Source organism: Glycine max, chromosome 8, assembly GCF_000004515.6.
Source record: "Glycine max cultivar Williams 82 chromosome 8, Glycine_max_v4.0, whole genome shotgun sequence".
In the NCBI taxonomy this organism is placed as follows: Eukaryota; Viridiplantae; Streptophyta; class Magnoliopsida; order Fabales; family Fabaceae; genus Glycine; species Glycine max.
Window position 1 is genome coordinate 40328929 of NC_038244.2, and position 114183 is coordinate 40443111.

The window sequence follows — 114183 nt, forward strand, 5'->3', positions numbered from 1 at the left end:
CCTAATAGTAAGGAATTTGAGTAATATTAAGGAGATTTAACACAATTGGTAGATGATAAAAAAAAATTAAATATGTTAACACGAATTTAATTTTGATCTTCCCTGAAAAAAAATTATATGAAAAGATAAAATTTACTTTTATGATTTACGTGCTTCAAATGTTTGTTTCATGACTTTTAATAATGAAAATATCTTACTTTCGAAAAAAAATACAACAAAGTTAAATAAATAAATATTTTTTACAAGAAATAAGTAAAAATATATGAGTATTTAAAATTAAAAAAATATATTATTAACAATATAAAATATAAAATGTTTTAATATTAACATCTAATCACAAATATATAAAGAGTTTTTTATTTTAATAATAATTACTTTTTTCTTACGAAATTTAATGATCATTACTTAAAAGTTAAATTAAACAATTTTTTATTGATTTTTAAACTGACAGCACATTAAACTATAAAATTTGTAAAGACTGAAGTGTAAAATCCATGCCCTTAACCAATTTATTAGAAATATTATGTCAAAGATGTTGTTTTCTGATATTTTTAAAAGGTTTCGTGACCCGTTCCTCGTAGAAGCTTTCAAAATTCAAAATTGGAGGGTAGTTGATTATTATTTTGCTTAACCAACTTTTTTTGCTAGGTCTATTTGGATCAAGTGGCACCTCTCATTTAAAGAAGGCAAACCACGATGTTTCCTTCACCGTGAGACTTGAGGATAAAAAAAATTGGTTTAAATGTGTTTTTAGCTATTATAAATAAAGAAAATAATTATATATTTAAATCGTCATTTAATTATAATTTATTTGTGATTAGATGATAATATAAAACTATTGATAAATAAATATTGAATTTGTTTTAAGAATTTATATCATTAATACATAAGCATTAAATTCTTATAAATATTGATAAACTACCAAAAAGTCTAACTAAATTGATTGAAGAGAATGCATTGATTAAAAAAAGTGTATAAATATTATAAACTTCTACTATTTTCATAGGGATAAGTTATCATATTTTCCTTTAAAAAAATTGTCATATCATCAATACAAATTGTATTGAAGTAGCATGAGACATAATATCATTTGGGGTCTTTGTCCCGTAACTATTTTAATTTTTTTCTTATGTATTTATATTACGGTAATTATTTTTGTTTTTAGATAGTATTGCATATCATTTATCTCTTTCTTATTTATGACAAAATATTTTATTCTTCTTTTATAGTCTTTTATTGTGAAAATAATGATATTTTTTATAACTTTTTCTTTTTATATTTTGTTAAAGTTAAAGGCTATAACATATAAATTGTATTTATATTCAAATGACTTTATTAGTATCTCTTTTTCAATAAGTCTTAGAAAAAATAGTATCTTTCAAGAGGAAAAGAAAAATCTCTGCGAGCTATTTCCAAAGAGAGTATTCAAGTTCTCCCAATAACTAAAAAGTATATCATGCCTGAATCTAACTGGATTTGTAGTGGTGGAGGAACTCCATAGGAAAAAAGAGTGATTCTAGTTATAAGATATCTAATGAAATCATTGTTGAAATTATCCAATCAATTAATAAATACAATATTTTGGTGTTTCATAAATAAATAAAAACTCTTTAAGTGTATTTTTTTCTTTAAAAAAATTTGTTGGATAAACAACACAAGGAACTATAGATTCCATTGTGTTAAGGGGGTTTCAAAAATAACAACAAAGGAACTATGATTTCATTGTTATGCTTAGAGTGACACAAAAATATAAAGCAGAAAATCACAATTATGTTGTAATAAGAGAGATACCAATTGAGTTATATCCTCAAATCATAGTTCTGTTGTACATTATGCATAATTCTATTCAAACTTAAAAAAATAACTTTAAAGTAAACATTTTTTATATAAAGTGTTCTTTTAAGAAATATGTAAAATTTGTTTCTTAAAATAAGAAAAAGAAAATTATTTTTTAAAATATAAACAATTTAAATAAACACAATAAAAACATAAAATTGTTTATTTTATTAAAATGGGTGTTTATTTTAATAAATAATTTTAAACAAACTCGTCATATATTAAAAAAAATTATTATTCCTGAGGAAGATTAATTTTGGAATAAAAAAAAGGTTAACCTCTTAGTAGAGACCAAAAGCAATTCCAATGCAGCAAATATCAACTCCCGATAATTGATTAATTCACATGGGTCCATGAACACCAATATATGTAAGGAAAAAACTTCACGAGTTGGATCAGCATCAAAATCCCCACGCACTCCCCAGTTTGGTGTTAGAAAATTAAAATAAAATAAATGAGAAAAAATGTAAAATCTTAAACTAAATAACAGTTAAAAAGTAAATCCAAAATATGAAAACATGAATTAATGCTGCTGCAATATAAAAAAAGAAAATAATTTTAAGGGATAAATTTTTAATTAACAATAGTTGAAACACGTAAACGATATCTTTAGAGAGAAAACGTCTTCATTGCACTGGTAGAAAATATGATTACGCTCCTCTTCCAATATACAATAATCTCATTGATTTCGATCATGTACAGCGAAAGGATTCTCAAACCTTCTAACCACCAATGTTCTTACTTTCAAAAAGATAATTTTCATAAGAAAGGACAAGATAAAATTTAGAGGAAAAGAAAACTAATGATTTGTTCTGCTTGTGTGTTTTGTGCTGAATGAGAGATATATATAGGCATAGATCCTTATACAACAACAAAAAAATATCAAAGTAAAATCTTAAAATATAAGAATTCTAATTTTACGTAACAGATTTTAAAACAAATATTTTTTCTTATAAAAACAAAAATTAATATAAGTAATATATTTTATAAATTTTAAATTATACAACAAATATTTACTAACATTCCCCCATATAATTTAAAATTTTAAAATATTTTTAGAAAAATATAATTGGTATAGAAACGTAAAAAAAGAGCATGTGATATTGTATTTCAATGTAAGGAACTTTTTGGGTTTGAGCCTTATACCTAGTGTTTATAAACTTTCGTCCGAAAAAAATGTAGTGACTTAATTATCTTGAACTACTCCTTCTTTAACCGAACTTTAGTATACAACCTATACAATATTGACGTTCATTTATATTCTTCTAATAAGTGGTAGTTACACGACCTTACGCATCTATCTTGTTTCATGAGTGTCACTTAAAGATTAGCTCATATCTCATAGTGACGGGCTGACGGTCCCACCACCATACTCACTAGGTGAATCCTCAAAGATTGATTTGTCTCACCCCTATAATAATTGTCATCGGATTCATTATGAGGTTTTTTTTTTACCAAAAAACACACATATAAATATCTCAACCTTAATATTGTCACATTTATAATACACCTCGTTATAGGAATGAGAAACAAAACAACTCCGCAAAATTTTATTTTTGTGTACTTTAGTTAACAAGGAATTTTGTTGTTACCCGTTGAACTTCATTCATGGGATCACCATTCACCAATCACACGGAGATGGGTGTCCATTGTTGTAACTAAATAATGGGATCTAGTCTCATTCCCCTCGACGACTCAAGTACTTGTTGGCGCATCAACCCTTTTGTAAGTGGATTCACAATATTATTTTTTAACCTGACAAAGTCAAGAGAAATGACACCATGAGAAATCAAATTTCTGATAGACTTGTGTCTCACTCTTAAGTGTCTTCTTTTTTCATTAAAATTTGTGCTAGTAACTTTAGATATAGCAACTTGACTATCACAATGCACTGAAATTGAAGGTATAGACTTATTCAACAATGGCAAATCACATAACAAATTTTTAAGAAACTCGGTCTCACTAGTAGCAGTATCTAAAGCAATAATTTATGCTTATATGGTAAAATGTGAAATAATAGTTTGCTCAGCAGATTTTCATGATACTGTCCCCCCAGCTAAAGTAAAGACATACCTATTTGTTGATTTTGTTTCATGAGAATGAAAAATCCAATTTTGCACCACTAACCCCCTAAATTACTTCCTAATCTACCAATTGCGTATGCAATGTCAGGCCTAGAGAAGTTTGTCAAATATAACAAAGAACCAATAATTTGATAATATTTATGTGTAGAAATTCTTTTACTCAAACTTTTCTTTAACTTAATGTTTGAGTCATAAGGAGTAGAAACATGTTTCACATCAAAATAATTAAACTTCTTCAATAGTTTTTCAACATAATGTGATTGGGTTAAAATCATGTCATCATTTTTCTTTATAAGCTTAATATAGAAAATCACATCTACATGATCAAGATCCTTCATATCAAAATTACTAGACCAGAAAGACTTCACATCATTTATAAAATGTATATTACTACCAAATATCAATATGTCATTCACATACAACATAAAATGACACATCCATTATCATCAAATTGTTTCACATACATACATTTATTACTATTATTGATTTGAAAACCATATGAAAGAACAATTTGATCAAACTTTTCATGTCATTGCTTTGGAGCTTGTTTCAAACCATATAAAGATTTAACATTGCAAACTTTCTTTTCCTTACCCAATTTAGGTTGATTCATATAAATTTCTACTTCTAATTCATCATTTAAAAAAACAATTTTTACATCCATTTGATGAATTTCTAAATTAAAAACACAAACAAGTGCATTTAAAACTCTAATAGTAACAACTTTAAAAATAAGAGGATATGTATAAAAGAAATCTACACCTTTTATTTGTTTAGAACCAATCATAAAAAGTCTTTCCTTAAATTTTTCTATAGACCTATCAGTTCTTATTTTATTTCAGAAAATCCACTTACAACCTATACTTTTACAACTAGAGGGAAGATCAGTAAGAAATCAAATTTTATTAGTTTTAAGAAAACTATTTTCATTATTAATAGCTTCTTTCCAAAAAGGTGCATCAATAGACCTCATGACCTCACCATACGTTTTAGGATCATCTTCTAATAGAAAAGAACAAAATTTAAAACCAAAATCCTTAACTTTTTCAAATCTTTTACTCCTCTTAGGTTAAAAAATAATGTCCTTATTAGCATTACTACAAGATGATAAATTACACCAAGAAGCATCACAAACAAATTTAAACAATTTATTTTTCAAAGGAAAAATATTTTCAAAGAAAGTGGCATCTCTAGATTCCATAATAGTATCATTAGAAATTTGAGACACTTCTAAATTAACAACCAAGAATCTATAAGTAGTATTATGTAAAAACAGAATGCTACTACATAAAAGAGACTATACAAGAAGAAATTAGTTTTTCTCTATAAGACTATTAGAAAATTAAAATAAAATAAAAGAAATAGATGAGAAGAAAATGCAAAGTCTTAAACTAAATAACAAAACAAGGATAGCAAAGTAACTTCAAGATATGATAGAACATGAATCAACAATACAATATAACACCAATGTTCTTACTCTTAAAAAGATCATTTTCATAAGAGAAAGGAGAAGACGAAATTTAGAGGAAATGAAAGCCAATTATTTTGTCTGCTTGCGTGTTTTTTGTCAAATGAGAAGAAAGAAATATATAGGCAAGACCCCTTTATACAACAAAAAAAAAATCTCAAAATAAAACTGCATGAACATTTGAAACCAACATAACAAACTTCATTTACCCACTAAAAGCAAATTTTTAAAACACAATCATTCTAATTTTACATAACAGATCCTAAAAAAAATATTTTATTTTATAAAAACAGAATTAATCTACGTAATATATATTTTTATAAGTTTTAAATTATAAAACAAATATTTACTAACATCTTGGTGCCTGTGCTTCATTTTAATTTTTTTATTAGTATATTTTTACTCTTGATTTAAAAACACCACTTTATTCTTTCGTTTCTTTCTGTTTTAAAAATGAATTTTTCAGCGTATCAAAATGTTTTCTACATTTGCAATACAGGGCCATCAAATTTTAAGTAAAGGATGATAAAGGAAATCGTGTCCACAAGTATAGAATGGCACAAATGGCATGTGCCACTCACGTGATAATCAAATTTTGCAATATCAACAGTTTAACACGTAAGTTACTTATCAAACAGAAACGCATTCTGATAATTTTGACTGAGAATGATGCACTAAAAGTGTCGTTTAAGTTCTTTGATGGATTATTTTACATAGACTTGGCCATGCTCGTCTTGCGTTAGCAATTTTTGTTAATCGGTTGAATGGAATAGATAGGACAGTGTAACAGTTAAGACAGTTAAGGCAAGTGTCTTAGGCCTCTAATTTTATTTTATTTTTTATGAATAAATTTATTTATATTTATTTTTTTAATAATTTCATTTAAACATATAAAGAATTGTGTTTCAAATTTTTTACTATTTCAATTCAGACATTAACATGTTTATTAGAATATCACGAATATTACTCATTAATTAATATAATACCTAAAAAATTGTGTAATTTGTATTGGCCTATTGATTATTATTTTTTTATGGAAAGGTCTATTGATTATTTGACTGCATTAAATAATACAGTAATTAAAACTAATAATTGAATATAGAACAAGAAATGATTGGAACATGTTTGCAATATCTACGGGAAAAAATTAAACTTTATGTGAAATTTTGAATCAATGGCGCAATGTTTCATCCTTTAGAATGCCACGAGTAACATTTTCCAAGGTTTGTTTGTAACCACTTGGATCTCTAAGTTCCCAGGAAATGACCATCAAAAAGCTCCAATGTATTCAACAATTTTTCTTGGAATCCCATGAGAAATGCTAACAACATATTTTCTACCACATTCTTTATTCTTTGCTAAAAATACAAAATTGTGTTTGTCTCACTCTTTATTTCTTCACTCATGATATTGCAGTTAAATTTTAACCAATAAAGAGAGTGTTGTTAGCACTCTTCGAAATCCTGAACTATCACATTAATATGTTAAGTATTTTAAGATCTTTTGCACTTGTCAGACTAAAAACCAAAAACAGAATTGTACAGTACTATGAGGTTAATTTATTCAACATTGCTTCACAAACCCCAATATTGAGAGTATTACACAATCTGTAAGCATCATGTATTAAGATGAAGCAGCATTCTTTTACAAGAAGAATGATCATTTTAAGGGTTATGTTGAGTAGCAGAATACAAAGCCTAAAAGTCCACTATACTACATATATTGAGTAAATGAATTCATTTTCCAACACACCAACATATGGAGATGCTTAAATAGAAACTGAAGCAGTCCTGTGAAAAACAGTGACAGCTCCATGCCTAGTGTAGAAAATGGGAATGAGGTGCCCATTGTACTTGCTTCCCTGAGTATACCATTGATGTTTTCTGGGTGCTACTGAAGAATGGAATACCACTGGTTTATGTATTTATTACCAAGGGATCTCGTAGACTACGTTGTTCTTTCAAAACTACCTCCTATCTGCATATGTAACCAGTCTGGTGAAGAACCTCTGCTATACTCTCTTGGAGCTTGCGAACCGAATGGTATGCCAGCAGGATCAAATGCTTGCTGACCAAACTGGAACAAAAATTGATGTCTTGTTAAGACTGAATATCTTTCAAACAGTGATGAAAAGCTGAACTCTACCAATCATTTATAATTCTTTAGGTTTCAATTTTGATTTGTGTGTTCAACACACTTCCTAATTTCTGAACTTTTTATTTACCTAACAGAATGTCCTAATTTCTACACACTGTTATCGTCCTCAACCATATATATTATTTCCTGAATTAGTATTACTGAATTAACCAGCTCTGAAAAGCATTAAGAAGCACTCCAGTCGTTTGAAGAAAAGAAGCAACTGAAGATTCAACCCAAAAAAAATTCAAGTACCAAATGAACAAATTTGCAAATAAAACACTCTGATGACATGAATGGCATCTACAAAAGATGATTCAAACCCTAACAGCCATCCCAGGAACATAAGAATTTAAAACAAGAGGGATAAAAATCAGTTTTTAACTCAATCAGAAATTCAATGTAAAAAGCAAGGGATGTTTAAGACTTACATCTTTAGGAGGAAACGCTTCAATACCAGAGTTAAGTCTTGAATTCACTGCTTCAAGCTTCATTGACAAAAACTGTAACATCCAGTGACAGCACAATCCTCAACATCAATTCCAAAACAGGTATAAATTTAAGAAAGAATATAAAATTGTGCAGAAACATCAAAATAAGAAAAATCAATAATAATACCTCAACTTGGCGCTGAAGAGATTGAATATAATTAATTATCTCATCAAGGACCAATGCTTTCCCAATAACCTGAATTAGATAAAATATATCAATTCATACTTTCCATGGATCATAAATTCATAATCACACCAATTATCACGAATGATTTTCCATTGAGTTATTGTTATCAATATGGCCATCTTGACAGAGACATGTCTATACAAAATATCCAAAATATAACTTTGTTCTTTTCTAACCTATGTAACTTTTTTCTTTCTTTCTAATTCCCCTCTTAATTTTTCTAGTTATGCATACATATGAGTGCAGAAACAGAATTTACCAGTTAATAAAACAAATACCTTATTACAACCAGGGACCAAATCCTGAAGAATTTTCATCCTTTCACTAATCTTTTCCCTTCGAGCCTGTCCAGCATCCACAAACATCCCAATCAGAAATCAATCACAGTCAACAACTTTAATCCAAACAAATCAATAACCTCAAAATTACCCCTTTAACTCAGAAAAGGTAAACTCACAATAACATCACATTTTCACTTCATTTTTCCAAACACAACCCTCTCAAGTACAATAAAAACAAAAAATTACTCGTTCTGCAAGACTGTGACTATCAGTGGCTTGACCCCTTCTGGCTCGAACGTGAATGTAGTCTTGCTTCGGAGGCTCCGAAGCTGGCTTAGCGCTTTGCTCCGCAGGCTTTCCTGAACTGACTTCACCTTCACCTTTATTATTACCACCATCACCACCACCCTCGTTCCTATTCCCTTTAACACGTTTTCCATCACCCTCATTCTGCGCAACAATAATCCAAACAACCCCTAATTAACACAAACAAATAAAATAATTTTTTTAGCTTCGGTCCAAAAGAACCGGCTACAGAACTAATTATTGGTCTAGGACTTAATTACACTTAAAGCTTCTCACCTCTTCCTAAGAGTGTATTTTGCGGGGATCGAATCCCCGTGTGTTAACTAAACTACACTCATTCATACAAATAATTTTTTTTTACTACTTTAGTATTAACAAGTGAACATTTTTATGTACCACGGCATTGCTGGTGGACACGCCCTTAGCGGAATCGTCCTCCTCGGAGTCGCGCCGCTTTCTGCTGTTACTGGGTCCGAGTCCGTGGCTCGGCCCGGTGGTGAAATCCCCAAACTGCCCTCCTGGCCCGTGACCGAACTGCGGGCTTCTGAGCCCCAATCCACCGCCGCCACTAATCGCCGGCGGGAACTGCTGCCAGATCTCCGCCAAGCTAAACGGCGCCGTATTACCGCTCGCATTGTTCGCGAAGGAACCCTCGTTCATCATCGCGCCCGGATCCATAAACAGAAAAAAAAAAAACCGAACCGAACCGCAGAGTCAGTTCAACATTCACTTGCGAAAGAATGAGAAATAGAACAACAGCACAAGAGAGAGAGAGAGAGAGAGAGAGGTGTGTGTTGGGTTTGGTGCTTGATCTCCTTGGACAGTGGAGAATGGTGCGCGCAGTGGGTTTATACTTTATAGTATAACTCTCTCTACAAGTGGTAAAGGAGTTCTTATTTAATAATTTTTCGAGTTCAAGTTTCCGTGAATCAAAAATAGGTGACTGAAAGAATCAGAGATTAGTTGTGTTTTTCTACTGATGAAGAAATTAGCTTTTGACAAGTTTGATGAATGTTACATACTAATAATAATAATAATACGGTAATAAAGTAAAATAAGAATTCTAGTCATACTATTTCTAACCTTTTTTTTTTGTTCTTTTTAATTTTTATGATTCATCAAAATTATTTATTTTGATGGATCTTATATTTAAATTAAGAAGAGTGAGATTCATAATATTGATAATTTTTAACAAATTTTTAAAAGTATTACAAGAAAATGTATGAGTATTTTTTAAAAAAAAAATATTATATTTTTCTTCGCTTATATTACTGTTATATGGACGTAAGTGAAATTATCTTAAATATTTGGAAAGAGTTTAATTTTTACATAGTAATTCTAATGCCATGATTTAGAAGGAAAAAAATATATATATATATATATATATATATATACTTTTGTTCTACGAACCTAGGTGGCATTGTAGGAAGTCGTTTCCACTGAGGTTTTGGTGGTCCCCTCTTCGTTGCTGTACGATTGCATTACCCTGTCTCATACTCTACGAGATCTTGACCGTTGATTTGGTTTGGCCAATGGGATGGTTCCACGTAAGAAGGGTTTTAATGTGTTCGGAATCTGAGACTCGGAGCAAGTGCGGTTGGGTTACGAAAAGGTTTTAGAATAATTAATCATTGTTTGGATTTAAATAATGCCTGTGTTTGGGTGATGTGAAACTGAAAGCGAGAGGGGTCAATTTGGAGAAAGTTTCTAATAATGATGGTTATGGATTCTTTTATCAAATTACTGATTAGAATAACAACAGCATTCAAAACATTTTCTCAACACAATCTTGTTATTAGTAGTATATTTTTTGTTATTAATTAAAATTTATTAGAATCTATTAATTATGAAAGAGATTAAATACAAGTAAGGCTTACAAAACTATGAATTTTTATGAAGTATATTTTATGAAGTAAGTCAATGTTATAAAAAAAATATGAATCCAAGTTTGAAGAAAGAGAAATACTCAATTCCCATGGAATTTTTTTCATTCAGTGTTTGGGCTCCTACTACAATATACGTCCGTTCACAATTTTTATTCTTTATGTAAAAAGTTAGATTTGATTTATTTAATAAGTTTTATCTTGAAAGAAAAAAATCATTATAATTCCATCTTTCTAATGTATACATAAAATTAAATTCATTTTGAAAAATATGTAAATTATATTAAACCTAAAATGATATAACAATAGGGAAAAATCAAAAATCTCCCTAATACAATAAGGCCTATACCAAGATATTAAAACAGATGCAATATGTTTGTCTATACAATAAGGCCTATATTAAATTCATTTTTTTTATTACTAATAATGTGTTTCCATTTTTTTTTAGTGTTTTGGGGGGGCGTCAAAGGATAATAAGAACATAAGAACTTTGGATGCATATTTTAGAAGGCCCACAAGCTAAGTGTTTCGGCATGGAGCTAGGTTTGATGTTGACACTAAACTCGTCCCGTTACAGTGATGATCCGTTTTAATTTTTGGGCTTATCTGATTTTGATTTTAATTTTTCTTTCGACGTGTGTTGTACCAGGATGTCCTCATTTTGTTGCATAATAATGTAATGCAAGGTCCCATTTCATAACTGTCAAGGAAAGTGAAATGATCGATATGAAATTAAAGACAAAAGTGGCTCATTATTAAGTCATTAATAGCACGGGTTTTAGTGAGGATTAGATTTGGAAAACTCAGCTATATGTGTTACATTTTTTGGGATAAAATAATGTTCAATGATAGATGATGATGATTTTATTCATTACATATCAATGTATCATATAATTTTATATTTGCATTTTGAAGCTTTTTGTGTAGCAAGATTGACAATAAGCAAGCGCGTTTTGTTTAAGGGGGGAAGACCCTGTCGAGGAGTGGCCCAATTCGACATGAGCACGTGATGAAGAGCATTTCTTAAGATTAAAACAATAGTATTATTCAATTTTTATATATAAAAAATAGTGTTATTCAATGAGTTCAGTCTTCTTGATTAAGTCTGCTCCAAAAACAGGACATTGGGTTGGTTTGATTGCACTTAAATTTGGTTGAGGGAGCCATAAAAGGAAGAGTCAAGGGAGTTATATTGGGGTGAGCAAAAAAGAGTTAAAGACACTTGGTTTTTTATGATTGGTAATGGTGGGTGCACTTGGTTTTTAAGCCTAGGCCTATGGACTATGGAGTCATTGATTTGTTTCAAAAATGAGATGTTATTTTTTTTCATCGCATTTTTTTTATATTTTTCTTTTATTTATTAATTTTGTTTTCTTTTTTTTTTTATCGGTTTTGTCCAATATAAATTCAGTTGCAAGCTATCTTATCTTGATATTATACTTATTTTATTTCAAATTATCTGGTGTTTAAAGTAATAATATATATATATATATATATATATATATATTTCTCATAAAAAAATAATATATACATTTTAAAAAAATACTACTGTTTAATTAAGACTTTGGGGCATTCAAAAACTTTATAGACCTAATAGATCAACATATTTAAGTAGATATAATCATCAATTTTTTGTTATTATTATTATTATATTAATTTTTTATAATGTATTAAAATCATATAAGCTTACAGAAGGATACATTTATATATATATATAAAAGTTAAGAATGTTGATATATTAAAAAGTTAAGCCTATAAGTTTATTGAAGAATAAATTTATACATTATTTAAATATCTTATTGCAAAATAGAATTTTAAATAAGTTATGATGAATATCATATTAAATCTTAAAAATAAGTTAATATCATATAAACAAGTTAGATTTAACTCTTACAAAATCTAACTAGCCTATTTTAATTTTGTTCTCTCTTATGCCTTGAGTAATAGTGATTTTAATTTTTGTAGTTTAATTTATAGTTTATTTTATATATAATTTTTTCCTTTCAGCTATTAGTCAATTAGTATATTCAAGGATATTTCATATTTATATAAAAACTTTAATTTAAAAGAAACCTTTAAATAGAATAAGAGATAAAGTTAGACTTTCAAGAAAGCTAGCTCAAAATTTAAAAAATAATAATTCAAGATAGATAAAAATCCAAACTCAAGCCTTAAATTTTTCAAATAGGCCAAACCTATTTAAATCTATTTTATAAGGAAAACAAAATAAACCTATTTAAATCTATTCACTTATTTTAGTTTTAGTCTCCATAATTTGTATTCATTATTGTGTTCATGTTTATTCTTTTATAAAAGCTTGATTTTTATAGTTTTTCACTTATTAAGAATATTTGTCCCTCAAATGCATCAAATTTAAGAACCAATATCTTCATAAACTATATTATTTAGCCAATTAATTAATAAATAACTATAGAGATCAATTTTTTAATATATTTATATTTAAAAAATGAAATAGGTGCTATAAAAATTATTGTAAAAAATATTAGAATAATAATAATATATGCACCAATAGTATATTTTGTTACACAATTATTCAATCATAAATTATTATCAATAGTAAGTTTATTGATTTTTATTAAAATTATCTTAAATATCATATCAATGATAATTTTTATTTGTTAATAATGTAAAAAAAATTATACCGACGATGCATATCTATTGACCTTAAAATATTATTCAAAATATTTTTTAATATAATAATGAAGACCTTATATAATGATAAAAAAAAATCATATATATACAAAAATTTCAAAATAAAATATAATATTTGTTCAATTAGTATCCAAACAAAAAAAAAATAGCCTAATACCCAATGGATATTAACAACTAAAAAAGATAAAACTAAAATTGATCATAAAGAGAAGCAACACGTTTTATTTTTTATGTCCTTTATATTTCATTTTACTTTGACAATTCTGAAAATCATAAAAAAGCAAATTAATGAAAGACCGTAAAAAGTTGTTTTAAACAAATTCGTGACTTTAATTGAATGAGAACCCCCTTTTTTGAATGCTTATTGAATGAGAACCGGCCCTTTGAAACGATTAGTCATGTCACTTTTAAACGAGGGTGGAATAGCCTCCTCATAGCTTCTTTTTTTTTTTTTATGATAAGTTTCACTTTAAATAATGTTTATTGCACTTTTAAAAAATGCTTTTTATAATCTCCATAGTATTGCAGAGGATAAGAATCCCATGTTAGGAAAACACTCACACCATTATATTAAGCTTAGGACGGCGATTAGGGTGTGAAAGTGAAACTACTTTTGCATCAAACACAAGTTTCAGAGAATCCATCACGTTCGTCTGATTTTAAAATTAGAAAATCAAACGGTGGAGATCTGTTTGGGGTATCGGCCCTCCCCTTCCGTTGTCTTCGTCGAGAAAGTGACCTCCGACCCTTCGTCGTGACCGCCAGCCTCCTCTTCCTCCCCTTCGCCGCACCCTACAACCGGATCTTGAAGTCCTTGACCTTCGCCACACAAAACCTCAGCCCACGCCGCCGCTGCAATCTTCGCCACAATCCGTAAACTTGCGGCAACGCGAATGGTGGGGCTAGGAAGCCTCACGCACGAAGCCAAACTGCTCCTCAAAGGCTCCAACTAGATCCTGGCCATCTTCGACGTCCTCCTCGCTGCTGAGAAGCCAATCACCAACGACCACCTCGATTGGTACGCTATTCTCCAGGTTGATCGCACGTGCTAGGACCTCGATCTCATCAAAAAACAGTACCGTAGACTCGACCTTCTTCTTCACCCGACAAGAACCCTTTCTCCCTCACCGACAAGTGTTTGGGGAAGACGTGCGACTGGATTGTGGCGCTCAAGGCGCTGATGCTTATGAACGAGGGCCCACCGCTGTTCTAGGAGGAAATCCTCTTCGCCGCCGCTGTTCCTGGAATCTTGGGATCAGAGGCTTGACTTGATGCTCTTTGATAGAAAAAGCACTACCGCCTCCTATGGTGGCAGTGCTGGTAGTGTTGGCCTCTGGCGAGATTCCGACGAGCCTCGGCGAGATTTCGTAACCTCTTCGACCACAGGTAGAGGGGGAAGGAGGAGGGAAGAACAGTGATGGTAGGTGCAACCTCTCAATCCGGTTGCCATCATCAAGTATGGTCCATTCAATTTTTTTTATTAAATCGAACGGACCCAAATGACTGCGACCCTTTTTTTTAAACTTACGTAGGATGCAAAAGAAGTTTCACTTTCACATCCTAGAATTCACCTAAGCTTAGAAGACATTAGAGTGTGCAGATGTTTTGCCTATAAATGATGAAAAGTACTTGTTAAAGTACACTAATTTAGAGTCTAAAGAGGTGGAATGAGAAGAAAATTAAATAAAAAGATATAAATATATATGGAAAGAACGAAAGTAACAACATTATAGATCTTCTAAAAAAATAAATATTATAGATAATGTTGGAGAGAGAGAGAAGAGATGAAAGAAAAAAAAGATTATATGAATATAATTATTGATCGTGAAAATTGTAAAAAAATATAAAGTAATACTTAATTATGAAAAGTATGCATGTGTGTATGCACGAGTAATACAGTGCGCAGGTTATACATACGAAAGAGTTACTCCGATTCATTCATATGATTATACGCTTATATTGAAAAGAAAATATAAATTCTTAATGAAATAATTAATTTTTTAAAGTTATTAAAGGAATGATTTTCTAAAACTTTTGTTATTCAATAGATTCATTTCTCAAAAATTCATAACGCCATGCCCAAAAGAATGTGGGAGACAACTTGTTTGACCCTAGTCTTGCTCACTTTTTCTTGCTTGCTATGGATTTTACTCAATGATATGAAACGAGATTAGCAAAGGCAGAGTTAAGTTTCGGAAGTTATGGAAGATTTCTGTGAAATAATCATCGGTTAAATTACAGGATTTTAGGCAATTAATTTGTTTTTAAATTTCTGTGAAACTAAGGCTGATGTGGTAATCCTGGACCGGGTAATAATTTATTACTCTTAAAACATTAGTTAAAAAAACTAAAGAAAGAAAATATTTAATGTGAAAATTATAAGATAATATAAAAAAAATCATACAACATAATTTTACACATCTCAATAAAAATATATATATATTTTAATTTTTTAACCAACAATTTGCCTTTAAAAATTAGTTTTAGTCATACGGTAAATATTGGGAGGAGGAACTGGAGGATTTCATTAGAAACAAAATGTCTACATCTTAGAGTTCAAGTAATGCTTTCAATATATATACCCTAAAAAAAGTAATGCTTTCAATATAACTATTGTCATCACAACTTTTGCTTGCCTATACAAAAACTATTTCTCTAGCTAGAACAAAACTTATCAATAAAAGTAGAATTATATATTGCATAGTTTCTCATGCACGATTTTCACGTGCTATTAAATTCATCAACAGAAAACTGAGAAAAGGGGCGATGGGGAATAAGAAAGGCATTTGGCAACTGGCAGTAAAACAAATTAAAAAAACAACTATGTTACTCAAAATAGAAAAAAAATGGCTTTATCAAAAGAAGAAGAAATAGCTAGCTTATATATTTATACCAACAATGAAAATTGAAAAGGACTAAACTCACTACTCACTCACTACTCATGCAGCATCTGGCTATAGCTAACCCTTCTCTTGTACTACTCCTATGCTATGCTTACCCTATTGACACGTTTTTATTCTATATTCATTTCTAACTCATTTTTATTTTGTGTTGCTCTTTCATATTGATCCAATTGGGAGTGCAAGTTCAAGATGCTACCATGCTTTATTTCCATTTGTTTTTCACTTTGGTGTTTGTGTGTTAGTTTGCACCATCTGAGGGTCACCCAATTTGGTCACTATACTTATTGCCAAAGTACCATTTTATCAAAGTGACATTGATTCATGCATAGGTCACGCCAAACCCTTTGCCACATCCAATATCAAATTCGGCTAGACATATACAATAGTCAGAAAGTTACCTTCTTCCCCTCCCTTATATAACGCTCCACAAACAAAGTCCTACTCGTGCACTCAACAAATTTCAGCACATGTAGATGATGATATATTATTATTATTATTATTGAAACAATAATATCGATCGTTCCATGATTTGTGAAATCCAATGGCTTAGCCATATTGCACAAAAGGGATCTAATGGCACCCAATTCAAGCACGTTTAGTTACTATTGCTTATGTGCTTTTCCAAAACAGCATGTGCAAAGTACACAACTTATGTGTGAGGGAAACTCATATTTAACGAGGGAATTATTATCATGCAACAACACCCCATGTGTTAAATTGCCACAAATGGCAATAGCCTCGCTCACCATTGAGTTTGTTTCTTATAACTGCTTTGTGTCATTTTGCACCACAAATTTCCCAAGCTTTGCTTGAGCTTGGAAAGAAAAAAAGGGTTGTGCGCTGTGCTAGATATATATGCCTTTAGCATTTATTCTGATAAAAGATTCTAAGAAATCCGATAACACATAGTTGAAACGCGTGACAGTCAAAAGTACCTCGAACAATATATTCATAGCTGGGTACCATCTATGTTGAGCTCTTAGTGGATGTTTCTCCGAAATGATCAAGCAAAAATGACTCTAACGTACAAATATATGTGCACTATATGGAAACCATAAGTTATATGGTAGCTTTTCTTTTGCCGGTTTTTTAGCTTCACTTGCCCCTCTTTAATAAATCCTTAAATATTAATTTCTTAGATGGGAAGTGTTACTTTACTAAATCAATTAGTTTAATAGAATGTATGAATTATTATAAATATTCTGATATCATCTTTAATTTTTACTGGAAAAAAAAACATGTCTTACTTTTTTTATAAAAAAATAGACATATGCATCCATGATCTATATTATAATATTACTAATTAGAAATAATATTTTAAATGATTTTAAACACAAGAATCAATCATAGCTTATATGGTGATACACCAAGAAAAAGTATAATCAAGTATAATATACCTAACTTTCTTTTTTCCTCTAAAAAAACTCTTCATTTGTTTACCTTATTTTTAGTTAACATTTAGGATATGATTAACATAAATGACTTTGGTTAGATTCAATAAGTCATTTTCACTACCTAAAAAGTTTGTTTGATTGTTTTATAAACAATTTTTTTTAATAATTTCTAATATTTTTTAAAATTCTAATTTATAGTTTTATATATTTTATTCCTTTTTCATCCTTAAAATATTTATTAAATCTTCTTATTATTCCTTTTAAATAAAACATATTTTATTATTTATTTATTTTTCCACTCATTCCTCCTACACATTTTTTATACTACACTATTTTATTTTAACCATTATACTATTTATAATATTTAATTTATTATTTTAACATTATACTTCATGAAATTGAAAATAATAAATGTTAGATTTATTTTATTTTTCTATTATTTTTTGAATAATTTTATATTAGATATTTTATTTTAACTATTACACCAATAATTTTATACAACATCTACTTAAGTGTATTTTTCCTTTATTTTAAAATTGATTAATTTTTTTAAAAATATAGCATAAGGTTAATAGTAGAATACATAATATGAAAAATATAATAATTAAAACTATAAATGTAGTGCAAATAGTTTATCTATAAATGAAAATTACAAGAGTTTAAAATAATTAAAAATAAAATTATAAAACCTCAAAATATATTTTATCTATAAAATATAATTAAAATTTATAAAAGAAATATCATATATATTTATTTTTGTTATTTTATATTTTTCAACTACATAATTTTAACACTTATTTAATAAGTTAACTTAAAAGTATTCAACTACCAACTAATTTTTAAAATTTCCCTTCATTTATGTTGAACATGGGTAATTTGTATAAAGAAACTAGGAACTAATGAAAATTAAGAAATCTATTTATGAGTTTTTTTAATGCTAATAAAAAAAGTAGAAACTAATAAAAAAAATGTTATTGATAGGATAAGGTATAGCACGTCGACACAAAAGTTTAATAGGTCATGATCTAATCTAAGAAAGAAACCTACTAATAGTTGTGTCCTAAGCTTAAATTGTTTTCTTGATTAATCCAGAAAACAAATCTCATCAGATTAATTTATTTTCTGTTTGTTAGTAAATCATATTTTTTTGTCTTTATAAAATGTATTTTGATTTATTTTTATTCTTAAAGAATATTAAATAACCCTTTCAATACTAAATAAATACTTTCAACATGTTATCTAAAATATTTTAAAGATGAAAAATAAAATAAATACTTTTAAAAGGACTGAAACGAAGAAAAAAATTTACAGAAATAAAAATGAAAAAAAAATTAAATAAATTACAGAAAAAAATATATTCATATATATATAATAAGGGTGAAAATGTTGTGCACTTTTTTTATATGTGCTGTTAGGCAGGATTATTATGAATGACATTTAGGTACTTGAAGGGAGGCTGGTGAACTGCCATCTGCCACTTCTCGTCTTCAATGATAATGAACAAAGTTTTCTCAGCTTTGAGTTAGCTGGTAACTGTCCTACAAACTAAACTTGTCGACCATACTCAGCCAATAGTCAAAAGGGCTGTCTTCTCGTCTTAATTACTGCCTCCTCGTCGGTGATATATATATATATATATATATATATCATTCTTAAAAATAATTCAAGAAACGTCAATTAAAAGTAATCAAAATCAACTAGACATTTTTTGACTTCCACGTCGGTTAAAAAGAAAGATAATAATAAGTTGACGAGGGAGTAGAGGAATGTCTGACTGATTTTAATTATTTTTAATCGACGTGAGATTTAGATTATTTTCAACTATCATAATTAATTTTTATATTGATAATATTAATTGTGTGCGTGTGTTATTTGAATTAAATATAATTTGCTCATGTATGTGGTTTTAGGTGGATAATGTATATATTGTGCTATATGAGTGGTTTTAATTTTGTCGCTTGGTTCATTGTTACTTTCGTTTGAAAAAAGTTATATAATGTGATATCATTTTTAGTTAAAAAAATGTGATATTTTAAATTTGAACAGTGAGTGGCACTATATGCTGTAGCATTTGGAATTATTATTTCAGTTGTGAAATGGTCGATCGAATAATATGCAGAAACTCTTCAAACAGGGTATATGATGAAATGGCATTATTTACGTAGTGATCGATATCGAACCACATAGTAGCAAAGTAGATTAAATTAAATAAACAAATAAAAGAGGTTTAATTGAGTTGGTGGAATAGCATTACTTACACTGTTATATTAATTCAAATCATGATAATTGCATGTACTTTATTAGTGATGGTACGGATCAACTTTTGAAGTGATGAATTTGGAGTGATATAGGACTGTAATTAATAATTATAATTATTTTTTAAGGAAGATTATTGAATTATTTTTGGAAGATGAATGAGTGATATTCTTCATTTGATATGATATTTTCTTTTAGATATTTTTTTATCGATTATAATTTATTAAAAATCATCAATTTTGATAGATTTTAATTCTTATTCAATATAAATAATAAATTATGAGAGAAAAGTATTAGTTAAGAAATTAAACTTATCAAAATTAGTAATTTTAAAAAAATAATAATTAAATATATATTTTATTATATCGAAAGGATATAATATCACGTTCTATTAATATTTAGTCTCAACTGAGGTATGAAAAAATTACTCTCATAAAACAAATATTTTTTATGAGTAAAAATTCATATATACTTTCTTAGTAACCGGTATCCGTTATGCTATTATTATATCTTGTAAAAAAAATATTATTCAATTAATATTTTCACAATTCGATTTACTGTGAATTTCATTCTTATATTTTAAGTTAATTTTTTATTTCCCTCAAATGTTCCTCTTTTAATAGTTAGTTTTTGTAAAAAAGAATGTTTTAGTAATTATAAAGTATATTGTTAGGAAAAAATAATTTAACATGTGTTTTAATTATCCTTGAAAGTATAAAAAATAATCTCAACCAATTTTAATAATTAACCAAACACATTTTTAACAATATCCAACAATAACATTCTCATATTATATTCTCAAGAAAAAAATATTCTTGTGATTAAAATATTATCAGTGAAATAACTGTCCTCTAAAATTAAAATTGTATATAGGAACACTATTAGGATTTTTTGGATAACCATGAGATTGATGTAAAGTGTTTAATAACTTTTTATTGATAGTTAATTTTTGTTAAAGAATATAATTTAATATTTTTAATAGAATTTTTTCTTTTAATCACTTTTCTAAGATTTTATTTAAAAATATCAAGTCTAATATTATTTGCAACAATCATTTATTATAATATGAACTCAAATATCACATTATTTTATTATGAGCTCAGTCTTTGAGAATTGTATTTATAACACAGAACACTTCACTGTTGAAATCATCCAAACATTCTAAAGACTACACCGACTTCTCAATCACTATTTAAACGTAGAAAATTAATGATACCAAACCAACGCCCATACTAAGGAGTACTTTTGTACTAATAATTAAAATCAATTATAAGAGAATAAGTTAATAAAATCCAGAACACAAGATACGAAGCCATAATTTTGACAAAGCTAGAGAGACTAATTGACTTGTCGATACACTCGATCGAATTATGTGATTATGCATGCAAATTATAATGAATGAATTATATAGATAATATCATTAGTTCTTTCCTATTTAGACACGAATATTTTTACAATCATTAGTATACTCTTCAAAGTTTAATGATTGAACCGTACAGTAAAGCTGATATAAATAAAATAATAATAATAATAATTTAATAATATAAAATAATATTTAAAAAACATAATATCATAACTTTCTAATTTTATGATGTCAAAACTAAAATAGAAGTTTATAAGTTTTATTTAACATTCAAATACACACAAATTAAAAATTCAAATAAGATATAGTATTTATATAAAAAAATTTATCTGGGAATGTTATTTTTTTAAAACCATCTGACCAATCTTTTTTCTTAAAAAATATAATATTGAAATAAGTTTCAACCATATATAGTGGTTTTATTTTTATTAAATGCTATTGATGTAAATTATTTATGGATTTTGTTGATAACTTAAACTTTGTCAAAAAAAAATTGGTTAACTACTTTCAGTGGGATCAGCTCACACAATTACATTTTATTATATATGGAATTAACCCACAGTATTCGAACCTTACAAATATATAAATGATTAAAATAAAAAAAATATTTTATAGGAACTAAAAATTTATTTAAGTTTTTATTTAAACTGAAGACTTAACCAGTTCATCAATTTTTCAATCTGACCAGCTGGTTACATCCCATCATCAGAACACTAGTAGACAGATGATGTCCATGGAAGATATGTCTTGTAGAATTAAATAGTTACAATGAGTTAAGGACAGTTATAATAGTGACTTGGTGCCAGCTGCAACCCAATCATGGTTGAAGGCTCATCTCAGACCTATATGTTGCTATATCGACCACTTTTGGCGTGCTTTATATTAATGGTCTATTACTCAGACATTGAGACGACTTTTTGTCTAACACTTACCCCATCCTCTTGATTATGGACCCCAAATCAAATTATTTTTCTGTGTATTGTCTTATAAGGTTTTGTCAATCAATTTCTAGAACCTTCACCAATCACAACGTTATCTTTTCAAATACTAAAATACTATAAGTGCGGATTAGATAGTTGATTCGAGTTGGAGTGATACTGAATTTGATTTTTTTCATTAAGATTTCAAATTTAAATTTTAAGGATGAAAAAATATAATTAATAAGAAAATCTTATTAAAAATAATTATTCAGATTCTCTAATAAAAATTAATCATCAATAAAATCAATAAATGATTTCTAATCATGGACATTAATGTGTATATCGAAGGTTATGTGCTATATTATTATAACTATGAAAAGACTTGTGGGGTGTGAACAACAACTGAGCAATGATCCAGAGCTTAGGCCTAGATAATTTGGAAAGTGATGTTGTACGGGGATTGCTATTCTCACTTATTTTTATGCCAAGTTCATTTCTAACTTGAAAAGAATACATTTCTTTTATAAAATTATTATTGACAAAAATACATTTTTATTATATCATATACATAATAGAAACACATTTTCATTTGATTATGATTTACCTTTCTTACATAATGAAAATAAGTTTCCATTGGGAATGAAGTGTGCACCCAATCCAACTTAAAAGTGTTTTTATTGTGCACAATATCAAAAACATATCTTTGTTGTGTATTTTGGAATTTGGATACATACACAACTGACACGTCTTCATTTTGTTCACGATATAAAATAAAAATCAATTTTTGTTGTGTAATTACTTTTAGTTATAGGCTTTTTTTAAATACCTTTAAATAGTAATAAAAATATCCAATTAATTTTGATTCAATAGTAATTAAATTAAGTATGAAACAAACCAGATTTTTTTAAAATTACTTAATTAATTAGGATAGAAGATACCATTTATAACAGTAATCACATTAGTTATTATATAAATGACCCTTTTTTAAGTAATGATGGAATTAATTATGATATTACTCTCTTGGTTCCAATAGATAAGACTCAAATTTGAAATAATGATTTTTTAAGACTTAATGTATAATGATTCATGAATTAATTAATTTTAGACTAAAAATACCCCTCATTAAAAGAAAAGAAGAAAGTATATATATATTGACAAACAATTAAAAGATAGAGGAGTATTAATGACTAATATAATTTTGGAAGAAAATTATAAATTTAAGACAAAATTAATGTTACCAATTGAATTAACCATTTTTTTAAATCTTGATAAATTAGTTAATTGAATCTTATATATAGGAATGAAGTGAGTAATTTGTTTTGTCATTAATTTTAATTTCAATTAAAATTTTAATTTATATCAATTAATTTTATTACTATTAAAATAGGTAACTTTTTCATCATCAAAATAATTTTTATTATAATTATTTTGACAACAATTAAAAAATGTAACTTATATTATAACTATTTTCATTTCAACTTAACAGTATTTCTTTTAAAAAAATAACTTTGATATATAGGTTTTGTTTGGAAAAAGTAGCTAAAAAGTTAGCTAGAAACTTGAAAGCTAACTGATAACTAAAAGCTGAAAAATTAATTTATTAAATTATAAATATTCAATAAAAGTAACTGAAAAGTATAAAATGACAGAAAATAATAAAATCATGATTTATTTAAAAATGATAATGAATAAATGAGTTAAATATATTGAGAATAAAAATGAAAGAAAGTATAAAAAGTTATAAGTTAGAAAGTAGCGTTTTATAAAAAAAAACATTACTTGAAGTAACATTTCAAAAAATAGTAGAAGTTACTTAAAAAGCTACAAGCTAACTAAAATACCCTTTTCCAAACATATTCATAACTACAAAATTGAAATATTGAGGGCTAGCATAACATGTAGCTCTGGATATTTTCTTTATCCTTTTGAAGATTGTATTGTTGCTCTTCTTTCCAATAAAATAATATGAGCCTATTATGTATTAAAAAAAATACACAATGGAAATATACTTTTTTGTGTTAATTTTTTACAAAAAAAAAACACAACAAAACACATTTTAGCTAAGGGATTATTTTTGGCAAAAAATGCATTTTTTAAAAAGTTGGAGGTGAACTTTGCAAAATTTAAAGGTGAGAATGGTAATCCCTATGTCGGACCTTGGTTATGCAGCCCAGTAATAGACATTAACAAACCCCCCAAAAAAAGACCTTTTTTAAAAGAGGCACTGTTTTGACAGGGTCTCACACTCACTACTCTTTCGTATTCATATGAAGTACATTTACATTCACCAGAACTTGAATGTCTACGCTCAAATTCTTTCCCTTGTCTCCAAGTGATGTATTTTGTATATGCTTCTTTTATGATGATTAATTTAGTCTTCAAATTGACTAAATATTTCATTGTAATTAAGCTACATCATAATTTTAACTTTTATAAAATTTGAAAACAATATAATTTCCCTTCAAAAAAAGAAAGAAAGAAAAGAAAATAATATAATTTTTTTCACTTTAAAAATAAACTATGATCAAGTAAACTTGTACATATATTCGGTTTAATAAGTTGATTTTATTGTATTTTCTGTTATTGTTGAAAAATGGTGTCAAAAGAAAATTGTGTTATCATGGTGAAACAAAGAAGAAACAATTAGTAGTGAATAAGATTTGACATCAAGTCAAATATTTAACATCAAATTTGGTCATAACTATGACTAGTACTTATGAGAGTTGGCCTAATAAATTTGATATGAAAACTAGAACTGAGTGTGGATGCAGGGCATAGATCATAGATGAGATGACTTTAATGAAGATTCTTGAAGTTAGGTGGTACTTGGACTTGGAGTTTTAAATTGAGTTAATAAATAGTCTTTAATTCGCAAATTACTTATAATAAAATAATATATAATATAAAAAGAAAAACTAAATTCTTGTAGATGTAATCATTTATAGCCTTTAAAATAATGGATGATAGAAGAAAAATATTATTAAAAATAATATATATGAAGCGACAAAAATACCACACAAATGAGGGGAGGGGAGTTAAATTTTATTTTCACAAATTTTTAATCCTTTATGAAAATAAACAATATTTTGATATAACTTCATAAAGTGTTAGTTTAGAAAGAAGAATTGTTCTCAGTTCAGAATAAAAATACAATCAATTTATAGAAAAAGGTTTTCACAGTTGAGAGCTTTGTCTAAAAAGAGTTATCAAGTTATAAAAGCCTTGATGAAAATGTTAAATTTTTGGAAGCTTTATAAAAGAGGTTTTTCACGTGGGTGATTATTGAACAACCAGTAGAGAGATTAAACACAAAATAAGGGAAGATAGAGAAAATATACATAGTGATTTTTACACTAATTCATCACAACCTTGGATTACGTGTCTAACCCTCACCTTTAAAGATGAGATTTCACTAATACGACTAGTCATTGTTAGACCAACCAACCACTAGATTTCAACAACCTACAAGCAATCCTACAGGACTTCATACCTAGCCATTGCTAGACCAACAACACCACTTGTTACAACCTTTGTCAGCCACTTGCCGGACTTTCAACAATAAAGGGTTCCTATGTTTTGACCAAAAACATATTTCTCCTTTTAAGAGGGTTTTCACTCAGAAAATTACAATATATCACTTCTATTTAAGATCTATATCAGTTTAGAAGTTTTTATAGAAGTGAGTCACTCTCTATGGAGAGGGTTGAAATAATAATGACATATTTCTTACACAAAGATCTTGACTTGAGTTTCTCTCGCTTGGAAGACTTTAACTTAGTTTCAGGATGCTTCTTGTTGACCTCTTAAAGCTTCAAAGAAGATCGTTGAAGTAGAACCCATTCACAGACTTCTAGAGAAAGCAGAAAAATATGACAATTGTCAACTCATGACAACTTACACAATCATTATGAGGAACAAGATATATTTTTACATTCATAATATGTAATTAGTATTTTTATCTTAATTTGATGATATGAACTAAGTTGGCCCCTTGATAATCAAATTGATTTAATTTGGAATGAATGTGATAAATTTAAAAATCCATACCAAATCAAATAAATTAAATATAATCCATTAGGATTTGATTCCATCCTAAATCCAAACCCAACTAATGTTAATCAATTTGGTTCTCAAAATAATTTTTTTCCTATTTGAACCAATCCGACGAATGACTTGATGATTATTTTTAATTTTAGATCAATATACTTTATTCGGTACTTAAATATTTCTTTTAGTTTTGTTTATTTTATTCTTCTTATAATACTTGATAGAAGACTATCCAAGGAGGAAGAGTTTGACTTGGGTGGGCTCAACATGGATGAATCAATCACTTGAGTAAGGAGTAAGAGATTTCAAGAAGAGTTTGGTAAGAGACTAAATTCTCTCATGGAGGAAAAGAAGAAGAAGCGAAGTTCATAAGTTTTAACTAACTTGTAGAATATGATTTATTTTCATTTTTAATTGTATTTTGGACCTATTTTTGGACTTGTAATGGGCTGTGACCTTTTATTGTTATTTTTAAGTCTTTTAATTATTAAATTAGTTATTAAGCCTTGCGTCGAATTTAGGGTTATTAGTAGAAGTATAAATAAACTCCTTAAACACTTGGTTGATAGTTTTTGATGAAATTTCATATTAGACACAATTGCATATCTTGGTTTTTGTGTTAAACATTAGGTTCTTATCAAAGAATTTTATTCTTTATGACGAATCATTCTTAACTTATGAATCTTCCAAGAATATGACGTTGTTCTTTCCATTTCATTTTCTAATTCTGCTTTTTTTTTCTTTTTATTTTCCCCAATTTTATAGAGTTCCAAATAGATTCTCCAGTTTGTTGATGCTAAAAATTAGATCCGCAAATTAGGGTTCCATTAATATATACTTTTTTGGTGTTGCCAAGTGTATTCTTCAACTCACTGGATTAGATATTAATCTCACTCGTAATACTATGACTGTCGTTGGCCTGAAGGATATTTGCACACGACGATGATCAAACTCACTTGCGGTACCTGCTAAATAAATCATTCCCACTATGTGTGAGCAAAGAGTGTCTAACCACTATGCTAACTTGTCGGATTTATAATAATACTATGCTATACTATACTATATACATATATTGTTATTAGGTGTCTTAATTTGATCATATTCATTGTATAGTTTTTTTCTATCATATTTTGAATAAAAAAATGGATGAGATATATAATGATAATTATGGAAAGAATTAAATTATAACTAAATAAATAATAAGTGTTCAACCTTGCTAGTTTTGTAAATTTAGGAAGAGGAGATGCCTCTTGGATTTAGGGTAGAGAAAGTGTTCAACCTTAACAAATACTTATATAATTTTTACACTTATTTTATTCTAATGAGACTAGTATTCTCTTTCACAAATAATCCTCATTGAAACAAAGTCAAGTGATTTTTTTTTATAGGAAAGTCAAGTACTTAATGTATAGATCTCTTTATGCAAAAATTCAAATCTTATTTTATATTGAGAGACTTATTGTTTTCAATAAGGGAACATTTAGTAGGAGATATGTTTTTTTATGTCAAGAATTATGATTCCTAAAAATTATAAATCCTTAGAATCATGATTTCTGGAATGAATAAAATTTGTTTGTTTTATTATAAATATTTATAGGAATATTTAGAAATTTTTTATGGAAATCGAAGAGTTATATTATATCTTTTATCAATTACTTTAATTATATATCACCATAATTCATTTTATAAGAATAACATGATATTTTTATTGTAATTAAAAAAATTAACTTGAAAAAACAAAATTCTCACATCTCCCATAAAAAGAAGTTTTCGTGAGAAATCCAACTAAATTTTTTTAAGGAAACCTTTTCATGCTATTCTTTTTAAACGGATAACAAACATAAAAAATAAATATTTCCAATCTAATTATAACTCTCTTATTTAGGCAACGCAAGTGTCCCATTATGATAATTTCACATAATTAAGAGGAGTTATAATTTCAAATCATATAACTCTCTTATTTATTAAGAAGAGTTATTATAAGAAATAAAAAAGTCAAACGTAGTGTAAAATTTTGAAAAAAATGTAGGAGTTATCAATGTAATTTATTTCATTACCTTTATTTGATATTTGTTTCATCATTCTCGAACATTAAAAAATTGACATCAACCCATGTTTTAAAAATATTTTTTTATTATTTCATTTAATATTTGACTTAATACCCAGTTTGGTTCCTTAGTTTATTTTAAGCGTTCAATTAGATTTCTTAGTTTTTTAGTATGCAATTGGGCTTCTTAATTTTCTAATTTTATTCAATTTGGTCTTTTTCACCAAATTGGTTAAGTAGATTGACGAAAATATTATTAGTGACATTTATGAATATTTTTTTATGATGTGTACATATAGTGACGGTTAAAAATTATCACTATATATATGTATATATATATAATTCTTGTTTGTGGTTTGTTTTATCTTCCTTCTTGGCGCCATCAATGGTCAACCACCCTCCATCCTCCTCTATTGCCATCAAATGACCTTGCCACCTCGCATGCACATGAAGCCACCAACAACTAGTGAGTTGCCCTAAAGAACCACCATCTTGGACCACCTTCTCAAATCTCATATCTCAAAACTTAGATCTAGACATGACAATGAAATGTGGCATGAATTGGTATGTGGTTCCCCGTCCCCATCATTGCCTCCCAAAACCCATCTCTACTCCCGACAAGTATGGTTTTTGGTTCCCTTTTCTTGTACATGTACTGTCTTATAATTTTAAAAAATTAAATTAAAAATATAAAAAAATTAATTTTAATAAAAAAATGAAACAACAAGATTTGATTTTCTATAAAATAGTGTCACCATATGCATCCAAGAAAAAAGACTTTATAAACAATAACAAAAAGCTAATTAAGTAATATATGCTACATAAAATAGAGATAATTTAATTATTACACATATCGGGTATGAGACGAGTATGTACATACCCATCCCCGTACCCATATTTAAAAATTGGGTATTACTCCTTGTACTCATCCTTTGTCAAAGTGGGAATTTACTGTTAAACTCAGGATGACGGTGGAGCAGTACCCATAGATATGAGTTTTTTTTTTTTTTGTGCGTGCTTAGATTTCATATCATGAAGCTTCTCAATCGCCCAATGCCTCCAACACTTTTGAGATTTTCTTCCATCTACATCAACCATGACCTCAACTCCGCTGGTCGTGCTTGGGAAAACCGCATCAACGTCGACGACATGATGTACACAAGTATTGAGATTCTAGAGCGAGATCGTGGTGGCGAGGAACATCGACAACGTCTGAAACAAAGTCACAATCGGACTTGGCACCAACACACTATATTGGACGACAAAGGGGTGAGATATGCGACAGTTGTGGTCACCATTGATAGTGGTTTTAGATTTGTACACCATTGAACAATGAGGATGATAAATAGTTTTTTGGATTTTTTTTAAATAATAACAAATTAAGTGGCGGTTGAAAACTACCGCTATCTGGGCACATCATGAAAAACCATTAAAAAAATATCTCTAACAATCATGTATGACATCTACTGAATCAATTAAATGAATGACATCAAAGATCTACTTGTTCCCATAAAGGATTTTCTCTTTCGAAATCAAAATGATTAATAAAAAATTTCTATGAAATTTTGAAAGATGTAATTTTTTTTTATTGAATCATATCATTCCATTATATTGATAATTCCAAAAAACTGTTCATACTATGAACGTAGTATAATGACGATCGGACAAGTATGCCCTCATCGTCTAAGTGGTTCAAGACATCTCTCCTTCAAGGAGACAACGGGGATTCAACTTCCACTAGGGTAGGATGCTACGAAAGAAGATTGATCATGAATTTTCAATAAAAACTAAAATATATTCTTCGTGTTCTTGGGTTCTTGAATAAAATTTGAAAATTAAGAGAGTCAATGACATATTCAACAAAATTAAAAAATCTAATTAAAAATGAACATTTAAAATAAACTTAGGAATGAAATTGGATATAAGCCTTTAATATTTACATGAAACAACTTGTTTATTATATAATAGCATCATTGAAAGGTTTGATTGATTACTAGAGAAAGTGAAGAATCAGATGCCGGAGCAACCCCATTGTAATTGACGAAAAGGGTTATGAATATAGCAACACGGCGTTGGTACTATAAGACATTTTTGGATTCACCACACCCAAATACGGACGTTGATAAAGATACTAAACAACTTTACTTTTATATGACTGTGTCAAATGTCAGATAAACGCCAAAGGTACAACAGCCACAACCAGTGGAAACCTGGTCCACCAAACTCTGTGCCAGTTTTTTCACACGCTACGCCAATCACATCCCTCCACGTGGCATGTGCCTCACCAATGTGGACCCTTTCCCTCTCCAGCCTGTGGCACCATTATTCTGACTTTCAACTTTCAACGACTATCTGTGGTTGTTGTATGACAATTCTTTGTTTTGGGTGATTCCATTGCTGGTTTTTTTTTTTTTTTGGTGAAGTGTTATTCTTTTAATTGATCAATATGAGATCAAGCTTTGAACTTTATCAAGTTTTGATTTCTTGGTAATGTGGGACACACATTCACACACACGTATGTATATAGTTAAAAGAAATTAAAATGAGCTTGAGTAGTTTATAAAATGGTACAATTAGTTTTATTTTTAAATTTAATTGGCATGCATAAAAGTTTTTACACTTTTCACTATTCCCTCGAACTAATCCTTTCTAAGCGTTAGTTTTTTTTTGTTTTTTTATTTTATTTTTAAACAATGTTTCTTTCCATTTTTCATTTCTAAAGTTTGAAATAACATTATTTATTTATTTTTTGTTTTTTTAAGGAATTTTTTCTTTGTTAGCTATACTCTTACTTGCTATCTGATCTAATCATAATTACAAATGAAAGGAGATAGCAATAAAAACCATAATCAATAATATTTTTTTAAAATAATTATTATAAATTTTTATTATTATAATAATTAAAACAATCATTAGAAAATTAATAAACTTACTATATATATATATATGTAATAATTTGTTATTGGTATCAATTTTTAGATAATTGACTATTCTCTTTAAAAAAATAATCAATAATATTATAAAAATTGAATATGTAGTTATGTTAAATATTTATAAAAAAAGTTGTCACTCATAATGGCCTTATCAATTTAGACATGATTATCTCCGGTAAAATATACCTATGTTTTAGATAGTAATAACACCACAATCAATAATATTATTTTTAAAATAATTATTATAAAAATTTCATTATTATAATATTCAAAATAATCATTTTAAAAATTAATAAACTTACTATATATATATATATATATATGTTTTTTTACACATACTTATTATATATGTAGTAATTTGTTATTGGTATGATTTTTTAGATAATCAATGATACTCTTGAAAAAAAGATAATCAATAATATTATAAAAATTGAGTAAGTAATTACATTAAATATTCAAAATATTTAATTTCTTAGTGACTAAAAGTTAATTCATTAGAAATCATCATTAAAACAATTATTTAAGATATTTATTATAAAAAATAATAAATTTACTATATATAACTATTTATGATTGAATAATAATGCATGTAATATGAAAGTCAATTCTATTTTTCACCCGGTCGATCTATTTATTATACTCTCATCATTTAGTAAAATTATTTTAGTTAAAAGAATATTCTGTCATAAATTAATAATTAATATTTTTTTAAAGAAAATACGAAGATTGCCTTAATTATAACAGGGACAGAAAAGAAGAGTAGAACTTCTTTCTCCAACCTTAAAGTTAAATTCGAGGTTGCGTGAAGGTCCGTTTCTATTTTATCTTTCTCCTTCCAATGCTGTTGTTGTTGTTTTTTTGTTTGATTAGCCTCTAATACGTTCTTGTCACTGTCACTTTTTTCTACGTGATAGACGTGTTGGAATGGTAGCGTGTGTGGTGTGACAGTGATCTGAGGCAAAGATTTTTATGCTATGGGGTCTTGTGCGTCAAAGACTGATGATGATGGGTGTGTAAGAGGGAGGTTGAGGTTTTCCAAGAAGAAAACTATGAAGCAAAGATATGGACTCAGAAGAAGAGTGTCTTCTCAGTGTTCCAATGGATCATTGGACGAGGTTGATAATATGCCTGAGCCTGCCTTGTCTGATCGATCCTTTGCCAACCCCACTTTTCAAGGTTCATTCTTTTTCTTTTTTTTTTGTTTCTGCATTTCTCTGAATTGGTTTTGTTTTTGTCCTTGTTTTATAATTGCATTTTGTAATTTTGTTATTTGATTGCATGCTTTTGTTAGGAAATGTTGTAGGTGGAAGCCCTGTAGTTTGTTTGTATGCATGTATTGGAATGGCTATGCCATATGAAAGGCTGAGATTTTTGTTGATTGTTTTAACATGTATATTGGTTGAATCACTAGAGTAGACAGATTTTAATAATGGGTGCAAATTTGCTTCTTATGCATATAAGTTTGCAGCAATCGTGTTTTGATTTTAATTTTTAAGTTCTGATCATATCTGAATAATTTACTGGGAGACTGTAGTGGGATTAGATCATATTCTTAAAATTCAAGTTAAAACCATAGGAACGTAATTCTCTCCCTGCCTCCATCGAACCACAAATTGGTTCTTGCATACCAATTTTTTGTGGTACTTTTGTAAATTGGTTCTCTCCAATTCCTTACAAATTTGTAAACAAGGGCATGTTCGTGCAAAAGTCAGGGAAGCTGAGGGTGAAAAGGGTGGACACCATTGCATGCATTTTATGATGACTGAAACATACTGAATCATTTTCGTTCACAAATCACAACCGAAATATGTCAGCATTGGTGCTTGTGCTATGGTAGAAGGCATAGCCAGGCTTGCAATATACAGGATTAAACTAATATTTTTTTCGCAATATCAAGGGTGTTTTGAAATTTAATTGTAAAATAAGCATTGGTTGGTGGATTAGTCCCTTTTCTTCACAGATAGTTCCTCTGAAGAAGTTTAAATGAAAATTTGTAAATGGGAACTGATTTACTTAGTGGATATCTATTTCAATGTGCCAAAAACTATTTTCAGAAACCTTTATTCCTCAAATGTTGTTAATTTATGGCAGCAGGAACTATTGAGGAGGCATGGTTTGATTCAGCTGCAGTATTTGACTCAGATTGTGATGATGACTACCAGAGTGTTAATGATGGTATTATTTTGGATATTATAAAATTAATTTTAGTTGTGTAACATGTCTTATTTTAATGCATTGTATATGATAAGAACCTTTGCCAATATTGATATATGCAGATGTGATATCTCTGAATGGAACTGAAACCAATTGTGGAGTTTCAACTGATCAGATGCATAAACCCGGGGAGCTATCAAAACGACATTCTGCACATATCTCCGAGAGTGTCAGAAATTCAGATGCTGAGTTTTTTGATATAGATGCCACAAATTCTCAATGTAAACGCAGTGGAAGAGTAAATGAAGCAAATGAACCTGTTTTTCTTGATGAATTTTCCTCAGTGGATGCAGGCTCGAAATGGGATGATGGAGATTTGCACAACTGTGGGATTCTTCCATGCAATTGCTTGTCATGTCTTTCATCTACTGATCAGAGATCATTATGCTTTAGTCCTCCTAATAGTACAAGGAAGAAGGATCTTATGAAACATTCCTTTAAAGGGAGTGGGAATGCTACACTATGTGAGTTCAAGTTCTTGAAACAGGATTATTATCATTAATGGTCATTGTTAATTTAATAGACCTTCCATCCACTTCAAGCATTGGAATTATATCATTGTTTTTTTGGTACATTAGTAATATTTTTTGGTAAATATTAGGACTATATCGTTTGATAGTTATGATTCTGCATGTTGTCATATATAATGTTGAGTTAGGACTTATATGTTTAAGCTTTTATTTAGGAAAGAGTAGTTTTTAAATTAAAAAAGAAAATGTCTAAACTTCTACGACAATTGCATAGATTTTTGGAAAAGTAGTAGAATCCAAAAAAAATAATCATAGAGCCATTCTTTATCAAAGCTCAATGCGTAGCATACATGCTAATTTGAATGGGTGAACATTACACTATTCTAAATTCTACCTTTTATGATTAGTTATGATTCCAAATGCACCCTTATCTTCTCAACAAAATGAATCTTATAGTGCAACAATGAGTGTATATGGTTCTAATCCTTTTTTTTCTTTTCTTTTTATGGTACTCAGTTTCCTCAAAGACAATTCTACAAAGACCACTCGCTGGTTCTCAGGTACCCTTTTGTCCAATTGAGAAGAAAATGCTTGATTGTTGGTCACGCATTGACCCCCGCACTTTTAAAGTACGAGGACCAAATTATTTAAAGTAAGATTAAGATTCTGTCTGTATTTTGTTTCATGAATACATTATGTGTACACAAATATGCCTTAATAGTTTTTACATACATATTCATAAACAAAATTATGTTTGACTTGACCTTTTTTTAAAAGATATATATTTTTATTGCAGGGCCAAGAAGAAAGAATTTGCTTCAAACCATGCTGCATATTACCCATTTGGTGTTGATGTATTCTTATCGCCACAGAAAATAGACCATATAGCTCGGTTTGTGGAACTTCCTGTGATGAGCTCTTCAGGGAAACTTCCACCCATACTAGTAGTGAATGTTCAGGTACTCATATTTTTCTTCTAAAATATAGTTACCCTTTTACCCTTCTTGCTGAGAATTGTTCTACCACTAACAGTGGACTCCTAGCTACATTCTAATCCTTAGCCTTCTATTACCTTTTCCTGACCATGGCACATTGTCAACAAAAAGGTCATAAAGCACTTCTATTCTTGGTTTTATATACAGATTTTAATGTGGAAAGTTAAGAATTAGTGTATTTTTTACACAGACGTCCAATAAAAATTGACCATTTTACTGTGTCATCCTATTCATTAATATGATGTGGTGATAAAATGAATTCCTATTGTATGTTTGTGTAAAAATGTTTTACATTAAAAGTGTATATAAATTAAACTCTTTTAATATGCTCTAATGTCTTTGCCTTTTTGGACAACATATTCTTACAACCTTATTTTGTGGATTTCAGATTCCTATTTACCCTGCCACACTTTTTCAAGGTGAAACCAATGGGGAGGGAGTGAGTTTTGTGTTATACTTTAAACTTTCTGATAGTTACTCCAAGGATCTTCCACTGAATTTTCAAGAAAACATTAGAGTAAGATGGATCCTTTATGCAGTTAATTTATCATTTAATATCACAATGTGAATTCTTTCGAAAGTGCACAGTGTTGATGACTTGGTGTGCGTTCCTGATGAAGTAACATCTGTTTCATGTCTTTCTACAGAGGTTGATGGACGATGAAGTTGAAAAGGTAAAGAGTTTTCGTGGAGATACAATTGTTCCCTTCAGAGAAAGGTTGAAAATTTTAGGTCGTGTTGTCAACCCACAAGATCTTCATTTGAGTGCAGCAGAACGGAAGTTAATGCAGACATACAATGAGAAACCCCTTCTTTCACGTCCCCAACATGAGTTTTACTCGGTAAGTTTTGGTGGCTTTTCATAATGTCTTCTTTTAAATAGACCTACAACTAATGCTGACAATGAGCAATATTTAAAATATATAATGGTTCTCATATTTCCATTAACTCGTATAAATGCACCATTTTTTATCTCTCAAGTGAATGCTTTCTGTTGTTATTTTTTTAATGATAAAATGGTCTTATATCTCCATTTTTTTAATGACAAAACGATCATCAATCCCATAAAAAGACTCTATCACTAGCTAGACTTAAAGTGAACATAAAATTTGTATTTTCTGTGAGCTCCTTTCACTGGTTTATTTGTTATAGTACATTTTGGCTGCTTCTTTTTAGTACTTATATATCTTGGCCTGCAATTAAGGTGATGCAATTTCATTTAAAAGTCGCATAATATCCAAAATGCAGTACTTCATTTTCTAATCTTCTACTGAAAAAACTAACCAATATGATTTTTTTTTCTTGGCAGGGAGAAAATTACTATGAGATTGATTTGGACATGCATAGATTCAGTTATATCTCCAGGAAAGGTTTCGATATGTTCTTGGATAGATTAAAGATCTGCATTCTAGATGTTGGTCTCACTATTCAGGCAAGTAGTTTTTCTGTTGTCAAAATCAAATGTATTTTCTGGTTGCATTCTACTAAATTACTGATCTTTTCTCTCTTATTTGCATCATAATTCAGGGGAACAAAGCAGAGGAGCTGCCAGAGCAAGTTTTATGTTGTATTAGGCTAAACAGCATTGATTATATGAATTACCAGCAACTGGGGATAACTGAGGAACCCCTCTAATAATATACTAGCAAAAAATTTGTTATTTAATTTTATGATCAATAATGGGTTTCAGTCTTTTTTGTTACTGTTTATTTTTGGTTGGTATAGAAGTTTAATATCTTGTTACAAATGATAGGAAATACGCGCGTGATGATTGGAAAAGATGGCATAGTTTTGATAGTGGCCTCGCAAGGCTCAAAGAAAGGTCACGGGCACAATAATTTAAATTTGGACCTACCTAACGAACAAGAGGGTCCATTGTCCATAGTCTCCATAAGCAAACAAATTTATTGTATCAAGGAAACTAAATCAATTTAAGGGGTGGATTCTAATAAAGAAAATGTCTTTTTTTTTTTTTTTTCGGGTGTGACGACAGAGTTATTTGAGCAAGTAGCAATTACTATATTTTACAAGTTAATTAATTATACCAAATTATGGCTGGACAGTTTTTGAAGGCAGCAGGTGGAAAAAATTGTTATTTTTTTTAGTTAAAGGCAAACAAGTAAACAAGCCCACCTGGGCAAAATATCCAATGTTTGACTAAATTTTGAGTTAGAGATTAGTTGAATCCATCTAATGACAGGGAATTTCTGGGTTTTAGATTTTTTAATGATCCAATCATGAAGTTGCTAGGAAATTTTAGGGTACTTTTTGTAATTGGCTTCTAAATTAAACATCATTTCTTCTCATAAATACACTAATCAATATACCGGGAATCTGGGGTCCTAAATTTTATGTTCAATGCTACTTAGCATACAGAAATCCAATAGTTGTCTCAAATTACTATTTCTGAAAGGAAAAATAAAGAATTAATTGAAATAAGAGATCTATCTATCTATTCTTTTCCAAGTGAAATATATGAATTGAAATAAGTTATCGGGTTTTGAACTAAGAAAAAAACAAATGTTTCTGAATTATGGCCAGAATAATAATAGTTTTAACAATTCTCAAACTTTACAAGGACTGAGGGGCTTTCCACATAACCCTTTATTTCCAGAATATGAACTCTCAGGAAAGTCAATCAAAGGTTTTCTCTCTGGAATTTCCCCTTCAAGAAGATTGTTAGATAAGTTTAATTCCTTCAGCTTTAACAACTTGAGAAATTCATTTGGAATTTTGCCAGTGAAGTGATTTTGCTGCAGCTTCAATCTCTCCAATGAGGTTAAATTTCCCAGCACCTCTGGCAAGTTGGAGCCTAATTCATTGAAGCTCAAATCCAAACTTTTAAGTGAATTCTGTTTTCCAATTGAATTTGGTAACCTACCTTTCAGAAGGTTATGAGACAAATTCAGAAACTGAATACCACATTGCCCTCCACCAATTTCCTCAATTCCACTTGAGAAGTTGTTAGCAGAAAGATCAACAAATTTCAATGATCCCCCCAAAACACCCTGTTGTATGTCAAATGCTGAAGCTATGGTGCCTGCTAGCCTATTTGAGTGAAGATCAAGGATCCCTAAATCTTGCAAATTTCTAAAGGAGTCAGGGATGTCTGAATAAAGAGAGTTCCTTGAGAGATTTAACTTGTAGAGTTGATTGAGGCTTCCTATCCATGATGGTATGTTTCCACTGAGAAAGTTCACTGACAAGTCCAGTTCCTGTATTGGACTATTGGTTCTTTGGAAAAAATCTGGAATTTGGCCCTGTATTCCACAGCCAGCAAAGTAAATGTTGGAAAGTGAAGACATGTTTTCTATCCATTTTGGAATGGCAGAGAGATTCAGATGGTTGAAAGAAAGATCAAGTGTTTGAAGATTTTGAAGGGAAGACATCTCTTGGGGTAACGGGCCTTCAATCAAATTTCTAGATATGTTCAACATTATGAGCTGAGAAAGTTGGCCCACTGATTTTGGTATTTGGTCAGATAAGAAGTTACCACTGAGATATAACTCAGTCAGTGCTACCAAATTGCCTAAACTAGATGGCAGTGCCCCTTCAAGTTTGTTGTTTGATAATGAAACTCTTTGAAGAGATACCAAATAGCCAATATTGGAAGGTATATTTCCAACAAGGAGATTATTGTGTAGTCTTAAGAAGCCCAGAGAAGACATTTCACCAGATCTTGAAGGAAATGGTACGGTTCCCTCAAGATAATTGGTGTTCAGGTACAAGACAGAAATGACAGTTAAATTGGTTAATGAAGAAGGTATCTTCCCGCTTAACAAATTGTTTGAAAGATCAAGCTTTTCCAAAGCCTGCATCTCACCAACACTATTTGGAATATTACCAATAAGAGCATTGTCATGAACATCCAATTCTACCAAATTCATCAAATTCCCAAGTGAGTCTGGTATTGTACCTGAAAACTGATTTGAATAAAGCAGCAACCTTTTGAGACTCTTTAGGCTTCCAAGGCTCACGGGGATCAACCCGGATAGCCTATTTTCCTGCAGAGCCAGTTCTTGGAGGTTTGGCAACTCTCCAATGCTTTCTGGTATTGGACCAGTTAAATTGTTGCCATAAAGGTAGAGCTTTTGTAGCTTTGGCAGGTGCAAACCAATGGTTTGTGGAATTGTTCCACTAAGACCAACTAAGCCACCAAGATCAATGATTTCAAGAAAGGTGAGAAGTGTTATAGAAGGAGAAATCAACCCTTTCATTTGTGTTTGAAATAAATCTGTATCTGTGGAAATGAAACCTGGGAGGTTGATCTGTGTCACTCTAGAGGTTGCATTTTCACACACAATTCCTTCCCAATCGCAGCAGCTCTGACCAATCCACTTAGCTACGCGACCAGACGTGTCCTTTTGTATTCCATTCTTGAAGCTCATCAAAGCTTCCAATTCGTTGGGGCTGCAAGCTTCTATAGTCCAACTTGTGCCTCCAAAGGCTATCAGTGTCAACAGTGCAACTACATGTAGCAGCTGATAATCATAATCCATGTCTGCTATAGGCTAGCAAATGGAGGTGGTTCTTATGGAGTGATCTCTTGCATCTGAAAAAGTACTTAAGATTGTTGGCTTGGATTTCATCATTAGAAATACTCCCTCTGGTCCTTTTTATAAGAAACAAGTTTTAGTATATTTACACTAAAACTTGTTTCTTATAAAAAAGACAGGAGATAATAGCTCATAAGGCACAGATAAGAAAAGCTTGTATTGCTCAGAGATCTAACTTTTTTTTTTATCACCTTTTCTCTTCAAAAAAATTTATGTGCTGAAAAGCATGTTTGTCTCTGGGTCATGATGTCCTTAATAATGTTTGTGGCAATTGAATTCAAAGACTGGCCCATGCCATTTGATTAACTGGATATGTGGCATGAATCTCGTCCCTTGCAGATTTTTGAGTATTGAGTATTTACTACAGTACACCTCCAATGTGTGCTCCAGAAGTGTAGGAGTGATTATGTTAAGACTTTTAAGTAGTAACCGTAACGTAGGAGTGGAAAACCAGCCTTCCCCATTTGAAAAGGACAGCCAACTAATTTTAGGATCCAATTGTACTTTAGTTTTTGTGGCACAGAACTTGAGATTTAGATTGTAAGTATGAAATTCTTGTCTATGTAGAATGGCATGTTGGACACTGTTCATACACAACACTTGTTAGGCATACTTTAGACACATGTAAGGATCCTTCAATGTCTTATACGTATTCTTGGCTAGACACTTTTCAGACATTCCTATCGTAAAAAAATAAATAAAAAATAAAAAAGACAACTTATACTATAAATATTGTAAGGTTCTTAACATTTTTTCCGTGAGATTCATTATCATAGGATTTAACTAATTGTTTTAACTTTTAAAAGATATAATTCATCTTCTTATCTTGAGGTTTTTTTCTTGTGAAGATTATTACAGTATCAAATAGTCCTTCTAAGTAAACACAACACATTAAAGTGCAAACCAACCTTGCTTATTATATTTTTAGTACTCAATAATTTTTTTTGTCTTTATAATTTTATTTATTGTTCAAAGCACTATTAAAGTGCTTCAAAGACAATAAAAACATATTTTATAAGAACTAAAAAAAAGAAAAATAAAAAAATACGAAATTGCATGAAAAAAGTATTTAAACCAAATTAAGCAAACGCAACACATTCAAAAGCCTCTCAAACCCCCCTACAGCAGCCATTAAGGTTAGATTAGCTAGAAGATGCTTGGAGAACATCAAAATTATCTGCTTCTCTCACATTCATGAGTTGTACAAGTGCCCGTGTGCCACACAATTCTAGATGCTTCACAATTTATTTAAACATATAGGTTATTTATTAACGTTTCTTTGGATTATAAAATAGTTAGTATTTTAGACTAAATAATATATTTGGGTAGACATTTAAGATAATTTCTAATTTTTTTATTAACCGGTAAATAAATTTTTTTAATAACTTCATAGTAGTTTTTAATATTTTTGAAACTTATTTGAAATAACATTTTTTTAAATGTTAACTTTTAATTTTTTATATTTTCTTACACTTTTATTCTTGATCTTATTATCTCTTTAAATAAATCGTGATTTTATTATTTTTATATCATTTGATATTTTTTAACTACTTTAACAATTAATTTCAATGAATACTTCAAATTTAATAAACTAACTTTTTAACTTTTAGATATCAATTAGTTTTGTCTAACACAACCTAAATATACAAGATAAATACTTGTACTTATCTGTATATGTTATAATTATATTTTAGATTTATAATAAATAATTTAAATTTTGATATAATGTTATTATTAAATTAGAACCAATAAATGATTAAAAAAATCAACTATATAAATAAAGATACAATATAGATAGTTTGAATGATTGGAAATTGTGTTGTTTTAGTTAATTGTTTGATTGATTATATTTTTTTTCAAAAATTATTTACATAAATATTTATAAAAATCACAGTGTAAAATTTCATTAGACTAACAATAATTATTACACCGTAAATAAGATTAGTTCTTGACCCGATGAATTATGAGATACTTGTGTTCTTTCACTTAAGACTAAAAAAATATTGGTAAAAAAAATCTGTTAATTAACATTCCTAACTTCAAAGCTTAAATCACTGGACAACTACATATTTCTTGTTACCAAGCACGGTGCTCTGAAAGGGAAGATGAAAGGAAAACAAAATGTCGAAAAATAACATGTGATATGTCCATCTCAAGTGCATCACCATCTCCAAGCCAGTGTCTTCTCTTCTGTGTCCACTGTCCAAAGCCATCTCCTATGCTAAGGGTCCCCCACTTCAAATGAACTCATTCTTTCAACGGTCTTCGAGTTCCCAACTCAAACTTTCAAAATCAAACACATTCTCTTCTTTTCTTCTTTTTTCCCCCCTTCGTTTTGTTTATTCGATTTCTCACACAATTCTATGCCTTTTCTTCTATGTAAAGTAAATACTCTTAATTTATTAGAATAAAGGTAGCAATATTTTAACTCGTGCAATGTAAAGCAACTAGGTTTATATTATTTTATTGCAAAGCCAAACTGTGTTTGCTTGATAGAGAATGAAAGCAAGTTGACCAACTACCCCAGCTGGAGCTGGAGGCTGAAGAATGTGAGGTGTACAATTCATCACCACATGTCTCTCTAACTCTTTAATGCTGCCCCATAACATAAAAGAGAAATTTTCACACCTCAGCAGAGTATAAATTATTTGATCATTGCATTTTCTTTTTATTAATTTGTAAAATAAGGCTTAATAGATTCTGTTCTGATTGCAAAAAATTGTGGATATATATTTTCAAGTTAAAAACCTATAATTAGAGTAATTTTAATAGATACAATTTTTTTATTAGTATGATATAAAATATTCTGACAATTAATCTTTAACAAAAATTAGTTAGATTGCCTTTTTAGGTTTATAATAATCTTACTTAAGTTAAAATTTACATTTTCATACATATTATTCGAACTCTGCGACTGTTGAATTGTTCTTGACAAATTTTGTTTGATCTTTTTAGTGAAATTTTTTTTACCATCTTTTTTTATTCATATTATTCAAACCGAAGCCTTAATTAACTCGACTACTCTGTTATAAGAAACTTTACAACATAATAATACATCAAATTTAAATTTATAAAGAAAGAAAAAATCAAATTTTTAACAAAATCTCAACCTTTACACGGAGACAAGCTTTCTCTGGTTCTCTTTTTGCATTTATGTGATCAAAATTTGGGTGTGCACAAGCTGGCCCCTGTTGATTCCATTCCACTTTACGGCTAAGCTTCCAAAGGCCAAAGCCATTGTTGATGATGCATTGAACTTTACTCAAAAAAGGAAAAAAAAATCCCATTGCTTCTGATTCTTCTGGGTGGGCATAGAAAGAAATCACCAATCACCTCATTCTATTCAACCTGATACAAAAAAAAAAGAAAAAAAAAGTGTGATTTTTTAGAACAATGAAGAGGGTAAAGAAGCTATACCCATTGTTGTCGCTCCTACCCAACAGGCCTAAACCTCTTCAAATTTTCATGGCTGTGATGTTCCTCTACTTGCTCTTCACCACCTTCGAAATCGAAACTTTTCTTGGTTTCAGAACTAGGTTTGTGTCAGTGACTTCATTGCTGGGGAATGAAGACCAACAGCAACAGCAACATACCCATTTCAGCAAAGCCTCAAACTTTCCCTCACAAGGAGTGTTCCAAGGTTCGGTTCATCGAAAAGCCTTGCAGGGGTTGCAGAAAGTTTCCACCTTGAGTTTCATGGAGGCTTTGAACGACACCACTGTGGAAGAAAATATGGTTTCTGAACTCCACAATGCTGCTAGGCATGCTTGGCTTGAAGGGAAGAGGCTCTGGGAACAAGTTGAGAGTGTGAAAGAAACCATGGATGATGTGGCAAGGTTCAAGGCTGAGAACCTTTCTGATTCGTGCAAGAATTCGATTTCATTATCTGGGTCTGAATTGAAGGAGAAGAAAGGGGTAATGGTGATGGTGCTTCCTTGTGGTTTGACATTGGGGTCTCATGTGACTGTTGTGGGGACCCCACGTTGGGCTCACTGGGAGGATGATCCTAAGATAGCTGTGGTGAAGGAAGAGGAGGGGAAGGTGATGGTGTCACAGTTCATGATGGAGCTTCAGGGTTTGAAGAGTGTGGACAAGGAAGAGCCTCCTAGGATACTGCATTTCAATCCCAGGTTGAAGGGGGACTATAGTGGGAGGCCTGTGATTGAGCAGAACACTTGTTACAGGATGCAGTGGGGGTCTGCTCTAAGGTGTGAGGGATGGAAGTCCCGGGCCGACGAGGATACCGGTGATTCATTTCAACCTTTCTCTTTTTCCGGTTAAGAAAACGGTTTATGTTATCGTTGTTATGTGTTTTCTTTGATTGGCATCATGGTTTTGAATTGTTTTTGTGAAATGCATTTAAAAGGATGATTTACATTGTTTTTGTCTGATTCAGACCTCACCTAGTGGGATAAGACTGTGTTGTTGTATTAGCATTTTTTTTTATTTGTGTAAGGGGTTTACCAAATACCTGGAAATGTGTATTAGGTGCTCGGTTAGTTGATCCGTGAGTGATATAAGAAGTTAATTTTAGAGATTAAATTGTAAATAACAGTCCCCACCTTCCTCACTGGTCACCTTTCTATTAATTTCATAAGTGTATATATGTAGAATTTTTTAGGGCCTTAATCTCCATGGACATAATTTCTGTTTTTTTTTAATTCATTATGGTCTGAATTGTGATCTGTGAATTAGACTGTTTTCTGTTATTACCATTTTCGTTCTCTTTGGTGAATGTGTGCATTTGTGTGCTTCATTTTTCTCTTTAGCATGTCAGTTCCAAGGGACATTGCCCCCTTTGCTGATTTTCTGTGCTTTATGAAGTTGATGGACAGGTGAAATGTGAAAAGTGGATTCGTGATGACGATAGCCACACAGAAGAGGCAAAGGCAACATGGTGGTTAAGTAGACTGATAGGGCGAACTAAGAAGGTGACTATAGATTGGCCATACCCTTTTGTAGAGGGGAGATTATTTGTTCTCACCGTGAGTGCTGGCATGGAAGGTTACCATGTTAGCGTGGATGGAAGGCATGTGACGTCTTTTCCCTATCGCACGGTTGGTACACCAATCATGTCTCCTTTCACTTTGTGAATTCAGATATATCTAAAATTCTAAATTGTTTATGCTATATTCTTAGGGCTTTTCTCTTGAGGATGCGACTGGTCTATCCATAAAAGGAGATGTTTATGTGCACTCTATATTTGCAGCTTCCTTACCCTCATCACATCCAAGTTTTGCTCCACAGATGCATCTTGAATTACTTCCTCAATGGAAAGTTCCACCTCTTCTCCATGTGAATGTGGAGCTTTTCATTGGAATACTTTCTGCTGGCAACCATTTTGCTGAACGGATGGCAGTAAGGAAATCATGGATGCAACATAAACTAATTAAATCTTCAAATGTCGTGGCTCGATTCTTTGTTGCCTTGGTAAGAGTTTTGCATCTTCCCTGCCCACCAAGAATGATAAAATATAATCCACAAATACCTTTCTTGTTAAAAATATTTACTTTTTTCTCATTTTTCATTTCTCATATAATAGCATGGAAGGAAAGATTTAAATGTGGAGATAAAGAAAGAAACAGATTATTTTGGCGATATTATTATAGTCCCCTACATGGATCATTATGACCTTGTTGTGTTGAAGACGATAGCTATCACTGAATATGGGGTGAGTAATTGCAGAGTTGAATAATGCTCATTTGTGTTTTAAATTTTCTGTTCCCTGCATCTTATCTGAGTTTCTTTATTGACTGTTATTGAAAATGGTTATTTGCAGATTCGCTCAGTGGCTGCCAAGTATATCATGAAGTGCGATGATGACACATTTGTCAGAATAGATTCTATCATCAGCGAAGCAAGAAAAGTAGGAAGTGGTAGAAGTCTCTATCTTGGCAATATGAATTACCACCATAGGCCACTACGTTCTGGCAAATGGGCAGTAACATATGAGGTATAATTTTTCTCATAGTTTTGCTTTTATGCTTTCTATTTATTGCCTATCTTTCTTTAGCATACGTAGTTAGCTTACTATATTGTATTGTGGATTACGGCTTAATCACAGTTGCTTACTTTTTTTCCTTTATCTGTTACATAGTTTTTTACTAATTGTTTTTTGTAGTACATGGTTGCAAATTGTTATGAGATGCAGTATTGGTGATTGTTGAAATTCTATTAATTCTGTAACCACAGTTTTAACTTTCCCAGAATGCTTCAAAGGTGTCTTATTTACATTGGAGTATTTAAAGAAACTACTAATACCTTGATCATGGATATTCTTTCTCCATGTAGCGACATTCTGAGTGGATGATTACAGAACATTTAACATTCTGCTCTTAAATGATCAAATATTCTGTTTAGGCATATGACTGTAGGAGTTACAACTAACACGTAACATGATTGCATTTCAGTGAGCTTAAATTAGGAAGTTCTATGCTAATATTTGTGACACTCATTGCCTTGGATTTTCAAGACTGAAATTGTTATCACATGAGAAAACTGCTAACTGTTTTATGCCTTTTTTTTTTCTTTGAAATTTGTTGTTCATAACTATCAGGAATGGTCAGAGGAAGAGTATCCTACCTATGCTAATGGTCCAGGCTATATAATCTCTGCAGACATTGCCCGGTTCATTGTATCCAACTTCGAGAAGCACAGATTAAAAGTATGTTCACAAATGATCTTAACTTGTTGACTTGTCCTTGATTGTGTTTGCCAGTCTCTACCTCATTTCCTGTGTGTGTGCACCCACGCATACTTGTGTGTGAACTTGCATGAATGTGTTTATATACTTCTGTCTTGACATACCGGGCGAAAGTGTTGGCTGTTCGTTGATGACAATTTCAATGTTGTAGTTATTTAAAATGGAGGATGTGAGCATGGGAATGTGGGTAGAGCAATTCAACAGTTCAAGGCCAGTTGAGTATGTGCACAGCTTCAAGTTCTGCCAATTTGGGTGCATTGAAGATTACTTCACTGCACATTACCAATCTCCAAGACAAATGACCTGTATGTGGGATAAGTTGCAACAAAAGGGACAACCCCTATGTTGCAACATGAGATAATAACATAGTCTATGATCATAATATTCGTATTATATTTATGTACATAGGCACTGAGGACCTTTATGATCTCCACATATTCATTTATTGTTTAACCTCTCTTTTTTTTTTTTCTTTTCGATTCTCCCAAAAATAGAAGGCCTAGGTGTATCATATAAAGTTGGATACTGCAGCTATTGCTGAAGGAGCAAACCAATGGTTTGTAAATTTGTAATGTAGAGAATGTAACAGAAGCCGAATGAAATGATTTTTTCTGCATTGACTTCATATTTTGTTTGTCATGGCAAAATTATTATTAGTGAGTATAGTTATGGTAGATGGGAATTCTCATTTAATTGGGAGGGGAAAAGGCATCACTACCTTCAATCTGCCCTTCATTTAATTGGGTGTATTGCACTGGTATTTTAAAGGAATAAAGTATAATGTGTCTTTATTATTAATAGTGAATATTCTTATTTTTTTAATGCAAATAAATTAATGAGAAAAGAGTTTTGAAATTCTAGAGAAATTTATGAATAGCCCCTTTCAAGGCTAGAATTTTTCTACTAACTTACGCACGTAAAATTTAAAATCAGTGAATGCTTTGCACTAATGTTATGTTGATAAAAGAATAATAATTGAGTTTGTATCAATATCCAATGTATTTAGAAAAGAAAGATGATTTAATTTGATTTGATATGAAGTATTAAGATTTAAAATTTAAATTTAATTTGGGATTAACTAAATTTAAGTAATAATCTTATTGAGAATTAAAAAATTAAATAAAAAGAAAATGAAATACTTGATGTAGGAGAAGTCATATTGGTATTCAGCAATTAAAAAAAGAAGTCATATTGGCTTTATAAGAAATAAAAAGTTTTTAAAAATATTTTTCTTCAAGAATAAGTATTCAAATTTATAATATAATATTAATTAATATATTGACAAATAGACTAAAAATTAACTAGTCATCTATGAAATAAATATGAATTGTGATAATATGTTACTAATGGGCTCAATTATAAGGAGATCATTGTGTAACGGATTTGATTATATTTCTGGAAATAATATTTCTAGGAATTGATTATTGAGAATGTCATTCCAATTAAAGATGTTTGGTATATATTTCTAATTCATGGGAATGTTTTAAATTTAATTTAATTTTAAAATAAAAATATTAAATAAATAAATGATGTTAAATAAAAAGAAAGATAAATTATTTCAAACATTCCTATGAGATTGTAAGAGTCTCTCTCTTTACATGAGAATAAGAAGATAGAGGAACATGTAAAATATGAATTATTGAAAATGAGATATGTTTGAAAATATTTTTTTATTACTTTCTAACAAACATATGAAAGCCTATTCTCCTGAGTTTTCCCGTCACTCAAAAGTAGATCATATCCTGACTATGTGTAAACAACACTTAAATAAATTTTCAAACTCCATGGTGAATTTTACAAGGAGATAAATTAATCATGATGTCTCCCATAGATTAGCTGGAGCCTCAAAATTATTTGCTAGTCACCACATTTATAAAATTTCCATAAAAATATGTTCATTTATGTCATTTTATAATTATCAATTATTTCAATAGATAATTTTATTAAATACTTATAATTCAATAAGTTAATTTAATAATTTTCAGTTATCAATAATCAATTTTAGACTATGAGTTAGTTTTTCAACTTCTAACTATTTTATCAACTTTCAACTATCATTTTGACTTTCTCAAATAGATATTTTCAATATTATTTACTCTATTTTTTATGGTAAAATCCACTTATTATTTCTACAATTAGCCAAAAAGTTCCCTCTCAACCATTTCAAACTACCTTTAATTTTACCTTTGTTTGTATGCTATAATTTTTTAATTATTGATTTCTTTCAATTTACTCTCTTTTATCTTTATATTTAAATTGAATTCCATCTATTTTTCAAGAAATGATCAAGAATTAAAAAAAATATAATATCAGAAACTAAATTGTTCATTATAAATCTAAAATCTAATTTATATATTTTTTTTGAAAGAGAAAGATAATAAGTTTTAAATAACACATTTTTAAGCACACTAGTTGAGGACTAAGTTGCACAATACTTTTCATCTCAATTAATTCTTAAAATTTATCCCTTTCATATACAATCTCTTTATGTTAAATTGGATTTAAATTACTAACAAGAGAATCTCAATTATTTAATCTCAACTATTTATTAATTTATTTTTATAAATAACTTTTCCAAACATTAAAACATAATAAGATTTAGAATTAAAAATCAAATGATTTTTTTATTGATGTTATTATTCCTCTTATATATATAATTTATATTCTTTATTATATTTTAAATATGAAAAAATTAGTTGTAAAACAACTAATGAATAATTAACATTTAACTTGGAAAAAAGCTATTTGTAAGAAAGATAAATTTTAAAGAACAATTGAAATGCAATTAAAGTTCAAGATGTACCAATTGAAATGTAACTAAAGTTCAAGATGCATATTTAAAAAAAAGTTAAAATTTAAATATCAATCATAATAAATTTAAATTTTATGGTGTCTATTTACAAAAGTAAAGATTAAGATTAATTGAAATAAAATAATAATTTATGGAGGCTTAACACTCTTTTCCCCTAAAAACCAATTATAGTAAATTTAAATTTAAGTCCACTTTTGTTCCTCTAAAAAAAAGTTCCCTTTTGTTTGGGACGTAAAATGTAAAATGTAAAATTAAATTTTAATTTTTTATTTATTTTTTCTTTACAGTTTCTCTTCAATTAATCAAAAGAAAATAGATAATTATTTAGTAGTAGTATTTTTCTTCTCTAATTTCCTACTATTCTTTTAGACAATTCTCTAATTTTTACTTTAAAACACACACATACACACTAACATACTATTGATAAAAAGGGTAAATAGTCATTTTTGTGTTTGAATGTATAAAACGTTGACAAATTTATCCATAAAAGATGAAAATTCAAATTTTAATCCCGAAAAGTGAAAAAGTGCAACAAATTAATTCATCTATTAACTTTTATCTATTATCGTTAATGAAAGAGCCTACAAGGCATAGATGGACAAAAATGTCACAAAAATAATTGTTGATATGGTTATCTTTGATTGACTTTCCAAAAGTGAGTCAGAGAGACGAATTTGTCATGTGAAGTTTTGATTTTTTGTCTACTGGACTCTTTTTTCCTTGTCTTTTCTTCTTCTCACATTCTCTCTAGGGAAGGACTCTTAGAACCTTCGTCTTCAATAGCCAAAATGCGAACCTCATACACCACGGCTATGATGGTCGTCGTCAGAAAATAGGTGTTGTCCTTCCTCGGAGGGAGCCAAGAGAAAACACATTCCAAGGACAAGGAAGAGAAAACACATTCCAAGAGTGCGACATGAAGAAAAGGCAAGGAAAAAAAAAGTCTATCAAGTAAAAAAAAATCAAAAGTTTACATGATAAATCCTTTCCCATGATTCACTTTTGAGACCCAATCGAAGATATTCATATTGACTATCATTTTTGTGATATTTTTGTCCCTATGTCATACATGCTCTTTCATTAACGGTAATAGATGAAAGTTAACAAATGAATGAATGTATCGTACCTTTTTTACTTTTGAGAATTAAAATTTGAATTTTCATCTTTTAGAGATGAATTTATTTTACGTATTCAAGAAAAAATGATTATTTTTCTTAAAAATCACCATTAGTAATTTTTGATTTAATTATTTATTTAGTCCGTATAATTTTTAAATTTATTTTTTTAATCTTTATAATTAATAAGATAATTTTTTAGTCCATGAAGTTTAATAAGTGAATTATTTAATTTTTAAAGTTTATATTTTAATTTTCAGAAGTTGTTTCTTATTAAAAATTTTAACTCATGGAGTTAAAAAATTTTAACAAAAAAATATTTTAAAAATTAAAATATAAACTTTAGAAATTAAAAAAAAAATATTTTAAAATCACTAAATGAATAATTAAATTGTTTTTCAAATAAATTATTACGGTGATAAAATTTGGGACTTTTCCGCAGTAGCCTTGGCCTTGCTCCATCTTCGCCTTTGCAAATTTTCAGTGAGAATAGCCGCAACCTCTTAACGCACTCCAAATCGAAGACCAAAAGATTAGAGCTTTCTCATTCACTCTCTCTATCTTCTCAGGTTCTTTCATCATTCATTTCACTCTATTTTTCTCTCTGTTTATACTAAGAAAAAAAAGAGAAGAAAATAGTGCAATTATTCTCGGGCTGTGTCGGGCTTCTGATTTCCGTGATAGAACCCCACCAAAGGTTGTTGCTTGCAAATTTTGAATTGACGATGAAAAACCCTCTCTTTTGGCAGAGTAGAGAAAGTTCAAAACTTGTGTAATGGGTTTACCTTTTGCACATGAAGAGAGTAGCTATCTCCTCTTATTTCCATTGTTTTCACTATCACTATCATTGTCATCATAATCCCTTTCTGGGTTTTGGTCCAAGAAGATGTTTGAGTGTGAAATTTTCCACTTCTTTGGGTTCAAGCAATGCAAGACCTTTTCCTGATTACTCCCCGAGAAAGCCCTCAGTCACAGACACTGACTTTGTGCACCACATTTCCACCACCATTAAGCAGCGCCGCGCCGAGCCTTTTCGCCGGATTCTCAAGCCCTTTGAGTCAAAGTTCAGGCCTGACCATCTCATTTGGGTTCTTATGAGCATCAGGGATGATTATAAACTCGTGTTGGATTTCTTCGACTGGGCTCGCCTGCGCCGGGACCCTTCCTTGGAATCCCTTTGCATTGTGGTTCAGATTGCTGTGGCTTCTAAGGATTTGAGAATGGCTCACAGGCTGGTTTTTGAGTTCTGGGAAAAGCCCCATTTGGATGTTGGTAACTCGTTTGATCGATTTACTGAGAGGTTGATTTATACTTACAAGGACTGGGGTGCACATCCCCTTGTGTTTGATGTGTTCTTCCAAGTTCTTGTTGAGGCAGGGTTGCTTCTGGAAGCCGGGAAACTGTTTGATAAGTTGTTAAATTACGGTGTTCTTGTTTCTGTAGATTCTTGTAATTTGTTTCTAGCTAGGTTATCTAACAGTTTTGATGGGATAAGGACGGCATTTAGGGTGTTCAGAGAGTATTCAGAAGTGGGTGTTTGTTGGAACACTGTGTCGTATAATATTATTCTTCATTTGCTTTGTCAATTGGGTAAGGTAAAAGAAGCTCATAGTTTGCTCATACAAATGGAGTTTAGGGGGAATGTTCCGGATGTTGTTAGTTATAGCGTTATAGTTGATGGATATTGTCAGGTTGAACAGCTAGGAAAGGTCTTGAAGCTCATGGAAGAGTTGCAGAGAAAGGGATTGAAACCAAATCAGTACACATACAATAGCATAATTTCTTTTCTTTGCAAGACTGGTAGAGTAGTCGAAGCGGAGCAAGTCTTGAGGGTGATGAAAAATCAGAGGATTTTTCCTGATAATGTGGTGTATACAACTCTCATCAGTGGTTTTGGCAAGTCTGGGAATGTTTCCGTGGAATACAAACTCTTTGATGAAATGAAGCGTAAGAAAATAGTTCCTGATTTTGTGACATATACTTCCATGATTCATGGGCTCTGTCAAGCTGGAAAGGTGGTGGAAGCACGCAAACTGTTTAGTGAAATGCTCAGTAAAGGGTTGAAACCAGATGAAGTTACTTATACTGCTCTTATTGATGGGTATTGCAAGGCCGGGGAAATGAAAGAGGCATTCTCTCTTCACAACCAGATGGTTGAGAAGGGTCTGACTCCTAATGTTGTCACTTATACTGCATTAGTTGATGGCCTGTGTAAATGTGGAGAGGTAGATATAGCAAATGAGCTTCTTCATGAAATGTCCGAAAAGGGCCTTCAACCAAATGTCTGCACATATAACGCATTAATCAATGGTCTTTGTAAGGTAGGAAATATAGAGCAAGCTGTAAAACTTATGGAAGAAATGGATCTGGCAGGGTTTTTTCCTGACACTATTACATATACTACAATCATGGATGCTTACTGTAAGATGGGTGAAATGGCCAAGGCTCATGAATTGCTGCGGATTATGCTTGATAAAGGACTTCAACCTACAATTGTTACATTTAATGTGCTAATGAATGGGTTTTGCATGTCAGGGATGTTGGAAGATGGTGAAAGACTAATCAAATGGATGTTGGACAAAGGTATAATGCCTAATGCCACAACATTCAATTCTCTAATGAAGCAGTACTGTATTAGAAATAATATGCGTGCCACTATCGAGATTTATAAGGGGATGCATGCTCAAGGAGTGGTGCCTGACACGAATACCTATAATATTTTGATTAAAGGGCATTGTAAAGCTAGAAATATGAAAGAGGCATGGTTCTTGCATAAAGAAATGGTTGAAAAGGGATTTAGTCTAACTGCTGCTTCTTATAATTCTCTTATAAAGGGTTTCTATAAGAGGAAGAAATTTGAGGAGGCTAGGAAGCTATTTGAGGAGATGAGAACACATGGGTTCATTGCAGAAAAAGAGATATATGATATTTTCGTTGACGTAAACTATGAAGAAGGGAACTGGGAAAATACTCTTGAGCTTTGTGATGAAGCAATAGAGAAATGTCTTGTTAAGAAAACTTAGTTGACTACTGTGTATGCTAGTTTATGATGGAATTATCAGGCAGTAATTGTTGTTTGTGTCTGCTTCTTCTTTCTTGGTAGTTCCATTGAAAGTAACTTGCATATCATGACACCAGTTACCTCATTATTAAAAGAGTGACACTTGACTTCCCAGGTATTTTCCAAAACACTGAAGCAGATTATCACAGTAACACACACAAACACACAGGAGGTTTACATCCTCAAAGGAAACTTCAAATTTTTTTAGGATATTGTTTGTGGTTGTGCTAGAAACAAATGTAATAGGCATTTCTACAAATGTAATAGAGATTTCTTTTAATTGAAAAATGTCAATACTAAATAGAGATTTTAAATAGAAGTAACTCTTGCAATTTCTATTTTCCTGGTGTTGCTTTCCCATCCTTTAAGACCTGTTATAGATAACTGTAACTGTAATCAATGATGATTTACTTTGGAGTTGATGTAATCGTGTAAGTGCTGAAATTTTAAATTTCTCTAAAGGAATCTTGCTGAAACTTCTATCTTGTTTGCTTGAATGAAGCATTACTGCAGATGTAAAAGCATCATTAATATTTAATGGAATTTGAAAGATTATATGGTTTGAAAAAATTGGTTTGCATGAATCTATTAAAATTTGTTTTAGTTAATTTGTTGGAAGGAATAAATTAATTGTTAGAAATTTCAGTCATAACTAATTGGTTAAAAAAATATCTGAAATGGTAATCTGAATTATGTACACGAGTTTAGTTGTTCTGAAGAATAATAACAATAATTGGCAACTGCAAAAGAGCAAAATCAGGCACTTCGATGACATTGAGATCTAAATAGTGTTGGGGTTGTGCAAGATGGATGTGCTGTATACGAAACAATTGTAATTCATCTGCATGCACATACACACATAATGGAAACATGTAAATAGAAATTTTAAATGAAAGCAACTATTGCAATCTTCTTTTTTCTGGTATTTTTCCCATTCTTTAAGACCTGTTACGGAGAACAATAATCAATGATGTTGTACTTTGCGATTGATACAAGTGCTAATATATTAAATTCATTAAATCTTGCTGAAATTTCTATCTTTTGTATACTTGAATGAAGCATTACTTCTAATGTAAAAATGTCATCACTCTTTTGTAAAAAGATTATATGATGTGACAGTTTGATTTCATCTGTGATAGGAGACCCCTAATAAAGAAAATTTACTATAGAAGGAAAAAAGGTTGGGGGTGGGGTTAGAAGGGGATTAAAGAAAAGTGTAACAAATACAGAATAGTTATTGATATAAATTATAAACAAATTATCAGTTAGCATAGCAGAATAGTTTAAATAGTAAAGGAGGGATAAAGGGAAAGGGCAGATTGTTATCATGAAAGATAGTGAGGTGGGAATGTGACAGACCACTCAAAAGAGCCTAATATTGAGTTGTATTCTGTATTCTTAGTTTCTGAGACAGATCTGATTATCACACTGATACTGGGTTGGTGGACTGAAACATCTTCAATAAAGATTCATATATTTTCGCTCTCTTTCATTTCTCTGTACTAGTTCTATTAATTTGCTTGAATCCATTAAAATAAATTCTAGTTAATAATTTAGTTCTAGGGCATAGGAGTACATTAATTACAAGAAAATTTTAGTTGTAAATAATGGATTCAAATGTATATTTGAGGAGACCAGAAATGGGTTATAAGTTTTCGGGGGGTGGGGATGAGACAAACAGAGAAAGAAAAGGAAAAATTATGCCTTGTCAGTGTTTATGAATTACAAAGAACCTGGGATTTATTTCTCCTTCACAAAGGGTTTCCCCTTCCTACAATAGAGGTCATGCTCAGTTTCTCAAATGATAACAAATCTGCAAATTCCCCATCTTCTACTCTCTCTTCCTATTTAAACTAATTCCCTACTTCCAACACATAAACTGCCAAGCATACCTAATCTAAGCGAGTGAATTATGCTAACATTGATAGTTCTTGTTGTGGATGTATTATGAGAACTACTCATGATCTTTCATGTGCACGTGAGCTAGCTAGATATGTTGTTAGTAGCATACCAGTTGACACAATTCATATGTTTTAGCGGAAGCCAAGTTTTTCAGACTAAGGTTTATTTGAGTTCAAAGTCTGTATAACCTAAGAGATAAAAGCCATATCCTAGTGGTTTAAAGAGCTTGATGTATGTGGCAAAATGACTCTAAAGAGTAAATTTTGAAAAATTGTCTACCCTGATCTAAATTTTATGTGTGCTCCTCCAAAAAATATCAAAACAAAAAGTGCTCAAAAGAAACAAATCACCAAACAACAAAGATCAACGAATTGTGATTCGTCTTACTAGGAGTATGTAGATGCATTACATTTGGTGCAAAATAGCAATTCCACACTGAAATGTTTTGCATCATCATCTAAACAAACAAAACCAAAGAGGAAGATGTTAATGTTGGATCAATTTCATCTATGCATTCATGATTTCATTGAAAACATTGTCCATGTCAAAGCTAATGGTAATTGTGGATATCGTGTAATTTCTACCTTATTAGGTATGGGTGAAGATTTATGGTTTTTGGTTTGTAATAATTTGTTGAAAGAACTTGGACAATGGTCTGATGAGTATATACACTTGCTTGATGGCATAGACAAATATGAGGAGTTAAAGTGGTCGCTACTTGTTGATGGATTATCCATGGTATATAAGTTTTTAGTTACATATTCATGGATAAATATTTTTTTAATAATACTGATTAGAATTGTTACGTGTAAGTAACCATGGATAAATGAATGAATATTATCGATATGGGTTATGTGATTGCATCAAGGTATAACATCATCCTTGTTTCTCTTTCTCTCCAAGAAAGCATGACATTTTTTCCTTTTAGAAGTCAACCATCGAGAAATACTCTGTTCATTGCATTATATGTATTAGTTTGTGTATGACAATCATTTTGTTTAGTTATAGCAATAACCATTCCGTTTGTTAATTTTTTTATTATAACATGTGTTATGAACATTTGAATGTGTATTTGTCTTTGTAACCAGTGTTGTTAAATGGCGGCCATGGCGGTTTTCCGTGACGAATTTTCGAAAAAACGCCACTGAATAGCGGTGGCGTTGCGGGTTTGGGATAGCGGCGCCATGGCGGCCGCCATAGCCATGGCTGTCGTGGCGGGGTGGCGGAAATGGCGGAATTTGGTGGGTTTTTGTCCGCGGTAGGAGTTGGGCCGACCCGACCCAACCCTACCCAGTTATTCATTAAATAAAAGACTCCAAAAGCTTACCTTCAGCCTACCTGCGTCCCTCCAAAAGCTTACCTTCAGAACCTTCTCTGCCTGCGTAACTCCCGCACCCCGCCGCACCCAGCCGCCGCCGTGACACCACCCCTTCCCGCAGTTCGCACGCGCATGCATCGCGACGAGCCCCGGCAACGCACGAACGACGGCGACGAGCTCCGACGACGAGCCCCGACAACGCACGAACAAGACGAAGAAGACGCGCGAAGGAAGAAGACGAAGTCACGAAGAAGAAGAAGAAGACGCGGGTCAGACCTGCTTTTTTTTTTTTAATTTTGTTTTGGGCTTTTTGCTGTTTGACACCCCATTTTTCTGTCTACAGCTTTTTTTTCCTTTTGCTATTTGACACCCTTTTTTACTGTTAACAGTCCCTTTTTTTTCGTATTTAACACTACAATTTTTTTTTTCTGTTCAGACCTCTTTTAAATGGCTGAACCATCATCCGATGCTGCTAATTCAAGTGCAACGAGGAAAAATAAGGCAGACCCAGGCTGGAAATATTGCCATTCACTAGTGGAAGGAGAAACAAACACCATTGTTTGTAATTTCTGTGGAAAAATCACTAAGGGAGGAATAACCCGAGCCAAACAACACCTGATTGGGAAGTCGGGCAACGTTGCAGCTTGCAAGAAAACTTCCCCAAATGTAGTCGAAGAGTTGAAGGAATATATGGCTACAAAAAAAAGTGGGACCACTTACAGTATTTCTGGCAGTGGTAATATGGCAAATATAAGAGACTTTGAATTTGGTGAACCGATTGGATGTGATGGAAGTGAAGAAGATGAGTTTGCGGACTCTTGTAATGTTGCTGCAAGTGCAAAGACAAAGTGTGAGACTAAAAAAAGACCAATGGACAAATTTTGTAAGAATCTAGAAAATGCAATCAATCGGAGAAAAATGAAGATGCTGAGGCAAATGAACATAAGAGAGTCAATGGATAAGAATGAAGTATTGAAGGTGCATCAACATATTGCTCGCTTTTGGTACCAAGCAGGTTTGTCATTCAACCTCATTAAATTGAAAAGCTTTGAGAACATGGTTGCAGCCATTGGTCAATATGGGCCACATTTGCCCATTCCTAGCTATCATGACATCAGAGTTCCACTCTTGAAGAAGGAAGTTGAATATACTGAAAATTTGATGAAAGGCCATAGGGAGCAATGGGTCAAGTATGGTTGTACTATTATGTCTGATGCATGGACTGATCGGAAACAAAGATGCATCATTAATTTTTTGATTAACTCTCAAGCTGGTACCATGTTTTTGAAGTCTGTTGATGGCTCTGATTTTGTAAAGACAGGTGAAAAGCTTTTTGAGTTGCTTGATGCCATTGTGGAGGAAGTTGGAGAAGAGAATGTTGTTCAAGTTATAACCGATAATGGGAGCAACTATGATTTAGCGGGTAAGTTGTTGGAGGAGAAAAGGAAACATATTTATTGGACTCCTTATGCAGCTCATTGTATTGATTTGATGCTTGAAGATATTGGGAAGCTTCCCTTGATAAGGAAGACAATTAGAAGGGCAATTAATCTAGTTGGGTTTATCTATGCCCATTCTAGTACCTTAAGTTTGTTGAGAAATTTTACAAACAAGAGGGAATTGGTGAGACATGCTATTACTAGATTTGTCACTTCTTATTTAACCTTGGAAAGGCTTCACAAAGAGAAAGCCAATATTAGAAAAATGTTTACTTCTGATGAATGGACCTTGAACAAGCTATCTAAGGAGCCTAAGGGAAAAGAAGCTGCAAAGGTAGTGCTCATGCCTTCTTTTTGGAATAGTGTGGTTTACACTCTTAAAGTCATGGCTTCACTTGTGAAAGTGCTTCGTCTTGTGGATGGTGAAAGGAAACCAGCCATGGGCTATATTTATGAAGCAATGGACAAGGCAAAAGAAATAATTATCAAGTCTTTCAACAACAATGAAAGCAAGTACAAAGATGTGTTTGCAATCATTGATAAAAGATGGAATTGTCAGCTTCATAGGCCATTGCATGCTGCTGCCCACTTCTTAAATCCAGAGTTCTTTTATGACAACACTGACTTGGAGTTTGATTTTGAGGTCACCAATGGTTTGTTTGAGTGCATTAAGAAGTTGATTCCACAATTTGATGTGCAACAAAAAATTCTAACCGAGTTGCATCTTTACAAGATTGGTGCTGACCACTTTGGTTCCGACTTTGCAATGGCTCAAAGGAAAACCCATTCTCCTAGTAAGAAACTTTTATCATACTATTTTTTTTTTATGTATTAGTTTTATAATTCAGAATTCTAAGTTATGCTCTTGGTTGGTAATTGGTATTGTAGCATATTGGTGGCGAATGTTTGGGTCACAAACTCCAAATTTGCAGAAGCTAGCTATTAAGATTTTGAGTTTGACTTGCAGTGCTTCAGGATGTGAAAGAAATTGGAGTGTGTTTGAGCAAGTAATTGTGACAAAACTCTAACTATACTTTTTAATTTTATTTAATTTTGATGATCAAGTTTTATTTGGAGTATATTTGAGATTGAAATCAACATTTATTTTTTATGTTGTAGATTCATTCCAAAAAAAGAAATAGGCTTGAGCACAAGAGGTTGCATGATTTGGTGTTTGTCAAATACAACCAACAATTGAAGCAAAGATATAATGCAAGAGATGAAATTGATCCAATTTCTCTTAATGATATTGATGTATGCAATGAATGGCTTGTGGGAGAGATGGATCAAGATGATGATAATGATGCTAGAAATGATTTGGTATTTGAAGATGATGATGCTCTAAATTGGGCAACTGTGTATTAGGCTTCGGGGGTTGGAGAGTGTAGGATGTATACTAGGCGGAAAAAGCAAAAAACAAGTGTTGCTGCTGCCCAAACTTCTAAAAAACAGGCAATGATTTTTGGATCTTCATCAAGGAAGCAAAAAAGAAGTCCAAGACAATGATGAGGATCTAGATGTTGAGGAGAATATTGATGTTGAATTTGAAGAAGAAGAAATCATGGTCAATTTTGAGGCGTCTGATGGGGAAGAGGGAGAGGGAGATGCTCCATTACCATATGATAACAACGAAGATGATTATGTTGGGATTGGAGAAGATGATTAGAGCCTCAACCTTCACTTTGCACTTTGCATTATGTTTTTATCATTTTCTTATTTTGAACTCTTTAATGAGTTTATTTGGTGTTGGTACTTGATTATTGTATGAACTCATGAAACTTTTTTAGTTTATTTGAATGCAATCCTTTGTTTTTTTCAATTTCAATGAGTTTATATATATGTTTTTTTTTTGTCCGCCATGACATCCGCCATTTTCCGCTACGCCATCCGCCATATTTTTATGGCGGATTTTTGACTTTCTGCCATGAACCGCCATCCGCCATTAACAACATTGTTTGTAACAAATATTTCTAAGAGATGATTGTTCCTTGCTACCAATAGCTTTGTTATGATTAACACATTGTCATTATCAAGCAAAACAATGACCTACTCCTTATATTAGTCGAATGCACCAATATACTAATTACATGAAGTTGATCACATAATATGTTGATTTAGGAGAAGATTGAACCTTTTTTTATTGTTTGGACAATGTTTGTAGTTACATAGTTGTGACAACCATGGATAATGCATGTAATGTGGGAATTAACGTATCTTTGAATGGACATTCATAAAATTAATTTTGAAGTATGATTCACCTCTTGAAATATTCAGATTATAAAATAGGTAGGTTTATCAAAGATAAAAGGAAGAGTAAGTACTCTAAGTTCGCAACAAAAAACTACTACAATTGTATCATTTACCAGGTATGGTACGTGTGCGAATTTTTTTTATAAAAATGTATGATAAAAAAATAGAGTTTATGGTTTAGGGTTTAGAGTTTATGGGTTATGTGTTAGGTTTTAAGTTGTAGGGTTTAGGGGTTATGTGTTAGGGCTTAGAGTTTAGGGTTTAGGAGTTAGGGGGTTTAGGGTTATAGATTCTCATGTTGTCGATATTATAGTTTAACATAATATATTTTGCGGAAGAACATAATAGTCAAATACTAAATAGATGCAAATGTAAACCTTGGTCATATATATAGTCAATCAAATAATAAAAATATTAATCACTGCTCAGTCATATTGCATACAAATATCCTATAGTTCTCAGTCAATCCCAACTATCATCATCGTCGTCCACCACCATTTCTGTCTTGTGTATCCCTCCTTTGTCTAGAGCGAACATAAACATTTCCTTGTTGAGTGACACCTTTGGCTAATCTTAAATAATGATCAGTCAAAGCGTATGCATCAGTTCCAACAATGACCATCCTGATGCTGATTATGTATTCTAAGCTTTCTGTTATCTTTTGGCAAGCAACAACCTATGACATTGACAACAACATAACTAATAAATATTGGAAGCATGTAAGAAAAAAAATCAGTAATAGTGAATTGAAAATATATTATACCACTAAATGTCGAGACATGTCTGCATCAATAGTTGCAGGTGCAGGTGGTTGTTGCATAGCTACTGAGTGAACGGGCAACACAGGTGGATCTGGTATAATATATGTATCATCATGGACCATGGGTGGATGTCTAGGAGGCTCCCCAAACTGTGGCAGACTCATGAATGGGTGAGATTCCATGTAATCTACTGCACACTGACCAGGAGAACTACAAATTTGTCCAATCAGTGCAAGGTATTGAGAAAATTGGAGCCATTTATCGTTAATCTCCTATATGGATAGAGATGAAGCAGTAGGGAGTGGAGGAATTGTCTGAGCATAACCAAATTTTCATACTACCCTCTCTGGTTGGTGTTTGACAATAGATAAACCTCATCTAATATGTCTAGAAAATAATGAAATGAGATCAAATTTTATGGATGCACGATAGTCACCATAAGATATCTAGCACAAAACATCTAGCGTCAACCTATCTAAGTGCTTACGATAGGTCGTCACTGGTAATGCCTTCTGACACTTCCAGCGACAAGCACGTGGTTTTCTTTCATGGTAATCCTCATCAACAATAATGGACACAATTGTAGGAAATTGCTCGTAGATCCAAGATTGCATATATTAAAAAAAACAATTATAATCAATAGTACATATAAAGTTTAAAACATATAACAATGATAAAAATAATTATAATTACCTGCAATATGTTTTGTTGTATGCTTGGATGCAACATTCATATTGTCATACATATGGACTAGTGCAACCGCTCCCCATGAATAGCCTCTAGATTGCCTGAGGTCACAAAATGCGTCCAAGAATACCACACTGATATGTGTGACACTTTTGTTAGCAAATAATGTACAATCTACTAGATGCAATAAATATGCTTGAGTTGTTAGGGTCTGTGGCGTCCCTAAATAATGACTGGTTTAATAGTAATAAATTAAATAGTAGAAGCCATGAGAATTTTTTTTTCTTTTTTTTTCGCACTGTTATTTATTTCACGGTAATTAATTTCAGAAGGAAAATTATCACTATAGAGTCCTGAGTGGCCAGTTCACAACTCTGTTCGGATTCATTTCTTTCTGATCACTTATAACCTCCAAACTATTTTTCTTTTTCAGAAAAAAATACCAGCCATCATTTTGGGTCGTCACGTGAGAAATAATAAGGTGCGGTCGGTAAACTCTTTTCAAATAAAGTTCGTTAACATTTCTTTTTCAAATAACAAGATAAAACATAATTGTTTTCATCATCAAAAACTGTCCAAAACATGAGAGTTTGCAAAATAGCACAGTGACATCCAGAGCAAAGGTAACAACTGTGGTGGCTTCAGCCATAATATATATACAATCATCAAAATTTATATACAAGAGGTCTACCCGCCCAAAAATCAAAAGAGTAAACCTAGTAGTCTGAACTAGATACACCCACCCACAAATGTATGTACGCTTAATCTAAGGAGTCGTCTGCTATGATGAAGAGTCATCACTATTCTCTGCCCCTCCAGGGCCACTCTCCTCTGTAGAGTCTGCCTCAGATGCTGGCATAATATCCTCTGGAGAATCAACATCAGGGAGTGGATCCTCATCATCCTCTGGTAAGTCAGGGGCATCCATAGCAGGTTCAGGAGATAACTCCTTTGGGTCCTCTTCAAGATCCTCTTCAGAGGATGACACCTCTATCAATTGAATAGGCTCAACTAGTCGATATGGAGTAGGCGTAGGTAGTATCCACTCCACAGGCTGCTGAAGTGTGTGTGCGGGTTGCTCCGGATGTACTAGCGAAGTAACAGTGAGTCGAACTGTGCCACGGAATCGGCACCTCTCATTGCCTTTGAGGGTCTCCCAAACACCCTCTAGGCACTCCATCACGATGCGATCATGGATCAACTGCGCTGCCATCGCGATCTACAAGAGATAAAAGAAAGGGGGTAGACTCTTTAACAAGAAATCTAACTACACAGGTAACGATACAATGCGTCCCATAACGGCTACACACAGTCAAAATGTCTTTTTCAAGAGATTTCCTCTCTGGTAATCGATTACCAAAGTATGTAATCGATTACCAGTGCCCAAAAACGAATTACAACAACCATTGCACATTGGAACTTAAAATTTACATTGTGTAATCGATTACACATAAATGGTAATCGATTACCAGCTGCATATAACACTATGTAATCGATTAACACAAATGGTAATCGATTACCAGCAGCTACTCTACGTTTTGTTTCAATTTTTAAACCCTGTAATCGATTACACAATGTCTTGTAATCGATTACCAGAGGGAATTTTTCAGATAAAAACACAAGATAGATAGCTGGCCAGCCGCCACACAAGCCTCCCTGCTTTGTGGACTTTTGTTCCTTTATTGGTTGACTGCCAGGAGCTCGCCTGCTGAGGTACGTCACAGGTTCTCACTGGCTGACTATGCCCGGGTTGGGTTGGGATTGGCCAAGCTTGGTTTTGGGCAATAGCACCCCACCTGACGTCCCCAAGGTCTCCTGACCCCCGCGACATATCCTCAGGTACCACTATGTGGTTAACTAATAAAATTTGGAAGACTGACTCTTCCACGCTTTCTCACACAAGGCTTATTGGGTTATGAGGCACCCGTCATATGTGGTACTAGGTGGCGATCGGGCGATGGCGCAAAACAAATATCCCATTTCCACAAGCCCAAGCATAAGCACACCATCCCCGTTGCCCACCTTTAAATTGAGCTCACATACACGTACGTAGCCCTTCTCCTCGTTCCTCTCAGCACTGGGTCCCCATCAACCCCTCCAAGCCTTCATAATGTCAAATCAATTCAATTCCATTTGACATGAAACTACCTTGGAAAAAAATAGAGTGGAGGCAGAAATCTTAACACAAGATTCATTCAAATTCCATAGAGTTTTTCCTACCAACATACCTCAGTAAAGTCCTCATCCCCGATTTGTTAACCATTGGATCACCTTGAAAATTTAATTGGAGGTTCCTAATACAAAAATCTAGGTTTTGACAGTTGGGATCTGCTAAAGAATATCTAAAACACGAGATATACTACCTTTCCCGTGACAGCAGAAACTAGCACTGCACAACCAGTTTTTTTTCCTGCATAATTGGCAGATTCGCTGCATAATTGGGCAGCTTTTCAGCATAATTTTACAGATTTTCAAAATCTAGCTTACATGCATCCAATTCCACTCAAATTGGATCCTACAAGTCCTAAACCATGTATAAATCATGTTCAAGCCAAAAACAAACTTCAAACCAAGGTAAAGCAAATTATAGGTATCCAAAACCCACCAAATTTAGTGAATTTTCAAGGTTTGAAAGTTGAAAATGAAAATTGGGTGATTTTGGGGTAAACTCTCATATTCATCAAGTCTATAACATTGAATTAGACTTGCTCAAACTAATTTTAAGGTAAAATCTCCACCTATTCAAAATTTGACCTCTCAACACTCAATTTACACTATAAATGGCTCTTTTCTTTCACATTTGTCACTAATTTTCCTCATTTGCTCTGACCAAGCTTTCCTACAAGTCCTAATTGACATTCTAAACTAGAATCAACTCACTTTAAACTCAAATTTCCACTAACACCAAATTTGGCTTTCTAAACCTCAAAATCTCACACTTTTCCACCTACAACACTACCATTCTCACATTTAACTCTAAGCTAACTCTCCCCATCCTCTCTACCAGTTTTCTATCTACATTTTAAGCACACATATATCTCAAAACATCATTATTGAACCCTAAATCAACATCGGCAGTTTTGCTTACATTAAACATGTCAAGTTTAGCATAATTACAACAATTTCCTTCATAAACAATTACCCTAAAGTAATAACCTAGTAGAACTACCCATTATAGCTCCCAAGAACCCAACACCCACAGATTTCAAGTGAGGAGAAGTCCACCCTTACCTGAAATTGAAGGTCCCACGAGGTAAAGGTAGGCTCCTAGACTCCAAAAACAGCTTTATCTTGCAATTTGGTGTGGAAATGAAGGGAGATTTGAAGCTTGAAGAGAGACAACAATGGTGGTGAAGAAAATGAAAAAGAAACGTGGAGGAAGAAAGAGAGAGCTATGTTGGAAGTTTCTAGAGAAAGAGAGAGAAAATTTGGCTTTTAAAATGGTTTTTCTTTTCTTTTTCATTTTCTTTTTAAAAGCAATTCCACATGTCATTTTTTTTAATTGGAGCAAAAAGGGCCCACCTTTACCTTTGACTTGACCACATAATCAGCCATAAAAGAAGAAAAAAAAACTAGACCTTTATGGAAGCTGAAATCCTTCCTCGATTTACGTGCCACCTCTCCGGTTCCAGTTCTTCGCGTTTCTCTGCACCCGTCGGGGCCCGTTTTCAAAGGTAAGCAATATATATATCAAAACGCTCAGAATGAGACCCTGAGCGTGGTTCAGAGGTTGGTTTTGTTTAATTATAAGTTGCATGCAAAACAATAATTTTTAGACTAATTAATTGCGAATTAATCTATAACCGTCCAGTTATGGGTTACTCTTCGTTAATTAGTCTAACCCGTGTATTTCTCCCCCAATGTACATACTTCTATCAAGAATATATATATATATATATATATATATATATATATATATAATTATTTAAATGTAATACTTACAAAATTCTGGGTAGAAATTCCAGGATGTCACAGGGTCCACTGTCTTGCGTCACATTTGCTACGATAAGCATCTTGCATCCAAGCTAGAAGAACATATGCCCCTCTATATTACTCAATCTCATCTTTTACGTCTTGTCTACTAACTTCAAGCAACTCAACTACCAAGTCAACAACTTCCTCTACATCAATAGCATCACAGGTATGAAAGGCACTTGTAATTAGCAAACGTAATAATGATGCCACATGATTAGCATATGACGTCAACACTTATGTATCTTAGGGCCTGCTTAGAAAACTCTTAGTCATATCAGCACTTACATGATTTGTAATTGGCTCGTGTGGCTCCTCATGAACATCTTAGCAGCATGACCCACATGATCAATATCCTCGACAGCAGCTGCCCATTGTCTACGCGCCGATGTTGTTGGCCTTCGATGCTAAATGACTTCTTTCTTATCACCAATAACATGTCTATCTAAGATTCTTTCTAAAACTCTACCTAAAGCCCGACGCAATTCTCTGATTCTAACCATAATCTACAAATTTACACATTCATATCAATTAATATCATCGTTCAAATAATAGTTGAGTTTCATATTTCATAACAAAAATGTTTTCATTTTATTACTCAAAAACTAACTAATAAAGTAACTAATAAATCATCTAAAACCCTATTGTATTATTAAATGTATTATATTTTAACAAATATAATAAATAAAATGTAAATTAACATTAAATGATTAATTTAGAATACTAAAATATATCATCGAAATAAACTATAGCTTTATTTTAAATATTTTATAAACTACTATTTAATAATTCATAAATAAGTATTTAATTATTTTATAAATAACTATTTTTATACTTTTATATATTCATAAATCAATGTAGAAACTTATTTTTTAAAATTTTTATACTTCAAATCACTATTTCTAGCAAACTAAAATATATGATCAAAATCAAAGTATAATTTTATTTTTTTATTTTTAATAAAAGACTACTTCATTATTTTATAAATAACTATTTTAATACTTTTATATATTTATAAATACAACAACAACAACGCCTTATCCCACTAGGTGGGGTCGGCTACATGGATCAACTTCCGCCATAATGTTCTATCAAGTACCATACTTCTATCCAAATCATTAAGTTCGAGATCCTTTTTGATAACCTCTCTTATAGTCTTTTTGGGTCTTCCTCTGCCTCGAATTGTTTGTCTTCTCTCCATCTGATCTACTCTCCTCACTACAGAGTCTACCGATCTTCTCTCTACATGCCCAAACCACCTAAGTCTATTTTCCACCATCTTCTCTACAATAGGCGCTACTCCAACCCTCTCTCTAATAGCTTCATTTCTAATTTTATCCTGTCGAGTCTTACCACACATCCACTGCAACATCCTCATCTCCGCTACACCTACTTTATTCTCATGTTGGCTCTTGACCGCCCAACATTCTGTTCCGTACAAAATCGCCGGTCTTACCGCAGTCCGATAAAACTTTCCCTTTAGCTTGATCGGTACCTCTGCATCACATAACACCCCCGATGCTTTTCTCCATTTCATCCATCCTGCTTGAATGCGATGATTCACATCCCCTTCAATTTCTCCATCATCCTGTATTACAGACCCAAGATATTTATACCGTGTGACTTGAGGGATAATATGGTCTCCTATTTTCACCTCTGAGTTAGAAACCCTCCTTCTTTTGTTGAACTTACATTCCATATACTCCGATTTGCTTCTGCTTAGGCGAAAGCCATGTGTTTCTAGAGCTCGTCTCCAAGTTTCCAACCTCTCATTCAACTCCTCCCTCGACTCTCCAAGGAGGACTATGTCATCTGCAAAAAGCATGCATCTCGGCGCTATCTCTTGGATTTGTTCCGTGAGGACATCCAGAATTAAGGTAAAAAGGTAGGGGCTAAGGGTTGACCCTTGATGCAAACCAATTGTGATGGGAAAATCGTCTGACTCTCCACCCTGTGTCCTAACACTAGTCGATACCCTATCATACATATCTTGGATAGCTCGAATATATGCAACCCTAACCCCTTTCTTCTCTAGAGCTTTCCACAAAATCTCTCTAGGCACTCTATCATACGCTTTCTCCAAGTCAATAAAAATCAAGTGCAAGTCTTGTTGGTCCATGGTCGACCTTCCCGGCATGAAACCAAATTGATTCTCAGTAACTTGAGTCTTCTTTCTTAATCTCCGTTCGATCACTCTTTCCCATAATTTCATGGTATGACTCATGAGCTTGATTCCCCTATAATTTGCACACTTTTGTATATCCCCCTTGTTCTTATAGATTGGCACTAACGTGCTTCTCCTCCATTCCTCCGGCATGCGTTTTGACCTCATAATTTCATTAAAGAGTTTGGTGAGCCACTCAAGACCTCTATCTCCAAGAGTTTTCCACACTTCAATAGGTATGTTGTCTGGCCCCACCGCCTTACCATTACTCATTCTTTTCAATGCTTCCTTTACTTCCTGTTTCTAAATCCGACGATAGTACTTATAGTTCCGGTCCTCTTCTCTTGTGTCTAGACTGCTAGAGTCATATCCATATCCATCATTAAATAAGTTGTGGAAATACGCCTTCCACCTTTCCTTGATATCTTTTTCATGCACTAAGACTTTGCCTTCTTCATCCTTAACACACTTTACTTGATCCAAATCTCTAGTCTTCCTCTCTCTACCCTTAGCAAGCCTATATATAGATCTTTCTCCGTCCCTGGTGCCTAGAGCTTGGTATAGTCCGTCAAAAGCTTGGGCTCTTGCCTCACTCACCGCCTTTTTGGTTTCATTTCTAGCTATCTTATACTTATCCCAAGTTTCAGAATTTCTACACCTAGACCACTCCTTGAAACACTCCTTTTTTACTCTAACTTTGCTCTGAACACTTTCATTCCACCACCACGATTCTTTACCCCTAGGTCCAAAACCTCTAGATTCACCCAACGTCTCTTTAGCCACTTTAATAATCTCTTGGGACATCTTGTTCCACATATCATTTGCACTTCCTTGTGATTGTCCACACCATCCCTCCCATATCTTTTGTTGGAAGATTCCTTGTTTCTCACCCTTCAAGTGCCACCATTTGATCCTTGGTGCTACCATATGACTTCCTATCAGACTTCCTGATAAGGAAGAAATCTAACTGAGAACATGTCCCTCCACTTTTGTAAGTGATAAGATGTTCCTCTCTTTTCTTAAACCATGTATTGGCTATAGAAAGATCCAAAGCCTCCGAAAACTCCAAGATGGATTTACCCTCCCCATTCATCTCCCCTAGGCCAAAACCCCCATGCACCCCCTCAAAACCTCTAGCCACGCTACCTACATGTCCATTGAGATCCCCTCCTAGGAAAACTTTCTCTCCTTGGGGTATAACCTGAAGTATCCCTTCTAGATCCTCCCAAAATTTTACCTTAAAGTGTTCTGCTAACCCGACCTGAGGTGCGTACCCACTAATAACATTAAAGGTGTCCTGTCCCACTACCAATTTTAAGGCTATGATACGATCTCCTACTCTTCTTACATCCACGACATCCTTCTTCCACTCCTTGTCCACAATAATCCCTACCCCATTTCTTGATCTGATTTTTCCCGTATACCACAGCTTAAATCCCGAGTTGTCTAATTTTTTCGCTTTTTCACTTGTCCACTTAGTTTCTTGTAGGCACATAAAATTGATCTTCCTCCTCACCATAATATCCACTATTTCCATAGATTTTCCAGTAAGTGTGCCTATATTGCATGTACCAAAGCGAATCCTTCTGTCATGAACTAGCTTCTTTACCCACACCCGTTCACGAAAATGTGGGAACCCTTGCTTACTTTTCACTACATCCGGGCGGCGATGCAGCGGCCCTTGCTCTTTTGACACTGTACTCGAGCCATACAGCGCGTTGCTTCCGGGCAACGACCTAGCATTCACATTATTACGTAATTGATCCATGTCGTAGAGATTCGACAAAGTTTTACGTTGGCTGTCGAAAGCCTAACACAACCCTCTCCTTTTATCCGGGCTTGGGACCGGCTAAGAATAACAAAGCTAACCTAGGCAGGATTTCTTTTATATATTTATAAATGAATGAAGAAATTCATTTATATATTTTTTATACTTCAAATCACTATTTATATAAATATTTAATAGTATTAATGTAATTATATTTATACAAATATATTAATAAAAAACATTTTACATTTTTCTTGTACAATATTACCTATTTTTTAAATGAATTTTAAAATATATGCATTATAAAATTTGAAATTTTGGTTATTTAATTATTTTATAAATAAATATTTTAAATATATAAAAGTATTAAATTATTTATTTCTAAAATAATTAAATAACAAAAAAATGTAAATTTATTTTCAAATAAATAAAAGTATTAAATAAATTATTTATTAAATAAAAAATATTTAAAATTAATAAAAATATGGATTGAGAATTCATATAGTTCATACGAATTGACAATCCGTAAGGATCTAACACAGTTAAAACAAATAAACACGGATCAAGAATACTCACGACGGGAAGATAAGATGGGATGGAAGAAGAATTTTCAAATGTGGTGGTAATTTTTAATTTATTGTCTAACTATTTTTATTTTGCAAAAGACAAAAACATTCAGACATTGTGAGGTAGAGAACAACCAGTATAAGGGCATGCAGTGCTAGTGTTAGCTATGTTTCATAAGCTTTTAATGTGTTATTTTTATTTATTTTTTATTTTATTGAAGTTTGTGTAGTTGGAACTTGGAATATGTGTGATATTATTATTAAACATCAAAGAATTGAACAGTTTAAAATTGTATAGCACCAGTGGTCTAGTGGTAGAATAGTACCCTGCCACGGTACAGACCCGGGTTCGATTCCCGGCTGGTGCAGATTGTTTTTAACTTTTTACTACTTAAATTTTAATTGACATAATCTATAACATTATAGCCACTCAAACGAAGGCTTCCCCTGTTTTTTCATATATTTAAAAACTACTCTCTTGTTATTTATTCTTTTAAACAAATAATAAAATTTTATCGTGTTTGTACTTTTTTATTTATTTAAATAAACTCATGCAAACATAAGCTACAAACTAAATGTTAAAAAAAAAGAAGCTAAAAATGACGTATTGGCTGCATTGGACCTTGGACGGCAATGTTTTTACTTGGTTGAGGAATTGTAGCAATAATACACTTATAAATACTATACTCTAATTAATAATTATGAATAAAAAGTGTGTCAAAGAATCGTTTAAAACTGATGGTCATGGTCCTTTTAACTTCATAAATAAACTTTGGTTATAATAAGCACCATCATAGATTTTGAATTTCAATGGCGAAGAGTGATGAGTTGAAGCTAATGGGTAAATGGTCGAGTCCTTATGCGATGAGGGTGAAGATTGCCCTCAACATCAAATCCCTTGAACATGAACACTTTGAAGAAACCATGATAAGGTAAAGTTTTTGTATCTTTGCAATTTATATTCCTTTGTATTTGACTCTTTGGAACTACAAGTGTGGAATGAATTTAGAGTTTGATTTTTGTACACTCTGACTGACTACGAATCTTTCTAAATATAAATAATTATTACAAAGTCAATAAATTTTAATTATATAACTATCTATGCTTTGATAACAGTATAAAAAAACCTATACATTATGAGTTTATTTTAATTATTCTTTTTATAAATGAAATATACTCTAATCCATATACAAAAGATGGATATTTTAATTAAATTAATGAACTTATTTGATTTTAAAAAAATTATGTTTGGAAGTTACAACATACTTGATAGTTGTTTTCATCTTAAGTTTTAGACTTTTAGTCTATATAAGAAAACATCAAGTTTTAGTTCTTACATGTGCATAAAAGTTAATTTTCTCTTAAGTGCTAACACACTATAGAAAACTTTCTGAAAAATTGAATTTTCGAGCGTTGATAAACTGTGATAAAAAATTCTTCAGGGATTAAAACTTAAAAAAATGGAAACATCTACATTGACAAAGTGAATAGTTTAATCATGTGTCTTACATGAAATGTTTATCAAGTGAGAAATAAGATGCAAATTTTGAGTGTACAATAAAAATTAGATTTTAGTAAAATAATTTTGGTTATTCGTATATGGTTGCATAGTTAAAATGAACTCCTCAGTCCTCTCAACCATCACACTTTTGTTGACTAAGTGTAATTTTGGAATTTAATTTTTGTTCAAAATTCATAAAAATTGAAATTAACTTGATCTAATTATATTTTGTGGAAATGGAGTAGTGGTTTCCTTCCATGAAAAGCATTATAATTGTTGAAGGAGAGGAAGAAAGGAAGCCATACTTTGAGGTGTTGGAAGAAGTGCTTGAGAGGATAGAGGATGCTTTTATGAAATGCAGCAAAGGAAAGCCCTTTTTTGGTGGAGACATGATTGGATGGATTCCTTGATATTGCATTTGGGTGCTTCCTTGGATGGCTCAGTGTCATAGAGCAAAGGTATGAGAGGAAACTTCTGGTTGAAGCAAAGGCTCCTGCTTTGGTGAAATGGGCTGAGAGATTTGTTGTTGACCCTACTGTGAAGGGGCTTATACCTGAGACTGATAAGCTTGTTGAGATTTCCAAGTCTCTTCAGATCAAATGAAAAGCTGCTATTCCCAAGAAATAGAATTTTGATGTGGGAGTTACTTGTGCTAATGGTGTTGTTCACTTGTATGGTGAATTTTGTGAAAAAATAAGCTTAAATGTTTTATATACCTATAATATTTTTCTTTTTCAGTTTATTACTTAAAAAATATTTTTATTTTATTTTACTATCTGATATTCTTAAAAATTTTATTTTTATACTTGTAGTTAATTTAAGTTTCTTAAGTAATGATGTAACACTTAATTAACTTCTTATATCATCACTTAATTAATGATGTAATATTCTATTAGCTTATCACATTATTATTTAACGGATCAAGACTAATAAGTATCAAAAATAAAAATTTAAAAATTTCAGACAGTAAATTAAAAAAAATACTTTTTAGGTAGTAAAGTGAAAAATAAATATATTATATATATGAAAAATATATTTAAGTGAAAAATAAAATTGACTGTGGTATTGGTTTCTCTTGCAGTTACCCTTGATTTTCTCCTCTCCTTAGTCCTTTCTTGCTTTCCTGACATTTGTAATCACAGCTCCATATTAAGTTACTGGTTCACTTTGTATTTCGGTGTCATGTAATTGTGTTGTTCAACAACTTCTCCCCTTGACTTTAAGTTTCACAATCTGATTAGGAAGTAACAATACTAAAAAAGAAAGCATTTTTATCACAACACTACTTTATTCCTATGAGCTACACTTTGTAATGATTAGTCTTTTGAATGTAAAGTATGAAATGAGTAATAAGAAAGTTGTGGCTTTCAGGAGCTTTCTCCAGGCTCCACCAGGAGATAAGATAATAGGAAATTTGAGTGTAACTTGTTCAGATTGAATCACCATATAGAGATTTTTGTCATGTAACACTCCAATTCACTTAGAAGCTTTTCATTATCTAATGTGTCAGTGTACCCATTACTTTTATCTCTCCATATTGCAAATACAAATTTGCTTTTGTCCCAGAGAAAGAACCTAGCAGTCCACAACAAGTGCGACCAAAGATTTCATATCATTTAGCTGACAATCATTGCAATGAGATGAAAATGCTCTTTCGTATTCTAATTACTTCACTTAAAGGTAACAAAACAACAATTTTTTTAGCCTTCTTTATACCAAATGCATTAAATACATCTTTACTTAGTTTAAACATTTTCTCACTTTAGAAGAATCAATAATTTTTTTATCACTTCAATTGGAGATAGTTGTTTCTGTGCTTGAGAAACATCATAGGTGCTGAAGATGATGAGGCAAAGAAACCATAAAATGGAAGAAGTGCTTGTGAGACCTTTGTATATACTGGGTGAGTTTGTTTAAGCTGAAAATAAGTGATTTTAAAAATAGCATTTATTTATAAGTGATTCTTACTCTTATAAAAACAGAAACTCTCCATGTATATAAATACATAGCATAGATGTTTTCATTATGGATCCTCTCCGGCCTAACTCTCAGTGTTCAGGAAAAGTAGTTAGGAAGTTGTTATTTGTTCCAATCAAATTGCTCTTGGTTCCTACCAGAACATTACAAATATCAAAATACTCTTTCTTCATTTCTTTCCTCTTTCCCTTCCTTCTTTCATTCCTTCTTTTTTTCCTCTTTCCTAGTCTTCCCACCTTGTCGCACCAGCTGTCCTTTGTGTATAGTATTTTTTATTAGGATTTGTCAATAAAAAATCATGATTCTATCGTACAAATATAAATTGTATAACAAAATCATAGTTTTATTATACAAATTGTGTCATGAAACCGTAATTTCATTTCTTTTTTATTTAGTGGTAATCCAACCGAATAATGTGTACTTTTTTTTATTAAACCCAATTACATAATAGAAGTATGATTCTAGTGCAGTAGTAGGGATGAAAAAAAATATAAGTTCTTTGTTTTTTTTGGGTAAAAAATATATAAGCTTTTAAACCCACACCGATGGTATCCTCACATGATAAAATTAGCTGTTAACCCAATAATCATAAATATTTTTTCTCTGTAATATTCTTTTTTTATCTTAAACATAATCCATATAATGTATGCACTTTCTAACAGCTTCCATCAATCATGTACATTTTAGTTAAATTCATTTCAAAGAAATAATCATTTATTTCACTAACTTGGTAAAAAAAAAAAAAAAAATCCATTTCTTTATGAATTTATGATTCACTCCACTTGGGAAACGGCCAAACCGAATCGAACAACATTCTCTTCCTCCCTTCACTCGCTTAACCACTGAATCTCGAAGAAGAAGCGAGAGAGACACTGCGATTCAAAACCCTAACAAAAATGGCGTGCGAGATGCCATTGGATCTGATAAAGCACCTACGAATACTTCTCCGCAGAGAGGCCAATCTCTCGTGGTACGACCCCGAGAAGGAGGAAAATCTCGCGCTCCCAAAGCTCCCTTCGGTGGCCGAAACCATAGCGAAGCTCGATCCCTCGCCGAATTACCTTCGCTGCAAGAATTGCAACGGAAAACTCATCCGCGACTTGCAATCTTCAATATGCGTTTTTTGCGGCACGAATTCCCAGAACGAACTCCCTCCCGAACCCATCAAATTCAAGAGCACCATTGGATATCGGTGGCTACTCGAGTCGCTTCAACTCGATGGATCGGTAATATCATATCAATCTCGTCGCTTTCTCTACTGAAAAAAAAATGTTTTTTCCTTTTTTCTTTTGCTGATTCAGTCTTAATGCTGGAAATTGGAAACTGTAGGTGTTATTTTGATATAAATGTTATGCATTTTTCCTTTTTTATAATGCAAATAGGAAAGAAAAGTAGATAAATTGATAGTTTGTTTTGTTTGGCTAATGATTATTTTTTAGATAAATCTTAGATGGAGTTCTTTAGGTGCTGTTTTCCAATTAAAATTGGAACTTTACCTTGATAATTTACTAATAAGTGGTTACATTGAATGTTAGCATAGGTTTTAAAGGTGAAACTCCAATTTTGACTGGAGAACAGTATCAAAAGCAACTACGGAACTGGATCTAAGTTTTGTCCCTATTTTTAGGAAAAGTCTTAGATGAACTTCCTTAGGTGCTTTTGGTATTGTTCTCCAATCAAAATTGGAGTTTTCCAGCGGGAACCTGCATCATAGAGGTTTGTATTAAAGGTGAGCAAAGGTTACCAATGCAAAACTCCAACTTCGATCCGAGAACAGCACCAAAAGCACTTAAGAAACTATGTCCAAGTAATGTCTTTTATTTTTTTAACGGAAAAAAATGAGGTTTGATGTATTGTTGTGTTAACTCTGTGCACATTGTTTTTTAGGACATGGTGGCACCAGTAGTGGATGAAAATGAATGGAAGAGGGGGAGGAGTGAATTGAAAGATGAGATTCCCTTATCTGAACTGCTAGATCTGGAAATTAGATGGCCTTCTGAGGCCGAGAGAGCTCAGACAAGTACTTCGGATCTGGCCGCTCAGGGGAAGAGCTCATTGAATTTGGCTGGAGTTGATCTTGATAGTTTTTTCGACCGGAGGGAGTCTGATTCTGAAGTGTATGAACAGAACTTGGCTTCTGGAAAACAAGTTGGTGGTGCTTCAGATAAGAGTTTCCAGGCTAATGAAAATCTTAGTTTGTTTCAGAATGTCCAAGCTTTGGAAGCGGCTGCAGGGTCTGCAGAAAATCAGAGTGGTGATTCATTTTCCAGTTGGGAGACCAGCTTTATGTCTGCTAGTTCTGGTCCTGTTCATGAAATGCCCAAATCAGTTTATCATTCTAAAGTTGAATTGGATATGACATCTGGATTCTTGAAAGATTCTGTTGGTGTAAAGAAGAATGACGATTTCAATCCTTCAGCATCCACGGAAGACGATTATTTTCAGGGTGGATGGAGAACTTTCAACTCAGAGGTACATGACCAGACTGGGAAATCAGAATCAACCATGGATCCTAGTGGTATAAAAACAGCAGAAAATGCTAATGGTTCTAGTAGAAATCTTGATTGGATGCAAGATGATCTATGGCAAGGGAGTGATAACAAGACAACTGATACTGTGCCTACTGCGGAAGATAAAGATTCATTTGATGAATGGAATGATTTTACTGGCTCAGGTAGCACACAAGATCCTTCTAGTACTATTTCCAACTCAAAGACAACTGCCCAGACTGGAAATGTTGGATATTCTGTTGATTTTAATGATACAAAAACATCACAGGATGCTAATAGCTCTTCTAACAAGGATTTTGACTGGATGCAAGATCAGTGGCAAGATAACAATAACAAGACAACAAATGCCATCAGTGGTAACGAAGCTGCTGACGCATTTGATGCATGGAATAATTTCACTGGCTCAGCCAATACACAACATTCGTCCTTTGGTTTATCCAACTCAGAGATAACTGGCCAGGCTGGTAAATTCGAACTTTCCCAGGATCATAATGATACAAAAACAGCTGAAAGTGCTACCGGTTCTTCAAGTAATTTTGACTGGATGCAAGATAACCAATGGCAGGGGAGCGATGACAAGGCAACTGGTATTGTGACTACTAATGAAGCATCTGATGTATTTGATACATGGAATGATTTTACTGGCTCAGCTATTTCACAAAATCCTTCCAGTGGTGTTTCTGACTCTGCGATTACTGCCCAGACTCGGAAGTCTGAAGTTACTGCTGATCTTGATGACATGAAAACAGAAGAGGGTACCAATGCTTCTTCTTGCAGAAGTTTTGATCGGATGCAAGATGACCTATGGCAAGTTAGCAATAATAAAACAACTGTTACCAGGACTACTAATGATATTGATTCATTTGATGTTTGGAATGACTTTACTAGCTTGGCCAGTACACAAGATCATTCCAGCAATGTTTGGAAACAAACAGTAAACCTGACTTCAGCAGAAATGACCTCTGAAACGAATTTACTCAGTTCGTCAAACAGCTCACATGATAAAGATTTTAGTGGATTTTCACAGCATGATCTATTTTCAGGACAGTTTGGTAGTTCACTTCCAGTTACTTCTTCCAACAGGTGACTTGATATTATGTTGGTTGCATTTTTTTAATATAAGTATGCATAGTTCAATTTGATCACTTTCAAAGTACCAGGTGAACTTGAGTGTATTTCCAACACCTTTAGGAATTTGAGTTCCACCTTTCAGTTTACATTTAGTGCTAATTGTATAATTCAACTAAAGTGATGTCTATACAGTTGAAATACTTTAAGGAAACTGATGCATCTGTTGGATGGACATGTTGAACGGGGAAATGATTGATGGCATGATTCTTAGCTTTGCATGTTATGACTTGAAAAGGATATGCCTCTTTCAAGTGAATGGGAGAAGGAACAAACTAGTGGGTTGTTCTCTTATATTAATCTTTTATTAGAACTACAATGTCCAAACATCTTTCTCCTCCCTAGGTAACTACCATTGATACTTCTACCTTGAAAGCACTGGAGACTCGGAAGTTCTTCATCCTTTAAACCACTGCATAGGCTTTGCATTTTACAATTTTGATGCTCTGGTTAATAGATGTGGATATTTGACTTTCTTCACTCTAACATGTAGATGAAACTTGATTGGCATTTTGTATTTTCAAAATAGAAATTTATGCCATCTGTTGCATGTTCAGGGTGGATGAAGTGGATATCACTAGAGGAAACTCTGGAGATGTTTCCAGTGCAGGTGGGTCAAAAGATGGCGTAGAGATGCTGCTGTCACAGATGCATGATCTCTCCTTTATGCTTGAGAACAATCTTTCAATTCCCCCAAAGTAAGATGGAACTACACTATTTTCTTGTAACTCATCCATTTATTCTTAAGCCTATATTATGATTACTTATGTAATCTGTAGCATAGCCCCTTCTTTCTATGTATTTGTTCTTTGATGAATGGGTAGGGAATAATATGGCTTTCATCTACAGTTGTAATTTCCACTCTTCCCTTAATCATTTTTTTGGGTGCAATTCCATAAATTAGTTTTTGATTGTAGATCATGCATGTTGCTATCTCTTGTTTTGTAGAATGCTACTACTGTATATTAGCTAGCAGTTGTGGGGAGATGAATCTGATTATGATTTTTTGTGTAAGGTTCGATTTCAGAGCTGCCTTTAACTATGTTGAGTTGAGAGTTGAGACTGTTCTGACATTACTAGCTCCACTGCCAAATAATCTGCAGTAGATGCTTCATAGCTTGGTCTTATGCCCTTGTGAGCTTTAAAACAAATGGTGCAGAAACTTTTCAGTGAAGATTGTCTGTTTTTTTTCTCCACTAAATAATATAAAAGTAAGGTTATTCTAATTTAATTAAATTGTATTAAAATTTTAAATTAACCTATTCTTATATTATAAATTAGAATACATAATTTGAAGAGTGATTTTTTTAATATAATAAGAAACTAAAATAAATCAAATGTCTTGCCTAATTTAACATTAATTTTAATTAAAATCAAGTTATGTAGTTTAATATTTTAAATCGTCTCGCGTAATATATTCACAAACACCTATAAACGTAAGCATTTTTTTTGCCATACAAAAGTCTTAATTAACGCGAGTTTTCTAATAAGAAACCTCCTATAAGTTTGAATTTCATGCAAACTATGTAAAAGTCAAATTTTATTAAAATTAATTTTACATTATTGACTATTTATAAGAAAAATAAAATAAAATTTATCATAAATATTTTTATTAATAATAAATTATTTCTGACACATTTTTATTACTATTTAATGAGAATATAGTAACAGTTTAAAATTGAGTTATTATTACAAATACTATTAATAATAAAATAAAAAATAATCACAAATAATGAAAAATTAGTCGCATAATGTAATTTTGAGACTAAATTGATGTGTTTTCTTAAGTTGTCTTTTCCAGCACCTCTTTCCCTATATTCCAGTTTTATGTTGTGTTTGAATATAGGATACGGTTTTTCTGTTTCTGGAACATATTTTGTCAATAGGTTCCCTCTGACGCTGAACAAAAAAAAGGTTCCCTCTGACAATTACATGAACCACCTTTTGAATTATCTACGAAAAACGTCGGAGGAAAAAAAAAAAGAAAAAAAGAAATGCCCTTATGTACAATGGAATTTCCTAGCTTCAAATGTTTTGCTTGCCGTACAGTACATGATTATAATATTGGTGTTGATAATAGAATCATTCCGGATCTTGGGAAAGTTGAAAAAACACAAATCTTTCCTAAAAATAGTTGATGGTTAAGGTGAAAATTGAAAAAAAGTGTCTCTCATGTGATTTATGAGTAGGGGTGGAAATGAGTCAAGTCAAGAAAAGCAAGCTTTACTAGACTTGAACTCGACTTGAGTTGAATACGTAAAATTTGAGCTTGACTCATTACTTGTCATAGACTTAGACTTTTTTAAGGCTAGACTTGACTTACATAAAAGCCCGGCTTGACTCACGAGCATATTCAAAAGCTTGCTTAAAGACGTCTTTGATTAATTAATTATTTTAAACCCTAGTGAAATACTAATTAAAAAAAGAAACTTATAAAATTTCGTATAAGTAATGTACAAATCCAAAAATAATTGATAAACAAAATCATATTGAATTCAAGTCATTAAAGCACAAAGTATATCAAAAGAAAATAAAAAGAGCATAATATTAAAAAATGTATGGATTAGAGATGATTTACACTAATATAGCCAAACAAAAATTATTATTAGTTAAATTAATAATTTTTAATCCAATTTTTTGAATATATAATTATATTAAATATTTTTTTAAAAAATATATCTATAATAATTTCATCTTAGTCTACTCAAGTCATATCTTATATACTATTGATCAAGACCGTACCCGAATTAAATAAACATTAAAAAAATGCAATATCTTGGAAGTGATCTTAGGTCGTCTCCCAACGAGCAATAATCAACCAGACGTTCATAACCGATAGTAATAAAACAGTAACGAATTGGGGGGTTGTTTGTTTTTGTAAATTAAGCAGCAAACAAATTCGAATTAGAAAATAACAGAATTAAAACATGCTTCCCCTTGATTCACAAGCAAGTCTCTTATCCTAGATTACGAGAATTTTTCTTTAATCAGTTCAACCACTTAATCCAACCCTAAATTAAATGACTAAGTGAAAATTAATATAAGGTCGTCATTATGTGATTAAACAACACATACACCAATTAATCATGAATGAAACTAATCATTAAGCATGAACGTAAATTAAGCGCAGAGACAATTAATCAAGCACTAAGCATGCATGAATTAATAGCAACAAATACAACATTAATCAGTATAAACGAAACTGTAAATTGAAGCCGAAACGAAATTGTAGAAAATGAATTTTATTCTACGTGCATGGACAATAATAAAAATTGGAATTCTAAAATCCTAGAATTATTCTTCTCTCCGACAAAAAACTTCCTAAACTAAAACTTTGGTGCTGTTATATAGGTTCTCAGCCCCAAAACTCACAAATCTATTTTAAGTGCAAGCCCATAAACGAAATAAAATAAAATCTGTATAAGATAAGATAAGATTGAATGAAATTAAATCTGGACGAAATAAAATCTAGATGGAATAAAATCTGAATAAAATAAAATCTAGATAGAATAAAATCTGGATAAGATAAGATTTGATAAAATAAAGTTATTATTATTATTATTATTATTATTATTATTATTATTAGTTAAACAAGCCAACTTGTCAAGCTTAATAAACTTTTTTTTATAGTTTGAGCTTGACCTTTTTATCTAAAAAGACTTTTTAAAAAGCTTGAGTTTGGACTTTATAGTAAACAAGCCGAGCCTTACATAGGCTGAGCCAAAAACGCTCGACAAGCTGCTCGGTTCATTTCCACTCCTATTTATGAGTATAAATATATAACGATGGTTAGATTTATTAACTAAATAAATATTGAACGATAATAATCTATTACTTGTAATTCATATTATTTTCACTTATCAAAATCATTTGGCACCGTAACTAGGGATGGATACATGTTATTGTATAGGGAAACTTTGTCCCCCTAACTTTTTGTAATTAATTTTTTAAATATAAATGATATTTTAATATTAGAGTTATTTTTTTTTTTTTCATTTAAAGGGGTTTGATTTTGGAGATATTTCGGTAACTTCGGCTTCCTAACTTTGCACGTATCAAACACATTACTGTACTCCATTCCCCATTCCGCCGTACGTCACCTTCACAAGCAAAATTCATTTCAAACTCCCATTTTCAATTTTCTTTCATTCAATTTCCATTTCATTTCCTTTTTCTTTTTCAAACTCCTATTTTTCAACCCATAAATAATACAAGACAAAATTGCTCCCTCAACCGTGAGATTCTTTGTATAAGTCCTTTGACGTGGTACATATTGATTGACCCACTAAGCAATAGAACCATCTAGACATAACCAAGACAACTTTACGCACAAAAACACGGTTATAATTATAACCTTTTCAATTTCAACGTTATTTCCTTTGATTAACACATGATATATTCGCTAAGCGGAAAATCAAGACCCTCCATCAGGCCAATTTATTACTCCCCAACATTTTACACAAAATCTATATCATTATTATCAAAACAATATAAAATACTCTCTGTGTCTCCCGCATTAAACTCAATCAATATAAAATTACGAAGCCCACCATTTTTTTTATAAAAGGGTAAAATATATTTGATGTTATTAGACATGACAAGAAAACCAGTACCTGTACGTATCCGTTCAAATCCGTCTCGACTTTGATGGGTAATATCCGAGTTGATCAGGTATGGATTTGGGTTCGGGTTTTCTCCGATAACCAAAAGTCAGGTAGGGGTATGGGAATACTAGACTCGTCCCGACCCCGAACCCAAACCTGCTCCCCCACTTAAAATCTTTAGAATTTTTGCATAATTTAATCAAAAGGCATGAAATTTTTATTACTAGTTAATTTTATTTTAAAATTTTGACATAATTTAATATTATTTTCTTAACTATTTTTGTAGACACACGCGCTATAATAAATTTATTAATATATAAGTAGTTAAAAATAAATGTTTAACAATTAATTTATTTTTTCTAAAATCAAATTTTTAATATTTTTTTTAAAAAAATATTTTTCTAATTTGAATGATGTATGAGACGGAGTCGGGGATACCCGATATACAAAGGATACCCGACGTATGGGGATGAGACAATAAACTTGAACTCGTCGGGTATCGGGTACTGGTATGGAGATATATTGGGGAGTTGGGGTAAGGAATTGGGGAGACAATACCCGTACCCGTCCCGCCCCATTGCCATGCCTTGATGTTATCATAAAATTTAAAAAATTAATTTTATCCTTATAAATTTTTGTATATTAATCTATTCTTTATGTTTGGGATAATCGGGTGTGGCTAAGAAACTTATACAGTTATACATCTAATTTTATTACAAATAAATTAAACAATTTTTTAGATGGCTAACAAACTTTTACCATTGTGTAAAAAAAAAAGACTTACACATTATTAATAGAGTTAAACATGTAATTTTTTGGCAATTAAAAATCCTAAAAAATTACAATTTTTTGTTGCTGTAATTTTCTTATTTTTTCTGATGAGATTAGAAGAAAGATAAAATAACAATAATAAATTCTTATATATTTTGAATGTGCTTTGGAAATGCAGAGAGAGAGATAAAATAATTAAGTCACCATAAATAAATTTTAATTTTATAAGAATGAAATTAATATAAAATTTGTTATCACAACGAAATTAATATGAAATTATTAGCGAGTATGACAACCAACAAAAATATTTTTAATTTTTAGAGAGATGAAATTAACCCAAAATTTGCTATCAAGATAAAATTAATACATAACTCCAAGTGACATTTTACCTTCTATAAAATTACCAATAAACTGTAAATAAAATCCATCAAACACTTTGATATCCTTCTCCTTATATATATATATATATATATATACAATAGACCCATATCATAATATAGCAACCATTCTTTGTTTCTTGGCGCACTCCAAGTCACAATGGAGCATTTCAACAAAGCCAAAGCCGTGAAGCTCCGCAGCCACCTCGGCAAGTACCTCATCGCCGACGAGGACAAACTCCGTCAAAGCAAACGAGGCTCAACAAAAAAGGCAATATGGGAAATTGAACTAATAAACGGAAAGAACCACCACGTGCGGCTGAAAAGCTCCAACGGCCGTTACCTAACGGCGACGGACGCGCCGTTTCTCTTAGGCATGACGGGGAACAAGGTGGTGCTAGCGAATTTCGACAAGGGCACGGATTGGAAGTTCGAGTGGGAACCCATAACGGAGGGGTTCCACGTGAAGCTGAGAAGCTGGTGCGGGAAGTACCTCAGAGGTAACGGCGGCACGGTGCCATGGAGAAACTCCGTTACGCACGATGACCCTGCTAGCTCCGTTACTCACACTTGGATCTTGTGGGCTTCGGAACCCGTGCAAGAGTTTCCTGAGAAAATGGTTTCTTTCGCCGAGAGCGACTTTTCGTCGTTGGATTCGGAGGATGAGCTTCTGGCCTCGGAGGAAGAGTCTTCGAGAAGTCACAAGTCCATGCTCAAGGTGTGTGCCTACGTTCCATTCTACTTTCTTGATTTTACTATTATTGCATGTTCTTAAATTTTTACATCTTTAGATTAAAGTTTACATATAAGTTTGGATTAAACTAAAGTTTACAAATTAAGTTTGAAAAAATATTATAGGACATGATTGAGTAAGTTTTTTTTTTAATAAATACTTTAAAGAAGAAAAAAATAAAATATTTTTATATAAATTAAAATATGCTCGATCTTTATTAAATAATGATTAACTAATTTATAGGTTTTTTTCTTAAAAATGAAAAAAAAACATCTACAAACTAACTAATTATTAAGTAATAAATAACTTATTTAACTTGTAAAAAAATTGTTTTGTTTTTTTATTTTATTTTTTATCTTATAAATATTTTTAGAGAAACTTATACTGAAATAAATCCTAAGTCTTATTTCTTTCAAAGTGAATTTTTAAACAAATTGTTACTCTCAAACATACTTTTGAGAGCTACTAATATATGATTTTAAATTGACTTTACTATAATTTTGAAATCTAATTCTGACCGAATATTCAAGCACAGCCTTAATTGGTTGAAATTAGATTGTGGTTTAACTGATTTAGTTTACGTTGATTCTGTTGACCTGTATTATGTATTATAGGTTGAACCTTTAATTTAGGACAAGTGATCGAATTAATAATTGTGTTTGGTGGCAACGTGTTTGGATTGAACTCGGATGGGTGTTGTTGACCAAAAAAGAAAAATAAAACAGACGCGTGTTGCCGTAAATGAAAATGAAAATGGCTATATATTTGAATAATTTTTGAATTAAAATACCCTATTTTGAACAAGTAAATCCAAACTTTCATTCTACTTCATAACAAAACAAATAAATAAATATTTCATTTTTGTTATATGCTTTAATTTCCATTTGTTTAAGATTATTCCATCCAAGTATATATATATATATATACACACACATATAATTAGATTGAACTATTGCAGTAATTATATACATGAAATTCAATCTAATGATGAATACACATAGAACGTAATGCGCGTTTGTGTTTTTCGTAAGAAAATAGATTAGGAGAGTGCAATTATATTTATTTACATATAATTAGATTAAACTATTGCAGTAAGAAAAAAAGATTGAACTATTAGAGTAGTATATGCAAAAAATAGTCATAACTATAAGTAGAAAATTTATAGCTCATAGCAATTTTGTATGTAAAATACTAACAATTCGTCATCACTATTTAATTTTGAGATTTCTACACAGAATATTATAAATACGTTCACGAGATCCTCTGCAGTTATACTTTCAACTGCATAAATCTTGACCTTTAAATTTTTATGTTAAATTATAGCATGGACATTTCTTATGATAATTCCATACGTTCATAGGCTTATAAATGCTGATCGATAATTTATTCTGATGCGAATTAAGTGACGCTCATCATTATTATGCTGTTATTTCCTTTTCCGGATTGAGGTGCCATCCTGATCCGTGATATTAACTAATATTAATTATTTTTCCTGTCTTTAATTATAAGATATTTTTAATTAATTATTTTTTAAAATAATTATCATATTAATTTTATCAATTAATTTTATCAATTAATTATATTATGATTTTAAAATTATTTTTTTTATTCACTTACTTGTTTCTTATTATTGTTAAAAAAATAATTAAGTAAATATATGTAAAAAATAATTAATACATCTAAAAATTAGACTTTTATAAAAAGGGATAAATCATTTTTTTTAAAAAATATTATAATTAGAAATGAAGGGAGTATAATATTTTGACCTTCTTTCTTGCTTTGCTATTCTAGAGTTAGGGGTGATTTAAATTCAAATTAATCTAAAATAAAAATAAAAATAAAAAATAGTGAAAAAAATCTAAAAAATGAATCACATTTTTTTTTAGATTTGTGTGGATAATTTTTTTTGGTTAAATATTTTTTTAATTTATTATGTAGGTTTAATTTAGTCGTTTAATTTTTTATAGGTTCAATTTGATTCTTTAATTTTTAAAATTGATTTAGTTTGATCTTTTAATTTTTTTTATTCAATTTGGTTCTCTAATTTTGAAAACTAATTTTTTTTTGCTTCGGAAAATGTGTATTTTGTGACAAATTAAAATTACTTAGTGACGATTTTGAATTGTTATAAAATGTGATTTCTTATCATTTAAATTTAAGGATCAAATTGAACTAATTTAAAAAATTAAATAATCAAATTGAATCTAAAAATTAAATTAGAGAATAAAATACTAATTTAACCATTTTTTTCTTCTCAAATCAATCGGTTTGATTAGATTTGTAGTTTGAATTTGTGAAATTGAATCAAACCTAATACTTATTTATGATTTATGTTTGTATCACTTGAATTTCACTATATTTTGTCTACCAAATTTATATAATATATATTTTTTTTTCAAACAATATTTTTAAGATATGATTAGTTTAAGATAAATAAATTTTGACAATTTTTTATTATAAAAGATTTAACATATTAACAAGTTTTATAGATTGCTATTAACAATATTTTCAATGTAATTTAATTTAAAAGATGAAAAGAAAATATACTATATTTTAATAAAAATCTAATCAAACCAAATTACAAAATATTAATTTGATTTGATCCATATTTTATTTTAAATGAAAACTGAATCAACTTACATATATCTTTTAAGTTTGATTTAAATGATTTTTTTATTTTTAATGAAAAATCAAATGAAATCGAGTCGGAACAGCTCTTCCTAAAGTCTGCCCCTTCACCTCCATGAGTGAGTTTTGTTATTCTTGGGATTCTTCCGCCTTATATAGTTAACACATGCAAGACACTTTTTATTTTGTTTAGGATTAGATATATTTTTGGTGTATGAATTGAATATTTTTTTATTTTTATAATTTTTTTTATTTCTTATAATATAAAATGTGTTTATTTTATTTTTGATGTTTAAAATACGTTATATGACACTTTTATTTTAACATTAAAAAATACATTATCTAAAATATTTAAAATACCTGGATGAAAAATAAAACAAACATATTTTGTAAAAATTAAAATAATTTTTTATAAGGAAAAAAACAAAAAAAAACACTAAATTAGCTTAGATCAAAATTATGTTTAATTTTTTTTTCATAACAGAAATTTAGAATAAAAAAATACTATATATCATGTGCTCCGACAACTCTGAATTTTTACCAACTGGGTCCCGCAAATCGCCGCTCACGCGGAGCTTCAACAATACACGAACCGCGTGATATTAATTTTGCTGCCTCTGCTCTGTCTACCTACACACTTGCCACCCACTATTTGTTCCTCATTGTTACCCCATGGCCACATTATTAATTAAATATGTTTTTTTTTATCAATAGAAATAAATAAATGATGATATAAAAATTTATAATAATTTATATATTAAAAAATAGTACTATTATAGGATTATACTTTTTTAATATTAATACTATTATTATTTCTTGATATTATAGAATTTAATTTAAATACAGTAATAGAGTAATTTTTTTTCAACTTTATTTTCTTACATTACATTAATATACCACTATACCAATACCCAAAACCCAAGTCACTCTTCATTCATCTCTGATCCAAACGAAGTAACGAACCAACCAATCACCCTGTCTTTCTGACCCAAAAACATAGTCCCAAATCGAACAAAATCAATCAACTAACTCCTCCAACGTTGTTGTTATTATGCAGACAACAAGTTCCAACACCTCCGGCGCCACCTCGATCCGTTCCGGCATGGAGCTCTTCCACCGCGCGAAGGCGGTGCGCCTCCGCAGCCACCACGACAAGTACCTCCTGGCCGACGAGGACGAGGAGTCCGTCACGCAAGACCGCAACGGATCCTCCCGCAACGCCAAGTGGACGGTGGAGCTCATCCCGGAGTTCGACAACATCATCAGACTCAAGAGCTGTTACGGAAAATACTTGACGGCGTCCAACCAGCCGTTACTGCTCGGCGTGACGGGGCGCAAGGTGGTGCAGAGCTTGCCGCGGCGGCTCGACTCCTCCGTGGAGTGGGAGCCCGTGCGCGACGGCGCGCAGGTCAAGCTCAAGACCCGTTACGGGAACTTTCTGAGAGCGAACGGTGGGGTCCCACCTTGGAGGAACTCCGTGACGCACGATATCCCGCATAGGACCGCCACACAGGATTGGATCCTGTGGGATGTGGATGTTCTCGAGATTCATGTGGTGTCCCCTGCTCCGCCTCCGATTCCGCACTCCGATTCGCTTGATTTCGAATCGAATACTCCTTCTGCTGTTAACATCAAATCTACTACCTTCTCCAGACAAGAGGTATGCATTACTTTTTTTTTTTTTTTCTTTCTATAGATGCTTCTAATTGATCGTTTTAATTTGATTATTTTGTGGGTTTGAGAGTAATCAATTTGAGTTGAGTGGTAGAAAATGGAACTAGTGGAATACACTTTCCTTTAATCATGGATTTACACATGAGAAATGCTAACTTTATTCTCACTTCTTATATATATTAAATGAGAATTGAATATTATGAATTGAAAATTGTTCATTTAAGTTTAAAGTTGTATTTGGGTGATCAATAGTAAAATTGATTTTAGTTAACATTCATTTTGAAGCTATGTAATTTATATTTGAATGTTTTTTATTTTAAAAATAAGTTAATGGTAAAATTTGGTAAATTTTTTTTTATCCAACACGTAAGTTGCTAAAATTGCTTTAAGTCAAAATCTATTTTGATCCTAGAATTGATTCTTCATAGAATTAAAGATGCGAACATTTACCTAAGGTTACATTGGTTTTTCAATGTGATTTTGGATAATTCAACATGTAATTTAAACATGCACTCTTTTAAGGATGGATTGTTGTATAATTGAACATGAGAAAATGCTAGGAACACACTTTATAATGCACTTACATATTCTCTTTTGAATGTGTTAGAAAGAGTTTTCGTTTTTAAAATATTATTGAATTATGGATTGATTATAGTTACAAATTATTGACTTCAGTAATAATTAGTCATTTATAAAGTGGCTTGAAAGTGGTTGACAATCTAAATTAGTATGATAATACTAAGGAGGTCTAGTTCAATTGGTTGAATAAGTGAGTGTTGTAAACCTTTGGTATCATGTTTAATTCCTACAGACAAAAAAATAATTAGTGTGATAATGCATTACAATTAAATTGTTATTCGTTTGGTTGGGTTTGTAGTCGACGGATTCGAATGTGGGTTCGCCGCCAAAGAAGATGGAGGGGAGGACTATATACTACCACGTTGCAGAAGATAATGGGGATGTGGATGATGAGAATGTGCAGGGTTATTCTTTGAATTTCAAAGGGAATGGGGTTGAGCAGTTAGCTCGAAAGTTTGAGGAAGAGACTGGGCTTGAGGGAGTTATTGTGTGCACTCGAAGTCCTTTGAATGGAAAACTCTACCCTCTTCGCTTGCAGCTTCCTCCAAACAATGTCACCATGCAGGTTGTTTTGGTTCTTCCCTCATCTAAAGGTTAGTCTCCCCCTTGTCAAATGTTTTTTCTCGTCAATGCTTAATCTTCTTCTGTTTTACACGTATCTTAGTACTTGTTATGTTACATAATTTGATAAATTTAACTGTTCGCTGAGGTTAAAGATTGAATTTGTATGGGGAATTCATATAACCGTTTGTGCTAAAATTTAGGATATCAAAATAGCAAGTTGGTATTCCTAGATTTTTGTCTTTGACTGTGGCAATTTTCTAAATTTGTTATCGTTTGAAATCTGTATATTTGACAGCTTTTTTGTCTAAAGTACATATCAAGTGTATGAAATTCAGAAAAAAATATTTGGTATTGAAATTTGTTTAAACTAGATTTTTAGCTAATCTATTCTTCCTCTCCGTTTTTTTTTTTTTGAACTAAATTTTTGTGTGCTATATAAACTATAGGATATATTGAATCCTAAAATGAGAAGGTACCAAAAGCTCCACCATTTTGAGTCCGTAATCTAACTGGATTGATTAATGGATATTTAGTGAAATCGAAGTATTGAGTTGAAGAATTGGGGATTGTGTTGATGATTTCATTCATAATAACTCTCTCATGAGATGGAAAATTTCATGTTGTCAGATCAAGTATTCTAGCTGTTATTCTGCTTTACATGTATTGCTCTACTTCATAGAAAATTAAACTACGTCTGAAGGACTTTGTTATTGTTGCAATGAATTTTGGTGGTGAAATCTGAAATGGTATAACTTTCACAAAAGAAGTAATTTGAAGGAATATTTAATGTTATGGTTTGACAAATTCAGCTATGGTTCCTCAAATGTCATAAAAGTATGCAACAAATATAAACAATTTCTCATTTTGGATGATCTTGTCGTTGCTGAGAAGTAAGGAAGTTGCATCTCTAGCATTTATGCAGCTTGTTTAAGCAAGCTCTTAGAAGAAATCGTCACAATCATGTTATTTAAATTGCACATAAGACTTTAATCACTTCTGTTCCCTTCAGTTTCTTCATCCTCACCTCTTTATGTTAGATTTGTCTGAATAGGTTATCCTGTTGATCTAACATTTGCCTTTTGTTCTGGTGTTTCAGTGGCAAGAGAATTTGAGGAGCAAGGTATACTATGACAAGCTACATTATTGTTGGAGTCTTGAATCTACTGAAATGCAAGGCCTATGTACGTTGTGATCCAAGCGTGTTTCAAATTTTATGTGATAGCATTTAACAATATGTTGCAAAACTCCACCTATTTCAAGTGAGTCCATTGCATTTATAAGGCAGAGTTCACCAAGGTCCAATGGAGGTAACTTAAAGTTTCCATGGCAAGGTTCATATCAGCAATATCCTCTATTAAGTGGTGTGGAAGGGTTGTAGATGATTCTGATGGAGATGAAAGTCTTTGTTAGGCTTCCTATTTATTAGTGCTATAGCTTTAATCTTTAGCCTATTCTTGTGGATTCAGATATTTGTTGTTTCTTTCTCTGTTGGTAATTTTCTGTTTTTCATGTTTTTTTAAGGTGTATCATTTGTATAGACAACTTTTATCAGAAAACTAGAGGTATATTTTTTATTCATATATAAATTTAAGGTATTAGAAGCATTTTTTAATCAGATAATTTTTTGCCTCATTTGTTTGTATCTAATCAAGTGATCACATCGAATGATTTTTTTTTTGTAATTATTTTTTACATATGAAAGATATGTAGTCATTTCTTTTTTATGAAACAACTTTGTAGTAATTTCTTATTCATTAAAACTTCTAAATTACATTGAAATCATATGGTAGTTTTGGAAATGGAAAGTGGTGAACCACTTTAAAATATAACCAAAATATAATTTTTTGATCCGAACACATGTTATCCTGCTATTTCCAATTGACTCCAGAGCATTTAGATTCGCGTGGCTGATGGTTTCAATCATTTCATGTAGATGTTATCAGTTCCCGGCGAAAAATAAAAATCTTGAAACAAACAAGATGTGTATCTAAGTGCTAGATTCATAAACGCTTGATATATTTAAGTTATTTAATTCGTAATTGGCTCTAGGCTTATAAAAAAAATTTAATTCGTAATTGGCAGGAGGATTAATATGTGTCAATAATTTATTGGTGTACTGCACCTAACCTGATCGCAGCAAATAACAACTCTATAAGATTTTTTTTTTAAAATTCGTTCGTACAGAACGATTCAATTTTATAATCATGAAAGGGTAGATCGGCAAGACCAATTATCTCCGTGAACATCGTTGGCTGAGTTGGAAAGCTGACACAATTCAATGAATTCATAGTATAAATGAAGAGGATGCAAAAGGGACACGAGAATTACAAGCCATGATGATCTGTTTGGTTGACATAAGGTATTAAAATGCAATATTCTGTTAAAAATCAATATAAAGTTCTGTTCATCCATTGAATTTGTCTTGAGGTTCATGTGGTTGTTGGGAGGGGAGGATCATGTTTCACTAGTATCAAGCTATTGGCCTAAATTATTATGAAATGATTCATGCACATTGCACGAAGTGATGATTTGCATTTTGTAAGTGCATGAAAGTGGATCAACATGCAAGATAGAAAAATTGACATATTACAGATACTGTGTATAATTATTTCTGTCTGTTACTTTTCATTTGTTCACAAAACATTTTCCTTATACCATTAGTTTCCATGTTATGTTCTCTCCTTTTCCCATACTATAAGTTAATGAACAACCTTTTGATTTTGGAGTATATTTTTAGAATAGGTGTTGCCATAAAAAAGTAGGTGAGAGGTAGAGATATAAGTTATCCTGAACGTTTTGAATTTAACTTGTTATACTTTACCCTTTTAGACATGGGAATGTCCTGGTATTGAACACAGTATCCAACTAAGGCATGAGCATGAGCAATTAACTTTCTTTCTTTAATGAATTGTATCTTCCTAGTCCTAAGAAGTCGTTACAGTTCACCTCAGATCTTTCAACTATACATGCATCATTACCTTCGACACAAGCATCTATCACCAATAATCCATACAAGAACATGTTCCATCTTTAAAATGATGGAATCGAGCACGATCTCTTACAATTATCTCCACATTGTAAATCCTGGAGATCAATTTAGTTACCCTGTGGCAATCATTACACACCCTAAGGTTCTTAAACACTCTAATTGGCACGTCAGGTTTTGAGTTTAAGATCCCAAAAGCTATAGCCAGTCTCTCACTATGCAACCTCAGAGTATTCAGTTTTCCATCATTAACCTCATCAACCATAGGTGCCCCTGAATAGTCAGGTAAATACCCTATTGATTCTAGCTTCTCCTCAATTTCATTCACAACCTTATATATATTTTCACTCTTTGGATGAGTGGTGTCACCAGCAAAAAATTCATGAACCACTCCATCTATCTCTATTATACTGCAGCCAGGCTCTTTAGTCACACCCTTTTCACTCATTAGTTTTCTAAGCAATCCTACATCATTCCACCTACAAGCAGAAGCATACACTTTTGACAAAAGCACATAAACTCCACTGCTACACACACTCCCCTCTGACTCAAAGACTTGCTTTGCCATTTCTTCACTTAGCTCAACACTTGCATATTGCTTGCAACATGCATCCAAAAGACTCCTCCAGATTACAGCATCTGGTTTGATTGACATTTCTGAGACCAAGTTTAGAGCCTCATTGATGCGTCCGGCTCGAGCGAAAAGATCAACAAGACAACCATAATGCTCCAATCTTGGTTCCACATTGTACTCCTTAGTCATCATGTCAAAATGCACAATCCCCTCATCAACCATTCCCCTATGGTTACATGCACTCAAGACACCAACAAAAGTGATTGAATTAGGCACAATTTTTTCTACCTTCACCATTCTGACATAATAGTTCAATGCAGCTTTAGCCTCACCATGCATTGCTAAACCCAATATCATTGAATTCCATGCATTCAGATCTCTAAAAGCCATGCTTTCGAAGACTTGCTTTGCAATTTCCAACTCCCCACTTTTGCAATACATATCCACCAAACAAGTATTGACCAAAACATCATCAACCATATTCTTGTCACACTTTTTCAAAATATAAGCATGAACCCACAAACCCAAAGACAAAGCACCCAAACCAGCACAAGCACTAATAACACTCTGCATTGTATACCCATCAGGGTCATGCACCCTCTGCATCTCACCAAACATTCTCAAGGCAGTGTCAAAGATTCCACCTTTAGCATAAGAATCAATCATGATATTCCACGAAACCTCATTTCTCTCACTCATCTTATAAAACATTTTCTCTGCCAAGTCTAGGCACCCACACGTCGCATAAAAATGAACCAAACTGTTACAGATGTATGTATCCGACTCAAACCCATGTTTCAAAACGTGGGCATGCACCTGTTTTCCTTCACAGAGAGAAAAAGTGTAAGCACAAGCCTTTAGAACAATAGGGAACGTGTGGTTATCGGGAACTGCGGTTTTTTCTTCCATTGTCATCATTGTTTTGTAGAGCTCCATGGCCTTGTGTTTGTGGTTGGTGTTGGTGCTTCTTGCGTAGACTCTTATGAGAGTGTTCCACATGAAGGAATTTGGGTTGGGAAAGTGGTGAAACACGCGAGTGGCGTAGGTGAGATTGGGCTGAGTCAGAGAGGAGTAGTGTTGAAGAATATTGGTGTAGAGAAAGATAGCATTTGGGTGGTTGCTGTTAACTGTGCGAAGCGTTTGAGCGTGAATTTGCTTGAGCTGAGGCATAGTGATAGTGGTGGGTTCGTTCAGCAAGTGGATAAGGTGTTGGCTTTGGTTGTTGGTGCTGGTGGTTGTGGATAAAAGCAGAGAAGGTGGGCTTGTGGCCATGGTCAAGGGGGCACCTTGAGGAATTTCCTTAGGATAATTGTTGTAGAGAGACTCACAATGTTCTTCACGTTCTTCTCAATGGAGTGAGCACAGGTACTGTCTGCAACTGGTTCGGGGTGTCCTAGATGAAGCGGATAAGGAAAGAGAAAAGATATTAACAATATGAATCACCTTACTCTTATCATTGCAAGTGAATGATCACTTGTTACCATGTCACCTCTTCGTTAAAATATCTTACTCCAAGGATGATTTGATTGAGTAAAAGAGAAGAAAAATGAATCAAAAGTAGAAAAAGTGTTGGCTTAATTATATAATTGGTTATTTAATTTGATCTTTTCAGTTTATTGTTTAAAATGAAATAATTATATTTTTTTCTTCAAATTCATTAATTATTTGATGAAAATTAATATTTTTTAAAATATTATATTTTTTAAATTAATTATTTGACGACTCATGTAAAAAATGATGTCTTAGATCTCGGTTAACTTGATCCAAACCCAGTCTTTTTAATGAATTGTGAAACAATCAATTAAAAAATACAAAATCTTATATTATTAACAATCGATGCAAAAAAATATTAATTTTCATCAAATAATTAATAGATTTGATGTAAAGTGTATAATAGTTTCATTTTAAATAATTGAGAGATTAAATTAAACTTTTTAATAATTAAAGGATCAAATTAAATTTTAAAATATAATTCAGAGATCAATTGTATAATTAAAAAAAATTGAATTGAAGTAAAAAGGTAAAGATGTGGGAGAGTTTGCACAAATTTTGTTATTAACTTGTGATTATCTACATATATAAATATGATTAGTGATTAAAATAAATGAACATATAACTAGTCGTATCATTACCAATATGTGATTAACGGAGTCACAAGGTTATTTAAATGCCTAACATTAGATGATTTTATCTTGTAAGCGATTAATGTCACAAAGTTATTATAAAATACCTAATAATAATATTAATCACTCGTGAAACAAATTAAATTTTACATATGTAATTAATCATGTGTATTAGATAGATACCAAGTGTATGATTTATGGGTGTATGATAATCATATAGTAGTCCTGAAGTTTCATGAAATATGCGAGCCATTGACATTAATTTGATAAAGAAACATATCCGTAACTTCACATATCACATTCATACATGGAGTACAATGTACATGCATTGTTCAAACAGTATAAATACAATATAGTATGTCTAAATTATTAAAATCTAAATATATTAGACCACATATTGTAAAAATCATTGTTTGCATTTGAACCATCAGCATCTGTGTACATGTTGGGAGGTGTGCGAAGCAAACGATGATGTCTCTCCATTTCGAGTTTGTCGATGTGTTTCAGAGTTGCTTGATAATTTTGGAATAGACCAGCTGCATGAGGTGCCCTTAGAAAATATCTCCATTGATGTGTTGCAAGTTGCTTATACTTTGCAATTTCTTGATCTAAATCTCCAACATATACACGGTTTAATTTTTGCAGCACATCCTTAGCAATTTCCTCGACAATTTCAGATTCCAATCTATGCATAATGAACATCAACATATAAATAGGTACATGATAAAGTTTTAAGACCATATGAACAGTCAAGAATTTTTATATCATCACTAAATAAAAAATTATCGTTAGTATAACTTTTAGTATAATTTTTATAAAAATTATCACACTTATAATAATTTATAATTAATTGATAATATAAAATATATTACATTGTAAATGTATACACTATATTCTATATTAACCAAATGATTTATTGGGTGATTTATCTTGTTTTTTTTTTCTATATTGATGCGTTATCTTTTAAAAAATTTATATTTTGATTCTTTATCTTTTTAAATTATATCAAAATGGTCTTTCTATCGATAATGTTGCATTGAAATACAAATATTAATAACTATAAATGGTCACAAAATGCAAGCTTCTTCTTCCTTCTCCTCTTCTCCCCTAGTCTTCCCCGTATCATTATCACCATCACCACCATCAACCACTTTGCACCCAATCATCATAGCCTTCTAACCCATGCAACCAAGCCAGACACCACCACCATCTCCCCTTCCCCAAAACACCGATGCACACCCAACTACCACCATAGCCACTCAAACGTTGACGACCCCAGGCATCATCCAAACCACACTGCATACATCACCACCACCAACCTTAGTCGCCCATATATCCACAACCTCCAAGCCACAATGCCACCTTCACAAAACCCAACACCACCAACTGTGACCCAAACACCTCCCAAAATACCATCACCGCCCAGATCTAATGCGCCACCATCTCTTGAAGCCACCACTACCATGGTGAACTTCTTGGATGCTACAGGGGAATGATCTTGACGGATGCACAACGGAAGAAAGAGGGAGCGGAGGGAGGATTGAAGAGAAAGAGAGGAGAAAGGAGATGGGAAAAGAAAAGAATGACGAATATGAAGGGAAAAAAAACTTATATTATTTGGTAGTTTTTAACTGCCAATACTTTATTCCATTAATGACGTTCACATTAGATGAACACAGAATGATCATTTTAAACAAGTTTAAAAACATAAAGTACTAAATGAAATTTCTAAATGATAAGTGATAAAATTGAATAAAAAAAGATAAAAAAAAACCAAATAGGTTATTTGGCCTCTCTATTATACAAAACTTATTTGTGATTGCATATTATCCATTCCCAATATTCAAAAATCTAGATTAAAAATACTTTCCAACATCAAATCATTGCCAAATCATTTTAGACTAGAGAATTAGAAATTGAATTTGAGCCTTTTTTTTTTGGCCTATTTTGATAAATTTCTCTATAAATACTTTTAGGAGAAAAAACTAAGAAAAAATAAAATAAAATAAGTTTTTTCATAAGTTAAAATAACTAGCTCTCAATTAACTAATTATTAATAAATTTATAGATCTCATCTTATTTTTTTTTTAGAAATTATACAAGAGAATTTCTACAAAGAACCAATTTTAGCTTGTACAAATAGAGACCCATACGGTTATTTAGCTAGTTAAACCTCAATTGATAGAGAAGACTGGACTGAAAAAAATCCGTGCCATAGAATAAAGTTACCTATCAACGGAGCAATCCCACCCAGAGAGATTGGTTGCTTCTCGGAGAGCATCCTTCCATTTTTGCACCTTGTTTGGCCTATCCATAAATCGCTCCTCATGTCTAGCAAATGCACTTGCAAAGCTTCCCGTTTGATTTCGTACATGGGTAGGCTCAATGTCATAAAACACAGGCACTACCATTTGTCTCCTTGTTTTCTTACATTCCATTATTTTCTTGACCTCATCCAAACACCACTTGGATGTTCCAAAGTTTTTGGAGAAGACAATCACAGAGAGCTTTGCATCTTCGATGGCCCTAAGAAGAGTCCCTGATATTTCATCCCCTCGCTCAAGGTTGTAGTCTATGTAGGTATTAATTTCCATCCTTTTGAAAGCAGCATGTAGATGGCTCGTGAAAGTCTTTCTTGTGTCCTCACCTCTGAAACTAAGGAACACCTCGTGCCTTTCTTCAAGATTACTTGAGGATGATGATGATGCCATCTCATATATGATATAACAAGATGTTGATTATATATACTGCTGGAGTCCTCAATTTTGTTGATGATCTAGGGATGTTTTCCTATATTTAAAACACCCTTGTCATATCATATAATGTCATGGTTTATATATATATATATATATATATATATATATATATATATATATATATATATATATATATATATATATATGACGGCCGGCACATGAAAAACATTAGTGACAACATGTTGATATAATAGTACAATTAATCTTCATCAAGCACACAAAGTTCAATATTGGTAAGAATGATATAACATAATTTACACTACACTTTCATATCTTTTGACATTTAGCATGGTTGAGTAGTATATATACTTACTATTTTACCATTTATGATTTCTTTTACTTTCGAAGATAAAAATTAAAGATGAATGCGATGTTCATGATACATAACCTAATTAACATATGATACAAACGATACTTCACAAGGGGATGTTGGAATTGAAGCTAATGGATAAAGAGGTACCGTATGATGCGCATGCCGCTGCAATATTGTGATTTGTGAAGCAAACTTCAATAGGAGCAGTAGGGATATAGATGGGAATTAGGGTATAAGAAGGAGAGGGCACTGCTTCTTCCAATGTAGCTTCCTGGGATTGATCGAACAATGGTAATATTCACTAAAGTTGCATAGATAGATAAGAAATAGAAGAGAGCGGCATAATATATTTCTATTTTGACGAGTCCATATTAAATATCATTGAAAGCATTGCTTTGCGTTAACAAATGCAATTGACAATGACTATATTTTAATAAGGAAAACGTCGCTATTGTCTAAAGAAGAAAAAGGAAAACATCGCTATCTGCTATGAAGAAATTTTAGTAAGAACTGTAATGAAAGACATTAAAATATTAGCGATAGTTTGAATACATAGACAAATAAAAACTAATAACTATGTAATTTTCGATCTATCAATTGTCTTTTGCATTATCACACCCTAATAACGTTTTCTAAGATTCAGACTTACCAATATCATTAACATACACAATAATGATATATGAACTATTGATCATTTTTTATCCTATCATATATATTATTGGTTTGAAAATTCTGTTATTGATCAATCATTGAACAACTAATTACCAATGAGATGATTCCATTTAAGTGATTGACTCAAGGTAATTAAGAACTATGGATGTTTGCTTTCATCATGGGTATTTGTCTTGAAAATTGTCCTTGAACATTTTTCACATTTTGATCTATGTCTACTTCATTCTACATGCATATATATATATTTTTAACTTCCACTATCATTTCTTCAATTATTTTAGGAGATTAACCATGACTCCATATGCATTTAACTTTGGAAACACTATTTGTAATTGCCTTCCATGTTCAAATCTCCTCTCTAACTTGGTCTTCTCTAAAGTAGGTCTAATTTTGGATCACTTGTCAATCCAATTATGTTTTGCTAGTCGTTAGAAACAATCTAAAATGACTATTTTAGTCGTCTAGACCAAGCTAGCCAAAATTTTGGTGACTTTTTTTGACTTAATTATTGTTTTAGTCCTTGAATTTAGGGTGCATGTTTTTTTAATTTCTGAAATTCAAAAATATTTTTTTAGTCCTTGAATTAATTAGGGTGTGTGTTTCTTTTAGTCCTTAAATTTTGACATTATTTTTTAGTTCCTAATATAATAAATTGACACTTTATGTCAATTTTTAGCATTTTGACAGTTTTTTTTAACATTTTATGATAGTTTTAAAATGCAAATTCAAAATGAACCAACATTATGACTTAATTTGGAAAATGAATCCATTTTCTTGCCAAACTAATTTCAACAAATTTTAAAATAAGTATAAAAATTGGTCTTTGGTTTCAAAATTAATTTTAAACAATTTAATTATTGTTTTAGTCTTTGAATTTGGGATGTATGCTTTTTTTAGTCCCTAAAATTTAAATTATTCTTTTTTGTTCTTGAATTTTGACAAATTGTTGTCTTTTAGACTCTAGTATAATAAATTGATACCTTGTGATAATTTTAGTTTTCATAAATTAGTTTTTATTTTTTTTACCGCTTGAATTTGTATTTTATATTAGCAGTGATGATGGTTCTTTTCGGACATTGTTTATGGACATGGTTTGCACATCTGTTTTCATGATTATTAGTGATGCAGATATTGTAAACTGATTTTGCAGCTCTATACGTTTCATATATGTACCATATTGAAGATCTCCTTGTGTGGTATTTTGTTGACATCATCGGATCTGAAGATTTATTTAAGGGGGTTTGAAGGAAATATAAAACAGCTAGCATGCTATTCATATTTGTTTCCTTGCGTTATTATTATTATTTTTTTTTAATGTAAGTTTGACAAGATTTTATTTTGCTGGGGGTGCTGTTTGCTAACAGCACCATTTCATGTACTGTTCAATTGGAATGGTCACCTGTCGTGGACATTCCACCCTGAGTGGCTAGATCATTTTTATAAATTAACAAAACACTAATATGGATCTGTTTTAAAATAATTTACAGTCATAAGTTAGTTTTGATTATAAATTAGTCAAAATTACTATTTTGACTAATAAATTTAAGAACAACATAACATATGTCATATCTTTTGACAGGTATTATATTTTTCTTAGATTTATTGGTCAAACAAGTAATTTTAAGCAGATAATGATCAAAATTGATCGATGTAGATAATTTTTTTTAGGTAAAGTTCATGCCGGTAGATTGTTTTAAAACAGATTCATATTAGTATTTTATTTATAAAAATGACTCAAAATATTAATTAAGTGGAAATTCCAATTCATGAAATGAATTGTTTTGCCTTTTCAAAAGAAAATTATAATTAAGAATTATTACAAAAGTTAATAATTTTTTCATTCTTCCAAATTAAAAAGTATATATTTTTTTAGTTCCTCGGATTCATGAAATATTTTTCTTAATCTCTACTGTGATTAAAAAAAAATCGTCCCAATTATGCATTCAATCAGTAAGAAATCAGTTAGGAGATAGACTTAAAAAAATCATTTCTTTAATATGAAGGATTAAAAAAATATAATTTTAATTTAGGAACTTAAAAGGATAAACTCCAAATTTAACTGACAAAAAACCTATTTAAACCTAATTAATTCGAAAACTACCTGTTGACCAAGCAATCCAATCCAGAGAGGTTGGCTACTTCTCTCAAACTGTCTCTCCAAAGTTCCACCTTCTGCACGTTGTCTTTAAGACGTTGCTCATGTTTCACAAAAGCATCTGCATAACTTCCGGTCTGGTTCCGCACATCTGACGGATCTACATGATAAAAAATTGGTATCACGATTTGACCCTTTGTTCTTCTGCATTCCATAATTTTCACGAGCTCTTCCAAGCACCACTTCGAAGTGGCATATGTAGTTTCTGGACAAGACGATCACCGAAACCTTGGACTCCACGATAGGCCTTAGGAGCGTTGGTGATATTTCATCCCCTCTCCCAAGCTTGTAGTCAACGTAGGTTCTGATTTTGAGCCTTCCCAGAGCGGCAAGAAGATGAGCAGTGAAACTATGGCGAGTGTCCTCGCCTCTAAAGCTTATGAACACGTCGTCGGTTTCTTGAGGAATGAATGAAAAAGATGATGATGACGCCATCCGGATTTTGGAGGCTAGCTAGCTAGCTTTCTTGTTAGGAGAAGAATGAGAAGATTTATAGAAGGGGCAAACTCTTGATGTGGGCTTGCAAATATATATATGATCTTTTTTTCTCTATATAATAGGGAGGAGTGTAAGTTATTCAATTTGAGTTGAGTTTGGTTGAATCCATGATCCAATCAAATTAAATTTGAACGGTTGATTTGGATAGATTTTCTAAAAAAAAATGAAATCCAATTTAAATCATTTAATTTTGTCTATTTTTTTAAACACAATATTTTTTATTAAATAAATTAGATTAAACTATTTCTTATTAGATTTTTATTAAAAAGAAAATTTTGTAACACCTCACTCCATTTCACTAATTCCTATCTATTTATCCATGAGAATAAAAAATTAAATATATCATATTCGAGATAAAGAGTTTCAACAAAAAAGATGGCGATATATTTTAAATATTTTTTTCTATCGAAACTAATGGGATATTATGAGACATATTTTTTGTAAATAGATTTAAAATATTTTTAAAATTTATTTGAAGTGACTTTAATCAATAAAACACTTATCACTTTGATCCTGAAGGTTAAAGATGTATTGATGCTTACTCAATTCAAATCAATAATTAATAATATTTGATTTTTAAAAAAATTGAAATATATATATATATATATATATATATATATATATATATATATATATATATATATATATATATTAATAATAAAAATAATTTAATATGAATTAATGGGTCAACGGGTTAGTGGGTTCAAATATTAAAACTCATAATCCAATCCAAAACTCAACAGATTTGATTGGTTCGGCCAGGTTTGATTCAAACACAAAAATTATTCAATTCAAACTCTTCGAGTCAGTTTGAATCAATTTAATTTTGCAGGTGACCTACACTAGCTTACTCCCCTATTATATAGGATTGTGTAGTGTCATTGCATGTCCTAACTTCATGCTCATATTAAATATAAGAAGAAAAAAAATATGACACATTATTAAAAAAATTAGTTAACCACGTTTAATTACATCAAATTTTAATTAATTTTTTTTCTAACTTACCCTTCATTGGAAGCTGGTATGAAAAATTAAAAAGAGTCATTGAAACTAACCTATGAATTAAATGAAGGATATTTTTAAAGATAATAACATTAAAATAAAATAAAGTTATTTGAAATTATGTTATATTTGAAACCAATATTTAAGACGAGAGGGTACTTCATAGTTTAAATGTTTAAGGAAAATCTATAATTTTTTTTTCACCGGAAAAAAATAAAAAATCTAATTAAAGGATTGACTTGAAACTTTTTTTTTCAGAGGACTTCAATGGAACTTAGTGCAAGGCGGAAACTCTATCAAGGTTGTTAGACTATGCCTTTCCAACGAGATTTGACAAACTTTTTTTTAAGAAGTCAACAGAATATTAATAGTAGGAATATAAGTGAAAGTCTAACTCATAAACATATAGAGAATCAATAAATTTGCTAACAAATTAGTTGCTTAATAGTATACTTTAATGGATTGACAAGTCAATGAAAGATTAACAAATAAGAATGATCCCTCCAACAAAAAAAAAGAGAATGGTTCAATTTAGCATAAACAATGAGCACGTACAGGTCGACCCATCTACATATTTAATCCAATAACCTAGCAAGATCAGAGGACTCCTCGCTAAAAACGATTAATTTCATTTCATAACAATCAAAGTAATAGAATTAAGGCATGCCAAAAGCATTTGTCTTTGATCAAAACTGTTCTGACTTATTTCGAACATCCAATCCTCAATATATAATGTACATTATATATGTAGATAATGCTTCTGGACGACAGACTAACATTAACATAGGCCTATATGGAAAAACCACAATTGACATGATAAAACATAAATTTTCAAGATCCGACCATTTTCTTTGTTGCATGAGCTTCAATTTGCTTTACCTGTTACAATTTAGTGTAATACTACACAAGTTATAGCCTAAATATAACTTGTTTCTTATAATAAGAAATGGATATAGTACTTTGCTTTAAAATTGTTAAAAGTTTTTCCCATGACTTTGTTGCAGGATATGCCATTTTAATGAATTCATGAACTTCAGGACAACAATTTAGTTTTTTTTTATTGATTTAAATACATTTTGTAAGACTAGGCTATATGTCATTAATTTTGGGTCAATCGTAGTTATCAAATATGAATGCTATTTGTTAGGAGTGGATGAGGAAGAACAATTATAAGATTTTCCATGTTTTGGAAGGTATTTTGTCTCTTACATTTCCATTTGTAGAGATCATCATATTTGAAAAGTGTAGCATGGACTGGAGTTGACAATGTTCCGTCGAAAGTGTAGCCTGAACAGTGCTTTTAATTTGCTTCTTTGTGAATCCAGGGGTACGTGGGTGCTTTTAATGGTTCTACGAAAGATTTTTTTTTTTTCTTATGGTCAGTTAGTTAGAGTATAAATATGAGGTGAAGTCTCATATTAAATGAAAAAATTAAGCATTATATAATTAAAAAAAATACTCATAAACCTGAGTCTTAAATTTTTAAGTTAAAATGTGATGTTAAATTTATTATATGATTATTGATGATTCATTAGTATTAATTTATTTTTAGGTCTTTCAAGTTAGATCTTAAAATTTTTTCTCGGTACCTATGATTAAAAACATTATTGGTAATAAATCATGATTAACACATTACTCAAAATCCATTCTAACTTAAATCTGCATCTATATACCGTGAAACCCCATCTTACGGTTGGATTGCTCCCTCTGAATCTGCATAAGATGCTTCCTAGCCACCAAATCCTTCATGTCTTTTGTAATAAAAGTTCTCATCCGCTTGGCCTGTTTAAGCTGCAATACACGCTCGTACGTGACAATTAGGTCACTCCAAACGCTTGATCATCCGTGCGCATGCATGGCTTCATGAAATATGGGTGCAGTGTGGTGATGAAGTCTTCCGTGTCCCTCATATCTCCCGTCCTCAATGACTTTTCTAGTTTTTATTGAGTCATTTGCTTGTGCGTTGCCATCCGTATTTCTAGGCCCTCACTTGTAATAGAATCCAACTTTTGCAATATGTCCATTGCAATTTTCTCTACTAGTTCTGACTCCACCCTGTGTGTTCATTTTTACATGACGTAAGAAGAAAAACATGTCACATCACATAAGGATCAAGAAATTATCGGGATATATATATCACATAATTGTAATGTCTAACAGGACAAAATTGAGGAGATATGGGACGGCATAATAAAAGGAATATATCTCTTATCTTGAAAGACCTGAGTTACCTCTCGTATCTAGTTTTTCACATTTGGTGTATGAAAAAAATTACTGACTTTTACCGGATGAACATATACGCTATTACAAAAGTGACATACAATGACTATGTAAAAGATATTTAAAGTCGATTCAATATCATTTTTAAGACGATGATTTCATAAAAAATTATCTTAAAAAAATATATTATTTTAAGATAATTTTTAATTATTTTAAAAGATTATTCTTTTAAAAATTGCCTTAAAAAACTATCTTATAAGACAGTTTAAAAAAAAAATGTGACACAACTAAGGATGTAAATACTGCATTCGTGTTTCTTGTTTTTAGATGAATATTCTTGGAGCATATATATAGTGTATCAGAAGGTTATCATGAGATGGTGATGCTTATTTATTTGGTGGGTCAATTACCGAATTTTTATTGGTTTTTATTGTATATTTTTATTCGGTGCAACTCTGTGTTTGATAGGATTTGTAATTTTCAATCATTGCTTTTGGCACCAGATTGGCGAAATATTATCTAATGGAGGAGGGGATGTGCCTATTGACTGTTATCATTTGTTTATGGTTTTTAATTATATATATATATATATATATATAACCTCATGTTATTTCTGGCTCACAATCTTTTAATAATATTTGATTAATTTGCTTTTTAAAAAAATTGAAGATTAAGATGATGTGATAGATACTAGATACTAAGAAAGAGGGAAAAGATGAATGGTTTTTCGCCCAATAACGGTGAAACATATTTCTCTACCCCCTAACTTGGAGAGCTTTCTCGTGGAAGACTCAATGGTATGTTTGGGAATGCAAGAGTGCAATTCGGATTATTTTTGTTTTTGTTCTAGTGCAGTGGGGAGGAGAAAGGTTAGGGAGCTATTGGTTAAAATATGTAATTAGAAAAAATAATTAGAAAAATATATAATTAGTCAAAGATTTATGTATAAAAAAAAACTTAAAAACTGGGTCTAATACAACTGTTTATAATTTTATTGTGTCACCAAGTGGAATTATTTAAATCCATTTTTATTTGGATCCGTTAGACCACCCCTTCTTCCTATTCTATTTAAACTTGCCTATGAAATGAGTAAATGTGTGCAGGCTAAAATTGTTGTACAAAATTAACTTAATTACCTGCTAGGCGTGCATTCCCACCCAGAGTGATTAATTAGCTGCATCAGTCAAAGCCTTTCTCCACCTTTGCACCTTCTCCATGTTACCTTGAAAACGTTGCTCGTGTTCAGCAAATGCTTCTCCATAACTTCCTATCTGATTTCGTACTATAGATGGCTCTATATGATAGAAAACAGGCACAACAATTTGCTTACGTCTTTCTTTACATTCGAGTATTTTGACAACTTCATCCAAGCACCACTTTGAAGTGGCAAATTTTTTGGAGAAAATGATCACGGAAAGATTTGGCTTCCTCGATTGCCCTAAGAAGAGTGTTGGATATTTCGTCCCCTCTCTTAGAATATGTTTGGATGGAGAATTAAATTCTGAAAATTTTAAATGCTTCAATTAAAATTCTTTCATTTTCAAAATTCTGTGTTTGGATAAAGAAAATAAATTTATTCATTTTCAAAATTCTGTGTTTGGATAAAGAAATTGAATTTCTTCATTTTTAAAATTTCTTATTTTGATAAAATAATCAAATGCATTCTTTTTTAAAATTTTATATTTGAATAAAATAATTTTTTAATAAAAGAATTATTTTTTCATTAATAAATTCTATGTACTATTTGCTGAGTGTGGTATTCCAATAAATATGTACTATTTTAATCTATTTCAATTAAAATATATTATTTTAACTATTTAAATCATTATTCCATTTATGACCCACTACAAAACTCACAACATAAAAAATATTTAGTACCATTTCACCTTGGAATATTATTTAGAAGTCTATAGATAAAATTTGTTTTCTGTAGAAGTCATTGGCCAATAATGCAATAACACCAAAAAAACTTGGATTCAAGCAAAATCTAGTCACAAAATAAGTCCAACTTCCAAAATAATTCCAAATTTTCTAATTGCATTTGCTTTAACACAAGAATTCCTTCACATCTTTTCTACAGCAGAAAACATAATGTTAAGTGCTATTGAACAAATCATATTTGTTAAAACATAATTTGCTATATAAAATGAGAGATATAAATGTAAAACATAATTATACAACATCAACATACTTGTCATGATATCAAATGTACCTGTAATTTGGCATCAAGGCATAAAAGACGAGATGTAATCCTCCTTCTCATCCAATGGAAGAGCTTTTATAATCGCAAACTTAATCAGATTTTCTGTCAACCAATCGATTGCTCTATGTCGAAGTGCACCATTAAAATTAGGTATATTATCTAGCTCACTCACCACTTCATGTACCACTTCTTGAGCTTCTTTTATCTCCATCTTTTTTTTGTTCTCCATCTTCTTCTTAGTCACTTCAACAAATTCTTTCAATGACTCGACTACTTCTTTCATTGAGGAAATCATCCCTTCTTTCTCTCCACTCTTACTTGGGCGAATGTTTTTTCTTGTGACAGCACTTGATCCTTCTAAGTCAAAACTCACACTATGAATTGTTTCCTCTTCATTTGTTTCTTTGCTCATGATATCATCTGCATCTAATGCATTTTTTGCTCCGAGTCCAGTAGCTCTATCCTTTACATATAGGTAAGCAATATCATCCTAATTAGGAATGACCTTGAATTGAAATCGTTTGGCCTCTTCATGTGACTTGAAAAAAAAAATTGAAACACGTTAATAACAACACAAATAATAACTACAATTGAATAAAATTAAAAAAATGATTGACTACCTTTACATATTCATTCCATGCAATTTCATTTTCAATAGTAATCATGTACTTTGTGCTATCTCAGCCAAATCCACTTTGACTAAGAATGTCACTCACAATTTCATACCATGTTCTCCAAAGCTTAAAACAGTTCTTAACATTATCTGCCATGAGGTGAACTCCAAAATGCTTCGACAAACTTTGAGCTGCAGTACTGTATGCTATTGCTTTCCAATTTCCATCACCTTTATTGCCCAAATTTCTTTGATCTCTAAGCACATCAGCTAGCACATGCTCCATTTCCAAGTTCCATGCGAAGTAACTTCTTGTGTCCTCACTAGACATCTTTCTTTTTCCACTTGACTTGTTCTTCACATTGCATGATTCCATTTCTCTAGACAAAAAAAAAAAATAATCTCACATATATAATTACATATATATAAAGGTAAGACATGTCAAATTAGCATTCTTCGAAAGTATAAAATTAATTACACATAAAAAGAAAAAATAATCCAAAGTATTATGAAATACAAAAATCCAAAGTATCACACATACATGAGTATAGAGTCAATTACACATAAGAAACAAAATCCAAATCCACTAAAAACATCTCCTTAATCAAAGTTTCTTCTTATTTGATAGGTGACAAACATATTCTTTGCTAAAGTATCAAGGAATCTTGTCCATTCCTGAGCTGCTTGGATAGTAGTGACTTCATCTCCAATATTATTTGTGACTCTTTCCATTTGTTGATTGATTAACTCATTGTCAACAACAGATAAAAGTTCCAAGTCTTGGGCTTCCAAAATTGGATCACTTTGTTGTTCATCTCTAATGAAATTATGTAGCATGAAACAAGCATTAATAATTCGTATTTGTGTTTTTATATCAAAAAAAGAAGGAGTTCTTAATATACTTTATCTTTTCTTCAATACTCCAAATGACCTTTCAATAACATTCCTTGCACTTGCATGACGAAGATTAAATAACTCTTTGTAGTTTTGAGGGGTGTTTCCGATCCACTCATTAAGATGATATCTAGTTCCTCGATAAGGTGCTAAAAATCCAAGACCATTTGTATACCCCGCATCCACAAGAAAATATTTACCTACAGTGGATTTAAAAAAATATTATATATAAATAATATGCATATTTTTTTATATGTTAAATAAAGTTTCATCATTTCATGATATTACCATTTGAAATATGGAGACAATTTTGATGACGCAAAACATCTCACAATACTTGAGAATCTTCTGTTGACCCTTCCTACCCAGGCAACACATATACAACAACAACAACAACAACAACAACAACGCCTTATCCCACTAGGTGGGGTCGGCTACATGGATCAACTTCCGCCATAATGTTCTATCAAGTACCATACTTCTATCCAAATCATTAAGTTCGAGATCCTTTTTGATAACCTCTCTTATAGTCCTTTTGGGTCTTCCTCTGCCTCGAATAGTTTGTCTTCTCTCCATCTGGTCTACTCTCCTCACTACAGAGTCTGCCGGTCTTCTCTCTACATGCCCAAACCACCTAAGTCTATTTTCCACCATCTTCTCTACAATAGGCGCTACTCCAACCCTCTCTCTAATAGCTTCGTTTCTGATTTTATCCTGTCGAGTCTTACCACACATCCACCGCAACATCCTCATCTCCGCTACACCTACTTTATTCTCATGTTGGCTCTTGACCGCCCAACATTCTGTTCCGTACAAAATCGCCGGTCTTACCGCAGTCCGATAAAACTTTCCCTTTAGCTTGATCGGTACCTTTGCATCACATAACACCCTCGATGCTTTTCTCCATTTCATCCATCCTGCTTGAATGCGATGATTCACATCCCCTTCAATTTCCCCATCATCCTGTATTACAGACCCAAGATATTTAAACCGTGTGACTTGAGGGATAATATGGTCTCCTATTTTCACCTCTGAGTTAGAAACCTCCTTCTTTTGTTGAACTTACATTCCATATACTCCGATTTGCTAAAACATTAAATCAGGATCGCAAACTACTAAAACATTTGTAGAGATATCACTTTTTCTATGACGATATCTAGGCCTATCTTCTGCAGCAATTGTTACTGGAATATGTATCCCATCAAGTGCTCCAATTGAATTCTAAAAACATTTCAAAATAAAAAATAAGTTGTAATCATTTAAAGTACCTTATAATTACTAACAAATGACAAACTTACCTTAAACCATCTCTATTTGTTTTCCACTGAGCCCTCTAGATTATAGTCATGGAACTTCAAATATTTTTTGCTTACTTTCATTATAGCTCGCAAGACATTCTTGAATTGCCTACTTATTATTTCCATGGATCTACAATAACTAAAGTGCACAACTCTATACTTTAGGTTGTGAGCAAGGATATGCAAAAACATTGCCACAGTTGCAGCTATAGGAACATTTCTTGTTTTTACCAATTGCCCTTTCTCTTGTAAAATTCTACAAAGCTTGAAATAATGCCTTTTTATTGATCCTTAATTGTTCAATGCAATTAGTTTCTGTTCTCCTGTATAGACGATTGAGGAAACTATGTCTTTCTAATTCCAAATTTTGGGCAGGTTCCTTAACAAAGTACTTGTTATGATATCAAGTCAGTGCACCCAAAATCATAGTGGCAACACTAACAATAATGAAAAATGCTTGTTCAAGTTTTTCTTCCTCTTCTTCATCTCTTCTATGTTTTCTTGAAGCAACCAAAGCATCAACTATATTACTTTCCATTTCTTGACTATCCACACTATATAACTAAAAGAAAAGTAATATAATAACAAAGGACATCATTAACTTTAATAAATTGTTCACAAAAGCTCTCAGACAAAGAAAGAAAAAAAGAAAATAACAAATAGTATATATAATGCATAGAATTATGGGTAAAGTTTTCTTTCCCTTAACTATGAGGCACAACAAAATTATTTACAATTATATAGATTAAATATATAGTTCTATTTCTCACAATAATAAAAAATTCTCACTTATAAATGTTTAAATTTGTATTGAAATCCTAGTGCAGCAACAAGTTTATTAAAGGCAGATGGCTTACACAGCTCTAAATTAGTGTTAGTTGTGTATATAATTTATACACCTTACCTTGTGGCAGCATGTGTTAGGGGCCAAGAGGAGACGTTCATGCTCCCCCTAGGGATTTATTCCCCCCCCCCCCCCCCCCCCCCAACCAAATTTTTTTCCCTTTGGTATTGTTAGATATATGTTAAGATAAGGCTTCTTCCTGTTAGTTTTAACTGTATTTAGGCTACAGATTCTCACTATTTTCCTTAATCTTGACTCTACCAATGTATATAGATAGTTTTGTACTATATGGGGTAATAAAGAACCTAAATGACAGAGCTTGGAGGCCACACGCTCAACCAGTTAATCATATATACAGTTTTGGGGAACATTTCTTCAGCTTTTGACAAGCAAATACACTCTTTTAAGACCTTGTTTATGTACATGTTTCAGCTTTTGTTGTCCTAATCATCCATATCTGAAGGACTTCTTTTAACTGGTAAATCAGATTTAAAGAGTTTAGTATACACTTAGACCCTTTTTGGTAAGCCAAAAAAAAAATAGTAATTTAGTTGCCCCTGCATTGTTTTTGGTAAAGTTCTGCCCTGACATTAATCTTGCCATTACATAAAAAATGATTGCTGATTTTTCTGTTTCAATTTGAGGAGGTTACTAGTGTGATTTTATAGCTAGTTACTTTAAATGTAGTATTCATATCTGGCTTTTCAATCTAACATCTAGTCAAGTTTATTGCCTTAAAAGTTTTCTTCCACTATATCTTGATTTATTGTTTGTAATTCGAGCTCTAGCTTCAATATCTGACTTACAACCATTGTTCACCTCTACATGTAGGGTTATGGAATGTGTTTCTTTATAATTAGTATTTGTATGTCGTTATGTGCTTAATGAGCCATAACCAAGTAAACAAGTTCTCCCTGAATATATTTTGGCATTTAATGTTTAATTAAGCATGTACAAAAGTCTAAATTCTGGAATAAATTATTGGGTTCCAAAACTTTCAACCAATGACGTGTATGTTAAAAGATTTTCCCTACTTCCATAGACATTGCATAATCTTGATATATAATGCTTCACACCATTGTTAAGACTTGAGTATTATTCTTTTCTCCTATGTTATACATTCTCCTCTCTCAGAATAGAAGTTGAAGCATGCAACTTGAAGAAAAAAATTAAGAATACGAAGGCAGACAACCAAGATGGAATTTTTGTAAATTCACCTAAAGCAACTGCAACAATAGAGGTCAGCTTGCATTTCTTATATCATGCGGTACAATGGCGCAACTGCATGCCCATCCACTTGCACATAGAAACTCATATTGTTGTCATGTATATGGTGTAATATTTTATTGGTGGAACGTGAGGATATTTTATATTAACGTGTTTCTAGGTTGGTCTATTATAAGCTTTAAAGCTTTCCTGATAATATTTGTGTTTCACGAGAGACATAATTTTGCATCTTGAATTCTTTTGGACAAAGTCTTGTCGTGTGCTATATCTTGAGTATGGTTTTGGTCCTTAATAATTTGGATAGAAGTTTCTGTTTCTGTATGTGTGGTTTATATAAATGTGAATTTAGTTTTCCACCTTAACTTTTTCACTGTCTCATTAACATATTAATTTTTGTGCTTGCTTTCTTGTTAATGTTGTTATTCCTTCACTATGCAAGGAAATTTAGTGAAACATGTGTGTTCAAGCTTGTTCTGGATTTTTTGTCTAGTAAGGCAGTGGGTATAGTTGAACCTTCAGATCAAACAACTGAAGCAACTATGAGTCTATGGGTGTGTGGATGCATGTCTAAAAGGATGCTTTTGTCCTACTTTGATTTTAGTTTACAAATGTTATCAGACTGAAGAAAACAACTTTTAGACTGATGCTATCAAACTATGACACTACCAGACTGAAGCGGAAATAGCTATCAAACTGAGCAATGATCTGATTAGACTATGCAATCAAACTAAGAAAGCATAAAAGTAGTGAAGTATAAACCATAAAACATAAACGTATATGAAGAAGAAGAGAGGAACAAAACTACTTTGATGTATTTCAAGTTTATAATTCAGTTTTGCACACTATGAATTGATACAATAAGTTGTTTAAATAGGAAAGTTATGAAGCTCCTCATTGGGCAAAACATACAGCAAATTATGACAAAGCTAGACATCATTAGCCTGCAACTACAAGTTACTTTCTCTGAGCACAAGCAAGCTTTAAACATAGTTGCAAGCAACCACAAAATCTGCAGAAATATCTTAATTATAATAGTAAGAGAAAAATCAGCATCTGCAACTCGAGAAATTCAAAGAGATTTGTTTCTCTATTTTTCTTTGATGCATATTCACAAACATATGGTGCTCATAACTATCTCAACTCCAAACTCATCCAATTCCACACCCACCAACATATCAAAATCATTGAAACAAAATAAATGAAATAGAAAACGAAACATACATCAATAAAATCAAAAAAATGAAATCAAAATCAAACTAACATAAACTTGAGAAAAGAAAAAAATAGAGATGAACGAGCGAGAGAGAAACCTGTCTGTGAGAAGAAGAAAAGATTGTGATGAATAGAAAGAAAAACTTACTTGTGAGAGAGCGCTACATGTGGTGCGTGAGAGTGACTGAGAAGGAGAGAGAGAGCGATGGAGAGAGCTAGTATGTGAGAGGGAGAGAGAGCATGTGCGTGAGAGTGGCTAAGAGAGAGAGAGCGTGTGCGTGAAAGTGAGTGGGGAATTTTAATTCCTTTATTTTTTGTAAGAATTTAAAATTCTACCAAATTAGTATATTAAAATGCTTTAAAAAATAAATAATATTTTAATTACTTCTAAAATATCCTATCCAAACAGATTATTTCATAGGAAAACATTTTAATATTCCTATTGAAGTATTTTATCTATTTTAATTTCTCCATCCAAGTTGACGTTGTGATCTATGTAAGTTCTAATATCATACCTTTTTAAAGCAGCATTAAGATGGCCAGTGAAAGTGTTTCACGTGTCCTCACCTCTAAAGCTGAGAAACAATTCATGGTCCTTTTGAGAATCATTGGACGATGATGATGACGCCATTAATACAAGCTTTTGAGTACGATAATAATCTTCCTCAAATGGACTTGGGAGCTCAAAAACTTGTTGAGGATTTAGAACTCTGGAGTCCCTATGGTTTACTAATATAAATAGTATATCATATAGTTTGACAAAAATAAAAAGAGAGGAAGTTGGTTATGTGTATATATATATATATATATATATATATATATATATATATATATATATATATATATATATATATATATATATAATATCTATTCCCCTTAAAAAAACACCTCTATAAAAAACCCCCGCTTCTCTGTGTTGGGGGGGGCGCGGCCACTGCATAATATAAAAAATTAGAAAATTCAATTTATTTTAATATACATGTAATAGATTGCTAAAAATAAAGTAATAGAATAGAAAAAAAATTATTGTCAACACTACATTTGCATCAATCTTAGAATATGGTTCGTAGATTTTTTTTATTACAATAATATACTACGATAACTTTTGTACTTAATTAAAATAAAAAAGTATAAAAGAAATAAAATTATTAATATTTTTTAACTGGAAACATGTCTTTATATGTACTGACAGTATATTCTAATAAGAATATATATATATATATATATATATATATATATATATATATATATATATATATATATATATATATATATATATATATATATATATATATATATATATATATATATATATATATATATATATATATATATATATATATATATATATATATATATAGAATATATATATATTATAATATTTAAAATTTTTTTTTTTTTTTTTTATATTTTTTGTTTTAGTGTGTATCCATATGTGTAAACCTATTTTTTTTTTGCTCCTTTTGTTTTAAACCGGCAAAAGTGAGAGGAAAAAAAATTCTCATGTGTTGACGTGTGTGAGATATACAGTGGTAGAAATTGTAGATGTAGTATTATTTGCTGACATGTATAGATATATATAGGTA

The 114183-nt window shown here is 31.5% G+C and overlaps 10 protein-coding genes, 2 non-coding genes and 3 pseudogenes across 16 annotated transcripts; 8 read left to right on the forward strand and 7 right to left on the reverse strand.

The window, feature by feature from the left end:
* Positions 1 to 6977: 6977 nt before the first annotated feature.
* Positions 6978 to 9729, reverse strand: LOC100784478 (transcription factor BHLH089). Its single transcript, XM_003531996.5, has 6 exons — positions 9186 to 9729; positions 8730 to 8933; positions 8481 to 8546; positions 8143 to 8211; positions 7956 to 8027; positions 6978 to 7464 (listed from the first exon to the last, which is right to left on the reverse strand). The coding sequence occupies exons 1-6, from the start codon at positions 9465 to 9467 to the stop codon at positions 7336 to 7338; spliced, it is 822 nt and encodes a 273-aa protein (XP_003532044.1). The 5' UTR covers positions 9468 to 9729; the 3' UTR covers positions 6978 to 7335.
* A 22218-nt stretch (positions 9730 to 31947) lies between these two features.
* On the forward strand, positions 31948 to 36576 carry LOC100788001 (uncharacterized). Of its 3 annotated transcripts, none has more exons than XM_006585929.3 (10): positions 31948 to 32016; positions 32123 to 32384; positions 33300 to 33383; positions 33485 to 33886; positions 34409 to 34544; positions 34689 to 34851; positions 35276 to 35404; positions 35535 to 35729; positions 36197 to 36319; positions 36415 to 36576. In XM_006585929.3, exons 2-10 carry the CDS (start codon positions 32183 to 32185, stop codon positions 36520 to 36522), a joined length of 1542 nt encoding a protein of 513 aa, XP_006585992.1. In that variant the 5' UTR covers positions 31948 to 32016; positions 32123 to 32182; the 3' UTR covers positions 36523 to 36576. The 3 variants fall into 3 exon arrangements, with proteins under 3 accessions (XP_006585992.1, XP_003530671.1, XP_006585993.1); XM_003530623.4 differs by having other exon boundaries at positions 33303 to 33383; XM_006585930.4 differs by lacking the exon at positions 31948 to 32016 and having other exon boundaries at positions 32021 to 32384.
* Positions 36577 to 37421: 845 nt separating this feature from the next.
* Positions 37422 to 39819, reverse strand: LOC102670178 (LRR receptor-like serine/threonine-protein kinase FLS2). The gene has a single exon (XM_006585931.4). The coding sequence runs from the start codon at positions 39384 to 39386 to the stop codon at positions 37452 to 37454; it is 1935 nt and encodes a 644-aa protein (XP_006585994.1). The 5' UTR covers positions 39387 to 39819; the 3' UTR covers positions 37422 to 37451.
* Positions 39486 to 39567, reverse strand: MIR10405C (microRNA MIR10405c). Its single transcript, NR_161697.1, has one exon. It is a non-coding gene; the product is annotated as a microRNA MIR10405c (primary transcript).
* Positions 39820 to 42542: 2723 nt separating the features above from the next.
* LOC100788539 (hydroxyproline O-galactosyltransferase GALT6) lies at positions 42543 to 46786 on the forward strand. The gene is made up of 7 exons (XM_006585932.4): positions 42543 to 43689; positions 44268 to 44500; positions 44583 to 44873; positions 44986 to 45114; positions 45223 to 45396; positions 46000 to 46107; positions 46298 to 46786. The coding sequence occupies exons 1-7, from the start codon at positions 42837 to 42839 to the stop codon at positions 46505 to 46507; spliced, it is 1998 nt and encodes a 665-aa protein (XP_006585995.1). The 5' UTR covers positions 42543 to 42836; the 3' UTR covers positions 46508 to 46786.
* A 3732-nt stretch (positions 46787 to 50518) lies between these two features.
* LOC100789069 (pentatricopeptide repeat-containing protein At1g05670, mitochondrial) lies at positions 50519 to 53422 on the forward strand. The gene has a single exon (XM_003530624.5). The coding sequence runs from the start codon at positions 50868 to 50870 to the stop codon at positions 53094 to 53096; it is 2229 nt and encodes a 742-aa protein (XP_003530672.1). The 5' UTR covers positions 50519 to 50867; the 3' UTR covers positions 53097 to 53422.
* Positions 53423 to 56801: 3379 nt separating this feature from the next.
* On the forward strand, positions 56802 to 59173 carry LOC100789599 (uncharacterized). Its single transcript, XM_006585933.4, has 3 exons — positions 56802 to 58587; positions 58682 to 58800; positions 58913 to 59173. Exons 1-3 carry the CDS (start codon positions 56802 to 56804, stop codon positions 59156 to 59158), a joined length of 2151 nt encoding a protein of 716 aa, XP_006585996.2. The 3' UTR covers positions 59159 to 59173.
* Positions 59174 to 70258: 11085 nt separating this feature from the next.
* TRNAG-GCC (transfer RNA glycine (anticodon GCC)) lies at positions 70259 to 70329 on the forward strand. The gene has a single exon. It is a non-coding gene; the product is annotated as a tRNA-Gly (tRNA).
* A 442-nt stretch (positions 70330 to 70771) lies between these two features.
* LOC100790132 (glutathione S-transferase U17-like) lies at positions 70772 to 72089 on the forward strand (annotated as a pseudogene).
* A 2104-nt stretch (positions 72090 to 74193) lies between these two features.
* LOC100790656 (mucin-21) lies at positions 74194 to 78204 on the forward strand. Of its 3 annotated transcripts, none has more exons than XM_003530626.5 (3): positions 74194 to 74665; positions 75327 to 77032; positions 77635 to 78204. In XM_003530626.5, exons 1-3 carry the CDS (start codon positions 74336 to 74338, stop codon positions 77777 to 77779), a joined length of 2181 nt encoding a protein of 726 aa, XP_003530674.1. In that variant the 5' UTR covers positions 74194 to 74335; the 3' UTR covers positions 77780 to 78204. The 3 variants fall into 3 exon arrangements, with proteins under 3 accessions (XP_003530674.1, XP_006585997.1, XP_006585998.1); XM_006585934.4 differs by lacking the exon at positions 74194 to 74665 and adding an exon at positions 74710 to 75246; XM_006585935.4 differs by lacking the exon at positions 74194 to 74665 and adding an exon at positions 74710 to 75168.
* Positions 78205 to 82943: 4739 nt separating this feature from the next.
* LOC100785006 (uncharacterized) lies at positions 82944 to 90587 on the forward strand. Its single transcript, XM_003531997.5, has 4 exons — positions 82944 to 83547; positions 87248 to 87850; positions 88742 to 89036; positions 90104 to 90587. The coding sequence occupies exons 1-4, from the start codon at positions 82990 to 82992 to the stop codon at positions 90136 to 90138; spliced, it is 1491 nt and encodes a 496-aa protein (XP_003532045.1). The 5' UTR covers positions 82944 to 82989; the 3' UTR covers positions 90139 to 90587.
* Positions 90588 to 91792: 1205 nt separating this feature from the next.
* Positions 91793 to 93965, reverse strand: LOC100791183 (pentatricopeptide repeat-containing protein At1g59720, chloroplastic/mitochondrial). Its single transcript, XM_003530627.4, has one exon. The coding sequence runs from the start codon at positions 93837 to 93839 to the stop codon at positions 92004 to 92006; it is 1836 nt and encodes a 611-aa protein (XP_003530675.2). The 5' UTR covers positions 93840 to 93965; the 3' UTR covers positions 91793 to 92003.
* Positions 93966 to 94921: 956 nt separating this feature from the next.
* LOC100791719 (TMV resistance protein N) lies at positions 94922 to 98083 on the reverse strand. The gene is made up of 3 exons (XM_014778513.3): positions 97907 to 98083; positions 96920 to 97480; positions 94922 to 95375 (listed from the first exon to the last, which is right to left on the reverse strand). The coding sequence occupies exons 2-3, from the start codon at positions 97399 to 97401 to the stop codon at positions 95060 to 95062; spliced, it is 798 nt and encodes a 265-aa protein (XP_014633999.1). The 5' UTR covers positions 97402 to 97480; positions 97907 to 98083; the 3' UTR covers positions 94922 to 95059.
* A 1649-nt stretch (positions 98084 to 99732) lies between these two features.
* LOC100785542 (disease resistance protein RPV1-like) lies at positions 99733 to 101115 on the reverse strand (annotated as a pseudogene).
* A 2911-nt stretch (positions 101116 to 104026) lies between these two features.
* Positions 104027 to 113228, reverse strand: LOC100792241 (disease resistance protein RPV1-like; annotated as a pseudogene).
* Positions 113229 to 114183: the final 955 nt, after the last annotated feature.

Coding starts and splice junctions, on each gene's coding strand:
- LOC100784478 (XM_003531996.5), bottom strand. CDS start 9,467: ATGGATCCGGGCGCGATGATGAACGAGGGTTCCTTCGCGAACAATGCG. Junction 8,934..9,185: donor TGTCCACCAGCAATGCCGTG/GTACATAAAAAT, acceptor ATTGTTGCGCAG/AATGAGGGTGATGGAAAACG. Junction 8,212..8,480: donor TGGTCCCTGGTTGTAATAAG/GTATTTGTTTTA, acceptor TATCTAATTCAG/GTTATTGGGAAAGCATTGGT.
- LOC100788001 (XM_006585929.3), top strand. CDS start 32,183: ATGGGGTCTTGTGCGTCAAAGACTGATGATGATGGGTGTGTAAGAGGG. Junction 33,887..34,408: donor GAGTGGGAATGCTACACTAT/GTGAGTTCAAGT, acceptor TATGGTACTCAG/TTTCCTCAAAGACAATTCTA. Junction 34,852..35,275: donor TACTAGTAGTGAATGTTCAG/GTACTCATATTT, acceptor TGTGGATTTCAG/ATTCCTATTTACCCTGCCAC.
- LOC102670178 (XM_006585931.4), bottom strand. CDS start 39,386: ATGGATTATGATTATCAGCTGCTACATGTAGTTGCACTGTTGACACTG.
- LOC100788539 (XM_006585932.4), top strand. CDS start 42,837: ATGAAGAGGGTAAAGAAGCTATACCCATTGTTGTCGCTCCTACCCAAC. Junction 44,501..44,582: donor CGTCTTTTCCCTATCGCACG/GTTGGTACACCA, acceptor CTATATTCTTAG/GGCTTTTCTCTTGAGGATGC. Junction 44,874..44,985: donor CTCGATTCTTTGTTGCCTTG/GTAAGAGTTTTG, acceptor CTCATATAATAG/CATGGAAGGAAAGATTTAAA.
- LOC100789069 (XM_003530624.5), top strand. CDS start 50,868: ATGAAGAGAGTAGCTATCTCCTCTTATTTCCATTGTTTTCACTATCAC.
- LOC100789599 (XM_006585933.4), top strand. CDS start 56,802: ATGGCTGAACCATCATCCGATGCTGCTAATTCAAGTGCAACGAGGAAA. Junction 58,588..58,681: donor AAGGAAAACCCATTCTCCTA/GTAAGAAACTTT, acceptor TTGGTATTGTAG/CATATTGGTGGCGAATGTTT. Junction 58,801..58,912: donor ATTGGAGTGTGTTTGAGCAA/GTAATTGTGACA, acceptor TTTATGTTGTAG/ATTCATTCCAAAAAAAGAAA.
- LOC100790656 (XM_003530626.5), top strand. CDS start 74,336: ATGGCGTGCGAGATGCCATTGGATCTGATAAAGCACCTACGAATACTT. Junction 74,666..75,326: donor CGCTTCAACTCGATGGATCG/GTAATATCATAT, acceptor ATTGTTTTTTAG/GACATGGTGGCACCAGTAGT. Junction 77,033..77,634: donor CCAGTTACTTCTTCCAACAG/GTGACTTGATAT, acceptor TTGCATGTTCAG/GGTGGATGAAGTGGATATCA.
- LOC100785006 (XM_003531997.5), top strand. CDS start 82,990: ATGGAGCATTTCAACAAAGCCAAAGCCGTGAAGCTCCGCAGCCACCTC. Junction 87,851..88,741: donor CTACCTTCTCCAGACAAGAG/GTATGCATTACT, acceptor TTGGGTTTGTAG/TCGACGGATTCGAATGTGGG. Junction 89,037..90,103: donor GGTTCTTCCCTCATCTAAAG/GTTAGTCTCCCC, acceptor CTGGTGTTTCAG/TGGCAAGAGAATTTGAGGAG.
- LOC100791183 (XM_003530627.4), bottom strand. CDS start 93,839: ATGGCCACAAGCCCACCTTCTCTGCTTTTATCCACAACCACCAGCACC.
- LOC100791719 (XM_014778513.3), bottom strand. CDS start 97,401: ATGGCATCATCATCATCCTCAAGTAATCTTGAAGAAAGGCACGAGGTG. Junction 95,376..96,919: donor TGGGATTGCTCCGTTGATAG/GTAACTTTATTC, acceptor CATTATGCATAG/ATTGGAATCTGAAATTGTCG.